This window comes from Uloborus diversus, chromosome 1, assembly GCF_026930045.1.
Source record: "Uloborus diversus isolate 005 chromosome 1, Udiv.v.3.1, whole genome shotgun sequence".
Taxonomy (NCBI): domain Eukaryota; kingdom Metazoa; phylum Arthropoda; class Arachnida; order Araneae; family Uloboridae; genus Uloborus; species Uloborus diversus.
Genome location: NC_072731.1, coordinates 59965221 through 60067058, shown reverse-complemented (window position 1 = coordinate 60067058; position 101838 = coordinate 59965221). Strand labels below are relative to the sequence as shown.

Genomic DNA, 101838 nt, shown 5'->3' with positions numbered 1-101838 from the left:
ATTAAATCGTGGTTGCATAATGAACAGAGGTGTATTTGAAATGTACATGTATTTGAAAGCATTTAAATATAACTTTCCAGAATAGTTCATTAGTTAATTCATAATTTCTGTAGTGTGTAAAATGACAATAGACAATTACACAGGCCCGTCATTTTCATTGACGGTGACTGAGGCTTCTAAGTATGTGTGCAATAATTTTTTGGAAGCTAAAGACTTTATTTTTGACTATAGCTTTGGGTGGCTTACTTGGGTGACTTTGGGTGAGAGGTTACAAAGACTCTTCTCCAGAATTTAATCAAAGCTGAAGTCTTCAAGGAAACGTTTAGGATGTCTTTGGTGATAAGGAAGGCTCTTCCTGAAACTTGTGTCTTAAAAACGCAAATTTAGGCCATTTCTAGGAAATTTTAGATCATGGGCTCCTGAGGCTCTTTCCCGAAAATTTTATTAAAGTTGAAGGTTCGAAAACACTTTCAGGCTATGTTTGAGTGACACAGTGAAAGGAAGGAAGGAGTTCAGATCCCCCCCCCCCCCTAACTTTTTGAAATGATAAAGCTCTAAAAACTGAATTTTAGACTTTGGCTACTTCAGAGGAAGATTCTATATGCTTTCCGTATTTTTTCTTTCCTGAATTTTAATCTTAAAAATGCAATTTCACATATTGATGTAAAGTGCAAGGGAGTTCTCTTCAAAGGAAAAATTCAGAAACAAGTCTTAAAATGCAAATTTTGGCCCATTTTAAAGTTGAGGAATGGAGGGACCGTGTTCGGGGTTTCTATCCACACCCATTTAAAAAAATTTCAGGTGGTTGGGGGGTGGGGAGCAAAAGGTATATATTCAACACCATTTTTAGGAAAAAACATACAAAAGTTCATAAAGACATTATGTTTCTAAAATTCAGAGGGGGAAGGGCAAGGGCGCCCATATGCAAAATTTAAAGGGGGGGGGGGGTCTCAGATATTTTCCCTATGTTCAGTAAGTGGTTGTATTCATGTATTTCTGCCTTTAGCCCCTGGCTATAGGTTGGCTACTTCCTGAATATACCTTGCCTGCCTGCAATCTTCAAGTTGAACCAAACCATTGCTTCGGTCACTCGTCTGGTCAGTGCTAATTCTGTATTAGCTACCAGTTTGTTTGGCACTCTAGGCTTTGTTAAGAGTTTTTTCCACCTCCAGCTCAGTCATTTTCCTATGCCGGGCTGATGAGTGCTAATAAGCACGAAACTGCAGTCCTCTGCTGGAATTGACTGAGCTGGCGGTGTATTTCATGTATTTTCCCTATGGTTTACCAGGATATCTTCCCCATAGAAATCCAATTTCAATACAGATTAGAATTACTAAAATTTGACATTTTTAATTACTTATTCATTCATTGCTGGAGAAGAAATGTTTTTACATATTTGCAGTACTAAAAGCTAGGAAGCTCTAATTTCAAAGGGGAGCTTTAGCTCCCACTTGCCCCCTATATAGGTATCCTTGGAAGGGGAGTCAACTGACCTCTCCTGATTGTCCAAATGACAAATCTGGTTCTGCCCCAGAAATTTGGAAATTTTCTGAAATTGAAGTTTTAAAACAGCAACTTCTAACTATCTTTGGTGATGTTAGAGTTTGAGTCTTCTCAAAAATGTTTTTGAAGTTAAAATCTTATAAACATAAAGGCGATCTTTGATGACGAAGAGAGTAAACCACCACTGATACGTACACCTACGAATAACTAGCACTGATAAATATTTGTTTCAAAAAGGTCTTGCAATTCTCAAAATACTTGTAAAATGGGGGAAAAAAAAAAGGTATCCTATACTAATTATTTAATCTGTTGAAATAGCTCCTAAAAAAATTCAATTTTACTCTATTGTTCATATTGTCCTTGATATTAATGTGCTCTTCTACACTGTAATGTTTGGGCTCAACTGCTCTAAACTTAATATTTTGGTGTTATGAAAACTACTATCAAAGCTTATGTACAATTGTTTGTATTTGCACACAAGTTTTTTACCTTTATATGTTTGGATACTATAAAAAGTTCTTTTCCCAAGCATAAAAGACTTAATTCTAATGTACTTTCTTGGAAGTTTGCAAATTCTTCATTAAATGTGGGATAATTTCCCCCTGTTCAGGACATGGCATATTCGCAAACTTTAATTGATCATGACTGAAAAAAAGGAGTAATTTGACTGTTTTCTTTTTATAAAATTTACTTTTTGTAAATCTGGGCTCATTTTAGCATTAAATGTAGATTGTAAAAAAAATTAAATGTAGATATAGATTTATTACATATTGCTGGGTATAATTTGTTTAGACAAGATAGAGTAGGCAAAAGAGGTGGAGGGGTTTTATTTTATGGTTAGAGACAATTTCATTTGCAATTGGTCATAAGTGATAAACCTACTGATATTCATATGGTTTAGCTTGAGTTGGTGAGCAGTAAGGGCAAAAAATTGCGCTTTAGAAACGTTTATAGGCCACCTAATTCAAGCAATGGACAAGATGAACAGATGTTTCATATCATTTGTGACCTGTCCAGTAAAGGATCCATCATCATAATGGGGGAGTTCAATTTCCTGGGTATTGATTCGAATAATTTTTCTCCTAGTAATAGCAGAGAAGAGGAATTTTTAAAAGTAATTGATGATTGTTTCTTAGATCAAGTTGTAACTCATGGGACTGGAGAGGAGGCGGTTTTGGATCTACTTTTCTGTGACGTAGGAAGTTCTGTTCAGGGGTTCTGTGCAGGGGATCATATTAGAGATAGTGATTATAACTGCATTAGGTTCTGGATTGAATTTGAAGTGTACAAAGTTGAAAATTTTGTTTGTGCCCAATTACAGAAATACTGATTTTGTTGCACTTAGGCAGAGCTTAAAAGAGTTTTTTTTTTGTCAGGATTGGAAAATAGTGACGTAGATCAGCAGTGGACGGAATTGAAGGAAAAATTGGCAAAAACGGTTGGGGATTATATTTCATTTTGGAGAAAAGGTGTTAGTACTAAAATTTGGCCCATGTGGTTCTCTAGGGAGATTAAAGAAATTCTAAATTATAAGCAAGCTCTTTTTCGTCAGTTTAAGGGAACTGGTCAGAGTGCAGATAGGCTCCAGCATTGGAAGGCAAGATGAAATTTTAATTATTTGGTACGGATTCGGAAAAGGGAATTGGAGCAAAGGCTAGCAGATAGCATTGATGGGAATCCTAAAAGATTTTTTTGCTTACGCTAACTCTGGGAAAGCTTGGAATAGTCAAATTGGGCCATTGGTTGATGAGCATGGAAATTTAATCCAAAACGATAAGGAGGGATATTGCAAATGTTCTTAATAACTTTTTTCCCAGTGTGTTTAACGATAACTGTATCTCAACAGTTGATACTAGCAAGACACAAAGCTATTATGCAGCTTGAGGATTTTGTGTTTTCCAGGTTCTATTTCATATGAAAAAATTTAAAGCAACTAAAGCTCCGGAACCAGATGATATTTATCCAAAATTGTAGTTTAGTGCAGAGGAATTAGTGAATGTTATTTTAAATATTTTCAATGCTTCTTATAACTCAGGTACAGTGCCAGAGGACTGGAAACTGGTTAACATAATGACGCTCTTCAAGAAAGGGTCCAGTGGCGGATTGGTTCAAGAAATCGGCCCTGGCATAAAGGATGTCGCGGCCGCATAGCTCCTAATACTAATTTTTACCAAACGATTGGGGAAACGATATCCCTTAAATATGAAGAAATCATTCGTAAAAATTAAATACTTTTAAAAAAAATAACGAAACGGATCCTTTCTGTGTTTTAATGGTGAGCAATTGATAAAAGATTAGCTAAATCTTGGTTTGTAAAAAAAAAAGGGGGGGGGGCAGAGTAAATTAATCTATTTAAATATTTTTAAATGATTTGAGCTTCATTGATTATTTCCGTAATAACATCTTCTAACATAACTTTTGTTAGATTAAAAAGGTTATTAGGGATGCGGGGTTGACACCTTAATTTTGTCAAACACATGCAGCAATACACAGAGAGAAAGAGAGTAGATTTATTTTCTTGCTTATGGGAGTCATTAAATTAAATATTAGCAATATAAACCTAATTTTAAGTTCAACATTAGATCAGAAATAAGGGTCCGGGGGTTTTTCCCCCGGAGTTTTTTTTAAATTGTAGTCTTAAAAACGCAATTTTAGATGATCTCTGGTGATGTAGGGAGAGCGGAAGTTCGAAGGCCCTCCTCTGGCAATTTTTTGGAAGTGAAACTCCAAAATTGGATTCTTATATTATTCTCAATTATGTTAGGAAGATGGCGTCCAGGAAATTTTCAACATCTTAGCTCTGAAAACGCGGTTTTAGAAGATTTTGAGCGATGTTAGTGAAAGGAGAGATTCGAGCAGCATCCACCAAGAATTTGCTTAAAATGAAGTCTTAAAAACGTGATTCTAAGCTTTCTTTGATAAAAACTAGGGCGTAGAAAGTTGAAAAAACGAAACTTGAACTGGCCTCCTATGATTTTAGGAGGAGGAGTAATGGCGGAACTCTCCCTAGATTTTTTCCAAAATTGAAGCATTAAAACCGAGATTTCTAACAAGCTTTACTGATGGTGACAAGGGGAGGGGGGGCTTTCCTTCAAATTTTTCAATGCTGTAGATTCGGAAACGGTGTTTTAAATATCTTTCGTAATGTTAATAAAAAGAGAAGATCGATGGTAAACTTTCGAAACTAAATCCTGTCAACGCAACACTATAGACGGCCTTTGGTGTTGTTATGCATATACATACACCTTATAGACGCCCGTTACCTGCCACAATTAGAATTTGAATGTTACAAAACACAAGAAGTACAATACAATACATTAAAAATGCAGAATGATTATAATTATAAAGTTGCATGATAAATGGCATAAAAACCAAAAATTGGCACTAAATGAAAATAATTCTGTTAAACCAAACATGGACAATGTGAATCACTATGTTCTCAGGGTGATGGGGAGGGGGGGGGGTACTGAAAACAAAACAGTTTATTAAATTTTAGAAACACCAGTAACTTTTTATTACATGAGTTCATAATTTAAATTAAAAAACCCTAAACAAGATAACCCCCTTTGGATAAGAATGAAAAGAGGGTGTGTATTAATTTATTCTCATGAGGATGAAAGAAAGCTGTGCGAAGACTTTTGGAAGGAAAAAGAGAGGGGTTATATTTAATGTGAAAAGATGAGGTTAGTGGAAGATATAAAGGCCTGGGTGTGTACCTGGGAGTCCATGACACCATGACATGAACGTTTACTTGATACAGAATCTGAAAGTGAGAAACTAAGTACGTAGATAGGGAAATGATTATGGCCAGTTACAAAAACTGTTTGGTGTCTAGGTTTAGTTTGAGGTTTTAATTTAATTTTAGGGAATAGATCAAAAACTCTTCTGCCATGATAATGTTATGGGGGAAAGGAAGATTCGGGGGTTCTCTTTTTTTTTTTTGAGATTGAAGCTCAAAAATGGTAATTTTAGACAATCTTCAATGATGTTATGGGAAAATGTTCAAGGGACTTCCAAAATTTTTTTGACCCTGATTTCTGACGCCCTTCAATGATGGGGAGGGGAAGTTTCTAGGTAGGTTGCACCAGAAACGCTCTCCTCGAAGTTTTTCGAAGCTGAAATCCCTATTACGCTGTTGTGGGCCATCTTTTACGATGTTAAACTAAGGGCGTTTTTCCTAGAAGTCCTAAAAGGCAAAGTTTTAAAAACGTACTTTAGGTTAGCTGTGGTGACTAAAAAAGGAAGACATAAGCTTTTGGATCCCCCCACCCCCTTTTGGCTATGCCCCAATCTTTATTTATCTATTTATTTTAAATACTGTTAAAAAAAGAATCACCATCCTACCGTTTTCTCTTTTGAAACCATTTAGACTTAGATTTTCCAAAGTAAAATTTTCAATTGCCAGCCTGGTATTTTTATCTGCTTGAAATGCAAGCCATCTGCGGCCGCAGGTTTAAAAAAAAAAAAAAAAAAAAAACTTTTTTTGAACTGACCTGATGCTTTGGTGACCTTAAATAACCTTAATGACCTTAGGCCTTTTTTCCACTCTACATTTTATTTTAATTTCATAATCTTCTTCACCTCTTGATAAATTTTTGTCTCACATTCAAACACTTAGAACACTGATGTGACTATTTATTTCAATATTTTCAATCTCTCTCGCTGCATTTTAATTTTTCTCCGAGATAAACCATATTTCGGGGGTCTGTGTATTTTTCTCCACTTGAACTCTGATTTTCAGGATCATATTTTTTATTTAAAAAAAAATAGGAAAGGTAAATGGTAGAAAGGATAAGTTTGTGGACGACCCCTGAGACCCATGTTTTTATTTTTTTATTTCTTTTTTTTAATCTAATCACTTTCAAATTTAACTGTCTTAACTAAGGGTCTCTAAGGGTCTTAAACTGTGGATTTGAACCCTTCGAGGGATACTGAGGGAAACTGAATGCTTCATTTTTCGTAAAAAGTGTTAGAAACGCACATTTCAGAGGTATTTACTTGAATAGTCTTAATAATATAGTATTTTGGATGCTCTAAATTGTGTTCTAAGATTGCATTTTATGTTAAAATTTTATTGAAAAATGTCACTTTTATTGCAATTGTTATGAATTACAATTCAAAACAATTGTTAATTGTCATTTATAAGACTCGATGTTAAATCCCGGTTATCACAAATTTGCCATTTCAACTACGCTTGCGCGCGGACTGATTTCAAAAGTCTTGCTAAAATTAATTACAAACATTTTAAATTTGTTAATAAATATGAGATGGCAACAGATAAAAATTAAAAATCACAAAACTTTCTCTGATTTAGTTTTTAGGCCTCGGTAAAGATTGATTTTTACGTCTTAAATATTTATTAATGGATTCGGAGTCTGGTTCTTCCATCAAACAAAGACTTTTTCATGGTCAAATTTGCCTGCATAATACTAAGCTGTTTACGCCTAACGTAAAATATCCCCAAAAGGCTGATATCTGTACTCATATTCCAATCATCTTTGAAGTACACACCGTGTTTGACGTTTATCTTAAATAAATGTTTCCAAATCAATAAATATTGAAGTGTCATTTTTCTCTTTACATTATAAAGATTATCAGTTATTCATATCCGTAGTTTCATATGATATATCACGAAATCACTGTGAAAATATTATAATCGTATTCATTAATGTGTTTGTATTCTATCTCAGCCTAAATATAAACAGGCAACACGAAATCATAAAACAGAAATCTGAAAAAGCTTAAGTCCGCGCGCAAGCGCAGTTGAAATGGCAAATTTGTGATAACCGGGATTTAACGTCGAGTATTTATAAGTAAAGTAAATGTGAATTGTCATTCGTAACTGAAACTGACAGTTGGGCAAAAGTATTTAACTTTTTAATACTGCCAACGTTTTCCTGTTTTTTACTGCATTACTAAAATGAAATTGGCGGCCCCTTTTCTGAAAAACTGAGGTGGTGTAGCATCCAAAGGCCCCTTTGGCGCCGCCTTGCCCCCTCCACCCGCGGCGCGGGTTTGAGCCTATGCGTTAAGAGGGATTAAAGCTAGAGAATTTACGTATTGGTATTTACATTTTGTCGTTTGTAGACAGGGCAAATGAGCGGCCCAAACATGACCGGCCCACCGGGCAAATGCCCGGTTGCCCGCCGGCTGTATCCGCCACTGAAAGGGTCTAAAAGTAATGCTGGGAATATTAAAGACCTGTAAGTCTGACTTCAGTGATTTGTAAGATTTCCGAAACTTTGATCAAAATTAATATTATGAATTTCTTAGAGACAAATAGTCTGTTGACTAGTTTGCAGTACGAGTTCCGGAAATTTAAATTGTGTGCTACTAGTTTATTGCATTTCTACGACAAGGTTACCTTGACTTTAGATAACAAAAACTGTGTGGTTGTTGTTTATACTGATTTTCAAAAAGCTTTTGATAAGGTATCGCATGTTGCTCTTCTCAGCAAATTAGCTGATATAGGAATAGGAAGAAAAACTTTACTTTGGGTTAAAAATTGGTTGACAGGAAGGAAACAAAGAGTAGTTGTGAAGGAAAATCATTCTAAATGGAGTGATGTTTTAAGCGGGATTCCTCAGGGTTCAGTTTTAGGGCCTCTCTTGTTTATTCTTTTTATGAATGACATCAATGAGAATATTTCTGGAAGCATGAATTGTTTTGCTGATGATGTAAAAGTTATGGGGATTGTAGAAAATAGAGAATAGGTAAAACAACTTCAAGAGGATTTAGATTATATTACTAAGTGGGCAGATAAGTGGGGTATGGCAGTTCATGTAGGGAAATGTCAAGTGCTACACTTTGGTCATGGAAATAAGCGTACCAGTTACCATTTACAGGGTTCAATCATTAGTCAGGCAGAAAATGTTATTGATCTGGGTATCTTAATAAATCACAGGACTACAAGTTTAGTCAACAGTGCAGCATTGCAAGTAACAAAGCAGAATGCTTGGGTTTATCAATAGATCTATTTCAAACAAATCTAAGAAGGTTCTTCTGTCTTTATAAGAGTTTAGTAAAACCGCATTTTTGGAGTATGCTGCTCAGTTTTGATTACCTTATCTGAGGAAAGATATTTGTGTATTGGAAAGGGTTCAAAGAAGAGTAACTGGACTAGTAAGAGAACTTTCAGATTTAGATTATGATGCCCGACTTAATAGGCTTAATATGTATAGCCTGGAGCAAAGGAGGATCAGAGGGAACTTGATTCAGTTGTTTAAATTTATCAAAATGAATGATGTTAATGGATTAAATTTTTGCACCGAAAATCGGACGAGGGGTCAGTTTTAAGCTATTCAAATCTCAGTCTAACCTGGAAATAAGAAAAAACTACTACTGGTTGTGGGCACTTGGAACAACTTACCGGAAGAGGTGGTAATGAGCAAGGGGGTGGATAGCTTTAGGTGGGGCCATTGATCTTCATTTGGGACTAATAAATTGACTAGGACCTGCCTATCTGAGCCAAGAGCCTGTTGCTGGTCATCGTGTTTGTATTAACCTGAACTCAAAATCTATTTAGACTAGAATTTGCAGGGTTTTGGACATGACACAGGAGGAAGATTATTTTGGTAGAAAATTATATGGGTTTGATTTTTTGATGCTAGCAAGGATGATTAACTTTAGATAAATTCTTTTATTTACCTTTTTTTTTTCTTTAGATGTCTACATTTTGAAAAATGCAATCTTTTAACATCCGATATGAGAATCATATATTGTTAGCATAAATTCCAAAATGCGTTTCTTTCAACTACCAAATTTAGAAAATAATACCTATTCAGAAGGTGTCAATATACCAGTCAACTCATGAGATCTCAACTTCACTTAACTAGATTTTCTGCTTACTTCAAAGTTTTTGGATAATCTCAAATTGCTATGGTACAGCTAAGTAGATCTTTAATTGAAGAAGTTTGACTGATCGCAAATTTTTGAGTCATAGCTTCTAGTGAATTGTTGCAGTATTAAACTTTAAGAAAAACAAGCACATAGCAGCTGAAGTTTTTGATGACACTTTGGTTTATGAACTTCTAATTTTTAAATTTTAGTATTGTTTTTGCATTTTTGGGGAGAAAATAGAAGTTTTTGCCCTTTTATTGTATATTTGTGTGTTATTACTAGGGATGTTCCAAAATCTCGCAAGTTGCAAAAAATGGAAATTTTACTTGCCAAGTACTAATAACCAAAACAACAAAAAAATTTCCAAAACACTGCTTTAACTCTAAAATTCATTACTCTTGAAAACTTGCTAAATAGCCATTTTGCTCTAGTCGAATCACGTTGCAGCACGAGTCTGCAATAATTAGCACAATGTGAGTTTTTTCCTGAAGAAAAACAGCTATACAATTTTCATTCTATACAAAGCTTCTTATGCTATCAATAGCATTTTTCTATGTGTGCCATTTCGAAGAATGAGTTGTCAACCTCTATGCAGGTGCCTGCACAGAAATTTTGGGGCTCGTTACAAATGACTCTTACGGGTCTCCTCCATATTGTTTACTCCTACGTCCACACATATATTTCATCCCTCATTTTAAAAATCTCAGGCCCCTTTCAGGCTCAGACCAGGGCCAACAGGCGTCCCTTCTCCCCCCTCCCCCACTCTCTGAACGCCCCTGCCTCTATGCTAAGTTCTTCCGTACCTATGAGTTTAACAACTTAACTATCAATCATTTTAAACATGCTGCTTTCGTTTTTTCTTTGGTTTTGATGTTAACATTGTTTTTTTTAATACTTTTTTCTACTTAAGTTAATGGAAATGCTTTTGGGGCCTCCTTCCCCTTTTGCAGCTGCCGCATTTGCCCTTGCAATAATCGAGGACAGTGTTCAGATGTTTTTCTGGACTGCCTGGGTCTAACTCACCTGAGAATTTAGTTTTTTACTTCTGCATATACTAGTTCTTAGGTTGACTTAGGCCCTGATGCTGGTTTTACTCTTTCGAATCTGTTTGAAAAAATGTATTAAATATTATCCTGAGCTCTCAACTGAGAGTTGATATTTGCTGTCTTGAAACTAGACTAACGAGAAGATTACTGTACTAAGAGTTCTTGGCAGAGTAAATTGCTACTTTAGTGGAATTTTACTGTATTTATGTTTATATTTTTACTTAAACTAAAATATATTAATTTTATGAAATTTTTTCTTATAATGCCTAAGCTGATATTTATTAGTTATTATTGAGATGTAAACTTTCTCATAAAACTTTAAAATTTATTTCACTTTTGTTAATTTTTTAATATTTTTTATTTTAGCCCACTTGGAACACCATGTTCAACACCTTATTTTTGGGGCTCCAAAAATCCCTCTCTGATGGAAATCAAGTGATTGACGTCCGTGCTGAGGACTATGTATCCAACATGATTTTATGCAGATATGAATTTCTTGTAATATACAAGATGATTGAAAAGGATGGGCCAAAGCTTGATATTGTAATGCAGTTAGAGTTAAATCAGTCATGCACTAAAGCATTCAGGTAATTTCATCAATACAATTGGGTTGCTAACTTTTTTACGCAGTAATCTGTGTAGTAAAAATGAAAAAAATAATTGTAGTTTCAAGTGTTTATTTGTAGTCTTCAAGCATGGTTCAATTCCCCCCCCCCCCATTTAATTGTCTTGCTATTAGAGGGAGTACAACATTCATATACTTATTACAGTATGTCGTAATTATGTAGTTTAAAGACGGTAAAAATAAGACAGAAAAACAGGATTTCATTTATTTTTAAAATTATTGATGGAAAACTATTCATTTCTGCAGTCTGCATGTCACTGCTTGAAAACAAATTAAGCTGAAGCTGAAGCAAAGCTTTAAAATTTTGCAAAGAATTAAAAATTTAAAAAAATATATAAACAATATAAAATAAACATTTTAAAATAGATTTTTAAAAAAGCAAATCTAAGGAAGTAAACTTTAAAATAACTCCCAACTGTCAAAATATGATAATTATAACATGCAAAAAAAATTGAAATCTCAAACAGAGAAAACAAATTTGCACAAAGTAGGCCTTCAATGTTGGCCATGGCTAGTTTCCAAACAATAAATTATTTCATTAATTATAAAAATGAAAAGGGGTTATGCATTGGGTAGTCTGCATTAAAATAAGTTCCAAATATTGAAAACAATAAAACATTCACTAGATGCTAAAGGATCGAAATCTCCAACACGGGAAATAAGTTGAGTATCCCATACAGTGAAACTTCAAGTCAAACTTGCTGGGAAAGGGGGAAAAAAATCAAGTAATGAATTAAAGGTAGTAAACTTTTATTTTTTGTTTGGAAAAGTTCAGTTGTGTGTTACAGGTCATTTTGAGACAAATCAGTAGCGGGTCTAACGGTAACCGGACTACACAGTCGCATGGGGCCACGTGATGGCGTAGGGCCCCGAAGTTCGGTTGGAATCTAAAACAAGATTTAATTGGTTTTAGATATTACCAACTGTAATTAAACGAACAAGTTTCTTTTTTACAGCTGGGGACTGATATACCAATAGGCTCATGAGGCTTGATTTAAGGGCACCCCAAATTTGTTTCGCCACTATTTTGAATTACGATGCCATAGAGCACAGAAGTTAGACTAAAATCTAAAGCTCGAATGTATTGGTTTTAGATTTTACCAACTGAAACTAAATGGACGAGTTCTTCACATCCGAGGATTGTTTTACCAATAGGCCTATGAGGCCCGGCTTAGCCCCCCCCCCCCCCAATTTATTTTTACTAGTATTTTGAATGATGATGTCATAGGGCCCCGAAGTTAGACTTTATTCCAAAGCTCGATTACGTTCAGAGGCGTGCGCACGGGGGTCACCAGGGGTACCACGGTACCTCCATTAGCTAAAAAAAAAGATGAGATTAAAATAGAGCACCATAATATGTGTGTGTGTTTTGCTGTAATGTGCTGGCTGCTGAAATGAGACTGATTTGGCTGTGGCTGGCTGGCAAGGAAGCTTCTCATAACCAGCTTCTACTTCACTCACCCAATCTTCATCATTTCTTCTTCAAGTATACGAATTTCAGTTGCGTTGCATTAGGTTTTTTAAAAAATGTTTTCATGAAATGGTGCTGCAGAAAGGAAGAACTTATATTTCGCTGAATCAAGCCAAGCTATTTTGAATAAGAGCTCTTTTTGACATCCTTCAAATGCATTTTTACCGCCTTTTTAACTCCCAACACACAAAGGAAGGGAGTTATAAGTTTGACGTGTCTGTGTATCTGTCTGTGGCATTCCAGCGCCTAAACGGATGGACCGATTTTGAAAAAAAAATTTTTTTGTTCGAAAGCAAAGTTGATCGAGAGTGTTCTTAGGTCTTTGGATGACATTCATTAACGAAGATATTAATTAAAAACCTCTAAAAGGTTTTTCGTGATTTTTACAGTGAAAACATAGTTAAAATTTTTAAATTTAATACAAAAATAAAGAGAATTTTTTCCCGCGTCTGATAGAATGTGTTTGGAACTTCCATGTTTTATAGAACTCGGAATTATAACGTTTTTTCAAAGCAGACTTTAATAACGACTAAACCTTTATTCACGCGATTTATAACCAAATTCATTGTTGGCTGACAAGGAAATAAAACTCAATGATTTAAAATTTTTACCTGTTGCCAGTTTCAATTTAATTGCAAACAAAATACTTGACATTGATTTTTAATAATGTAAGGCTTTTAAAAGGATTTTCAATTTTCCCTCTTGATTCTGCAGTTGCGACTCAGTCGGGGGTTTTTAAAATTTTTAATTTTATTGTTACATGTTTAAAAGAAGTAACTGATATTTTAGGGCTATCACTTAGTGAGGAAGATGTGCAAACTTTTAAACTTCGAAAGAGAAACTAATTTTATTTCAAAGAAAACAAAAAAGCTGTACACGAGTTTTCAACAAGAAACGATTCCAAAGTGAATTCTTTTTGGGTGATAGCACAAAGCCAGTTATCTCTAAGAGCTCAAAAATATGAAGTTGTGTTTGAACCATTTAAAATCTTCTTTGATTTGAAATCGTTTCGCGATCAGAAAAAGGAAAAGCATCTCTCAAATGTTCGAAGAATATGTACAGAAATGTTAGTCATTTTTGCACTTAGGAAGATGAATTTGATCATTTTATCATGTTTCTTCAAGAAAACGAGGATACCTTTAAAACAACACCAGAAAATCCAGACACATTAGGCCTCTCTTGTTGTCACATTTATCAAGCAGCTAAAGGAAGGTTTTGTACGTTTCCGAACATGGAAACCTTGTTGAAATTTTTTTTAATTAGCATTTCTGAAACCTGAATAATGACCACTCAAAATGTAAAATACCTTTTCCACAATATTTCTATATTCATCTATACGATTAGTAAAATTGTTTCACCAAGAAATCAATGATTTAGTAAAAATTTTACTTTTTCTATGCTGAATCATCTATTTTACTAGGTCTTTTTGCTTTGCATTATATAGCTATTAGATTAGGTAAGGGTAAGAACATTCATTATATATGTAAAGTTTCATAATTTTTACTTTCCTAGAAGGAATTTACTAATACTGAAATTGAAGCAAAGTGTCAGATGTGTACAGTATAAAATTTTATTAATTTGAAAACAAACATACAACAAAATAAAAAATATCCTATACAACAGCAAATTTTGCCTTTTGTATTGTTTTTAGTCGCATTATTTTTGTTTTGCACTCTGAGTCTTATTGTATGCAATATGCATAATAATATGATTATCTCTCCTCAGCATCCATCGCACCGGTGACGAGAATGCTTGCAAAGAACTGTTTGCACACTTTCAAGAAAAATTACCTCTGTTGATCCATTGGGTCCCCGACATAGGTACATCAAAAAATACTCTGCAGAATATTGTTCAAGTTATTCGTGAAAATCCTTCTTGGACAGTTGCACATATTGCAGCTCATTTTGGATATACAGCTTGTTTTAAAGATGAAGTTGTTCAAAGGTATGTGTTTAATTTTGTTAAACTGCATTTTATAATATGTTTTTGAAGTTTTGACATTTTTGAAAATGCTGACACAATTGCAAATTCTTTTAGCATTATGACTTCACAGTTAATGCTGAGTCTAATTGAGCGTTGGTGCAAAGTATACTTATTTCACTAATTTAGCAGAAATTTTTAACCATCTAATAATGTTGAATAAATTATAAATGATTATCATTATACAAAACTTTAAAAAAAAACAAATTGCTCAATGCTTCCAACATGATTTGGAGACATGTCCAGAGCATTTTTTAAGATAGGGACTATGCGACACCAAAGTCGCCTAGTGAAAAAAAATTGTTGCCTGGAAGATGAAAAATCAAACCACTTGGCGACATTAGAAAATCTAATATTTGATCATTCCTCATTTTTGTAAACTGATTTTAAATCTTTGCGAAACCTTTTTTTTTTTTCCTTTCCTGAGCGACGGCTATCTGTCCGAGAATCCTAAAAAAGCGCCGAAATTAAATCCACTAATATCCCTTCAATCGACTCCATCAAGGAATCCCCTCGCCTTCAGCAAAAGCATTTCCTGTTTTGTGTCTGAATCTGAAGCTGCAAGCAAAAAGAGGTATTTTACCAAGTTTACAGAGACCAAATGCAAGGTCGTTTCCAGTCGTTTTCTAGAATTCTTATAATTGCTTCTGCTTTAGGCTAACTGACGATCACACTACTTTTGTTATTTTATGGCTTTCAGGAAGTAATCGTTTAAGGAATAATTATCTTATACAGGGGTAAGGATTGAAAGAAAGGGGGATTCACACATTGAAACTTGAAGTTACCATAAGTTTCTAGCAGAGTGAATGATCTTTGTTTTGCAGAATATCGTTGCTTGCACCACTGATCCTGCTTGTACTCCGTTTTCAGTTCTCTACCCTAACGCAAGTTTTTTTTTTTTTTTTTAATTCCACTATAAGTTGTTTTTTAGTTCAGAAGAAAAAACCGTGCACATAAGTATGAAGAAGGGACATTTTTAGATAGCTTCTATAAATAAATGAGGCTAGTTATCCTGCAATATTTTATAAATTGTATGCTTTGTTTTTCACATTTCATTGCTGCTATTATTTTTTAAAAGGAAGGGGTTGAGGGGGGAGAGGCAATTGGGTTTTAAAAAAATATGTATAATATAAATTTTCGATAGGCTGGGTCGATCCTAGCAGGTGTGCACCTCACAAGGGCGGCCAAAGCAAGGGGCGGCCGCAGGCAGCTAGCTTCTTATAGTTCTTTTAATCAAGCAAAATTCCTCAAGAATTTCTCACAAGATAACTTATAATAAGTCAAATAAATATGCTGAATTTTAAATGTTCAATTGTTAAAGTGCCGATTTCCCAACAGCATAGCATAGTTTAAGAAAAATAGATTGTTAGGGAACATTGTGTTGGTTCATTGTCCATTAATATCTACTTTTTACACACATGCTTCATTTGGTTGCAAAATTTGTAACAGAACCGGTAATCAGGCATGGATACAGGGGAAGGGAAATGAGGGAAATGCCCCCCCCCCCCTGAAGCATGAAAGGGTGCCTTTTAAAAGGAGCACTCATTTGCCCAGGGTGGCCACTAATGTTTACCCCCCAAGCTTTTATAGACCTAAACAATAAAGACATATTTTATATAATACTAGCAAAAATACCCGGTGTTGCCTGGGTCAGTAATAATTATGAGAAACAATCGTTACTTGCCCTTGTTTTCTGTTTTAAGCGAAATAATTTAAAACAAACCTTTTTGACGTGATTAAAAATCGAGCTTCTTCCTTACTTATTAAACTAAAATAGCAATAAGTATAAAGAACAAAATAGTATTCAATTAGAAATGAAAGCACGACATTTAAGCATATTAAAAATTTGAAGAATTTCCAAAACATGAAATTAAACTTTACATGTTTAAAAAGATTTATCTGTTAGTACTTTTATTTTAAATCTAAAACCTTCTCTGTATGGCTATTGATGTACGAACTGTTTTAAAAAATGTAGCTGCCCGTGTTCACCTTACACTTGCTTTAGTTTTTTTGGGAAATTTCAATTATTGTGGGCATTTGGTGCGGTTTAAAATATTACCAAATTTGCGTGAATCATTATGGGACACTTTCGATAATACTCCCCCCTCTTATTAATTTTTATTATAGAAATATTGTCGCCAGATGCTGAGATACTTTTGGTCAAAATAAAATGATGCTAAACAGTTTCATCCGAAATGTTTCCAAAATAAGTAGTAAAATTTGGCGATTGTTTGAAATCGTGCAAAAAGAAAAATTAATGGAAGTTTTTGTGCGGTTTATGGATTTGCCTAATTTAGTTGTTGAATTATTTTACACAGGATTTTTTTTTTTTTTAAGTATCTCTGATTGGCGATATTTTGTTTATATGGTGAAAGCTAAGAAACATTATTATGTAGTCTTTGGGCTTATAAAGCGACAGTGGAAAAAACTGCCAAATACATCAGCTACTGAAATCTTTCTGAAAAAATTCTGGCGATATTTCTGCTGGTTGGTTGGATATATTGAGCAAGTGTCCAATCAGCATAAATAATAATAATAAACCATTAATTACATAAGTTCCGTTTAAAAGTAAAATGATCAGCCAAATCCATTTATTTTTAGCCAATCTTATGGAAAAATGTTTCTTTAAGATTTGACTTGAGAAAAGCCTCAAAAAGTCAGACGAAACACAAAAATATTCAACAATACAACAATTCTTGGGAGTTGAGATGACACACTAAATAATGACTTGGGTTGATGAAACCCTTCGAACAGGGAACAAAAAAGCTCATAACTCGTTTTTTATACAACTTAGAAACTTCGAACAGATGCTATCTTCAGCAGAAAAATTGGCGCTTTCGATGGACATATAATGTTAATATGTGCACTTTTTTTCCACTCCCATATTGGGGCATTTATGCGAAAATTGGGACTAAAATTGGAATAAAAAGGGAACTATCAATCGGATTTTTTTCGAACTGGTCTATAAACCTTCCCGGTACCAAACTGAACAAACGGTGAAAGTTTCAGCGAAATCTGCCTGGTAGTTTCTGAGATCTTTGGGAACAAATTTATCAAACTCCATTTTTATATATATAGATATTTTAAAAAGCTATGCTGATTAGATACTCTCGCAAGCATTTCAAACAAATTCTGTTTTCAACAATCGCGGATGCGTGGAGAGACAGTGGAAAATTGCGACTCCGCTGAGAGTCAAACATATATGAATGACAAACTAAAATTTTGTAATTTTCCCCCTTTACAACATTTTTTTCGAATTAAAATCACGAATAAACTGCCAGGTTTCAGATCAGGGCTCTTGCCCCGGGTAGTAAATTTAAACGTGGCTCCAAAAGGATGCAATGACCTCCTTGACGAGACTAAAGAAGGCTTAAAATTGCGTTTTTAGGACTTTAATTTTGGAAAATTTTGCTGTTTGAACCACTGATCTTAAGGACCCAATTAAATCTCTGATTCACCCCTTCCACCTTAACTTAATCAAATATAGCCTGAAAATGTTGGCTTTAAAATCTAAAATGTGTTTTCAGAGGACAGCCCTTCTTAATGTCATTAAAATTTGCTTAATGATATTTTTCGTATCTTTTTCGAAATTTTTGCGATGGAGGGCTCTGAAATCCATTCCCAAACATTACTACCAAAGATAGTCTCAATTAGCGTCTTTAGAGAGCCCCTAATCCCACCCCCTCAGTTTGAAATTGACTTCAGTTTCAAAAAACAGTTCGTGAGGGCACACTGAACCCCCTCCTGCTCTTTGTCCCATCATTATCAAACAATGCGTAAAATATGAATTTCTAAAAAACTCTGGAGGAGAACTGTCTGGATTATGTAACTTTTCATGGCGCTAGGGCATATACCCATTAATCGTCAAAGTGAGATGGACAAAGGTCTATAATTGTGTTTTTCATATATAATAACAAAAAATAACCCAAACATCTGCTGAAGCTTCCCAGTTTTGTTAACGTCACCAAAGATAGCATAAAATTGCTTTTTTAAAAATATCCACTTGGAAGCCCCAAAACCCTTCCTTCCCAAAAATAGCCTATAATAGATTTCGGTTCTGAAAAATATTTTGGTTCGGAATCTTTTCACGTTTCCCCTATTGTTTTCAAATCTTGCCAAAAACGGGTTTTTGAAAAAATAGTACCGAGAAATTACCGGAGGATAGCCGCCAGATCCCCTACCGTCATTAAAGACGGCCTAAACTTGCGTTTTAAACTTGTATTTCGAAATCTTTCGATGATTGACGATTGAATCTCCTCACAGACGTCAACAAAGGTAACCCAAAATTGCGGGTTTAAAATTTCAGTTTCGGAGCTTTTTCGGGAAGAACACCGATCCTTCCTTAGCTACGGTCTTAAAAAATAGCTTCAAATTGATTTCAATTTTGAAAGAATTTTAGGAAAGAACTGCAACATTAATTTCACCTAAAGTCTCGAAAAAGTTCCTAAAATTGCGATATTTGATGTCAATTTCGAAAATTTCTCCATGCACCTTGAATATACTTGACTCTTTTGTCCTTGCAACCAAACACAACTAAAGATTAACTAAAAATATTTTTCATACGCCAATTTCGATAATTTTCTTGGAGCAATCCTCCTCCCCCGAACCCCTGACACCTCCCCCACGCTTCCCCTTCCTCCGTCCCTTCTCTGATGTCACCGAAGAAAGACTATAAAATGAGTTTTTATGACCAGTAAATTTTGGTATCTATTACTTTCTTCAAAGATATAAATTGTACCTAAGGAGTTTTTTACTAAAAAAATTTCTTCCATTTTATAAGATAATTCTTCTGTCCCCCCCCCCCCTTTTTTTAATTCGAACTTGGCATAGAAATTTAAAGAAAGATATATATAGACGTTAAAGATTAGGCAAAATATGCAAATTACTCTTGAGGGGCGGCACATTAGGTCTTTGCACACGGGCGGCCGACACCCTAGGATCGGCCCTGAGCTTTAGTATGTTAAGAGATATAAATTAAAGCGATTTTCATTTGAAAATTTCCTCTGAGTCAGCTTTTTTCGTTCATGTGACGAAACCAGAGATAGGACATGTCATTAGAGTTCACTAGGAACTCGGAAATACGCAAATCTGATTGGCTAGTTCATGATCACTTGATGTCACGTGATAGTTTTCTGACGTCATATCACGTGGTCTTCTCGTTGTGTAGGGTTCCTTAGTTTGAACTTTTATCGCCAGAAAAAAAATTACTTGTCTTGAGTGCTTAGTGCTTGTAAAAAAAAATAACGATTCCTTCACTAAGCATCGGACAGATCGGCGTTCACGGAGCCAGCCGTAGCCATGGATAGGAGATATAAACAAGGCTGGAAATCAGTGTTCCTGCTCCGAATTCGTAAGTTTTAGTGAAGTATTTTAGGATCTTTTAATAAGTTTTGAACTCATTGCAGCTGCAATTCTTATTGTATTCATTATTTAAAAACTCGCTGCTAACAGGAGGTTTGAAATAGAGAAAATGCTTTGCGGCTATTCCATTGTGACGGGTGTGACATTCAGACACTATTTTTGCTGGTTAACCAACATTTTGAGCACTAAATCGTTGACAAATACTAACAAAGTATTTCAATCATATTTAACTATGATTTGCTTGAATAATTTAATTGAAGCAAAACTGTAGGACTTTTTTTTTTTAAGAAATTTTTAAAATCTTGTGCCTAAATTTGTATTTAAACTTCAATTTCGAAAACTTTCGATAGGAGATAATTGAATCTCCCTCCCTCTAGCAACGTCAACAAAGATAACCGAAAACTGCTTGTTTAAAACTTCAGTTTCGGAAAATTTTCGGGAAGAGCGCCGATCTTTCCTAAGCTGTGGTCACAAAAAATAGCTTCGAATTGATTTCAGTTTTGAAAGAATTTTAGGATAGAATTCCAACATTACTTTTCCCCTGAAGTCTCGAAAAAGTTCCTAAAATTGCGATATTTGACTTTAATTTCGAAAATTTCTCCATGCACCTTGAATATACCTGACTCTTTTTCTACTTGCAACCAAACTCAACCAAAGATTACTAAAACTATTTTTCATACGCCAATTTCGATAATTTTCTGGGAGCAATCCCCCCTCCCCTGATTCCCCCTCCTCCGTCCTTTCTCCGATGTCACCGAAGACAGACTATAAAATGCGTTTTTACGACTAATAAATTTTAGTATCTATTACTTTCTTCAAAGGTATAAATTCTACCTAAGGAGTTTCTTATTATAAAACTTTTTTTCCTTTTTATAAGTTCATCATTCTTGTTTCTTTTTTCTTTTCTTTTTTAAATAGAACTTGATATAGAAATTTGAAGAAATATTTATATGGACGTCAAAGATTACTCAAAATATGCAAATTACTCTTGAGGGGCGGCACATTTGTTCTTTGCACACAGGCAGCCGACACCCCTAGGATCGGCCCTGTCAATAGGAGTTTTTTGTTTAAACTATTTTTACATCGAAAAATTGAGGATGAGGAAAATAGTTCTTTAACTAAAAAAAAACGTACCAACTGTTTATACTGCTTAAGCTTTTTATTTATTTATTTTAACTTAATTATTTTATGACTTTTCACAGGGTTGCCACGCCTCAGGGCATTCAAAAAGGGAGAAGGGGATTTCACAGGGGAAACATGAAGAAACAGGGAAAATACAGGGAATTCAAAAATAAACAAAAAGCCAGGGAATTTTAAAAACCAGGAAAATCCAGAGAAATTTATAATTTTTTTTATTGAAGTTGTAAAAATCACTGCCATAATATATAAACTACCAAATGAATGTTTTTTTAATCATAAACAAAATAAAAAATGGTAATTTTAGTGTTTTTTTTTAAAGTAAATATTAAAATTTTTATCATGAAAGCAAAATTTATAAATTGTTTTATTGGACACGAGTCCTGAATTTTATACTAACTTTACTTAGAGAGCATGAAATTAGTGATAAATATTTATTGTTCGGCTTACTTTCACATGTTTTCTCTTATAAAGTCCCAGTAATGAATGGTAAAGAGAGATATTTTTTCTTTGAAAAAAAGTTTAATAAATTCAATCACGAGGCTATTCTTTCAGTTAAAATAAATTCATCTTTGTTTCTTGATATTTTCATTTATTTGTCCCCCCCCCCCCCCTTCCCCACCCACTGTGATGAACTATCGAGATATTAATGTTCTTTTTCAAACATCAGGGTTCGCTTATTTATAATGTTGCAGATTCATACAGGGAAAACACAGGAAATTTTTTCCCTAAAATGGAGTGGCAACCCTGATTTCATTCTTAAGAATGATGATTTACTTATGTCCCCTCAAAGTTCACAACTTTAGGAAAAATTCTTAAAATAAATATATTCAATAATGTAGACTTTTTATCAATTAATCACATCTCACAGCTCTTTTATCTTTCACCCTCCCCCCCACACCTTTTTTTCTTTCTCTTTCCTAGTAGGTCTAAAAATAAGAATGTCTTCAAAATGCTATGCTTTGGAAAATCTTTCAGCCCACCAAAATAGAGAGCCAAATATTGTTTCCAGGGCTTCAATTTTGCAAAACATTCAGCAGAGAGCTACCAAGCATCTTGCCTTCTAACAACATCAAAAATCGTTTTAAGACTGGTTTTTTGAAGCTTCAGTTTTAAAAAAGTGCTTAGCCCTTAAACGTTACCAAATCTGGTCTACAGTCGCGTTTTTAAGACTTCAATTTCGAAAAATTTTCAATGCACATCTTTGCGTTGAAACTATGATAGCTTTGTGGTAGCTATCATATCTACATGTGATAGCTTTTCTAAGACTTTAATTTATAAAAAATTTCACAGAAGGCCCCCAGAACCTTTTCTCTCCGCAATATCGCCAGAGACCGTCTAAAACTGCGTTCTTAAGACTAAAATTTCAAAATTTTCCGAGGGTAAACCCTCAACCTCCCCCCCCCCCTTTCGTCAAATGAGGAAATCTTTAAGAGTACCCCCCTAAAACTATACTATGGTTGCAACACTGCCCCCTTCTCGCAAAATTTTCAAAGTTGGTCTCAAATTGGGTTCAATATCTTCAATTTCAAAAAATTTGAGTGTGGGAGGAGGAATAGATTTTAATCTCGTTTTTTAAAAAATCAGTTGGGGATTGTCCCGATGTCCATCCCTTACCCTAACGTCAGTAAATGTAAACCTGTAATCGCATTTTTAAGGCTTACCCAATCGCATTGACGTTAGGGTAAGGGATGGACATCGGGACAATCCCCTACCTAACAACAATAACCTTACATCAATAAATGTAAGACCTGTAATAGCATTTTTAAGGCTTCAATTTCTACAAATTTGTGCTGAGCCCCCTCTGCTTTTTTTTCGCCAAAAAAAGTTTAAAATTGCGTTTTGATACAACAATTTTTTAAAAAATTCTGAGGGACAATCCCTGGAACCCTGTTACCTCTATCAGATGGGAATTTATTTTCCAATGTGCCCCTCACCCCCCCCCCAAAAAAAAAAAACTATTTTCTTGAAGCACCACTGCTGTCCCTCTCCCCCTTCTCCCAATTAGAGTCCTGGATACCCCACTGCCATCACCAAATCTCTTCTCCTCTAACATTACCAAAGATCGCCTAAAATGTGTTTTAAGACTACAAATTCGAAAACCCTGGACCCCCTTAACTTCAGAGTTAATATTATACTTACACTTAGGTTCATATCGGCTTCCTCTTAAACCAGCAGTTCTATACAGTTGCCTCAGAACAAACAGTGCTGATTACAGGAATACCACTTGGAGGCGATGATATATGCACAGGTTTGTCAAGAAAAGAGGAAAATTATTGGGAAGGTTTACAGCCTTTATGTTAAACTTGTGTCGCCTAGTAAAAATTCCTTAATAAATGCTCTAGATATGTTTCTTGACTTATCTCTCTTTCTTTGCATTCATAAAATGTAAGTTAAGGTACCATTTACTCATTTTGTACTTCATGTACCATTCTTCCTTTCATCATAAGGCACAACTATGGTTCTTATAAGAAGAAAAGAGTAATATTTTTTACTTCCTTGTGCAAAGCAAAGGAAATACTGTATTCATAAAATGTTTTTCGCTCATATTTCAGCCAAAATCTCCACTGAAAGAATTTTGTCCCGTTTTTAAAGTGCATGTATTATATTTGAGAACTGTAATTCAGTAAACTTAAATGTTTGCACACATCGCATACTTAATACAACACCTGCCGCAAGTCAAAAATTGTCGATTTTAAGTTATACACATGTCTTGGTGCATTTTCATTTGTTCTATTAAAATGCAAGACAGCCACAAACCAAAAAAGAAATTAGTCCTTTTTTTGAGATGTGCCAGTGTGTTGTAAGAATTTAAGCTAAGGCGCATTACATTTAAATTGATTTTCAAAGTAGTTTTTGCAGGTGTGAAAGTGTTGTACTAAAGTTTGCAATATGGCCCCTAAAATAACAATTTTGACCCATAGGCGGATTTAGGCTGTGAAATCTGGGGGTGCAACAATATCGGGGGGGGGGGGGGGTACGTACAATGCTGCCAATGGCGGCAATGGTTATTAGGGCGACTATTCTAGTCAACACATGGGCATGAACGACTATTTTGCAATCAATTGTAAAAAAAACCGGTGACTATTTTAGTGAATTTTACTTTCTTTTCCTCCTAGAAGAAAAAAATAAGTTGAAAAAAATGAAAATTTGCTTATAAGTTTACCGCCTGGGGGGGGGGAGGAGGAGGAAAAGTTTTACAGCGTTTAATTTTTGAAAAAATCGTTCACTATGAGGTAAAATGAAATGTAATAAACATTCACGACCATAGAAATATCATGTTTATATTTTTGTTTAAAAAATTTCGTTTTTGCCGATCGCGATATTTTTAAAGGTATCGTTTTTCCGAGTGCAATTTTTGTAAACGGTTAGATTTTGCAAACGCGATTTCTGTAAAAAGTTTGTTTCCACTACTGCTTCTTTTTTAGTGTTTTTCGGTTTTTAATTGCTTGTATCCGTATTATGCATTCATTTTTTGAAAACGATGGCTAATTTTCTCTCGATCGAAAATATCACGATTGCAGTGCTTCTAGCTCCTTTTATACAGTCAGTCTTTTACTGTTGCATTTAATTAACAGTCAGACAAAGAGAAATTATACCAGAATGTGTCAATACTGATTTCTCTAGTGTTTATTCAAAAGAGTTGGACTAAAGTTTGGAATATGTTTTTTAAAGTTTTCTTTTTCAGGGGTTGTTTAGGAAAAATTTGCTCCACGTATAGGTCTATCCCACTGCTGTGAGTGGTGTCTATTGAAGCTTCATTGCGTTAATATAATATAAATGACATTTTTTAATAGGTAAATGACTATTTTAGAAACTATTTTATGCATATGGTAGCTACTTTTCATCGGCTACTAAAGCAACTATTTTTGGTAGAGAAACTCAGTGGCAACCTTGGGGGGTATTCCCAGGACAAACAGGGGGTCTGGGGAAGGGGGCATTCTTTCAGAAATCTTTGAAAATTTACAGTAAAAATGCTGGTTTTTAGTTGATTTCAGAGCGATTTTATAGCACTGTTTACTGGAGTGATGTGTAAGGACTTGACTTTAAACAGTTTATATCGTTTATGAGGAAGTGTATTATTACAATATTCACATTTTTTGACTTTATTAGCTATGGTTTCAAATAAAAAGAAATTGTAATGATTTTCCAGTAAATACCCAATTACAGAATATACATACAGTAATTCTGTAATACAGCACTGAATAATAAATCATTTAAGAAATGTGTTAATTTGATGCATGTAATTATTTATTGTCTTTCTTTTTTTAAATAGATAAAAATTCTTCTTAATACGTAGCACAATTTTTCTCGCACTGGCGATGTGTGTAGTGACCGGGTAACATAATAAACTGCTTAATATTGTATTTTTGGGTTTGCTTTCAAGTAAATTTACTTGCATTGTAGCTGCAGATAAATACAGTGGCTCCCAAAAGTCTTCGTACACCTACGACTTTCAACGAAATAGGCCCCAATCCATTGGTTAGAATTGATATTTCGAAATAGGTATTTAATTATAAGATCTATGATTAATTTTTACCAAAACTACATGAAAAGTTTTTAAAAAATATTAAAACTTAATTTTTAAAAAATCAAAAACCAAAAAGTGCCGGAAATTCTATGTCACAAAAGTCTTCGTACACTTTATAAAATGTCTATTTATTATTGAATAATCTAACTTTTGATTAAGTTATTAATTATAGAATATAATACAGTATTCATAACACCTTTTAAACGTCTGGGAATAGATTTCATTCTTTTTCTTTATTTTTTTTTGCGTACTTTCTGAGTAAGTGTTCAACCACACTTCGAGTCTTACTGTTTCTAGCTCTATTTTCGTTTTAAAGCCGTATTTTCGTAATCTAGCCTATAGATATCTCTAAATACGTTACATTAAGTTCAAATATAGAGATTGAGGGGTTTTTTCTGAATTTTAGGACGATTTTTGAGGCACTAGACGCAAACGTTGAAAACCGAGTGCTTCATATCGTTATCTTGATAAAAAAACAAAGTTGTTTCCAATAACCAAATTTTTGGTTAAGAGTTCAAAATTGGTTTTTAAAATATTTAAAGGAACAGTATGATTCATTATTTCATCAAAAAATTCCAAACTACCAAGTCCTGATGCTGTTATGCACCCTCACACTAGAACACCTCCACCGTCGTGATTAACTGATTCAACTAAGTTCTTAAGATTAAGTTCCTAATTTTTTCTTCTACTTACAATTATGCAACAATTAAACCAAAAATGTTAAATTCATTTTTATCTGTAAACAAGACGTAATTCTAAAACGTTTTTAGCTTATTTATCCTCGATTTTGCGACGAAAAGTGTAAGCTTTGTGTTTTTCGTGCGAGGAAGAAAATTTCTGCGGGAAGAGGCCCCATTTAATCCAGCTAATCAGAGAACTTGGTGAAAAATTTTAGGTGAAAATGAAACGTAAAATTTTTTTTAACTCTGTAAAAACTTTTACAGCACTCAAATGTGTATTTTTTATAATTTTTTCAACTTTAAATCTCTGATCACGTTTTGTCAACTTTGCCGGTTGACCTTTTCTTACCTTGTTTTCGGTCCGATTCCTTTGTTTAAAGCATTTTATCAAGCAATCTACTATACAAACAAATAAATTAACTAATTTAGATTCATTTCAAACCAATTTACCGCAACTGTGGGAAACAAATTCGAATTTTGAATGGTGTTTGCGGTTTTTTATGAATACCAGCGATTTTATAGCAAGAAGCACAATATTAAGAAATAAATAAACAAAAAATTAAAGCCAAATGACTTATAAGGGTCAACACAATGCAAAAATAATAATAAAACGGCATATGATAATTTTAATCATGAATTTATTCGAAAATATTTGAGTGTACGATGACTTTTGTGGCGTGTTATTTCTCTGTCTCTTCGTTTTCTGACCCATTTCAAAAAGTAGATCCGTTAATATTTTGAAAAAACCAATGGGTTGTATTTAGAATGACATAGGAATGATGTGAAAAAATATTGGACTCCGTATTCGAATTCAGTTTCGAGTTATTTTGGTTTTACTAAAACATTTCAAAGTGTACGAACACTTTTGGGAGCCACTGTATAAGTTGTTTTACGAAATTCCTGAGGAGAAATTCAAATTTTCTCCTGATAAAATATATTTCATTTATTTTTATTTATTGTTTTTTTTTTTTTTTTTTTGTTGAAAATCCGACCAAAAATGTTGGGGGTGCGGCGCACCCCCTGGCACCCCCGTAAATCCGCCTATGTTTTGACCATAATTGAGTTAATTATGACACGTTTTTGTGTGATGTCTGTTGTAGAGGTTTTTAATACTCATTTAGATTTATGGAAGGGGAGGGGGGTTGTCAAACTTCTCTTTTTCTGCATGTTTAATATGAATTTAAATCTTAATCGTAAATTTATTTTTATTTCTTGTAAATTCAGTACTTTATTAAAATATGTATATTGATCATGTTGAAGATGTTATAAAAATAACCACAAAGTCAAATATAATTTCAGCAACATATGCAAAACATAAATGCAGCTCTTGCAAATCATAGAGATCTACAATTGAAAGTGATTTTGAAGCCCTATAAAAAGTACTTCTGACTTTGCCATCCTCATTAATTCGTTTAGCAATATAGTTCCCTAATTCTTTTCTAAAGACAAAATAGATTTTTGTTAATGATGAGGAGATGATTTCAGCTTTATCATGATTTAGGTCTTTCTTGCCAAATCATCATAGTTTATTTGGTACAGTTTTTGTTTTGCTTCGTTAATGAAGGGTTTTATAAACCTAAACTGGCAATTTGATCTAACTTCATGAATAGCTTAACTACTTTTCTCTACTGTTCCGCCTGTACAGAATCTTCTCTGAAGTGAACAAAACAAGTATATTGACTTATTTCAACCAAACCTAGAATAGTCAGATCTACTTATAACAAAGCAAACAATAAAATAGTCACACTGAAATCATTATGCAAAGAAACCTAAATGAGAACACATGAGATCTCATATAAGATATTATTCAAAAAGCTTCAATAAAAGATATGAACCTCATTTTTAAAAACTAAAACATCTTCAGATATAAATGTGTAGGAAAGAGCTAAAAATTTTGATTAAGGCTAAGAAAAAGCTAATAATTATGCCTGGTAACAGAGTTGTTTGGTTTGAACAACGTTGCTTTAAACCATGATTTAAACCATGGTTTAAACCAAGTGTTTTTTTTTAAAAAACCTTGTAGTTTTTTCCAAAATTATTATTATTATTTATTTATTTATTTATTTATTTTTTTGAAAAACTTCATTGTTTTCCCCAAATGTTTTCATAAATTTTACAGATTATTGCAAAGAGTAAAATCTAATTGATGCAAAGTAACTAGCAGAGTTTTATGGATAAATTGCAGATTTAATAAATTTAAAAACTTATATTTTTTAAGGTAATGCAAGTTTTTCTAAAAGTACATGGAAAAAAATCCAAGTAGCTCTTTTTTAATTTATTCAATTATTATAATTTTTCAGTCTTTTTCATTTCAAAACAATCCAAAAAGCATATTTCAACCAAAACTTCATTTACTACCTAATTTGCTTGATTACTTAAGGTTTATTGAGATAAATTATGTACCATTGAAGCAATGCATAGTGTATATAAATTTTAATGCAAGAATAGTCAAATGACAAGAGAAAAAAAACTAAAGAAGTTCAAGTACATTCAGAGAAGGCATAAAATTGTGCTTATACCTGCACACCTTTTGCATCCCCGATAAGGGCAGAGCAAGAAAAGAAAATATATAAAATTATGAAAGCAGAAAATATTTATGTTCTCAGTGCTCTAATAAAAAAAAATTACTGCCAAATTTTCAACTTTCAAAATGCTTTTTTTATCCCAATATTATAAAAGCAATCTCATGTATGAATGGTGGAAAAATCAATAAACATTAATTTTTATGAGTCTTCATTAATGAAATGTGTTAAGAGTATTTTCATACTTCTACTCATCTTCATTCATTTTTTTTCCCTTTGATTGTATTCCTAAATGCATTAAAGCAGGAGAAATTATGTCTACAATGGAAAACATAATGATTTTCTTAAAACTTACTTGTCCTGTTTCTATAACTGTTGTCACTGATACATTAGGCGAATAAATTACATGGTTTGTAACTTTTTTTAAAAATCGTTTAACAAAATATGCATTGATCTTTAGATTTTTAAAGTTCTGTAACGTACATCAGACTTGTGATTAATTTATGGATACTGCAAAATACTTTCCATGTTTTAGAATGTGTGATTTTAATTTTACTTTTTTGATTTATTGTAGATAGCTCTGGTTATGAGGAAATTAATTGACAAGAATTTATTATTAGTTGTTTGTAATTAATAATGTCTGAACCATCACAGTAAATTATTTCTTTGGTTTTTTATACCAAAGCCCATTTATGTATTGTATTTTTTATAATAAAGATTTTCAAACAATATCATCCTATAGAAATCTCTATGTTTGAGTAAATGAAATTACAAGATTTTACTCTTAATTAATTAATTGCAAAGAAATTAGGTACAAATGTGCCCTTAACAATTAATTGATAAAATCGTCATGATTTTATTAAAATGAAATTGTTTTTCTTACAAATAGTGTTTAAAGCAAATAAACATGGTTTAAACAAACAAAAAAAAAAAAAAAAAACTGACTTAAACCAAAAACACTTTTTTTGGTTTAAAAAAAACGTTTTTTTTTTTACCAACCCTGCCTGTTAATTACTTCTTTGTGTTGTTCTCACCCTACAATGAAACATTTGAGGGTATCTTGGATGACTCAAAAATGGTAAACAGAAGTGTTGTGCTTAAGTTTTTCAATACATAATCTATATTATATAATAGTACATAATGTATATTATATAATATTTTTATCCTATGAATTATATTTTTATATACTAATATGATCAAAATTATTTTTTTTTAGCCAAATCAACATGATATGTAGTGAAAAGTTGATGACTCCTCTTCATATAGCAGTAAAAGCTAGACAGATTGCTGCTGTCAATGCTATTTTAGAATTGGATCCTAGGCTGGATATTACTGACATCTCTGGCGAAACTGTGTTTCACTATGCTGCTAGAACTTCCAAAGATATTATTCAGGTGAATAGATTCTTTCAATTATTCAATTTCTGAAATGTGGAGTTTCAAAAGAAAAAGCTTTGCTAATTTTAATCTTGGGTTGCAATGAAGCAATTAATTCACCTCAAGGTATATAGGTTTTGTTTGTATATGTTAAATGGCACCCAAATTTTGGGTTTCCATATGCATTTTTCTAATGAACTAAAAATAAGCCAATTTACGTGTATAATATGAATCATTTCTCGACTGTGAATCACATATGGAATTTATATCATTTTAATGCTTGAAGTAACAAGAATGCCTTCTCTTAATATATTCCTTCTCTTGGTGCATCTGCAATCAACAATAAACTGATTTTATTAAATGATGCATTAAGTACAATCAGTGAAACAAAAATATGAGTAATAAATTGAAAAATACTCTTGACTTGTGAGTACGGTAAAACTCGTTTAAACGAAGCCAGCTGCAAAAAAATTAAAATAATAAAAATTGTTAAGTAAATAAGCAATACCACTTTAAGGTTATTGGGCACAGAAAATCCTGCTGCAAACACCAAAGTACATAAAGTATGCATAATATGTCTTGTTAAATTTCAATTGTACTTTCAGATTTAGGTTACATTTATTCAAAAAATATAATGTTTATAAGTAAATCCATATGAGGCAGTGAGAAGCAAAGGAATGTAAGTGGCAAAATTAAAAATTTGGAGTAACCAGTACACATTAGAGGTGCGACATCGATGACAAAACATCGATGTTAGAAATTAAAACATCGATGGCATTGATACATAGACCAAAAAACATCGATGTTTCCAAACATCAATGTTTTAAAACATCGATCAATGTATAACAAACATTTTTGAATATACTACACTAATTTAAGCAATACAAAAGATTACTTCCCTGACGAATATGTTGAAAATACTGAACCTCAAATCATGAATATAATTTAATAAGAATAATTTCGGAACATCTTGGTATTATAGTAGGACAAAAATTGATAGTAAGACAAGCACCGATTAATACAAACTAGTTATAGTAATAAGGAAATATTTTCAAATTGAATGAAACTAAAAGTAAATTTATATCAAAAAAAAGAAACAATGTATCATAACACTTATCGTCAGTTGCTGCTGTACAGCATGATTTAGAAAAAAATTTCAGTGAAAGCCTACCTAGGATGTTATCTTTAAACTCATTTTACTCAAAACTTAAAAAATGTCCACTTTTATTCCTTTGCTTCTCACTGCCTAATATGTACTTAAAACATCTCATGTAAGAATTACTTTTGTACACGTGTACACTGTAAACGTTAAAATCCAGAGCTAAAGTTTCTGTAGTCTCCTAAATGGCATTTTCAAATCCCCTATTTTATCCAAAGCTCTTGATTAACTGAAGGTCGTGACTACTTCATAACTGAAGGTCGTGACCACTTCAATTAATCACGGTTTTACTGTTTATAGCGATTGACAAAACTGCGTAAACTTAGCATCAGTATTTATCACTTTAATACTTTAATATTACCTTGATTTTACTGCAAAATGTCTTGAGTATTTTTATTTGTCCTAAATTACTTCTCTGTTATTTTTATGTGATATAGGTTTTGTCAAAGATGTCCACCGCACAAGTTGTTATAAATCTACCCAACTATGATGGTCTGACTCCAATTCACTGCGCATGCAAAGAAAACAAAGTGGAATGTGTAATTGAATTCTTGAAATGCGGTGTAAATAACAAAGCTGAATGCATTCCTGATTGCAGTGGAAATAACTCAAATGCTGATCTAAGTAGTGGAGATAACTCAAATGCCGAACCAAATCCTCCTCGGTAAAGAAAACTCTTTAAATTTTTAATGCTGTATGAAACTTTGTTGTGAATCTTTTTTTAATGATGAAAATCAGAGGAAACTTGAATTTTTCAATGTATTTGAAGTTGAATAACATGTTTAATGTATTTAAGCCTGGTAGCAGAATTTTTTTCAGTAGTCTGCGACAGAGATTACAAAAACCCCAAAAGTAGTCAGCAAGGTAGACTAGCATTAGATTTGTCACACACTTACTAAAAATCAGCAAGAAGGAATGCTTGAGAATAAAATGTTAAATTTGAAAATTACAAGTAAAACAGTGGCTAAAAAGCTTCAAAGTAAAATAGAAATTGAGGCACAGGTAGCTATGGGTACAAGTGCTTTTGACTTCTTAACCATTGAGGACTAATGTATAGATTTAGCACCTTGTTTTCGTTCTTAGTTTTTTTTTTTTTTTTCTGTTTCACTTTGAACTTCACTCGCGTTTCTGCTATAACTTTGAGAAATTTGTGCAGAAAGCCAAAAAACAAATCCTTCCAATTCAGAAACAGTCAGCAAACCTCCTCAAAAATCTGTGATGGGCATCACAGCACCGTCCTGTTTCTGCTACCAGGTATAATATTGTTATAGTTATTATTTAAGGAAATACTTCATACTTAAAAATGCATAAACTCAGTCTTTGTCTGAAACGTGCACTAAAGTTATGATTTGAGGGGTTTCTTTTTTCTAAACTTGAAAATTGCATTTCTTCTCTTTCTTAGGATAATTAGAAGGAGTTATCAGTCAAAGCTTCTAAGGTACTTCTGTAATGATATAATACTCACATGTCTGTGAGCATTTTATTTCTTAAGTTCTACTTATATTTTAAGCTTGTTGATAAATATTCTCTGAGTTAGTTTAGTGTGCTCATTCCTTGTTTAAAATTATGGCCAAATTTGTTAATGAAACTTCTAGGATAAAATCTAATCATTGCTGCTTTTGTTTCTAAATTAAAGTTTAAGAAACTTTTTGGTTTTTAAGCTAGGTACAATATCACTCATCAAATTGCAACTGAAATAATATAAAATAAAAAAAAAAGAACTATACAGTTGAACCTTGTTAATGTCATATTGCTTAACGTGAAATATCACTTTACATGTAATATTTGTTTAGTCCCATGAATTCACAATCACTTTAACCTTATCGGATAAGATGAAATTCGGTTAACACAAAATAATTATCCTGGTGGGGTGAATTTTGCGTTAATGAGGCATGACTCTGTTGGCTGTTTTGACTTTATATAGATGTCATAATTCACCATTCATACTCTTCATCAGCAAATATAAAGGTTATCTTACCATAGTAATTTCTAATTTAATAAGGTTTTACAAATAAGACACACTTAAGGCTAAGAAGTGGTGACAAAGATTCAACACTTCATTTCCTATCTAAATGAGAGGGAAATTGCATCCATTAGAGAAATATCTATAAATTTCCAGATACTTTTTAATTGCGCTTTACACCTTGCTCTCTGTCAGGTTTCTTGAGAGTCTATATGTACTTCTTAAACAAGAAGTTCTGTCTAGAACTAGACGAGCCTACTTTCCCATATACCCATACTACTTTCTAGTACCTGATCAATGTTCTCAAAATAGCTAAAATCGCAAATTGTTTCAAACATATTTTTCCAACATTTTAAGCTACTTTCTAGGAATAAAATATTCCTCACTCATCTAAAAAAATTAGATCCCAAAAAAAAAAAAAAAAAAAACGAACAAATAAAATAGCAGCAACTTTTAAACAAAGCAGCTAATACACTTTTTTCCATTTAAAAAAAATTCAACAGCTTTCAAAACGAAAAAAAAATAATAAAAATTAATAAGCTCATTAAAATACATACATCCTATCAAAAAAAAATCGCTTCTTTTTCCCCTGTTGCCAAAAATAATTTTTTAAATGAATTAATGCACTTATCAAGATAAATAAAAACAATAAAATGTCAACATAAAGAAATACTTTTCATGGTCAAAAAAAAAAAGTCGTATGCGCGTATCTTTATGTAGAAACATAAATGACTTCGAGTTTATTCACCGAAAACTGAATACCTAAATAAAAACTTTAGCGTTAAAATAAAAACAAATCACATCAACAATAATTATTTCACAGTTAAAACCATAGCGTCGGAGTCGGAGTCAATCTAATTTTGGGATGAAGGAGTCGGAGTCGAATATCCAAGAATCGGAGTCAGTCATTTGTCCGTGTATAAATTTTTGCCTAAGCTAGGAAGTCATAGTCGAAGTCGGGGAGTCGGAGTTCGATTATTTGTCGGGCACAGGAGTCGGATTCGGATTTAGGTGCCCCTAAATTCTCGGAGTCGGAGTCTGGAGTTCGGCGTCAAGAGCTATTTCCAACAAAATTTGTTTGAAGTAAATCCGCCTTCAAGTACAGAATCTACATTGACTTTCAGTTTCCCCGTAGGCGCTTATGTTAAGGGATTTGAACTGTTCAAAATTGAACAGAAAATTGTTCAAATCAAAAAGATATTTTATATACAAGTTTTTCATCAAAAGCTTTTTCCTACAAAGTTTGTTTGAAGCAAATTCGCCTCACAGTTCGGAATTGACTTGAATTTCCCCGTAGGAGCTAATGTTAAGTTTTTTTGAACTGTTCAAAATTGAACAAAAAATAGTTCAAACCAAAAAGCGAAATATGGGAATCAGGTGTCCTTGCCGAGATCTTTCGAACAAAAAAAAAAGTTTGTTCGAATCGGACTATTCATTCAAAAGTTATTAGGGGGGGGACAGACAGACAGACCGACAGACATTTTTCCCCATCTCAATACCCTACTTTCCTATTTTTAATTTTTCGATATTTATTTAATTATTTTATATATTTTTGACTTTTTTTTTGTTTTTCGGGATATTTTTAAGATGCATTAAGCCTTCTTTCATGCTTTTTTCTTCTTTTTTTGACTTTTACTGGGAAAGTAGGCTAAAAAAACAGGTTTACAAATTGTATAGATAATGACTTAGCATTTTTATTTATTTATTTATTTATTTATTCAATAGTATTTTTTGAATTAGCTGTGGCACTACAAAATACTGTTTAAAAAAATTTTGAATGTGGCCTTTTTTTTCCCCTCCTTTCTATGGAAAAACAAAACAACCAAACAAGTCACTGACAAAAGTAAAGTACATGAACTCTTATTGAGGCTTTTGAGCCTAAACATTTTTGAAAGGCATCGAAAACAATTACATGTTTTCTTTGCATGTTCAAAAAAAAAGAACTGATTCTTCCCAAACAGAAATAGCAAAATTGCAGTTTTAAGTACACTAGACATTTGTTTTATGCAGGAGTTACGTTCCAAAAAAATGCCACCTAAATTAAGACTTAATAGTAATGTTAAAATAGTGATTTGATTCCATAGATAAAAAATACTTCGTTTAGCGATATATAAATATATATATTTAATAAGTTTAATGTATACTTATATCAATATATGAGCACAACGTGCATAAAGAACACAGAAATTAATTCAGTGTTTATAAAATGGAGCTGGTTATGATAGTCTTTTGACTGTCATTAAGAATTTTTCCCTGTAGTTCTTTACAGAGTACTAACACATTCATGCTCACTCTTGTCACTTCTTATGACGAGATTTTCTTTCACTAATAAATCAGAAAGATCATTTGTTATTGTCAAGGAATGGCTCAAAATTTTCAATGTGAAAATTTAAGGTTGTGTGTCATTGATATCAGTATTGTTGTTAGTTTTGTCCTCCTTTTTCCCTCCTAAAAACTCTTGTTAGTTCTGAATTGTTTGAGTGTAATCACTTTGCTTCTGAAAGTAGCTCTGGAACCAATCGCATGAAATGTCTCCAGTGGCCCAAACTCCATTATTAGCATGACAAAATGCAAGTTATTACTTGTAAACTGCAATCTCAAGAATTCGGACTTTGAAAAATTGGAACATTTTATCTGTTTGCATTGCTGCATCCAAGTAAAATCATAATATCTGCATAAAATAAAAAAAAAAATCAAACCTTAAACCGCATAATATAAACCCTTTGTTGAACATGGTCTACTGTACTAAGATGTATTCTGATATTATAGTAATAAGAATATTTATATGGATTTTTTAAATGGTTTCTTTCAGGGATCTGAAGGATATATTGAACACATATAGAGGTCATATTTTTGACATGGATATTAAATATGGTGGTACTCCTTTGCATTGGTCTAAAACCTCAGAGGTTAGATATTCATTTGAGCTTTTTGTCTTATCCTTCCCAATGTTAGAATAGTTTAGTGAATAATTCTATTGTTCACTAAACTATTTTTTCTAATTCATTCAATGCTGTATTGCTGATAAAGCAAGAAATAAATGTGTGTAAATGATAAAAGAGGGATTTTGAGTAAACCGACTGCAAAGTTTGGATCACAGGGTCGCTTTCATTGAGTAGTCTTCCACTTGAAGTGAGCTTCGACTTACATCTCTTGCAACAAAACAGATAAGTGTTTTGCCAACCGTATTCACTTGTTATCTCCAAATTTTCATTTTTGCCTCTTACAATTCTTTGCTTCTAGGTGCCTTACTTATTCAAATTTATATTCAGCTACATTTTGAATATATTTTTAGATTAAGCTTGAAGATCTTGGTTTGAAAGTATAATTAAGATGCAGAATCTGCAATATATTATCTAATTGATATAAATTAAATAATTGATAAAGAGAAATTTTTTGTTTTAAATCCCATCGGCTTCTTTTTTTTTTTTTCCTGGTTGCATCCAGGTAAAAAATAAAATACAAGTTGCTCCATAGAAATACCTATGGAGCAACCTATCAAAAATGATAATTTTTGAATGTTAAGCAACTGGTTGTGTAATCAATAGAATTTTTCAACATTGTATATGTTTTTATATATATATCTACAATGTTTAAGTCTTTGTCTATTCAATGAGCTTTCCTGATCATTTCTCTGTAACTGTTTTAAAGTAAAACTCAATATATATTTTAAAAAATCAATGGAATCTTAAGCTTAATTAATGTCATTTTGTATCTAATATGCATAAGCAATATAATATGCTGTTACTCATTCTATGATTGTGATGTGTAATGCAACCTTTATTGCTTTAACATAATATATACAGTTGTTTTGGCATGTGTTATTTGTGTGACAATCATTTTTTGACTATAAATACACTAAATTGATTTTTGAGTCTTTTATTTATTTTTGGAAACAAATTTAAAAGTATATTTTTCAGGGTGTTCAAAACGTTTTGGAAAATCATAGAAAAGCAACTAGTTGAGTCATGAATATGCGGTTTACATAAGAATGCTTCACAGATTTGCAAATATTTTTGTGTAAATTTGTCAAATTGTCTAGCATTGCTAGTCGTGAAACTTTGAAAATGCAAATGACCCAAGTATGCTTGACTGTTCCGCAGTTCAGGCTGGCTAGAACATTGGATCAGGCTACGTACCTGCAGACACCTGCGCGGGGGGGGGGGGGGGGGGGGGGGGGCTCAATGTACTTAAGAGGCCAGTGGCTCTCAGTGGCATAGGAATCCAGTAGGCAGTTGAGGCCCTGCTGATTTTTTGCAGGGGAGCCCAAAATTTATAGATCCGGCATGCATGGGATGAACTTGAGTACTGTTTAGATGTGGTTTGAGCAACAAATGGTGTACACATTCAACTCTAGTAAAGAAAGGTAGGCTTCTGTTTAATAAAATAAGTAAGTGGCAGTACAGTACCACCTTCAAATACAATTTTTGAAATTTTTTTTTCACAATGTGATAAAAAATTTGAATCTGTGAAGCATTTTTGTGCAAACCATAGAAGTTTGTTGTTTTTTTTTCTATATTTTTTTAATGTCTCAAAGACTTTTCAAACACCTTATATTTTAAACAGAAATAATTTTTCCTCAGCTGACAGAAGCTCTGCTTGAACTTGGGTTTGATGTAAATACTCAAAACTTCCAGGGAGATACTGCTCTACATATGATGGTGAAAAGAAAACGTCTGCCATGCGTTGTGATGCTTCTTAGTCATCAGGCAGAAGTAAATATTCAAAATGCAACCGGACATACTCCAATTCATTTAGCTGTCATGGTAAATATAAAAATTTAATATTATTTAGTATTTTCTGCCTTTATATATTAACAGCATGAAGATTGTTTGTTTATTCAGTGCTATTAAATTGACTTCAATGTCTACCAACCATACCCCGAATGGCAGATCTCAATGTATGTTAGTAACACTGGGATGGCCACAAATAGGCGGGGGGTCATGGCACAGATTATACTGTTAAAATTTATATGAGGTTATACTATAGTGTGTGTGTTTTTTTTTTTTTTTTTGCTTTCATTTTGATTGGAGGGTGCTCATTCTTGGGGGGGGGGGGAGATTATATCCCCTGGTATAACATAAACAAATATTTCACTCTGTTGTTCCTGTATTGTTCCTTGTCCTGTGTATTGTGTTTGTTTTTGCTATTTTGTTCTTTGTTACCTTTTCTTGCTGCCAGCCATTAGAAATTTAAAAAAAACTTCATAAATAAAGGGTATGACATTAAAAGTCCATTGGGCTTGAACTACAAAAACACCAAACTGACCAGCAAAATCTAACTATAATGGTCTATAGTTACTCATAAGTTTTCATTTTCCTCAGTTCTTTACTGTGTAAATATCTCAACACAAATTATTCATCAGCTAAAAATAACATACAGTTGACTGACTCCCAAAAATTTTAACTAATGTGGTGGATGGCTGAATCATAAACGACGTCAATTTTGTTGAAATACGTAGCTCTAAAGGTGGAAAATAAATGTCATTTATGCAATGTGGAATGATCAAGTGTGTTTTACCAACTTTTTATTTAAAGAACTATTCTGGATTTTCGCTCCAGGTTTGAAAGAGTTTACTGTATGTAATAATCTATTATGAAACAAATAAGCAAAATTATTTAAAACTAAACAAGCACTATATTTGTCAATGTTGATTATATATAGCTTGCATGAGTATCACAGAAGTGTGCCGATATGTTTTTTTTGGAAAATTAAGAGAACCCTGTACAAGGTGAATCCCCTTTAAAAAGGTTTCAAAATGTATTGGTTTTTGCACGGAAGTATACGTCATTTTGATTTCAGATTTGCTTTTTCAATAAACAATTTCTGAAAGACATGTTTAGGTTTATAGGAATTTTGTGAAGAGTCCATTTTGGTTGATCCGAATTTTGTGAAAGGTCTGTTTTTGTTTGATCAGATTTTTTTGAAGAGTCCATTAACAGACCCAAATTTCCTCTGGCCAGATCCCATGATGTAACAGTATGTTAATGAGAAATAGTGTAACAAGGCAAGGAGCAGGGGTAAGGGGAAGTGTGATAAAAGCAGAGGGATAAAAATGTAATAGAACGTGGCAGGATCATTTCATGTCATATCGCCTGATGCCCTGTGCCGTCATGTCTCAGATTTTGTCCATTATTTTTTTACGAACAGATATCTATGAGAAAAGCCCAACGTATTTTTTTTTTTTAGATTTTTTGGATAAAAATTACGCTTTGGAAAAATTTTTCAAAAATTCAGATTTTTGATCATTTTTCAGTCACCATTTTGGCATAAATTCAGAAAATCTCTCAAATAAAATAATTCTATTAAAAATATTTTTATACTATTCTTCAATTTATTATTCTTAACATTTAGTACACTTTCAATCAAAAGTGTTTTTTATTTGTTTGTTTATTTATTCTTGCAAAGTCTGAAACAGAGGTTTTTGCACAATTCTTTTCAAAAGTAAACAACTTTTTAGCGATTAACTATTGATACAAATTCTTTGAGAGTCCAGTATTAATTGTTCTGAAAAGTTTCTGGCCTCTTTGAAGCTTTAAAGGGATTTAAAGTAACAGAAAACTTGTATTTTCTGCAAAACAAACTTTATTTATTTATTTATTTATTTTTTAATTTCAAAACAACAAAAAAAAACACCCTTCTACTTTTTTCTACATAGCAAGAGAATCATTTAAATATGTTACAAAAAAAAATTTGATGCAGATCGTGTTAGGTACTCCAGAGATATAACTTATTTAATCTCCCAATTGAAAAAACATAAAAACTGGCTTTAGATAAAGAGTGGCAACACCCAATTATTAATAGAATACTTTCTGTCGTTCACACTGAAAGAGAAAAATATTAGCTTGAAATTGATACCAAATTCAGCTTAATTGGTAAAATTCTCCAAAGTGTAATTTTCATTCAAAAAAATCTAAAAAAACAATTGATTTGGACTTTTCTCAGAGATATCTATTTGTAAAAAAAATTATGGAAAAAATCGGAGACATGACGGCATGGCCGACTATTTAAAAATTTAGGCAATTTGTCGTGAAATGATCCGGCATCATTTATGGACCACTCCTAAGACAAATTTTACATAAAATACATTCTTAATTTGCATTTGACTTTCAATTTAATCCGTCATTGCACCACAAAAAAAAAGTTTTTTTTTCTGAAAACTGTATGCACTGCATGTTTACATGAAATATTAAAAGTTTTTTTTTCTTTTTGAGTGGGAGAAGAGGGGAAAAGGATGGGAGGAAAGACACCGTAAATTGAAACCCTGAGTGACACTTGTTCTGGGAATGCCACTGCTTAAGCTGTTAACTCTGTTCAAATATGTACTTGATGGAAGCAAAATCAAAACTAGTTTATTCCAACTTTCAAATATTGTTCCAGTTCTGATCTTGCTTTTACCTTTGCACCTTGGAATGTTTTAAAAGACCAACACCTGTATAAAATTTGTTTCAGATCAAGCCAGAAATTATTATGAAGACCTTATTTTGTACCTCAAATAAATTAATGTGTGTAACTATTGAATTTTACGCTGTTTTGTTCAGTTATGTGATAATGAAATTTTTTGTTTAAATTATTTTCCTTAAGATTTGTAGCATTTCAACTGTATGATGCTTGTTTAAAATACTCTTTATTTGTCTCTGGTTGACAGGGTTTTATCATCTACCATATATACTTGTGTATAAGTCGAGAAATTTAGTACAAAAAGCGAGATTAAAAGTGCGGGGGTCGACAGGGCAGAAATTCCGAAATTTTTCCGCAAACAGTTCTTAGAGAAAAAACACTCGAAAACGTGAACATTTTCCCAATTTTAAGCAGATGCTATAGAAGTAAATACCTACACATTCTGCTATAATTTTACATGGTCTGACTGTGAAATAAAGACTAAATAATTACAGTAAATGGCCAACTATGCGAAAAGTACAGGAATCGCCATATTCACGAATTTTTCCAATAGTCACAAATTAATTCTCATTTTTTAATCATAAAAAATAGCTACAGGGCAGAATTTTATTGATATTTATTCAAAATAAAAGCTGCAAGTAACAAAAATCTTTACAGCAAAATCGAACCCTTTACAAATATCACGATCTCAGAAATGAATCCTTTTTGTGCAAAAGAATAATAATGAGACATTTTTTAACATAAAAATATTCATTGCATTTCATTTTCCTCCTTTTTATTATGTTGATATTAAAAATTAGCGTTCTTGATTTTTTCAGAAAGTAGAGGCTTGACTTATAAGCGGGTTTTCGATTTTTCCTCCTAAAAGTAGGCGGGTCAACTTATACGCAAGATCGACTTGTACGCGAGTATATATGGTACTGCTTTTTAAAAGATATTGTATGCTCCACCTTTGACATTTATTTTTTCTTAGAGTGGTGATGTCTTAATGGTTCAAGCCCTAATTGCATTTGGAGCAGATTTAGATTTGCTTAATAATAAAGGGGAGACTCCTCGTCATATAGCTGCAACAGAAAAAAAAAGTGCCTTTGGTGAAATACTATACTGTTTGCACATGGTTGGAGCTAAGCGCTGCGCATTACCTTCAATGGCATGTAATGATGGTTGCAACAAGCATGGACAGTATAATGGAATTCCACCAGAAAACCAAACCCAATTGATTGAGACTGAAAACAGTAAGTTAATTCAATATTTACTTCAAAACCTTTTAGCACACACAGCGTGATTCTGCGATCCATTCTGGACAGCAGTCCAGAATGATTAAAACTGCTGATCCAGCAGTTTGAATCTGGACAATTTCTGTGCGGTTTATGATAAACCATTGATTAAACATGAGATTATTGAAATCAAAGAAAGAACATGGATTCAAGTAATTTGTTGAAAGCAGCCATAGAAAGCTTTTGGTTTACTGTGTCAGAAAACACAGTAAACTAAAGTATTTAAAATTGTGTAAGTTCTTAACAAATTTTAAAAATCTTACACAAGGGTACAAAATATTATTTCTGCATCAAGAAGCAATGCAACAGCTTGCATGACACAAACATACGTACAGAGTTTAAATTTTCAAATACATTGTATACTTTGTGTCATTTCATATTGTGTCACGTACCAAATCAAGGCGATTTTTCAAACTTTGTATGTTTACAACAGAGGACATTTGTTTTCAACATTAAAATTTTTTAAATCCTATTTGTTGAATTTAATTTTGCAAGAAAAATTAAATGATCTAGCTCTTAAGTACATTCATAAAGACACTTATGTATCTGAAGAGATTTTAAATGACCTCGAGAATAAACGACGAAGAATGGATATAAGATTGAAATAAAGGTAATTGTAAATATGTTGTGCTATCTCCTCCGATCTTCGTTTTAAAAGCATTGTTGATTTAATATGAATTAGGGAGACCTGAGGAACATAATGTTTGAGACAAGATGAACAGTGTCATATTTAATTTTTAGACAATAAATTAAAGCTCTATTCATGAATTAATAAGAAAGCAAGTGCAAGAGATCCTTCTGAACAAATTAAAGTATTGTTAGCAGCTATTGTTTATCAAGGTTTATTGCTTGAAAATTCTGTAAATTTAATAAAGTTAATATTTGTTCACCTTATATAAGATTTCTATGGTCTAACTTTTTTATTTTTAATTGAAGCTCCTAAGGTGTTCAGGGTTCTTCCCTAGAAATTTTGTGAAGTTAAATCCTGGAAATGAAATTTGAGATACCTCATTATTTTTTTGACTGAAGGAGGAAGGCTTTGGAGAAGTAGCATTTTAAAAACTTCATTTACAGAGGAACTAGAAAAAAAGAAGATGAAAGAAATAGGATTAGGAGGGGGGGGGAATTAGCTGACAAATAAACTGTAACTATTGAAAATTTTTCATTAAAAAATATATTTGAAAAATAAAAATTAAGATTTTGCCCCAACATTTTTTTTTCTTATTTAAATCACTTTTTTCCCCAATGCAAGGTTTTTTTTTCTCTTCAACAATAAAGTTCATTTTTGGAAAACATTCAACTTTGCATTCTTGGAGGAAGGGAATGGGCTCTGTAGACCTCCCCTCTGGTTGCGCCACTGAGTAGTGGGTGGAAGCAGTATAATTTCAGCATGGCTTTCCATAACTTCAACTTCTGGTGACAGCTAGAATTCTCACATGGTTAGCTCAGTTTGAATTATTCAACATTTTATTAGTTTTGTGCCTCTTGCTGCATTAGAAAGGTAAACATTGGCAGAAGAACCATAATGCTAAATTGGAACTCAAGGTGGTGGAAAAGGGAGTAGAATTCACAATGCAGGCAAGCAGTTTGAATTAAAAAAAAAAACTTTCAACAACATAAAAATAAAAAGGAATTGATTAAAAATAACCTTAAGTAAAAAGTTAACTATGGCAAGCAATGATAATCATCAGTGATATAAAAATATAATTTATTCTTCTGACTTTTTTCAGCATTTATTTGTTGTAATTGTGCACTATTATCTTGTATGTAACTAAATGAATGCAAAAAAATCTTAATTCTAATAAAACACCTTTGTGTGATTTGCTACTTTTATTTATTCATTTCAGTTTTTGAAGATGTTTTACAACAATGTAGTGCTAGTAGCTGCTTTTCTCAAACAAAAACTACAGACCAGTCGATGCATCAGAAATGTAAAATTCTTTGCTTAGATGGAGGAGGCATTCGGGGCTTAGTGCTGATCCAAATGTTAGATGAATTGGAACGAATATTAAAGAAGCCTCTTAGCGAAATCTTCGACTTTGTAGCTGGAACAAGCACTGGAGGCATTCTTGCTCTAGCATTGGCAACTGGTGTGTCTCATTTTCTCTGCTTTCCATTTCATAGCTTCATGTATGAAGAGTCTGTCCTTTTTGGACTCCTATGTATATGAACTCCCTGAAAGTATGCTTTTTGTATCCTTATTATGAAAATAAATGATATGATCCGAACTGTGTTAGATGTTGAAACATTCAGTAAAATATGGGGAAATCAGTTGTTGATGCATTAAACATGCATACTCCTATGAAAGAAATTTAAATTATAGTTATCAAACTTTGAATTATTCATGAATTTTTTCTGCTAATTAAAGACTTTGAACTATGCTATTACGAAATACTTCAAAAAGTACTAATTAACCTGTGCCGTATGTACAAAAGTACCTTTTTAAAGTTTTGAATTAAACCAGAACATGTCACTGGATTAATTTATATGTGAGGATTACTTTTTTTTTCTTTTCCCTTTTTATACATTATTTTTGATAGGTTATGAGAAAGTTCCATTAAACTTGTAAGATCCTATGAGACACATTTTGAAACTAACGTATGTTGACCAATATTTCACTGATTGAATAAAGTTGTATGCACGTAACGATACCTGTCAACTCTTTACGAAGCTACTGCAGTTATTGCTTTGATTCAGTAGTTCTCTGCCAGGCACTGAGAGCAGATCAGTATGGCTGAGACAATTTTAGAATCTTCTGCTTGTAAAGTTTATGGTGAGATTAGGTTTTGCCAGGAAGAGGGTAATATTGGTAACTTTTTTGATCACTTTCAGTACAGTCCTAACTTTGTGCCAAAGAATGATTTCCTCTTCTTATATTTAAAAAAAACTACCTAGGAAAACAAAAATTTCAAATCAAGGATGAACTCAAGATTGGCTTTTTCAACTGGTTCAATTCCATGTGACAGACTTCTGTGCTATAGTAACCTTTCAGAAAGTGTATGGATGTAAATGGCAATTATGTTGAAAATTGAAGTTGATTTGTAACGAAATATTACAGACCATAAGAAAGCTTTTCTCGTGAGTTTAATTTTTTTATGACCAAAGGGACCATTGTTTCGGAATATGATGCCGGGTATGTAAGAAAAATCATAAAGTTATTTTTAAAATGTTTGTGACATAACTATATATGAGGCATTGAGAAGCAAAGAGATGTAAGTGGCATACTTAAAAATTTGTAGATAACCAGTACAAACAGTAAAATAACCTCTCCTCTATCTAAGAGCCAGAGATAGTACTAACAGCCCCCTGGTAGGTGCTGCTGTTCAGCATGATTATTTTTAAAAAAAATCAATGAAAGAAACCTACTTAGGATATTATCTTTAAACACATTTTATTCAAAACTTGAAAATATCCACTTACATCCCTTTGCTTCACACTGTCTCATATATGTCAGTCATTGGGTCTTGTTTACTGTATTTAAATATGAAAACACACTAGAAGTATTTAGTATTAAGATCAGCTCAATCAACTTTTTAAAAGATTTCAAGAAAGATAAAAAAAAATTTATGGATGAAGCTCTTTTTTTTTTTTTTTTGTTCAAACTAATCATTTTTTTAAAATTCCAGTTGTTGACCTGATTGAGCTGGATGCTCTCTAAATCGCTTCCAGCGAGTATCTGACTTGAAGTATTCAAGAAGCAGTTCGTAATATGAGAAAAAAAATTTTTAATTCATAGATTTAGCTGGTTTTGATACTTAATGCATGATTTGTAAAATCTTCGTTGTTGTATCCATTTTTTTCTCATGTGTTTATCAACATCTATTATTATACGAATATTACATTAATTTTTTGTTCTCTCAGAAAACTCAATCACTTACAGAATTTATAATGTGCAGGTTCAAGTAAATTTGAAAAATGCGCAACAAATAATTACGATAATAAAATGCTAAAAACTGTTCTAACATTTTTGATTTTTTTAGGAAAAAGCATGAGGGAATGCCGTAGCCTGTATTTTCGGCTGAAGGATAAAGTATTTGTTGGTATTCGGCCATATAATGCGGATTTGTTGGAAGCATTTCTGAAGGAAGAATTAGGAGAATCCACTTTTATGGGTGATATTACAAATCCTAAGTATGTAAATAACTTATTGCTTTAGAAAACATGCATTTATTTTTAAAATGTTGTTCAAATAACTTAAAACTGAAAATTAAGAATAAAATAAAACTCCTATTTTTCAGACTTATGATAACTGCTACAAGATGTGACAGAAAGCCTGCAATTTTGCATATTTTCCGTAATTATGAATCTCCTTTAGAAATTTTGAACCATGTTGAAATGGATGTCCTCTTAAATCAACCAGTGCCAAATTCTAGAGGTGAGTTTTTGTGGTTCTTATAATAATGATTGCGGTTATTTACATAGCATATGTGAATGAAATTTTGTTATAGTAGTATGGGAAAATAATTTTTACTTTGTTGTGTTTCTTTTTTTCAGTTGATCTTTTTACATGTTATAAAAACTTGAAATTTTGAAATAAACCTAAAAACTGAAAAATGCACACATTACAAAATCATCATTTTGTTTTTAACTGAAAAATTCTTGTCTTTTCTTTTTAAATTCCAAAAAGCAAAACACGTTAACATAAGAGCGTATGACATGTAATAAAGAGAGCTAATACGAAAACTTAAAAAGGCTTAACTCAATCCGTTTACTAGTGACAACTGAAAAGAATAAACTCTTCAGTCTTAAAACAAATTTTCCAAGCCACGGTTGTTTGTATCACGTTAAAGGAAATATTTATAATTGTTTAAAGCTGTATAATTTAAGTTTCTCATAAGTATTAATAAAAATATTCAAAACAATGAAAAATGGATTTTGGTACTAATTTAAAAATGCTTTAAAGCTTGATTTGTAATGTTTCTCATTCCAGTTATTTATTTGTGGCTATGTTGTTTTCTTTTAATTGTAGAACAAACATCTAAACTGTTTTCTAATGTATTGGAATCAGAGTTGGGGTTTGGACTGTCCAAAACTGGTTTAGGACAGGACAGGTGGTTTTTACGGTTGAAAAGTATACTAAAGCCTAAGGGTGTGTAATCTAATCAGTTCATATTTACTGCAATATTCTTAATGAATAAGTATAAATAAGTTTTAATCAATGAGAGCATTTGATAATATTTTTCTCTGAAATGACCAGTTAAAAATGTTTTTCTTATTACACTAAAAATATAAATTTAAAAAAGGTAATTGCTCAATTTTTAAAACATAAGTGCATATATTTGATCATCAATTTATTGTTCTTTAATCTATGATTTAAGAAAGAATTCTAGTTGAATGATCATGCAAAACTTATATGCAAAAACCTTTTTTTTTTTAAATAATATTTTTTTTTTGCACCTAAATATTACACATTTAGTAACATTCCTTTCATTTATCAAACTAAAACTAGTTGTTTTGTTAGTGTTGTGAATTTCCTTTCATAACTCTACCAACTGTTACATAAAGAAGTTTTTATGTAATTGAGTTACTGGCAATTTTTTAAATTCATATTTTTAATCTAATACATTCTGTAACAAAAAAAAAAAAAAAACACTCATTACATTTAATAAATTATTGCACTATATTTTGAACACTCTTTTGCACACATGCATAAATGTCAAAAAATTTGGTTACTATTATGAAAATTTTTTTAAAAACTTATTGAACGTACTTCAACATAACTAGATTAGACTCAGCTGTATACATAAGGTACACATATATTTATATTTGAATGTTCACCATTGAATAAATCTCCAATATAAAACATAACTTTGACACCTTTTGTTCCGTTTTTGATATTTTCTCGCAAAATACAGTTTCTCTAAAAATGTTGTTTTGAATACTTTCGGACAGTTTTGGACACAAGGGTTTTGGACAGGATGGTAAAATCTATGGTGCTTACCGTAATGTCCAAAACCTTACCAACCCTGATAGGAAGGGATATCTGATTGTAAACTGAAAATGTTTGTTATAAGAATTGAATTACTTTTTGTTAAAAGCCCCCCCCCCCCTTCTTCCCACACACACACACACACACACACACACACTGTTCTTAAGTTAACTTCTATCCTTAACTAACAGCTGCTAACAACTTTGCTGGAAGAGCTCTTGGGTTCAAATGATTCTTTGTTATTTTAAACATACAGCTTTTCAAAGTGTATGCAAGAATGATTTATACTTTGTTAAAAGTTAAGCAAATCTTAAGAGTTTAAATTAACTAAACCACGCCATGAGCTTAGAATAAAAATTTTGCAGCCTCATTGGTCATTGGTTTCCGATCCAGAATCCCGCAGGAAATTTAGCGAGATTGATCCCGCAGGTTTTTGCTCTCAATCCCGCAATTTTTTTTCCATTTAAGTGTTTTCCAGCTTTTGCCGCTCATAAAACGGCTATTTTCATAAGCATCATCTGAAGTTTAAATCTTCTTCTTTGTATATCCGCAAGAAGAGCAAGAAAAACTTTGTGTCTCATATAACCAATGATATAGTACAGTAAAATTAGGCCAAAAAATGGCCAAACCCAAAGATCCAAAAAGAAAAAGGTGAAACCTGTTGCAAATTACTTCTTACCCTTCCAGCAAGAAGGGGTAAAAAGTCCCAGCACTTTGCGCGTTGGGTTTTGGGGGGAAGGGGGGGGACGAAATAATCCTCTATTTAAATAAAAATAATTTCTATTACTTAAAAAAAATTCTCAAACCTTGCAGAAACCACTCTATAATAGTAAAACAATAAACTCTCACAGAAAAAAAAATTCTAATTAACAGAGGTGCACAGGGGGGGGAATGGGGGGGTCCCATGGAGCAGCTTTGCGTCATTGGAATTTTTAAGGCAGTTTTTTCAAGGGATATTTCTTTCTTTTTTGAGGACTTTTATTCTGGATGGATGTTCCGTCACACTTAAGGGGTGGTCCATCGCTTTGAGTGGGGGGGGACCCTGAATTTACATTCTAAAATCAACTATTGCAGTGAAGTTCACGAAAAAATTTCCTTGACTTAAACTTTTAAAATGCCTCACAATGATATGGTAATGTCAGAATGATAATTCTAAAAGATCTAAGCGAGCTCAGTAACCAAATTATTTGTGACTGGAGTTATTAAACTGTTTAGAGCGCTGGAGAACAAAATTCCTGTGCAGCATAAAAAAAGTCCAAATTGACCAAAGTTTCCCTACTTCTTCTTGATTAACTTACTTCAACTTTTCTACACTCTTTTGCCATCACCGTAAGGGTGGGACAAACTGGAATTGCCAATAGTGAGACGGGCAATGCTGCAATTCTGCACCCTCTAAGTCGGTGGGGGTTCTCATTTGCAAACACCAAGCTACCTCTCTTTTATGCAGTTGGTTATGTGAATTATGCTAAATATGCAGTGATATACTTGCAACACTATCTGAAACTTTTGAGTACACTGTGCGATGAAAAAAATTGATCACATCAAACATCAGCTGCAACATCAGCTATCCAACGATCTAACGCAGTGACAAATTCAGGTGGTCTAGAACCTGTAGTGATTCAATGATAGAACAAGTCTTGATGAGAGCATTGAGCAATACAAAAATAGAATGCTAAATATTTACACCTTTTTGTCTCCCAGTTTGGAAATCACAATCCGTTTCTAAAGCCCCCAGAAGTTTCTTCCTTCTCATGTTAGTAGTGGTATTGCTCGCTGATGATAAGGTGAGTTGCGATGAGACCTTTAACGTTCGGGTAGTAACATCAAAGGATATTGAAGGCAAACAATTTTGTGGCATTTCTTAGTAAAGGAGGTAAGCAGTTATGTCTTTAGCTTCTCTGTTATGAGAGTAGTTACTATCTGTAAAAATGTGTAAGCCCAAACCATCTTTTACACCAAATGGTATGGACAAATATGGGAGAACAAGATGGAATAAAAAATTGCTAAAAACTTCTGGTATGAGTTATGCGCTGATCCTCCATTAGATGAATCTGGTTTCAGAAGGAAAGAAATCCTGTATCGTTAAAGTACTATTATCTGAAGCAAAAGGTTCATCCAACATCACAGAACGAACAGCTGGATGTAAGTGGATATTTTCAAGTTTTGAATAAAACGCGTTTAAAGATAAGATCCTAGGTAGGCTTTCATTGATTTTCTTTTCTAAATCATGCTGTATAGAAGCAATTACCAAGTATACTAGTACCATTTCTTGCCCCAAGATAGAGGAGAGGTTCACCAATGATTTGTACTGGTTATCTCTAAATTTTTAATTTTGCCACTTACATCCCTTTGCTTCTCACTGCCTCATATGTAATAGATGGAAGAAATCTGCTTGGCCAGCAATGCAGTGGTCACTTGTAAGTATGGGAAAGCTAGTGTCATTTTTGATGGGTGCAAAGAAAGCACCACAGAAATATAATCTGCGTCCTATTACAACAGTCAGGCCTTCTGCTCTAGAAGACTTTCTGCGTCTCAAATCTTGTCCTTGCTCTGAGGGGTTCATTGGATATAATGAATGTTTGAGAAGTCTGAAAGTGGACTGAAGTGCTCAATTGTATGCACAAACTGTGTTAGACATAGCTGCAATAATAACGATTTTGCTGAAGATCTAGATTCCAAAAAACATCTTGATAACGAAGACTTTTTGTTACAAGCTTAGGAGAAATCATTTGAAAGCAAAAAACAGTTCAGCGTTATTTTTCTGGACATTTAATTAAATGTGCACCATCAGAGGGGGTGGGGGAAAGATAATATTTTAGTATATAATTTCGTTTTGGGACGTGAGTTACTGTTCTTATGGGGTGGACAATCCTGATTTAATGCATTTTAGATTTGCATGAAATAATACTTCCACTTGAAATGGAAGGGGGGGGGGATTGAGGTATTATTTTATTTGGCGGAGGGGGGGGGGTGCTGTAGCTTTAGGAGGAAGTGCACCACCGCACTTGGAGGATGGACGCACTTTATTTCTAACAATTTTTGTAGCATTAAATAATGTTTCCATATGAAATGTATGGAGGGGGGTTCAGGGGTACTGCTTCGTTTTACGGGGATAGGGGGGCTCCGTAGCATTGGTGGGTTATGTCATCCCTCTTGGGGGTCAAACACCTTTAATTTCATGCTTTTAAATTTAGTATAACATAACATTCTCCCTTTTATTTACTCTAAAAATTCTGGAAAAGTACCCAAAACGGCAATTTTTAGATGCCCCCCATTCCCAAACCCGACGCTCAATGGGGTGGGACTTTTTACCTGTTCTTATTGAGAGGGTAATAAACTGCACCAGGTTTAGCTTTTTTTTTTTTTTTTTTTTTTTTTTTTGGATGTTTGGGTCCGACCCCTATTTTTACTGTACTAATAGATTTACCATTTAAAACACAATAAGAATTGAGTATTTTTTTCTGAGAATGAATTGGTATTTTCATTCGAGCACGGTTCGTACGGGTCATGGAAATTTTGGAAAGTCATAGAACAAAGGTAAACAAATTTCAGACCTGGAAAAGTCATGGAAATTTTTTCAAAGTCATATAAAAATGTCTTTGGCAGTAGTAAAGTAACAGTAAAGAATTAAAATTTTGAGTGATTTAACCGTATAGCATGTAAAAGCTATTAATACTCAAAAATTGAACGGTCTCAAAAACAAATCTGAATTTAGGATTCCTATTGCATCCGCTTCTATAACACTCGCCCGCCTTTTTTTTTTTTTTTGTAATGGGGTTTTACTGCTGGGACATCCCTGATTTTGAATTCACCACTATTTTTAGAACTTCTTATATGTTATATTCTGTAGTTGTGGGTTTAGCATGTTCTTGATTTTGCCCCGCCCACTCAAAAAGTCTGAGTTTATTTCAACCACTTGTAATTGTCAGAGTTTCTTAATTTGTTGAAAGCTTTAGAACATGAAGACTTTAGTCAGGCTATAGAACATACAAATAGGGGAATTATAATAGTCAAACAGTGGTGCCCAACATGCAGCTCACAAAATTGATCTATTTGACCAGCTGTAATACCTGGTTTAGAAAAATAAATTTACTGAGAAACATGACTTTACTTCAATGAATGAAAATACTGTCAAGTTACATGGATGACTAGAAGCACTATTGACACCAAATGGCACTTTTTTTGTTGAAGTAAATTTACTATCAGAAACTTAGTAAATAACTCATTCAACTGTTATCCCATTCATTACTATTTTGCCCTATTTATTAAATAATTATTAGATATTAAAACATCACAGTATATTGCATTCACTATATTTTTACTTAACTTAAATTTATATGATAAAGACAAGAATAGTTTATTAGTTTCAGCAGTGTGCACTGATATTTTTTCAGTCAAGTAAGTGCTTCAATGAGGTAGTGGCATTCATGTAAAAGTTTTGCTGATGCCCACATCTGAAAATTAGCAAGTTTGACATTAAATAGTACCATTCTCTTCGTGTAACAAGGTCATGAAAATTTTTATGAAGTCATGAAAAAGTCTTGGAAAAGTATGAACCCTGTTCGAGGTTTCAGTTTTCATACGTTCAGCAATTGAGAAAATGGGAAAAACTTGTTAAGCATTTTCAAAAACCACCACTAAAATTTTAAATTCAGTAAATTAGGCTTAAGAAAAAACAGAGGAAGTGCATTGCATATACCAAAACCGACTGGAATAGCCTGAATGCAATGTTGGAGCACTTCTGTAAGCTCTAGTAATGCACCCAAAACCTTTAAGTTACAAAAAGGGCCCTCCAAAAGAGAAAGCAATGAAAAATCTGACATTATTTATATATTTGGCACGACTTTAAAAGGAGCAACAGAAACTTGTATGAAGCACAGGATGACTCGCATGACAGTGCATTAAGTTAAGCGGCTCATGTTTTTGAATTCCTCTTTAAAGTGAGAGAAAATTAGCAAAGTTATTCCAACACTTTTACTATGACCTCGACTTGGTGAAATGCTGAAATCAAGCAGTATTCACCCCTTGTTGATTCAAGTTGACTGATACAATGACCTACGTTAGGGAGCAACAAAGGTATCATCAATGCAAGTTAAATTGGATACAGCAAAAACACATATCCTACAGACAGGGGCGGATCCAGACAGAATTCTCGGAGGTGGCCATTTGGAAAAATACGATGCTTTGAAAAAATTTTGAACTTTACAAATATCAATGTAGCCGATCTTTAACTATAGATCATTTTTTAAGGAATTTTCACTAGGCGACACAAGTTTAACATACTTCCCAATAATTTTCCTCTTTTCTTAACAAATGTGTTCATATATCGTCGCCTCAAAGTGGTATTCCTGTAATTAGTGCTGTATAGGACTTCTGATTTAAGAGGAAGCCAATAGGAACCAATCGCAAGTATAATATTAACTACGAAGTAAAGGGGGCGCGGGGGTTTCTCCCCCGGAAAGTTTTTGAATTTGTAGTCTTTAAAAAACGCATTTTAGACGATCTTTGGTAATGTTAGGGGAGAAGAGTATCGGTGGTGCACTTCTGTTAAATTTTCGAAATAGTAGCTCTAAGAATGCAGTTTTAAATGATCTTTGATGACGTAAGAGGGAGAAAAGATTTGAGGGCATATCTAAGGAAATTTTTCTTATTTGTAATCTTAGAAATGAATTTTAACTGTCTTTCGCAATATTAAGGGATCGGGTGCGGCCCCCACCCCGTCCATTATTTGAAATTGAAACCTTGAAAACGCAAACATTATCTCCTATAATGTTAAGAAGAGGGAGGTTCAGGGTTTCTCCGGTGGATTTTTTTTGCCATTGTAGATACAAAAACACAGTTGAATACAATCTTTTCGTGACGATATGTGGAGGTGGAATTCAAGGGCCCACACCAAGAAATTTAAAACTTTATCAGGCTGGCCATGGCCCCCTTCTCATTGTTTTCCTTATTGTTAGACTTGGTATGTATTATAAGGGAATTTTTTTGCATTTTTGCTCAAAAAAGGGGATTTTAACTATTCTTGAAATTTTCTCGGAGGGTGCCATGGCCCCCACGGCCCCCTCCCTGGATCCACCCATGCCAACAGATATCAGTTTTGTCCAAAATTTGCTGCACTTCAGCAAAAACTTAAAGTAAAAAAAGAAAAACCTATTTTAGGTAATGAAATTAATGTAGGTAATGAAGTTAATGTAGATCTTTTTCTAAATGTCCACTAGTATTTGATTTAGTAAAACCAACTGCAGTGGAGCCAGAGCACGTGTTTTCTTCGAGCGTTATTTTTAGAGCAAACATTCTTTATCATCCCATACGAGTGAGCGGCACACTTTTGCTTACTAAACAATAATTTGTAATTAGGATCTGACTTTGTAGTGCTTAAGAATTGTTGCATGCAATTCAAGAAGACTATTAATTCAAGTGATAAAAGCAGTTCTTCCTAAAAAGCACAACTTTTTCTATTTGACATAAAATTTTAATTTTTAGAAGAATAAAGTCAATCCCACGGGATCCCGGGGGATTGACTCCTTACAATCCCGAAATCCTGGTGGACTGAATTGGGCACAGAATTGGAAACTCTAGTCATTGCACATCTAGAATCTTGCTATAATGCTTTGACTGATATGTTGCAGGCTTCTTCATAGCATAAATTTAAGTTCATAAGAAACAAAACAGTAGCCAAGAAAATCCTCTTGGACTGTGGGTTGCTTTTGCGGGCAATTTTTTTTGTTGGTGCAGACTTTGAAAGTTTTGAACTCAAGTTAAGAACTTCATGTACTAAAACTTTAATTTAATCTCTTTAAACCACTTCTAGGTAGGCAGATTATTGCATTAATTTCACTTAACTAGTACTATAACTTTACATTGCGTCTTTTCTTAATTAAAAATTTTCATGACTCAATGTGTAACAAGTTTTGTTTATAGAAATTCCTGTATGGAAGGTAGCTCGTGCCAGTGGGGCTGCTCCCACATATTTCCCTGCATCTGACAACTACATTGATGGAGGAATCATCTCTAACAACCCTACACTTGATGCTCTTACCGAGATTCACCAACGCAATCAAGCATTTAAGGCAGTGGTAAGTTTGAAAAATACTCAGTGTACAGAATAATTACAAAATAATATATCTGTTGTACAAGTTCTTAGTAAACATTATGTTGAGTAAAAAATGCTTACCTTGCAAGCTTATTCAGTGATATATATATATATATATATATATATATATATATATATATATTTGTTTTTTTTTTTTTTTTTGATTAAAAAAAAGGAAAAATAATGGCTGCATGTATTCTTGTGCTCGAATGAAAGATTTTAATGTGTACAGAGGTAGCAACAATTTTTTATAAAATAATTATACCATATTTTTGGGAATAAGCGCCGCACCCGGTGTAAGCGCCGCACCTTCCATAAGCACGCACCCACCATTAAACAACTTGAAAGCATAATCAGTAGTAAAGAAAACTAGATTAAATGTAAATAAAAAATATTTTTTTATTTCTAACTATAATTTTAATTAACAATAATGAAATATTTTTAAAAATCCCCATTTTAACTTCAGCATCCCTTGATTGGCCATCACATTCGATGGTTAATTTATCCAATTTCCAACGGTAAACACATCTCTTGTCAGTGCCAAACTCTGTAGCAGCAAAACGATTTCCAATTGCTTCTGCCTTTATTACCTTAAACTTAAAGGCTGCAGTATAACTTTTCAATTGCTTAGGAGCCATTTCAAAAGCAACTCTGAAAAAATTCCGTAAAAAAGATAAGCCAAGAACGCGCACGAACGACAGCAAAAGATGCACCACGACGATGTGAATGAATAATAAAATTAGAGCTAGGAGACAAGTTTCCTATTAGGTCGCTTGACCAGGCAACCCATTTTGTGAGGGAGGTGGTAAATTCCCTTTACAAACTGGACATCCATCCCTCTCTTACTAGTACTTTTGCTACCTCATCTCCCTGACCCCTTCGCTCCAATGCGATAAGGCTTGCTTGCCCACGTGTATCAGCATTTCTCTCCTCAGTGAAACACGTGCAATCGCTGACTCACCTTCCCTCCCCCTCCTTGCTTTACTTGTCGCCCAAGGGCAAAGGATTTCACAAAATAAAAGCAAACGATGTGGTGCCATCTGTTAGCAGCATTTTTAACTTTTTTTTAAAACTTGGAAAAAAAAAAGAAAACACTGTATCTGCTGCACCCATTATGTGCGCCGCACCGGCAATTTTTTAACTTCTTTTTTTGTATGTGCTGCGGTGCTTTTTCCCGAAAATACGATAAGTATAGATTACATACTTGTTTTAAGTGAGAATTGAGGGGGAGGGGGGGGTTCCAAATTCAAATTTTCTTATTTTATAGCAGGAATACAAAATATGTATTAAAATTCAAGATTTCTTTTATCATAAGAATAGGAAAATTATGTGTATAGGAAACAGTATCATTTTTGATTTTTTTTAAAATCATTTCATAGAGAGTTCAGACCCTATGGATCCTTCCCTTGGCCACACTACTGTTCACCGTACTCAACACAGACTCGAAAAGTATGAACGCTGTTTTGTAAATGAGGATGGATATTTAAGTTGGTGAAGTTGCAGACTGAAAAAAAAAATTCTTATTCAAATTGCTAGCTTGGAGCAGAAGCTCTTATGTGTCGGCCTAAAGAGCCGATTATGTAATTATTAATGTTTAAGTGACAAACATTGTTGAAGGCTTATTTCTATTTTTATTTAGGGATTCAGTATTTTTCATCATTATCCACATCTTAACTGTCTGGCTATTAACCTATATTGCCATTTTTTACTGTTTATGTTAGAGTACGATGAACTTATTGTTTCACACCTGTGCTTCTAAATATCAACCAGTTTCACTACATTCATTAGTGACTTTTTCGAAATTTCCACTGCATATACTTAATTTTCAAAAAGGTATCATCAATATTTAAAAAGGAATATCTGTAGAATTCAAACTTTATATGATCTCTTATGTCTGAGAAAAATTCGGCTAAAATAAATAAAACATTTTTATTTTAGGGTAAAGAAGACAAGATTTGCGAAGTAAATGTAGTTGTCTCGATGGGAACTGGAAAACCTCCCTTAGTGCCCATAAGTAGCATTGACATTTATCGTCCAGATTCTGTTGCAGATGCACTTAAAGGTGCTTATAAGTTAGCCTTTGGAGTCAGCAACTTGGTGCAATTGTTAGTAGATCAGGTAATTTGTATTTTAAAAACTGGTTACAGTGTTTAGTATCAAAACCACCTTAATCAAATTTTTTTTTAATTGAACAATACAGACCAAAACACAATTTGTGCTCTGCCAGTGGCGGATACAAGGGGAGAGTCATGGGGGTCATGACCTCCCCCCTCCCCCAAACCGTCAACAATTAGTATCTGTCCCCATTTTGTTCAAACACTTTATGAATAAAATGAACAATTTCAGTAGTATCTAATTCATTAATTAGTTCTGAAAATAAATATTTTAAATACTACAGTAAAACCTGTGAAGTTGACCACCTGTCTAAGTTGACCGCTTTTTTCAGGCACATAATTGGCCCTTCTCATATAAATCAACCTCGGTAAGTTGACCAGCTGTTCAAGTTGGTCACTAATGCACCACAAGTGATCAACTTACACAGGTTTTACTGTACTTCTTTTCATTGCATGTGAAATTAATTTGTAACTATGCCTTATTCTTTGCGGATTTGGTAATTTTTATTGACACCTAAACAGTTTCGGAAAATTTCGTGCCCAAAACTGCAAGTCCGTTCATGGGGGGGGGGGCGGGGGGGGAAGGGTCATTCTTCAGTGTGACCCCACCTAAAATAGAAGTCTGTATCCGCCCCTGTGCTCTGCCCATTTAGAATAACCTTTGTTTTCTTTTTTTTTTTTTTTTGCATTAGTGGTATTGTTTAGTTATTTACAAATAAAAATTATTTTTATTCAGCTGGTTTTGATAGTAAACTGGCCTTTTTAAATGAACAGCAAGAATACGTTATCAAAAACCTTATTTTCTTTTTAGTTTTAAAAACATGTTCAAAATGTAATTTATCTGTGTTTGTCCTTCTTTTTATTGGGCAATCACAAATTGCTTATTAAGCTCACATGACTGAGGTTGACTTTGCTCTGATTTTTCAAATTACCATGATGATGAGAATAAGTCTAGCTTGTTTTAATATTTATTGAAAGGACGAATTTTTGTCACCATGGTTACAAATTGTTTGCATTTATTGAAGGCTTATCTTAGCAAATTTTAATTTTAAAAAGGGGGTACAATTATGTTTTTTCAGGATGACTTAAAAAGCAAAACTTCATTGAAATACAAAATTTCCAGATGACTAATCCCTATCATTTAAGATTGATAAGGGAAAAAATTACACCATAATACACTGTAAATTAATTCTTTATGCTAAGTATATGGGTGAAAGTTTGCTGTAATAACCAGATCTTTGTTACCACATCCTAATGACTGTTTATTTTTTTATGGATATACCCAGGGGCAGACGGGCCAGGTCGGCTAGTCGGGGATCCCCGACAGGGCCAACCGCTGAGTGGGCCACTTCAAGCCATTTTGTTTTTATTGAACTCAATACATTTAAATTCACACCTAACATTTTTTAAAGTGTCATTAAAAAATAAATAAAAACATGTAATTCGTTTAATCTATGTGGAAAAAGGGTTTGGAAACAGGTTTATTTTTTTTCCACCTTAAGCACGGACCAAAGTAAATAGCTGAGGTTCACCACGTACGAATGCTTTCCTATCTTTCTCTGTAGTTTTTAGAGCTCTGGGGATCATGGATCCCACATTGAGGAAACGGGAGGGGGCCAGAGAAATTGAAGTCTGATGCGGCCTGGAAAAGAGCCCGGGACGAAAAAAGCGCGTTAAAAACTCATATTTGTACATCGATTAACAAAAACTGAAGGGGCCTGCACCATGAGACAAAGCAGCCCCGGCACTGCTACAAAGTGTGGGTCATGATTTGGGGTGTTGATACATGAGCAATAGCAGGGACATACATGGGGGGGGAGAAGGGACAGCTTTTGACCCGGTTCCGAGCCTGAAGATTTTTTTAATGAGGGGTGAAATATATGTAGGGACGTAGGGGTAAACAAGATAGGGGAGGGCCCGCAAAAGTCATTTGTGACGTGCCCTAAAATTTCTGTGCACGCCCCTGGTATTCACTGGTTGTGACAGATTCAACTAAATGCTGTCAGTTGACAAGATATTCCACTGGTCTATTGTAAATTATTGCTGTATGAGTATTTTCATCTCCGAATGACAACGATAAACTGAATCTGAAACAGGACAAAATTTCGACTTCGAGAAAACTCCTGAACACAGGCGGATTTAGGATTGAGTTCTGGGGGGCTGGGGAGGGCAAGGTTTCTTTTTTTTTTTTTTTCTTTGAGCTACATTAGTTGAGGGATAATTTATCAAAAGGGAACATGTCCAATTTTTAGAAATATTCTTTTTATGATGTTTTCTAAATCTTTCAGACGACCTTTATCAAATCACTTACTCTCAAGAAGTCCAACCGTAGAAAATCCTATTTTATTTAAGGGTAAAGTGTTTCTTTTGATCAAAAGGTAACAAATCCATCCTCTGCACGTTTTATTTCGAACAAAAGGGGACATATCCTGAAAGAATCTGTAGTACGAAGGCTTTTAGGTCCAAAGGAACACATGTCCAAAATCAAATTTTAATCCACTACTTTTAGGTTCATGTACTTCGATAAGAGAATATGAGAAGGTGAAATATTAGAGTTTTGATGAAATTGGAATTTTCAACAAAAGGGCACATATCCAAAATTAAGATGACGATACTCCTTGTTTTTTTTACACAAACATTTCTTACTTTGGCCCATGATTTGGTGCTCAATTCTGTACCCAGAGAAGTTGATAAAACTATTTTGCTCTTACCTTAATTCATTTTTCTCACCTCCTGAACATTTTTGGAAAATGGATATGTTTCCTTTTGATAAATTAGTCCTCAGTTGTAATCAGGGCTAGATTTATACTTAACAGGGTACCTAAAGTATTTCAGATATGAGGTCCCTTTGCAGTCTAAAAGTCACCAACGATACTAGTCTTAAGTCTACAATTTCGGACTTTGATGCAAGAACCAGAGTTCAGTCCAAACTTTTTTTTTAAATTCATTTTGTGTGTGGCTGATAGTATAGAAGTTCCGATTGGTGCTACAACGGGACACAAATGTAAGATCACACCTCTGCTTTCTAGTAAATAACGTGGGAAAGATATTATCCTTTTTACCGGACACTGAGTTATTTGTTGGTCTTACCAAAAATGAGTGAGTTTGGACTTACTTACTTCTTAGTTCTTGCATCAAGGGCCCTCAATTGCCTTTTTCAGATTTAAATATCGAAAAATTGTCAAAGTCTTTGAACCTTCGCCATTCCCTTAAAGTCACTAAAGATAGCCTAAAATTTCCCTTTTTGAAATTTTCGTAGGAGAGTTCCGTAACCCTTTTATAAGCAATATAGCCAAAAATTGATTTCAGTTTCAGAAAAAAAATGCCCTGAGGGAACCAGTGTTTCCCCCAGACCAAAAAAAGGGGCATTGCGCTTTCAGATAAAAGGATACTGTTCAGAGAAGTTTTGTAAAACGCAAATGGTGCTTCTTTTACTTTTTGGTTTTCTAGGTACGTACAATGTTCAAGTATTTTTGATTGTAATTATTTTTAAAATATTGAAAAGCTTTTTGATGTTTAGTTTTAAAAGTAATGCAAAAAATATTCAGATATATTCTAACCAGATTCTTGTGGATAAGTTATTGAAACGAAAGAGTGACGTTTCAAGGGCAGGCTTATTTGAATCTTTATCTTTTGAAAAGAAAATTAGCTTTTGTGCAGTTTTGTCTTAACTTTTAAGGGGCAAGGAGGATTGATCATGTTAAGGCTCAAAAGTTAGCTTAAAAGCGGAAGGGCACAGCGTCCTCCTAAAAAAATTGCGGGGGTGGGGGAAACTCTCAAGAAAACTGTCCCTTTTCTTTTTAATGTTTTCAAACAGATTATAAGATTATGTTTTTAAAATTTCAATGTCAAAAAATTAAGAGAGTCGCCGAATTCCCAATAGTAACTAAATGCAGTTTAAAACTGAGTCGAGTATCTTCAGTTTATAAATGCTTCCAAATGAGATCACTGAACCTCCTCCTCTCTCAAGCTTCACCAATGATAGTTTTTCGTTTTTCAATAGTTCAAAGTCGAAACGTTTCCGTATAGAGCTCCCGATGCTTCCCTGTTCCATTAAGTTTACCAAGGGTAACCTAAAATTGCATTTCTAGAACTTTCCATTTCTAAGAATTTCTGGGAAGAGCTCTCGAAATTCTATTGTAAACAAAGATAGCCAAAAATTGACTTAAATTTTGAAAACAAAAAAAAAGATAAGAAAACAAAATCGTGGGGGAACCCTTTTTCCTGTTTTCAACGTTACCGAAAATTGCAAAATTACGCTTTTTGACGTCAACTTTGAAAGTATTGCTTGGAAGGGAACTAGAGCCCCTTCTCCCGATTCTTTTTTCCTTATGCCTATGCAGATCAACCAATTTCGATAAATTTCCGGAAGAATTTACCTGATTCCTTTCTTTCCTCGAGTCCTTCCTATGTTGTCAGTATAGAAGCCTAAAGATGTCCTTTTCAGAATTATAACCATTAGTATCCTTTAAAGGTACATAAAAAATGTGTCAGTGTTAGCTTTATTTTACGTTTTACAATTTTCCTTTTTTAGAACTTTAAAACTTGATTTAGAAACGTAAAGGAAAATAGGAACTATGCGGTAGTTTAATGTCTTTGCTCAGCTCGGAAGAATCGAGATCCGGTACTGGTTAACTCAACTTTTTTAATTTACAGAGGTGGGCTAAAATAATTCTTTTGCCAATTGGGCCAAAGTCAGCCAGTCCGCCCCTGGATATACCTTGTATTACCTATTCTAGAATATCACCAGTCATAATATGACGATTAAAATTTCTTGGCAATTTCCATTCCATTCTATTTGTAGAAACAAAAAAGTCAATGAGTGGGGTCCCGTTGCGAAATCATAATTTATATTCAAGATGTAAAAACTGAAATGAATTTTTTTGCAATTAAAATTTTTTCTAGTGCAACAAAATATAAAAAACGCACTTTAATCTATGCTAAAATGCGGCATGGTATATTGAAAACCTTAAATTTTTCTAAAAGATCTTTGACTACCTTGAAATTTCAGTGAACTAAACTTATTTCTAAACAAATTATTTAGACATGTTAATGCATTGAAGTTCTAAGTTTGATTAATATCTTATTTTGTGTGTGTTTGTGCGTAAATTTACACATTTAGGATTCTTTTAACCAAAAATAATGCTTATGTTGGCAATAAAATTGGTATTACTTTATAAAACCTTGAGTTAGTAGTTCTTATATTTTACATTTGATTTCAAACTCTTAGGGGCTACAAAAAAGAAGTTAGTAAAATCTAAAAGCATGGAAAATTGTGTCCTACATATGAAATGCATACAGAATTTGTATAAAAAGTAACCAGACTGATGCTTAGGTAAAACGTTTGTAAACTGGTTGTTGGTGCTCTAGTGGTGGTGGGGGATCGAGGGAAGGGGAGCGGACCCGAGTCAATTGCCTCCAAACACTTGGAGGGTTACTATTTTACGAGAGAGCAGTGCTTGTTTAGTGATCTCGTCAGAGTGAAAATGAAGCGTATCATCGAGCTACATGTTAACATCAAATTTTGTGTCAAACTCAAGAAAACGCCTACGGAAACTCATCAAACGATCAATAAGGTTTACGGTGAGGAAGCTTTATCCAGAACTCAAGTCTTCCAGTGACACAAGAATTTCCGAGAAGGCTGCGATGACGTCCACGACGAACAACCAGCCACACAGACCCAAATGTGCAAAAAGTGCGTGATCTGTTGAACACTGACCGTCGTCTGAGCATCCGAGTAATCGCAGAAGAGGTCAGGATCGATAAGATGACCGATCACGACATAGTTAAGAACAATCTGGGTATGAGGAAGATCTGTGCAAAGCTGGTGCCAAAACACCTGATGGATGAGCAAAAGAAGCGAAGTGTGCCAGATACGGTACCACCGGACTTCTTCCTATTCCCCCCTTCCTATTCCTAAAGGGGCTGTGGTTAGGGACTCTGAAAGTCGTTCAACTCACTACGACGAGGGCTCTAGAAGCGTTACGGGTTGCCCACTTCCAGGGGGCGATCAGGGACTGGAAAATCCGGTACCAAAGGGCTATCAACTTCCATGGGGACAACTTCGAAGATTTCTAGAGAAAAAGTGTAGAAATTTTGCCAATAAGTATGTTTTCTAAGCTCAGTCCAGTTACTTTTTATACAAACCCTGTATTTCCATAGTGTGCTATACTGAAAATGGAGATTTTGAGTCGAATAAATTGAAAGTACATTGCGAAAAAATTAGTGCATGCAGTTAAAATCTTACACATTGAAGTACCATGAATACAGTACTTTGGCCCACATTCTGGAATTTGTTTTCATCTTTTCTGAATAGTTTTGCTACCATTATTCCTATTACTAAGCTCTTAATTTAATTTTTGAATAGTCATCATTTTTTTCAAAGTATTACTACCTTTTTTAATTGTTTTTATTTGGGCCAATGGTACCTTTGTGTTTGAGTTACTTTGGCCCAAGATGGTTTTTCCTATTTAAAGTCTATATAAGTAACTAGAACCATAGGAAAACTTGTGTTCATTAGGAAATACTTTTTATTGAAAAAAATTACACTTTGCATGAAGTTTGAATCACACATATGGGTCATTCTTCAGAAAATGTAACTTTTGAACGCAAATATTTTTCAATTTCGAAATCTTTTGTTTTCTTTTTTTGTTCATTCTTACACGAAAGTGTTACCTACTAGAAGTAACCATAAATAATGGCCCAGCTAAGTTCCAATTATTTTACTCATAAAGAAAAAAAATTAAAAAATGCCTTGTTCATGGAAATTTTAAAAAAAGAAAAAACTTTAATGTTTAAAAATCAAGGCCAATTTAATATCAAAGTAGTAAGTTTGTTAATTGTGCAAACAATGAGCTATTTTAATTATTGGTGGGAATCTAATACAGTGAAGCACCGTTTATAAGTTTTTGAAGGGACTGTATGAAAAGAGTGAACAAATGAAAAAACGTATAATAGGGATAGGTTAAGGTGTGTTACTCTGCAGGCAGGGCCGCTCCAAGCTTGATCAGCGCCGTCGTGCCAATGTCTTTTGAGCGCCTTTATGCAGTGGCAAAATATATTTAACTCCTGGGGTCAGGTTTTGTAGACAAATGTAGTATGGAAAAAAATACGTTTGGCAATTTATTTTTAAAAAAAATTATTTTAAAAAAAATCTGTAAATTTTCAATTTTGGAACACAGTGTACGTTTTTAGTTCATATCTCGAAGTTATTTCGAATACGGGTGGATGTAAGGGAGGGGCGATTGAAATTGACTTTTGGAATCTGACTTTTTCATTTAGAAACCTTGCATTGAGCTGCTGTTGAAAAAGAGATTGCCAGTTTCAGTTAATCAAAAAGCAGTTTAGCCCAACAACTAAAAAAATTCTGGGAATGTTATCGTATAATTATTAAAGTAATAATTATTGCTTGCTAGTATGCAGCTTAACTATCTAAGATTTGATATACAGTCGATTTCCGCTACAACGCGATTCAACTTACGCGAAATGGATTAACAAGATTTTTTCACCAGTAAACAATTTTAGACCTAACGCGAATTCCTCGCTCGCAACACAAAAATTTTCAGATGGGATTCATGATGTGAAATTATCGGCTTTGTTATTGGCTACTAGAAATATGTTTTCTGTGAATGGACCTTCATCGCTTTAGCATCACTGACAGCATAAATTCCCACACCGTACAAGTCTGAACATAGCTTTGTCTGTGTATACAAAACACTACTCTGCATTTACCACATTTTTTTCATTCTAAATGCGAAAATTGATGAAATATAATGATACCTAAGAGCAGTGTTCCATCTAAAGTTTGTGAAGACAGAAGGAAAAAGAACAAGTTTCTGACAATTAAAGAAAAGAGCTAAAGGTTTTAGATGTTCTTGAACAACTGAAAAACGCGTCGAAGGTAGCACGAGAATTAGGTGTGAGTGAGTCTTCCATTTGTACAACTAAAAGTCAAGAAAAGGAAATCCGTAAAAGTTCGCAGAGTATTTTTTGCAAGCAAAAAACAAAAATTATGAAAATGAAAGCTGCTCTCGTATCGAGAATTAAAGAAACCAGGAAGAGGGGTGTTGCCATAGATGGAAATGTTATAAAGCGAATTTAGAAATATATTGGAATAATAGTTCGATCACGCAGCATAAATCCATCTACATCTTTATTTTTTGAAGTTACAAATATAATTACTGGCCTTACTGCACAGTATTATTATAGTACATCATTTCATTATTACTACATACTGTACCTACCGGACTGGTTTATTTTATGTCTCTCTTTCCCGTTGTTCACTGATAGTGAGCATCGTAACAGTATTTTTATGTTGATTAAAACAGCTTTTTTAAAAATACAAATAAAAATTCAGTTATTTATGTAAGAAACGGTAATGTATAACTAAGGAATGATTTAAAACAGTTTATAAGGTGCTGTAACCAAGTGTCTAAAATAATTAGGTATGTTTATAAAAAAATTTGCACATACTATTTTCCACAACGCGAAATTTCGACTAACGCGAGGAGATTTGGAACGCATCCCTCGCATAACTTGATATTCGACTATACTGACCAGAAAGCAAGATGTCTATTTCAGGACTTCATATTGATCAATATTTAGTTTGTTTCTCAAGAAAATGTTTCAAAATATAGAAAATTATGAAAATATCCACTTTACCGAGATAGGCCCGGTTTGATGAACTCTGCCTTTGGTATACTGATGCGTTTTTGGAAAAATAAAATATTTTAAGTATCAAAGTTATATATAACACCGCTCTATATATATATATATATATATATATATATATATATATATATATATATATATATATATATATATATATATATCCGAGGACTGCAGTGCAAACTGGTAGCAGTTTGTTTGGCACTCATGGCTTCCTTAAGAGGTTTTTCCATCTCCAGCTCAGTCACTTTCCTATGCCGGACTGATGAGTGCTAATAAGCACAAAACTGCAGTCCTTGGCTGGAAATGACTGAGCTGGTGGTGTATTTCATGTATTTCTGCCTTAGCCCTGGCTAATGCGCTGATAACGTACTGAATTATTCATAGTGTTATGCCTGTCAAAATAAGACAACAGAGTATCGAATAGATTTCTAAATTGAAGTAGATGGTATTTCCCCTTAAAATCTGAAACTAAAATCATTTCTGGTAAAGTCTAAAATTTTAAAACACGGAACCATTACAAAAGGCTTTGAGTTTAAGATCCAAAACAAATACATAGTACATGAAACAGTGGAATTACAAAGAATTAAAAATCAGAAAAAGACTAGGATTGCACAAATTATAATACAAGATATTCACCGCAAGAACCTCAAGGGCTCTTGTGCCATAAAAATCCAATAAACCAACCAACCAATCACTGCAAGAACCAAAATGGGGATAAGCAAATTTCTTGCTGCTCGTACGCTCAACCTTGTGTGATATAGACATATCGAATTAGCATTTACGGCTCCACATTAAGAAGGAAAATGTTAAAGCATGCATTATCTGAAATCACTTGTTTTCAGTGTAAAAGATAGCGCTTTTGAATAGCATGTTTAAACGCAGCAAGTCCATAATTTGTCCTTTTAGATTTTCAGCGAGGCGGATTAATTGTTTCAATGAACAGTATAATTTCACTGCTTCCATTAGATGCAATGAAGAATTCCGATTCACTTTTCGGTTAGAGTTTATTTTCTCTTCATTTGAAGCATTTTTGATCGGTAGAGCTCGGCGCCTTTTTTGGCTCTGGTGCCGTCGTGCTTCGCACGACCTTGCACATAGGGGCGGCGCGGTCCTGACTGCAGGGACGAATTTAAGAAACGTATAATTGATAAAAATGTATAAAAGAGAAACGTATATATGGTGCTTCACTGTATTAAGCTCTTTTAATTAAAGTATGGCTTAATTAGTAGTTACCCTTTTAGTTTAAATGTGTGTTAAAAATAGTATTTAGTAAATTTAACTTTGGTAGAATGCCTATTATTGATGTACTTCCCCTCAATCATTTATTTTCACCTCAAAAATAATGACATTGATAAGTTCTGTCATGGAGGTGAGGAATTTTCCATTGATATCAGCTTAATGGATACATTTTTCAGAGAAATATTTTTTTCTTCGTTGCTACAATCTGCACATGTTAAGCGTTTGAAAACATGTTCACTTTTTTTTTACATTAATTTACATTTCTGAAATTCAAGTTCACAGCGGTGAGAAGTCACAATAACCATGCTTAGTTTTTAAAACAGAATCTATCTTCTTGTTTTTCGACAAAAATCTTGCAACTTCTTTATGACAAAAAATAAAGAAGGGAGCTTCCCTTGTATCATGAAAATAAAATTTGATGTCATTACTGCCACGCGTTAATGAGGAATGGCATTTTGTGTTTAGGTAACGGAGGTGAGAATTCATCATGTGACATGATTCCTTATCCTAATAGAACGAACTAAAACAAGATACAGTCGGATCCCTCTGCAACGACGATCCAACTTACGTGAAATGACTATAACGCGAGTTTTAGTAATGAATTTTTTTATTGCTGACGCAAATTGCTCGCTTGAAACCTGGAATTTTTTGGAAAGGAGTCGAGTGGGCTTTGTTGACACTAAATATTGGTTTTATGAATGGACTTTAATCCCTTTAACATCACTGGAAGCGGAAGTTCACACACAGTATTAGTCTAAACCTAAGCAACGCTTTGCTTTATTTTATGCAAATAACCGTGCCGATTCTTAATGTTTTTTTTCCTTCTATATATGAAAATTGATAAAATAGAATATCTCTCAAACGCGCTTTTTCGTCTAAAGTTGGCGAAAGTGGAAAGAAAATGAGAAAGTTTCTGACCATTAAAGAAAATGTCAAGATTCTCGATATGCTTGCACAATTAAAAAGTGGATCAAAGGTAGCACGGCAATCAAGTTTGAGTGAATCTTCAATACATGCAATTAAAATTCAAGAAAAGGAAATCCGTCAAAGTTCAGAACTTAGTTTTAATACTGAAGCTCGCAGAGTAGTGTCTGAGCGAAATACAAACATAATAATAGAAATTGCTCTTTCATTGTGTCTTAAAGAGACCAGAAAGAGGGGTGTTCCCACACTGCATAAACTATCATCTTCATTCTTTTAAAAATTATAATTAAGTTTAATGCAGTATCTGCTATTATAACGCAGTAATGTTCTTAATGTAAGTACCATACTGTTTTAATTCATGCTTCTCATTGATCATTGATTTTGTGCTTCGTAGCAGTAATTCATATTAAATTGTAACGCTTTAAAACTTAATTATTTAACACTTTTTTAATGCTAAAATGCAGTAAAAAATCATTTCTTTATAAAGAGATATGGTAATATATAGTTAAGAAATGGTTTAAGGCAATTTAAGGGGTGTTAAGACGTCTGAAATAATTAGGTATGCTTATAAAAAATTTCTAAACATACGTTGTTCCACGACGCGAAATTTCGACTTGTGCGAGGGGCTTGGAATGCATCCCTCGCGTAAGACGGGATTCGACTGTATTAAAAAATTAAATATACTTAAAAGTTAGTATTTGAGACACTTGTGAAAGGGATAATCAATAAATAAATACATACTTTTAATTAAACAAGTTATTAAGCAACATAAACAGTCACACAAGATGTGATGAGAATTCACATGTTGTGAACCAAAAATATACTAAAATAAAAATTATTATTAAAAAAACATTGGCAGGTTTAAATAGATATATTTTTGATGAAATTAAAAAGTATTGTTAAATGAATTGTTCCTTTAAGTGTTTACGGTAAGAGGCATGTGACAAAAAAGTTACACTTTTTGAAGAATGACCCATATTTGTTTTAAGGAAATTAAATTTGACAAAAAATAAATAGGCGTAGTTATTGTCTCACAAATCTCTTCAATATCGTAAAAAATTATTCTTTCACAATTCCACATGTATTTTCAACTCTCTACATGACGTTCAAGTAAAACATTAAATAATGTGAAATATTCTTCTCAAGTTTGATTTTTATTTTATTCCTAAACAGGTAACTCATACAGATAATCATGTGATATCCCGTTCTCGTGCCATGTGTGATATGTTGAATATTCCGTATTTTCGTTTAAACCCACAGTTGACGCAAGACGTCGCTTTGGATGCAACAGACACAAAAGTTCTAGTCAAAATGCTTTGGGAAACCACAGCTTATGTTCGAAACTTAGGTGAAAAACTTGTACAGTTAAAAAGTTTGCTGGTGCCTTAAAGTGTAAAATTTATATAAAAAATCTAATTTATATTTTATTATATTGTTATTTATGAAAAACTATTTTACATTTTAAACTTTTATAATTGAGCTTCATGTGAATTACTTTGTTTTTGAATATATCAAATAAATAATTTATCCAATGTTCACAAGTTTATGTTCCTAAACTTACATGAAAGCAGTAAAATCTAGTCTGACAAAACATTACCTTTTTATAAGAATTTTACAAGCAATTTAATATGGCATTATTATTATTACAAGCAATATACTGCACACTTTTAAAATATAAAAATGTTTTTTCACTTAAATTTTTATATATCTTTAAACGAAAAAAAGAAATGTTTTTTTTCCAAAATAGCTCGTAATAATCAAAGTTTTTCTATTGCATTTTTTGGCAAGAATGTTTTAAACATATATACATTTCTGATTTTAAGACCAAAATATAAATATGCCACTATCTTGATAAACTCTAGTAGCTCAGCCTTGTCAGGCTTTAAAAACGTCACATTTAACTTTTAGCCAATGTAGATGAGACTAATTTAGGTTGACTGCACACTTTTAAAATATAAAAATGTTTTTTCACTTAAATTTTTATATATCTTTAAACGAAAAAAAGAAATGTTTTTTTTCCAAAATAGCTCGTAATAATCAAAGTTTTTCTATTGCATTTTTTGGCAAGAATGTTTTAAACATATATACATTTCTGAGTTTTCCCTAAGATATAATAACAGTTCAGGGTGGCAACAGGAGTGGCGAAAAAAAGTTCCCTGACTTTTCCCTGATTTCCCCAATTAAGTTCACTGAATTTCCCTGATTTACGTTGCCATGGATAATGGTTTTCTTCCTTTACCCTACCTGAAAACCATTGCATATTAAATAAAATGCAGTGTTTAAAAAGTTTTAAGCTGTTAATTAAAAAAATATATTTTGAAAATAAGCTTCTTTTTTTTTATAGTAAAAATAGTATATTAAATTATCTACGGAGAAATATTATAGGAAATCTAAAATAAATACTATACTTCCAGTAACCTGTTAACATAAGAATTCTAAGAAATTATTAAAACCACTCTTAAAGACACATCTAATCATGATAAAACTGAAAAAGTTTTTTTGGAAATAATTTTGAACTGAATTTTCAAGCAGCATAATTGTTGCTGCGAGAATAACAAGTAATTGTGAAAGTATAGAAGTAATGCATTACTTAGTATTATTTTACTTACACAAATAATTCACATATTTATGTAAAACAAATTGGAACCTTTAAACAACCAGTCATATTGAGCTATTCTCTAATCAAGAACTTAGGTTTTAATGAAGGAATACAGCATTTTAACTATTAAAAAATAGTAAAAATATTTACTTATGTACACAGCTCAATTTCAAATGATCTTATTATTAGTCAAAAAATCTTTTGTAACAAACAACAGTGAAATGTAAAAAAAAAACAATAATTAATTTCAAAATTTATAGTATATAACTTGGTTTTAAAATAAAAGAATTTTAAAGTCGAAAAAAAAACCCCTTCGTATAATCTAAAGCGACAGCGAATAATAAGATGGCAAAAACCAAAGTTGATTTTCATTTAACATTCAATTTTAGCAATTAAATTGAAAACGCCAAGTAAAATACCTTTTAAGCTCTTAGCAGTATCAATTAAAAAAAAAAGATTTTTTCTTGAAATCATGATTACAGTATGCTAGCTACTTCAAGAAAATGAATAAAGGCAATGGAGCAAAGTCTTTAATGGCGGCTTCCTCTTTGTCTGCAGGATTGTTTATTTTAGGTAGCATGGAACGCCTGGCAGAAAAATTCAAACTACATAAAATAAACAACTTTACTGACACAGAAGCTTAGGAAGTTCATCCTGTGATTAATAACTTAAGATTCAATAATTTGACCTTAAGGGGGAAAAAAATGCACCAACATGTGTCAGTGTATAATCACACCCCACTAATTTTACTTTTTTTAACAAATAATTGGCGGAAAGTGCATTGGAAAAAAGGGTATTTAATTTTGCAAAGCAAAAAAAAAAAATCTTTGATCAATTTTCCTGAATTTTTATTATTTTTTCAAAATTCCCTGACATTTCCCTGATTTTTCACTGATCAATAAAGTTCACTGACTTTTCCCTGATCTGTCGCCACCCTGCAGTTTTATGTAATCATTTTATGTAGCCCTTCTATGGGGAGTCACTGTGACGGCATGTTTTTAAGATTTTTTGTGTTTTTTTTCCCCCGAGTACATAAGTCCCAACATTTCCAAGTCTTTTGTCCCACATCTTCGAATGAAGTAAATGTTGTTTAAATATGGAATACATTTTAAAAGTTCTTACTGCTAATTATTTTTAGTATTTATTTACTTCAATATGAAGTTTGGCTCTCTCAACCCCTCTCCCAAATAAATATGACATATGAAAATAAAAGTTTTACCCAAGATACAATATTCTGCTAAAAAAGTTGTAATAACTGTAACAATTATTTTGATTGCATGAGTGCCATGTGGATACTTTCTTTTTTCTTACTGTACATTTAAAAAGCTTTGCTGCATTCAAATTCTTGTATGTTTGAAAAAAGTTATTATTAACAGTTTCACATTTAATTTATTATTATTATGTAGTATTTTTTAACAGTTTATCATTCTTCTAAATGACTATATTGTTACCATACAATATACAACACAACTATTATTCGGTAACCATTTGACTGAAGGATTGTTTTACCCTTAGAAACCAGTTTTTTATCAAGTAATGTTACACATTACACTTTTTACAAAACACTTTGTTGTGTAAAGGTGCTACTTTTTGAGAAGAAAATATTCATTGCAAAAAATGTTATTAATGTTTACTTGACAAGAAGCCTGTTATATAATATGAGGGGGAAAAAATAGAAATTATCAAAATCTGAATTTCTTCAATTTTTCTGATCAGGGGCTAATGTTAAAGCTGTCTCCGCTATTCATCATGCTTCAAGTTTTTACAACCAGCTTCAAAGGGAAAAAAACGCAGAAATAGGTGAACTTACCTCCGGGAACAAGCCCCACTTGCTCCCTTCAGTTTCAGCATTGCCTATAATCTTCTTTTTTTGATAACAAAAAAGTCAAATGTGCATGCGGTTTTAGTTTTTGCAAAAAAATCGTGAAAATTCTATTGCGAAACAACTTCTTGGAAAGTTTGATGCTGTATTTCTGAATTTTTTTTTAATGCACTAGGGGTCCTTGCACACCGCTCGCTAACGCTCACCAACCCCCGAAGATTGCTTCACAATCTTATTTGATTCGCAAAGATTTAAACTGTCAGTTAAAAAGAAACAGATTAAAAACGCATTATGAGCTCCTTTTGAATCAAAAAGCACCCCTTCCCCGGGTTTCAAAATAACTTGCACCAACTTGCAGAGCCATAAGGTTTAAGGGGCTCCTGAGCATTGCAAAACTGCAGTTCTGTATATTCATGGTCTCAGTAATATATTATTCTCTTTAGCTCGGGATTTGAATTGAGCCTAAGATTTTCCGTTAAAATCGAAACACTTAAAAATTTGTGAATAAAGGAAAGAAGAAATATGCGAATCCAAAAGACGTAACTATGGCAACGCCAAATAAAACATCAATGATTTTAATGGAGATGAGGATTATTCAAACTTTATTTTTAAAGGCTTGTAACTTTTTTACTTGGAGGTAGCTCAGTTTTTCGACTATAGGTCGAGGTAGATCTGGAGTAAAAAAAGCTGCTCTTTTCAGTGGTGTCAAAAAGAAAATTGTAGGACAATTCCTTCGCTTTTTACTGATAGATTTAATGAAGAAAGTAGTGCTTAAATTTTAGCTAAGCCTAAAAAGGTTCGAGCTAAAAATGTAAATAACTCCCACCTTATTTAAGTTAGAGCATTGAAACAAATTGCTTAGAACGCGGAAAATTCTACCTTTTCCAATGATATATAATATTAATATGTGCAAGTAATTTTTCACCCCTTCAATAGGCAATTCACTCAAAATTTGAGCTTAAAACATTAACTACAAAAAAAAAACTAATTTGAATTAAAAAAAATAAAACCCCAGCACCCAGGTGCACACTCCCGGGCCTTGAAGTAATTTTGTACAACATTTCAAGGCTGTAGGTGCTATGGGGACTCGTGTACGCACATCCGCCACAGACATCCTTCCAGAATTTCTTTGAAACCTTACTTTTATGTACTATAAAGAGATTACCAAGTATATTTTAGTTACATTTAAAAATGTTACATTTAAGTAATTGCCCAAACTATTAATTAGTGCAATCACCAGTTTGGCTATTATTAAAGGTTAATAGCCCAAACTGGTGATTGCACTAATTGTTTTGCTAAGTGTTGTATCAAGTTATCTTTAAAATGACAAAAATGTGTTACAGCTTAGTGCCACCAGTTTTTAATGCTGAAACTGCATTCCAATCTTTTTTTCCTTTCCTCTAATATATAGCTTTTAGTTTTGAGAACTTTGTGTGACCTTTTTCAAACATCAGAAATAAAGATAGAAGAAAGAAGGAGGATGACCCTACACAGTGAAGCAAATTAAAAGCCCCATGAAACCACTTGGAAAAAGTGGGCACATTTTTTTAATGACTAATATTAATTCATGAAGATATGTTACTTTTGCTTGTTTTTCATTTTTAGCTCCCTTTTATGGTTGAATTGAAAATGTTTTTCAAAAAACTTTTCTTAATACGTCCAAACTGTTCAAAAGTTTAAAAATATGCACCAAAGTTTGGTTCATACTCAAGAAAAAAAAAATTACTCTGCTAAACACTGGTGAAAAAAATAACAGAAAAATACAAAAATAATTTATTAATATAGTTTTAAATTATGAATGAGTGTAACAACATTTTGACAGGACAAACTAAAATTCACTTTTAATTGGAAAAAGGGCACAAGCACAAAGCTCCACCTACCTCCCTTATCCTTAAAATAGCTGTCTAGATTTTTTTAACTATGAGATTACAATTCTGAGATGCGTAAAATTACCTTTCCATTTACTCAAATAATATGAAAGATAATGCTTAAAAATTTATCAAAAAGTGGTATTAAGTTGGTGCACTTGACAGTATATGATATTATAAGCTGGAACTGTACAAGTAATTCAAAGCCTTTTTGCCTGGTGTGTAGGTACAGAACTTTTTTGCAATCATTAATTTTGTTTAATTTTTTTATCTTGAAAATACTATGTTGCTTTTTTTTTTTTTTTTTAAAGAAAAATGCAATTTTTATTTTGTAGGAACACTGCAATATAATTCTTATACGATCAACATTATTTCCATTGATTTCCAAACTTTACGATTGTTTCATGTAATTGTTTTGCATATTGCCAGTTGGAATTATTTTAAAAATTTGTCGTTTTATTCAATAACTTAACCCTTTATGTTGCATGCAGTCCGACATTAAAAATTTGCCATTGTGGTTCATGTTGGGCAGTGTAGACAAGTGTTTACACTGCTACATAATTTTTGTGAACTTGAAACAGTTTCTCTGAACACGTTCCTAGGATGCTTGTAGGGCTTATAGTAATCTCCAGTTACGTTGTATAATCTCTCTGTAAGAAAAAACTTTAAAAAAAAACACCTCAATGGGTAAATTCTGTTCAAAAACCCAGAAATGCATTGCAGGGTAAACCATGCTCTGGACAAATAGAAATTTTAAATGTTTTGTATACACACAGCCATAACAATCCATTGAAAGACCTCAAAAGACTGTCAGCTTCAAGCAGTTAGATAACTAATTCTCTGATTTCATTTTTCTTTGATCTTTTCCAACTGAATTCAGCCCATTGGCAGAAAAAAAAGAGACATAAGTTAAAAAAATTAGATTTAGAAAAGATATTTTAAAAGTTTAGCCTTGATGCATTGCAATAAAATTAAACTAAATGCAAAAGTATATTGTGCCAGAATCATTTAATTCAATTTATTCATATGCAGCCTGAATATATTGCTGTTAGGAAGATTCAAATAATAATTTGAGCATTTCTTGGTAAATATTTTTCATAAATACAGTTGGCTCTCTGTTTAACAACTTTCAAGGGACCACAAAAAATTGTCCTTAAATAGAATGCTTTTAACACTATAGTGGACCATCTGGGACCGTGAAATGCGGTGGTTAAATAGAGAAAGTCGTTAAATAGAGCGTCATTAAACAGAGAGCCAACTGTATTTTCAAATATAATTTTTTACTAAATAAACTTGATCTCAATTTTAAATACCACTTAGACATTTAAAATATATATATATATTATTTTTAAAGCAACAAAATGATTCAATTCTCAATTAATAAACTAGGAAAAGTAATTCCATTATCAAAACAATTTTATGAAAGTTATTTTGCTTTTTTTGATTAAAGTTCCTATTTACTTTCAGCCACTGTTTCCTTCAACCAGTTATACAGTACAAAATTGGAAAAGATAATTGCACGAGTTTTAAGGCTATTAAAAAAACAAAATAAAAATGTTAGAATTTCATTAAAAAAAATTTTAAAAAATGCTACATGTTTCTGAGTTACAAAATTAACACCCTATTTGCAATTCAAATAAATAAAAGGAGGCACTGCAGTGTCTGACTCATATTGACTGAAAAAGGTAAAACCAAGATCAACCCACTTACGTAGGATATGGCCTAACCAAGAAGGTATCTGCCTTATCTGCTTAAAATTGGAATGTCTTACCCCTTTGGCATAAATCATTGCAAGATGGTGCATTCAAGCTACAGAACAACAAATAAAGTAGCTATTGAAGGTGTGTCTGACTTTTTTTTATTAAGTTATTTTTATTTTTTTATTTTTTTTAGCACAAAGTTTTGTAGGATATTTTCAAAATGTTCTTAATTCGGATTTTATTATTTTTTTTAATCTAATTTTCTGCTTTTATTTCCTGTGGATAAATTTAAAACTAGGCCTCATGATAACTCCAAGCCTAGGATGTCTCTAGGCATCAAAATGAACAATCTAAGGGTCATTTTTAATGAATCAAATATATGCATAGCAGGATATCAAGCAATCTTTATTAAATTGAAATGCTTAATTTATTTCTAGTAGCATATTTCCAAAAATTTGCATTAATATGCAGATTTTTTCCCCCGAAATTGATTATACTTCATACAATTTTGTCAACCTCGGGTTATCAATAAATTAGGGGGAGAAAGGCTTTGATGCAATCCGAAAGTTTAAGTGTAGAGTTTGAAGATTACGTTTATGAATCTAGGCTTCAAATCGGAATTTTTGGTCTCAAAATTATATAAGTGTATCATATTTTGTTTAAGCATAACATGTTTTTGTGCCTATTTCTGATTTGTGTTGCTCTCAAATAAACCATTGCTACTGAATTTTGGTTTCAGTTTCTTTAAGAGAGAATTCCCAAGTTTTTCCTTATGTTTTCTCTGTATGAGTAATTTCACTCTTCAAGCATAAACAGAAATATTTAATTGTATCCTTAAATGCTGCCAATGTTTTAAATTTAATGCAATTCTAATGAATACTAAGTTTTATTCTTTTCATAAGTTAAAAATTAGTTTTAATTCTTTTCTTGAGTTTAGAAATTTGTTAATTCATACTTAACTTATAAACAACTGATTATTTCCCTACATTTATTTATTTTCAAAAATGTTACTATGATCTTTTAGCATTTAGCAACTGCACTCACTATATGACCAAAAGTATTCGGACACTTTCCAAAATTTACATTTTTAAGGATTTTTCAAGAAATAAAAGACCAATTTCTGTGTAACTTTTGCCGCATAAAAGGTATGTTATAGCTGCATATCTGCCAACATCTTCTGGAAAAAAATCCAATAGATGATTGAGACACACAGCAATGACACATTTTTCATTGTTTTTCAGGGGAAAATAGACGCCTTTTACTACCCATCAAAGTATAATTAAATGTAAGTTCCTTGCATTACATACACAATTGAAAGAAATGCTCAAAATGAAGGGAAGGAATCTCCCGGAAAATCCAGTAGAGTTGGCAGGCATGTAGCTGTCATTTTCCATTAAGAGTTACATCGCCCATGCATTTAGGGGACCCACAACAAATTGGGGAAAACAAAAATGTTTTTTGATCATCGTTCATCGTAAACAGCTGAGAATAAGCTGTAAATTTCAGAAATTAGTTAGCTTACTATGTACAATTATGTTACATACTTTCAAGAAAGTATCACTGATATTCACGAAGATTTGAGCATTTCTTTCAAAACTATGAATTTTATTTGAAGGTTTTTGGCCCATAACACACAAAGTTTTCCATCAAAGCTTACCAAACTTTCAGAAAACTCAACAGCATACAAGAAAAGTATAATACTGAAATTTGAAGTTGAAATTTTGATAAGATATGGACATTCAAAGGAATTAATTTTTCACTGTGCATGGGGGAAAGATAGCAATTTATAACTTTCATAATCCAAACCCCAACTAGATTCTACAACTCATAATAAAATTTCAGTTCAATATCTGAAGAATTCATAAAGTTACCAGCAAAATAACAAGCTGAATTTGAATAGATCTTGGCTAGGCGTCGACTCATTAGGGGTAGTTCGCAAGTTTGCAACTTTTGCTTGTAATCGTTCAGTGTGATTCATGATAAAAAGGTTATTTGCAAACGATCCCTGATGATTGGTAGTCTGCCCAAGAGTTATTCAAATTCAACTTATTAGAACGCTGATAATTTTTTGAATTTTTAAGATATTGAACTGAAATTTTATTATCAGTTGGAAAATCTAATTGGGGTTAAGATTATGGAAGTTATAAAAGTAGATATTCAGTGATAGTCAATAATGCTAACAAAATTTCTCCAGTTGCATGCTGTATCACTTGGAATGTAATTGTTTTTAGAGTAATCGATTCCCATAATTCAACAAGTTGGGTAAATTAAACTGAATATTATTAGAACTATTATTTTTAATTAATCTAATCAATTTATCTATACACTGAAAAATCTGGAATTGTGAGTGATGTGTCAATCTCAACACATTTGAAAATCAATCTTTGCCATTTGCTCTTTAATTTCATTGAACACAGGGTTCGTACGAGTCATGGAAACCCTGGAAAGTCATGGGGGGGGGGAAAAACTACCGTATTTTCGGGAATAAGCGCCGCATCGTAATATATTCTCAAAGAAAAAAGTTTTTTAATGTATGCGCCGCACCCGGTGTAAGCGCCGCACCTTCCATAAGCGCGCACTCAGCATTAAACAACTTAAAAGCACAATCAGTAGTAAAGCAAGCTGGATCAAATGTAAATAAAAAATATTTTTTTATTTCTCGTTAGTATTTTTAAGTAACGATAAAGAAATATTTTTAAAAATCCCCATTTTTCACCTTTTGCCTTCAGCATCCCTCGATTGGTCATCACTTTCGATGGTTAATTTATCCGATTTCCAACGGCAAACGCTTCTCGTCAGTGCCAAACTCTGGCAGCAAAACGATTTCCAATTGCTTCTGCCTTTATAACCTTAAACTTAAAGGCTGCAGTATAACTTTTCAATTGCTAAGGAGCCATTTCAAAAGCAACTCTAAAAAAATTCGTAAAAAAAGATAAGCCAAGAACGCACGAACGGCAGCAAAAGATGCAACACGACGATGTGAGTGAATAATAAAATTAGAGCTAGGAGACAAGTTTCCCATTAGGTTGCTTGACCAAGCAACCTATTTTCGTGAGAGAGGTGGTAAATTCCCTTTACACACTGGACATTCATCCCTCTCTCTTACTAGTACTTTTGCTGCCTCCTCTCCCTGACCCCTTCGCTCCGACGCGATAAGGCTTGCTTGCCCACGTGTATCAACTCTCTTCAGCGAAACACGTGCAATCGCTGACTCACCTTCCCTCCCCCTCTTTGCTTTACTTGTCGCCCAAGGCCGAAGGATTTCCTGTCCCTTCGCTCCGACGCGATAAGACTTGCTCGCGCACGTGGATCAGCATTTCTTTCCTCAGTGAAACACGCGCAATCGCTGACTCACCTTCCCTCCCCCTCTTTGCTTTACTTGTCGCCTAAGGGCGTGTGGTGCCATCCTTAGCAGCATTTTCCGATTTTTTTTTAACTTGAGGGGAAAAAAACTGTATCTGCCGCACCCGTTATATGCGCCGAACCGGCAATTTGTTTACTTTTTTTCTTGTATGCGCCGCGGCGCTTATTCCCGAAAATACGGTAATTTCAGACCTGGAAAAGTCATGAAAAATTAATATTTTCATAAAAGTCGTGGAAATTTATTTCGAGTCATGGAAAATGTCTTGGCTAGTAAGAAAGTAACAATTGCTAAAAGAGCGCTAGAAATATTGAGTGATTTAGTAATATTGCTTACAAATTGAACGATCTCAAAAACAAATCCGAGTTTTGGAATCCAATTTCATCCGCTTCTGTAACAGCCGCTCACCTTTTTTTGTGATGTGATTTTACTACTGGGGCATTATTAATTTTGAACCGACCATTATTTTCAGTAGGGTCTGGTGGGGCAAAGTGGTCATAAAATCATAGGTTTTCAACTTAGGTGGATAATAAATACAATAAATTCTTTAAATACTTCAACTTTTTTTTTTGTTATTTTACATTGCATTATTAAAGAGCACGGTACATTGAATTTCAGGGAAAAAAAATTTTGATTTAAGTAATTTTATAACTTTTGACCACTTTATCCCATGGGGTGGGGGCATGGGCGGAGTTGAGGGGGGGGCTAAGCCCCCCCCAGACAATCTATTAGCCCCCCCAAACGGAAAATAAGAGTATCAAGCGAGGTTAAAAGATTTTTTTTTAATATATGTATGTCTAAAACAAATTATTTTCGCTCTTCCAAAAATTTTTTTTAACAGTTAAGATTCATTTTTGTTCATCAAACACTCTGCGAGACTTTTCCTCTTTCACTTAAGGTATACTCTTCTTATTTCTTTCATAGTGCATCCATTACGGATATCGAACGGTGCTGCCTACCGAATTATTTTGCTGGAATACAAAGTAATGCACGAGCGGAATTTAATTAGACCAGACTCTTTTATTTTTAGCCCCCTCCCCTCCCCCACCAAAAGGAATCTACAAGACCCCATACACCCACTTATTTATCTTACTGCTTATTCCCTCTTCCTCTCAAAGTTACGACTTTCACGGAACCCCTTAAATGATTTGCGTAGTTCTTAATATTGAAAAGAAACTTTTTTTTTTACTGCTACAGGTGCATACTGCTACAGTGGCATTGTAGCAGTTAAAAAAATCCAATATTTTATCATTTGTTATAGAAATTATGAAAAAAAAATATTCCGATTGTTTCATCGTTTTTTTTTCTTTTTTTTTTTTTACTCGGGACCAAGACCGTGTAATAAATCTTGGAAATTTCCATTTTATGGGCCAATAGGGAAGTATTCGATTTTCTAATTTTATTTTTATAAGATAGAGTAACATACATGGACATCATCTGCAAAAAAAATTTTACGATACGACTAATACTTTTTTTTTAAATAATTTTTTCAAGTTCACGCGCGAGTGACGTCATTTGCTTGTTAACGAAATCAGTCCTTTGACTGACGTCACTGCCGCGCTGCGAGGCGGCGGGGTTGGCTAGGACAAAGAAGTGCTTGGCGATCTTTGGGGGAAGGCGCGGGAAAACAAGAGCCTTCTAACAGCAGCGCGCATAAAAGGCTAGTGAAAATCCTTTGCTGTCTGTAGGGTTTAATGCATTCTGCGATTGTTTTTAATTTGATTTTCTTTGTCATGGCTAGTAGAATCAATTACAAGTATTGCTTCGTTCCTGGATGCGTATCTACATCTAAAAAAACTCCTCACAAGCGATTTGTTAATGTTCCGTCCCAGCAGGATCTTCGAAAGAAGTGTTTTCAAGTGTGTTTATTAATTAAAATTTGAAAATGAAAATTTGCACTGCATTTTAATTAAAAACTATGTCAAGTGAGAAATACAGTTTGAAATATATGTTCCCAACTGTTCGTAAATAAATGTTTAATAAGCATATGAGATATTTTTTAAAAAATGCAAGTAAACAAAGGAATTTAAACCCTGCACAATCAACTTAAATAGAAAGTAATAGATGCATTACTATTTCCATTTTAATAACAGTGCAAAAACTATTAATACTTTCTTTTTAACATTCAAACTATCTTCAAATTTTAACTATTACAAATTGATAATTTAAAAATACATTTTCAGTTTATCACCAGAAGCGTTTCTATATATACAAGACCTTTCTCACATGCAAAAAGCTACTTATTTTATGAAATGAACACCATTTTCAAATTTATTATTTTTATCAAAAGAGCAAAAAAATATATTTTTCCTTTTTTTGCTAAGTTGCACAAAAACTCAAGGATAATTAACATGTATTAATGGATTTAAAACAATTTTCCACAAAAAAAAAGCAGATCAACTTTTATTGCCAACAAAGCGAAAAATTTTCATGCAGAAACTGCTCTAAAACTTAGTACTGGAATCACTTGCAGTAGGGTTGTTACAAAATGCGCGCCTCATTAAAAGCCGCCAAGTAAGAACTGGAATAGCGCTCTTACATTGTAATTTATATATTCAGATAAAAAAAAAACATCGACACACAAATGGAAATGATCAATCTTGATAAGGGAAACTAATGCGAATAATATGAACTGCAAACATAGACGGATATGTGCGTACAATTTTAAAGAATAACAATGGTGAAACTTCGTTGTTTCACTCCCCGTACTTCTAGGACATTAAATCTCTCGTCCTTTCGAAAAAAGTCAAACACCATGAATGACTTTACTTGAGGAAGGTTATTGGATTGACCTTTCGTGAATCCTAGCTCCATGATGGAAAAAATGCTGGTTAAAGGCTTTAAAAAGACTGAAAACGACAGTGCTATTCACCTCCTGGTAGGCGCAACACGGCATGGAAATGGAGCTCTGATCGGAACAGGGAAATGACGTCAGTTGCTGACGTTTTAGGCCACACCTCTTTTTTGCGCATCGCTCTTTAAAAAATTCATAAAAAATCAATCGTTGGTTTTAAAAATCCGGCCATGGTGAATTTTTGTGTTTTGTAAGCCTGTCAACAATGTGCAATAGTTAAAATTGGAATATTTGATAGGTTGATACTTCCCTATTCGTTCAAAACTGTTTTTAGTGGGTTTTCTCAAGCACGATCACGTCTTTCAGAGATAAAAGAAAACAAATGACATGTTTTGGTTTGTTATTTTCCCTTTTCTATTTGACTGCTCAAATGTAGATTCCACATTTATTAATAACGCCTGCCCAGCTTGGACAACTCCTTCAAAGGCAGTGCTAACAATCCATGGAGTACCCGACTGCCCCCAAGACGCGGACATTAACAATGACAAAACCGCAAAAACAGTGTTACTCCTTTTAATCTGTGGGAAAAATTTAGATTGGGAAGGAAGAACCTATCGGACATTCGGCCGAGGCGAAGCCCTAGGGCTTGGGAGCATGTACATGGTCTCTGTTTAAAATGTCCACTTCCTGCCTGGTTCCAGGGATCTTTTGTGAGTATGGAGGAGGAAGGGATGCTTTTATGGCCCTTTTATTTAAGGCTGTCTGAGAAATCGTTACTTTCTATTCTTTTTCAAAGGCACTGGCGCCATAGTTGCATCAAGTAAAACATCCGATAACAAATACTTTGTTTCTTTTTTCGCCGTGTTTACTTTTTTTTTTTTCTCTTTCCATCAGTTTACATGCATACCGCTTTGAACCAATGACTTTTTGAACCAATTAGGTTATTTTGAAGATTTCATTCTAGCAAGAGAGCTGTGGCTGTGAATCATTTATTCTTTAGCTCGTACTATGATACATGTGTTTTCCTGCTCTATGCCACTCAATTGACGGAGGAAATTCTCTTTTTGAGGTAAGTACGATACTTAAGAAAAAAAGTTTAGTTCTCTAAACTATATTGATTGAAAATAGTCATCACTTTTATTAAATGTAACCTGAAATAACAATTTTTCATAACAAATATATTTAATGAAATTTTGAAATATTTGCTGTACAAAATGCTTTCTTGAGATTTAAGTAAAAACAGTTTGCATTAACCCAGAATGTTTTCCCCTATTATGAATGTATTTATTAAAAATTAAAATATCATCTATCGTAACTTTTTATGAAGAGCCAGAGGACAGCTAACATATTTTTTTTTTTGTAAATCAGACTTGCAATCAGCATCAAAAGTTTACCCGCTTCATAAGAACCAAACCTTTTCCTCAACCTAAAATTTTTAACATAAAATATTTAGTTTTTAAAAAAAAAACACAGTACGTTATTCGCATTTTTTTTAAGCTTAGTACTTTTATAGTTAATAACCTCATTATTTTACGAATAATGGGAAAAGTGCTTTTCTATTACTGATATTTTGAGTTTGAAGGAGATCTACAATTGGTAAAAAAGAAGACATGTGTATCAATAGCTTACCGTTTAATAGATCTTACCACATGCAAGAGATTTTTAAGTGATTTCTTTCAGCTCTATTAAATTGAGAAAAAATTATTTCGTACTGCTGAAATATTTTCTTTTACATACCGTATCTAAACTACCATAGGCCAGGGTTCGAAAATATCATGATGTTTTCAAAAATATCCGATATTTTTAATTAGCACAAACTAAAATCTTCCAAACAGATAATGCATCCTTAAATATCTCTTGATTTTCTTATATTATAATTACAATGTGCAGACGTAAATAATTCAGGTTTCTTTCATAATTTATATCTAATATTCCATTTTACATTTCTAACCAATTTTAATTGGGTTAATTTAGCATGAGCTGTATTACTCATTTTTCTTCTGTTAGCTACTTTTACAGTTATATGATTCAGAAATGAATAATATCCAAAAAGGAAAACAGGTTTTTTTTTTTTTAAATTCATATTCTACATTTTCTTTCGAACATTTTATTTAATATATATATATATATATATATATATATATATATATATATATATATATATATATATATATATATATGTGTGTGTGTGTGTGTGTGTATATTTATATATATATATATATATGTATAGGGATATGATATTTTAGGGATTGGGGCTTAGCCCCCCAGACAAAAAAACCCAACTCCGCCCATGGGTGGGGGAAAGTGGTCATAGTTAAAAAAAGATGCAGAACCCTTACAAATAACCCTAATATTTGTATATTTAGTTATTTTATGGTTACAAATATATGCACGAGTAAACACGTTCATATATAAGTAGATACATGTATACATCAGGTGCATGCATGCACATGCCTACTCAAGTGTATATATGCCTGTACACGAGTATATAAGCATATATACGTGTCTGCACGAATATATACATGTCACATGTATATATGAGTATATATGTGTCAGTACATACGCGTAACATATGCGTGTATGCACTTGTATCTCTAGTATATACCTGCATACTTGAGTAAATATGTGTATAGTAGACCTATGTACGGATATATAAGTGTACATACGTACATATATGGATACATCCGGTGTGTGTTTGTATGTGTCTACTCACATATGTAGATATGGAAACAGGGGTATGTACGGTATGTATGTTTAAGTGTAAATACGATTCTATGTGGACCTGTATAGACATACATTTACGTGTATACACCAGTACATTCATGTATACACGAGTATGTCTGCTAATATACATGTATGCTTACAGAGTTAATCCAAACTCTTAAGAAAAAATCTAAGGGCTGTGAGAGGGGAGGATAAGAAGCAAAGAGCATCCATCAGTTTCTGGCTTTGCGTGCATGTAGCACGTCAGCGTTGTGTTTGTGACCATATGTTTCTTATGATTCTTACTTCTCATCCTCCCCTCTAACTCCTTAATAATTTGCCCAAGAGTTTAAACTCACCCTGTATACATCATATGCTAGTATGTAAGTGTCTACTCGAGTATGTACGCATATATACGTGTCTACCTGAGTACATAAGTGTTTGCATGTATACAAGTATAGGCGGGTATATTCACATCTAGTTGAATGTATGTCTATACAGATAAAACACTTGCAGATACCCATATACGTGTTTATTGGTTAATACGTATATATGCATATGCATACACTCATATATTTAACCCTGTTTACTGTAAAAACAATACATATTAAGTGAAATTATTTAATTTATATCTGCCTCATTCTTAAAGATTTAGTGACTTTAGAATAACAATATTCGTTAAGTCTAATGTTATGACCACTTTACCCCATGTTACTTAAATGGTTCTAAAAAATTATCCAAAATAGATTCAGCTAACTGCTAATGAGTAAGAGTTCTTGAGACATGTAGGAAGCTTTCTCCGCAGTCAATCTGTTTATAATTCTAGCCAACAAAATTTCTCAAGGAAGTTAAAAGAGGTGTTTAAATTTTAAAATTTTCATATTCACACAAAACAAAATAAAATTTTGCCAGCTGTACAATTTTGTATTCAAAATGTAGTTTCTAACTGCCCTATTCTAAAATAAATTTTTTCACATTCATTCGAACATTTATTTCCAAGCTATAGCTATTTATTTGATGTATGACCACTTCCCCCACCAGACCCTACTTCATATATTTTATGTTCTGTAATAGTGAACTCGCACTCTCTTCATTTTGCCATGCCCTCTCAAAAAGTGTAATTCAATTGCATCCGAGTTTGTTTCAAGTACTTGTAAAAAGTTCTTTATTAAATTCATCTGAGTTTATCTTGATACGTTGAAAATTTTAAAATGAAGACTTTAGTCAGGCAAGAACATAGAAATAGGAGAATTTTAATGCTCTAAAACAGTAATGCCCAACGTATAGCTCGCAAAACTGATCCTTTTGGCCAGCTGAAAAATCTGGTTTGGAAAAATGAATTTACTGTAAAAAGTGCTTTACTTTAATAAACGAATATGCTGTCCAGTTACATGAGTGATTGGCTGCACTATTGATATCAAAGGGCAATGTTTTTATGAAATAAATTTATTATTTTAAACTTATTCAATTTGTATCCCATTCATTACTATTCTGCCCTATTTATTAAATATTTATTAGACATTTAAACATTAGTGTATTGCATTCATTATATTTTTATTTTACTTGAATTTATTTGATGAAGACAAATGAGAATAATTTATTACTTTCAGCAGTATAAACTGATATTTTTTCAGTCACAAGTAAGTGCTCCAATGGGGGTAATGGCACTCAGTTTTTCTAATGCCCATTTCTGAAAAAATTGGCAAATTTGGCATTAAATAGTACTATTCTCTTCCTGTAACAAGGTCATGAAAATTTTTATGAAGTCGTGAAAAATCATGGAATTTTTTTATCCAATTGAGTATGAACCCTGTGAACAATGCATACGAAAATGATTGTACAAGATTGATTTTATTCGTGAGAAATTTAGCCTTATTTTTTGACAAAAGAATTTTTCAAATTCTGTCAAGAACTTCAGGGGTATGAGAAGTTATCATTTTTATTATAAAGGTAAACTTTCATCTATATATATATATATTCTTCCTTTTCATTTCACTTTACACAAAAAGAAAATAGCTCAAAAAATTTGAAAACTTTGATCTCTTTTTATATCTAAGCTTCAAAAAAATAATGTATTCTTATCTTTGTGGGTTAGAAAGAAAATTGAACAATATAAACTTGAACTTTCTGCTTTAATTTTTTAGTAAGTCCGAACTCAAACCATAGAATAGGTTTGAAAAAAAAATCTTCATTCATTCTGGACCTATGTATTCTCCCAACATTCAGTGACAGCTCGTAGGAGGGACCAGAGGAGGGTCAGGCCTCCTTACTTTTTTGAGAAAATAATAACTTTTTAATTTTCCCTTTTAGGTGTGTATGTACCTGCTTGAAATTTAAAAAAAATGGATTGTATCATAATGTACTGCATATAATCTGCAGATTATCTGCTAAAAAAGTGTTTAAAAAATGAGGTTTTTTCCCCCCTTAACACCAACGCATTGAACCTCAATATTTGCCTTTTACCATTGATGTAAGATATTTGCAGCATATTTCGCAGAGGCAGTTATCCTGCCTGTATGTTGTTTATTTTACATACTTGAATGTTCTTACGCGATTCAGGCTATGTAAAATAAACAACACACAATAAAAAAAGGAGCCTTCATTTGCACAAGATTTGACCATTTGTTCCTTTCTTGACTCTCTGTCCTTATTTTCTGAAAACCAACACGTCAAAAATCTCAAATAAACAAGGCATATATTTTGGAAATTAACAAGTTTTACAAACGGTCGGACAGAAAACAGAATAGGACGTACAGTATTTTCATTATCTTACAAAAAGTTTAATATTTCTTACTCTGTACACAGAAATAGAAAAACAGGCAACATAAAATTCAAAGAAATGTCTTGATTAAGCCAGTGGCGGATCCAGAGGCCTGTTTTGGGGGGGGGGGCGATTTTATCTATGGGCGATTGGTCCACAAAAAATTTGGGGGAGGGGGGATGTGGGCAGCGCCCTTATTTATTTATTTATTATTTTATTTTAAATTTTATAAAATTGGGCTATGGTATTTTTGTTGTTGGTTAAATGATCGTCTCAAAAAAAAAAAAACCTAGGGACACGACCTGAAATCTCGAGACAAATATCAACAGTAGACTTCCTTCTTTCGATTCAAAGCTCCAATTTAATCTTCATCAAAAAACGTGACAAACATTTAAAGTACCCTTATTAAGTCAATTCTTCTTTCTTTAAACACGTGAATCGATCAGCACCAGCATTTTCCAGTCGATCTATAACTTTGAAGTTAGAAAAACGGAGGGGCAGTGCCCCTTTGTTTTTGAAAAGGAGGGGCAGTTGCCCCCACGAGCCGCCTATGATTCCATGCCATCCGTTCTCACATGCGCTCAAAAGTATCGGACGCACAAAAGCTATTTCGTTGCGAAGATCATTCATGAGCTTTTAAATTGAGTCTTACAAATAAAGCAAATACTATGGCTCGACCGATGGCATTTTTTGGCCGATGGGCCGATGCCGATTGTTCAATGATGGCCGATTGTTTTCCTCCAAATGGCCGATTGCCGATGGCCGATGCCGTTGGCCGATGGCAAAAAAAAAAAAAAAAAAATCAAACAGAAATAAATTGATAAAATTGTCAGAGATTTAAAGGATGGTTGATTCATTTCACTTTACTTCCTTTCTACGAATAAGAAATTGCAATCACAAAAAAATAAAAATCAGATTTTCACCTAAATTTTTATTTTACGATCACCCAATTTAAACTTCACAAGTTTTTTCGGCACATCTGTACATGCATATGTACCTAAGAACATGTAAATGACCGAAATATCCATTTTGAACGCTTCCTCAGTTAATTATCGCAAATTCTCTTGTGATGTCTTCATGCGTGTAAACTTACGTCACTCAAAAAGGTTATGAAATAGTAAGTTGAAAACTCATACGTACGTAGTATGATCCAAAGGTTAGAGGACAAGTTGTATAAAACCTTACCCTGAATAGTTCACATTACCGAAGCAAATCTATCTACAAAATAGTCACCTTGAACGACTATGCACTTCTGCCAATGTTCGTATAGCTTTTAGAAGCGCTCCTGGAAGACATTTTCGCAACCTCCTGTAAGGCCTCTTGCGCTGCTGCTTTAACTTCATCGTAGGGAAGAAGGCGACTTTCATGTTGAGTATGCACGGTTCGATTGGTCAATACTCTGATATGACAAACAAATAACATAACGTTTCGTCGGACTTTGCTCCGTGTGACTTTTACCTGTTCCCAGCAAAAAAAAAACATTTGCATGGACGATGCTTTCCTCCGTCAGGAGAAGATAAAGCTGCATCATAGAAGGTAGCGAAAAATGGCTTTCAGAAGTGTTTCCAAAAGTTATATGAACACTGGCAGAAGTACATAGTCCCTCAAGGTAAACTTTTGAAGGTGGATGTGCTTCTGTAATGTGAACTATTCTGGGTAAGGTTTTATACAGCTTGTCTCGAACTTTTGGATCGTACTACGTACAATCTATATAGGGTGTAGTTATGCTTCTCCTTTTTTGACTAATGTACAATGAAAGATAAAGAACAACAGCCAAAAAAAAAAAGAAAGAAAAAAGGAAGAAAAACAAAAAGACTGTTTAATAAACAATTGATTTTTTTTTTTATTTGAACAGATAACTAAGATTTCAGTAATATTGTAATGATGTATGGATTTAAGTTCACTAAACATAGTTAAAAAACATTAAATTATGTTGTTAAATCATTCAAAAAAAATTAAGAATAAAACTATGAAACCGTCAACAAATTACGCAATTAAATTGGAAAGATTGCACGTAGACATTTTTTAGTCATCAAATTTAAAAAAAAGATAACAGATAAATTACAATACTTAATCATAAAACAAATATTTTTTCTTATTTAAAATTTATGAATAGAAAATTTTGCATTTTTCAAAAAACTAAAACAGTGACATAAATTTTGCTGGAAAAAAAAATTGCCATAAAAAGAGCGAGGTTCTTAAAACGCAGCTATAAACAAAATCAATATTTACACAAAGTTAATAACTGAATACATATGACTACTTGATCTGATGTTTGCATACATAATCCCACATAGCACAGTCACATCTCAGCAACGTAGCAAATACGTCGCACTGCGACGTTTGTAACGTCTCGGGCACGTCACGGCACATTCCAGAAACGTCCCAGAGATGTTCTGGCAACGTGGAATTGTCCGACTTCAGTTACGTCGCAATGCGACGTGTATGGTTCATCGCAATGTGATGTCGTTGCATTGTGACAGCCCAGAGACGTTCTGGAGACGTGGAATTGTCCAACTTCAGTTATGTCGCAATGCGACATGTATGGGTTGGCGCAATGCGACAGCCCAGAGACGTTCTGGGGACGTGGAATTGTCCAACTTCAGTTACGTCGCAATGCGACATGTATGGATTGTCGCAATGCGACAGCCCAGAGACGTTCTGGAGACGTGGAATTGTCCAACTTCAGTTACGTCACAATGCGACATGCATGGGTTGTCGCAATGCGACAGCCCAGGGATATTCTGAAGACGTGGAATTGTTCAACTTCAGTTACGTCTTAATGCAACATGTATGAGTTGTCGCAATGCGACAGCCCAGGGATATTCTGAAGACGTGGAATTGTTCAACTTCAGTTACGTCGTAATGCGACATGTATGAGTTGTTGCAATGTGACAGCCCAGGGATGTTTTGGCACCGTGGAATTGTCCAACTTCTGTTATGTTGCAATGCAACATGTATGTTTTGTCGCAGTGTGATGTTTTCATCCCAATGCGACAGCCCAGAGATGATCTGGACACGTGGAATTGTTCAACTTTAGTTACATGCACATTCATTGGGCTTGTGATATTGATGAGGAAATGTGACAGCTCGCAGCTAAAAATTTCTGAAATCTTTTCTTATTTATTGGGAAATAACAAAAATTTTGTATTTTTCATCAAGTAACATTCACATTAATTCTAAATGTTTGCTAAAATTGTATAGCTAACCTTTCAAACAAAATATTTAAATTCCCACATAACACAAACAATTCATACAAGTTAGTTCGCACTAAAGAAGTACAAAAGAAAAAAAAAACTCAGATTAGTTATTGCCAGGGGCGTGCAAAGGGGGGGAGGACACCTGTTGGCAAAATATTTTTTAAACTAGGGATGAAAATAAGGATAAACAACATAAAGCGTAACGGGAAAGTCATTTGTGATGGGCCCCAAAATTTTTGTGCATGCCCCTGGTTGTTGAATACGAATAGTGATTGTTCAATTTAAAAAATAGAAAATAATATAGCAAGAGAATATTGTCGCCTCAGAGCAACAGTAAGAAATCTAATCCCAGGAATAATACTAAGATATCCTACTGTTGTTCTGAGGTGACGATATATATATTTTAGTAGCATTTAGACCCAATAATAAAATATTAATGCAAAAATATTGTTTAATTCCCAATATTCACGGTTGATACAAAATCTCGGTTAAAAGGAATATTTTCTTAGTTAAGTTGGTTTGAAACAATCATGGAACCAAGCAAAACTGTTTGGATTATGGACGTGTTCTTAAGTCCCAGAAAATGCGCCAAACTTCATTAAGAAGTTATTTTGTTGAAAAGTAGATTACTATTGTTACAAATGTACAAGAAAAAAAATCAAAGAATTTAAGTCACTTTTGACTTATTATTAATTTTTAGGAATTGTTCATGTCAAGTCAGTAGTTTTTCATAAGCAATGAGACATTTTTTTCTTCGATCGATTTACAGACATTTTGAATTTGTATGATAATTTATGCGTCATTCTGGTAAATAATCTCTAAAAATATTTTAAACCATTTTACTTATTGTCTTAAAGTAATGTTAAACAATGAAATGGAGTTTAAAGTATTCCAATTAGTTAAAAAATGAATGCATGGGGGAAGAAATGACAAAAAAAAACAGTTTTTGTTACTACCCTCTATAAGTTGACCACCTGTCTAAGTTGACCACCAAAGTACTGCACTGCAAGTGGTCAACTTACACAGGTTTCGCTATTTTGTTTTGTGAAAATATATGCAGCACAATATATTTTTTATATTTTTGCACAACAGAACTGAACATCAATAAATAACAATGGCATGCAGGATGAAGAAAGTGTAAAAAATAACCAAATCAATAAATAATAAAACATAAACAACTATGAGTTTAAATCTGCAATTTTTCGAGAAGAAAACAGCCATTGGCTTAAGCTTCTTGCTGCAAAAATACATGTTCTTGATTGTTGAATGACTCGCGGATAATCAGGAGTTTACTGTATATAATTAGAAGGAAATATTACTATTAGTTCATAAAACTCATCTTCAATATCAAAGTAATTGGAAATAATTTCTACTTTTTTTAGATTGCACAGGGTGGGTCAGTTTACAAGGTTTGTCAACATAGATAGATAATATAGACGCACGCTTGCATGGGTACGTTTTGATGCTGTGCAGATACATTTGCTGCTGATATGTACATCAGGGTTCATACTCATTTTTAAAAGTGAAAATTAAGGACTTTTTAAGGACTCTCAAAAAATTTTTAAGTTCTCATCGGAAATGATTATATAACTTAAGGTACACCATTTCAACGTTTTCCAGAGTGGGTAGGGTGGGGGGAAGGCAGGAGTACTTGATACATAAGCATATGATACAAGCAAGCATATTACACTAAGTAATGCCTGTTTAATTCTGTATGTCTCTCTCCTGAGCACCCATTTGATTTTTCGTCCTTTGTTAGATCAATCCAAACATTACAAGCATCTACAATTGAAAAGTTTAGTTTCCAAACTAAATCAAGGGCACTAACATAGGATTTTATTTTTTTAAATGATGAAATGAAAATTTATTTTTTTGTTTACTTAAATGAATATCATTTAGCAATTACTTGAGTTATTGAAGACGCTTTTAAGTTTTTGCCGGTTTTTACCAGTTTCTGCCAATGGCATGGCAAAAACTGGTTTCTTCCAGCAGAAAGCCTACCCTGTATGTAGTAGAGCATTTTTCTGTGCATTGTTTCAAAATCTTGAAAGTATATGCATATTTTATTTAAAATCACAACAAATAAGAAAGATAGACCATGAATAAAATAAGTCTTATAAATGAGCAAAATGTTTATTAAGTACAATAAATATTAAACATGAAATTAATTCAAAGCTACCTATTTTGAGCAATAATTTTACTATTTTGAATCTTTAATTTGAAAAGTTAATGCCGTTCACAATAGACAAATTGGGGAAACCTCAACTATGTTTTAAAAATATGGTTTAAATCTTTATTTTTCTGAATGAAAATAACTTTTTGGATTACATAATCTTGCATGAGCCTGATTATTTTTAAAGTTATGTACAATTTTGTGCAATTATTAGGACTTCACATCTTATATGTCAGTCATTACACTGAAATTATCTCGAGTAACTTGAAGATTTTTTAAAACTATACTTGACACAATCATATAAGCTTTTTTAAACAGAGATACATGAAAATAAAGAGAATTTTAAAGATATTAGGGTTTACTTTTAAATTTAATATCTGCAAGTCAGCATGACTTGGTACTTGGTAGAGGATCTAGCAATAGATGGAATCACAGCACAATACAGGGATATAGATCAATACTATTCATACTTACTTAGTCTGAATTCATGACATTTATAATGAATGCTTTATCATTCTAAGCTTATTGTACCAACTATAATTAGTTAACTGCTGACAAAAGGAATGGGACTGCTTAAGAAGACAGAAAAAGATACAACGGCAGAGAGAGTAAGAAAATACACTACTACCCTCTTTCGCTATCCATTTCTGAATTGAATTGTATTGCGCAGAAAAGTTAATACAGTCGGACCTCCATATATCGAAGTAGCAAATTGCCGGAAAAAAATTCGATATATAGAAATTTCGATATATAGAAACACAATCTTATTTTATCATAAAAGTATCCTAAAGCATTACAATAAAAGCTAATTTTCGTGTATGAAACCAAATTCATAAATTATACGAGTGTCGGATTAAATGAAAGTTGATGATTAAAAAATTAACAGAAATTGCATTTTTACGATAACCATACATCTGCAATCTTCGGCAATTCAACTTGATCGCAACATGAGGGGATTTTCGTTTGAACAATTTGATCGAAAGAAAAGTAAAAAATCAATCTACTTAACTTGAATGATTTTTACTGAAGCTAAGAAGACTAGAAATGATAATCAACAAACAAAAGGGATAATTTGAAACTGATTTTAGTGTTACTGGTTACAGCTAAGATTTGAAATAAACTTGAGGGAATTTAAGAACTCCAGAACGGAACAACGACTTAACTACACATCCCTCAACCCTAGCTTCCTTATGAGTTCCGTAGCAACCTTTAGTGAACATAATTTTCTCCCCTAACCTTCATTTTTCATGAGACAGTCTAAAGTAGAAAAAAAAAATCTACGAATGTCTCGAAAAAACTTTCGATATATAGAGATTTTTTCGATATGTGGAAACAATTTTTCTATGTAATGAACATAGGAATTTGCTGGGATTTCGATATATAGAAAATTTCGATATGTGGAAGTTCGATATATGGAGGTTCGACTGTATTTAATGTGTGCTTAAATATTGAAGACTAAGCAAATACACATTGGAGAGTAATTGTTTTCATCATACGTTATGCAAATAAAGTAATGAATATAAAATTTAACATAACTCATGAATAAAGTCTTAAGAAAGAAAAGCCATAGATGAATGTATAGAATATTTAAAATAAGAATTTTGAGTTTTGTAAACATAGTACTTTTAAAAAATCAAGAAAAATGATAGTGAAAGCAAATAACAATAATTATATTTAACAAACAACATGATGTAGAATAAAATAGCAAGAATTCTATAAACCAACAATTCATTCATTCAAATTCTATTAGCTAACTTTTTTTATGGATCGAAGACGATCCATCACCTACTAAAACTCAAAATTTTAAAATCAAATGTTTGATGAGAAGCTTAACCGCATAAGTTTAAAATAAACCAGCACACGTGTGACAACATTAAAACACAAGGCATAGAAAAAATTAATATCCTTCCATAACAAAGCTATGAATTCGGATTTTTTAAGTATTATTCAAAAAAACTTTTTGCAGTAAATTAGAGAATAGTACAATTAGTTTACGAACTTTCTCGTTTAATCAGTAATCATAGCGGAAATACCACAGAAAAACAAACACATTGGAATCGATCAGTTAAAAAATTTACAGTCACAGTTAATCAGCACTCGCTGGCAAAGTTCATTTTGCGCATGCGTGTACTAGTTCGGAGAGAGGGGAAAACGTCTCAAGCATGTCGCATCAAGATGTTGCAGCTACGTTTGCTTGTAACATCGCAGCGACGTACTGTTAATAGCGCAGTGTGATGTGACGTGAATGGGACATTGCGACGTAATAATGCTCTAAATTCTTTCTAAACAATAGATAAAGTTTGAAAAAAAAAATCTCTAATTTTATGAATGGTGTTAGTTTTAAACAACTCAGGAGTATAACTAGAGTTTAATTTCAGAAATTGAGGGAGTGGGAGGAGGGGCACACAAGTGTTCTCGGAAATTCAAAATAGTCGTAAAAAATAGAGTTCAAAATAATCATAAACATTGAGCAAAAAAACCCTTCCGAAACTTGCACCCGAATTAGTATTGACTTGCAGTGGCGGATTTAAAATACAGAGTGTTTTAAAATGAATAGCGGGGTTTTGCCATCAATTCGGCAATATATCACCAAATGACCGTCAGTCTGAGACGCTATCTTAGTTTTGCATTGAAATAAGTAATTAATAAGCCACAAAAAATGAGTAAACAGGCTTTTCAGAACACCCGATCGAAAACAAAAAGGGAAGTGCACAACTGGAACGTCCGCACACCCCACACGCGAAAACTTATCCTTCTACAGTTTACCATTTTGGAGTTATGACTTATGAGAGATACATACGTGCATCCAGCAGCAAGAAACAACGCAATAATTAACTTGTTTGGTACCTGAATGCAGTATTAAAAACTCTTTCAGGGGTGACTCAAATAAAAATTCATACTGAAATTTAGTAAACAATTTTATATGAAAGCAACCTTTACTTTGTATTAAAAGGTAAATCATCAAAAGTCTTTTTTTTTTTCAAAAACATCGGCCAATTCCATCGGCTTTTCGAAGTTTTTAAGGCCGATGGGCCGATGTTTCTTGCAATTTAGCATCGACCGCCGATGCCGATGCCGATGGCTAAATTGTTGAACCATCGGCGCCGATGCATCGGTCGAGTCTTAGGAAATACATTCCCTTATATCGCCATTTTTTATATATTTTCTCTCATCCTATTACGGAATGAAAAAAAATACCATTTTAATGTAACGTGGGATTTTCAGAGATCGATATGACATGGATTTATGAGGCATTTCGTGAATCTCCTCGGTAATACATTTTTGAATAAAAATAATGTTTAATGATTGCAGAAAAAATGAAAACAAGCAACTACCAAAGTTCACTATAACTACAAATAGCGGCAGTAAAAAACGCGAAACAAAAGCTTAAATAAAGATATATCGAAATAAATCTTGTAACACAAATAGCTTTTATGATAGAACCAGAAGCAAATAAAGCGGCTAATTTTCGTTATACAAAACATAATTTTCCACTATTTAACCAGTATTAAAATAAATTTAGGATCAAAATAAAACGTTTTAAGTGTAGTTTACTTTTGTTTGAATAAGATTTTACTATAGTATATTCCAATCTAAGTTGGCACTGAAGGGAAAGGTACGAGATGTGTTACTCCGCGATGAGAAGTAGTTCTAGTAAATTTGGAGGTTTAAACGGGTGTAAATTCCCAAATGATGTGAAAAAAATAGAGAATGTATGTGGTTGAGACATATAGTTGAAGTTGTTGTGTGTTAAATATACTTAATTTATAAGAATTTGATTACGAAAGGAAAATCAAAGCGCCGTAACTCGACTTTGTCTTGGCGAAGACTTGAGTTTTCAAGGTTAACCTTGGCGGGCTTCCTGTGGAACGGCAAACCCCCCAGAACTCGTTTCTCCCCACTTCGCATCGCCCAAGGAAAAACATCTGATTGTTATTATGACTCTTGAAAGAACTCTCCTTATTGTGGTCAAAGCATTTCTGCCTGGTCTTTTTTCTCATTTATGCTTTCCATCGTTATTTCCAAGCAATTGAATACATTTTTAAAAACAGTTTTCGTGAGTAAGAAATAAAAAATGAAATGAAAATATTAATTTTCAATTATTTACTTGCTGCAATTACAAATACAATGGGATTTTTTTTCTTTGAATTCGAGATTTATTTTACTTGGTAGTTTTAAATAGCTTTCGTTTCTTACATAATGAGCCCAAACTTCAAGAAAATTATTGTGAAAAAATGAAAGAAACCCGAATTTTGTTTGAATGTAACGAATACTTGTTGTGTACAAATCCTTGCTACGGCAAAAGTCGTTTTTTTCTTCTTCTTCTTTTTTTTTTTTAGATCGTTTGAAAAGTTTATGGAGGAAAAAAATATAATGCTCTTACACACGTATGTACAGATTCACTATTACAAATTTACACCGATGAACTGCTGGATGAAGAAGTTTTACTTTTTCACTTTAAATTTGAAACATACACATCTCCCTTGAAATACGAAATTAATTCGCCCCACCCTCCCCAGGTTTAGAACCCCTGCTATAAAGTAGGCTACATTAACTACGCTAAGGGTTAGTAAAATTATTTTTAATAAACTGAGTTTCGGGGTTAATCATATACTTTCACAGTCACGCAAAATTGAGAGCCATAACTTTTCTATTTGCACAAACCTCGATGCATTTTCGTTTATTATTTTTAACTTTTTTCATAAATAAGTTGAGCTTAAAATCGACCTTTTTTTTTTTTTTTTTTTGAAAAATTCAAAATTAATATCTTCTCTGAGCTCCGAAATGCAGTAATAGCTAATTGTTCCCATGAAATTTCTAAATTTTTTTATTTGAATAAATTTTTTTAGAAAGGGCAATCTTTTTTTTTTTTTCGAAAACTGGTTATTTAATCTTGGACCTTCACCGTTATTACTAGAGTATAAAAGGAAAACGCGTGTACAGAGTTGAAGTATGTTATTTTAGATAATAAAACAACGCTGAGTTACACAAATTTGCCGAGAATTGCAGACAGGTGTTTCGGGGTTTCAAGGAACACCCAGTTTTAATGCAGAAAAGTGAACACGATCTTTTTTTTTTTCTCGATGAAAAATGGGATCCTTGAAACCTCAAAACAGGTGTCTGTAAGAATTATCATTGTTACATTTTCTTTTACTTTTCTGCACAAAGGTACTTCTTTGATTTATATACATATGTATAAAAAGACACAATGGCACCTTTTCCGAATTCCGAAGAAATGGTTGGCATTGGCACAGTCGGATTTTTAAATCAGAGGGATTATGGAAAATAATCTATAAACATTAAGAGTTCCTTTTTTGTTGCAAAGATTTAAACGAACTTAGGATGCATTTCTCAACTCCAGAGAGCAAGTCGAGAGCATGTGAAAAATTAAAGAGAAGTTATTCAAAACAGAGTTAAAGAATATGGGAGGTAAAAGGTTGCAGATTATTTCAAATATGCAATCAATTTTGTCCCGAAAGCTAAGTTTTATTTTTAAATGGCAATTTCAGTTTAATTTAGTCATTTTTTCTGAAAGCACAAGTTGTAAAGAAGCTATAAATTTATATATACATAAGATATGGATAAGAGGAGGCACATATGGAATACCATTTCCATGTCAGAGGCAAGGTAAAAGATCCACTTCTTAACAAACCAATAAAATTGCAGGCAAGGACTGAAAATTAACATTTTTTTTTTTCGTTAAAGGCTTGTTGATGAACAGCCTTTAGCGAATTCTGAGGATCTGCAATAGAAAAACGAAGATGCGCTTTGGAGAACATGCCTGATAGTTTTTCATTTGTTATACTTCTGAAAAGAACGCGGTTCTTTTCTATGCCTTTGATACCCATTATTACTATGGATAAATGTTCACAGCTGTGTGCTAACGTTCTCCTTACATATATCAACTTCGGTCGTCTTATTTTTCCTTTTGAAATAGATGATATATACATATTGGATGGTCCGTATTTTGACGAGAGGACACATGCTTTTTATCAGCGAACGAAGAAATCACCAGAGACAGAGTATGTGTCTTTCAGAGCATATTCTCTTCTTTTAATTATTACTTTTTATTTGTTTTCCTACTAATTTTTTAATCATTCAGAATTATTTGCTAATTACTTTGTGACCGATAGCTCTCCGCCGCTGTAAAATGAAATCCCATTCACAGCCTTGCATTTGTGATAAAAATATGATGAAATATATTTGAGACAAATGTAATTTCTTTGAAAACTTCAAGGATAGTTGTTTCGTTCTTGGTATTTAAATTTTTTTTCCCTCGCCAAATTCGGCAAGTCGCGCCGCTGACTGGCACGCGCCCTACGCAGAGTAACCTCGTTTCCTTGACAACGGCTGCAATTCGGCTCGCCTAGCTTTCCCTTCAGTGCCAACTTACTGTGAAACAAAGTATAGGAAATGCGAAATACAAGAGACAGAAAAGATCTTTTAACAATTTTAAAAAAAAAATTGATCTGTTAAAAAACCATACTCTGTTACAGCATTGTTAAATTACACTTAATCAGTGGCGTAGCAAACTTGGATGTCAACCGGGGTGGTAATCTGGGCTATCACCCCTCACCCCTCCCCATCAACCGAAGGCGAAAAAAAAACCTTATTCAATGTTCGATGAAAGAAACGAAGTTCATACAATATTCATAAACAAAACGAAATTGTGTCCCCCCCCCCGAGAGGGATATCATCCGAAATAAACGTTTCCCTCGTATTGATACCAATGCATTTGGGAAGTTTATAAAACATATGCGAATTTCTGTTGGTATTTACATTTTTCCGGAACTCTTACATGCGTTTTGGGTGTCTCCGCCCCCCCCCCCCCGCCCCACTCCATATGAGTACCAGCCGCCTCAAATGCCCTTCTAGTGAGACCAATATGTTTGATAGAAAAAAAATATTTTTTTTTCATGTTGGAAATAAAATTCAGAATTGAAACATCTAAATTTCTCATATTCATTTTAGTGTCACACTCTAGGGGGTGTCACCCGGCTTAGCCCCGCCCTGCAAAATAATTTTTAATATAAATTGAAATAGTGGGGAATTTTTTTTAGAATTGAAGCATTTAAATTTTTCAAAAAAAGTTGAAGATCAATTTCGGGTGCCACCTGGGGCAAAACCCATCCGCGCCACCGTAGCAATGCTACTGACTTCATCAACTCACATTTATATATAAAATAATTAAATTTATCAAATAGATAAAGGAGAAAAAAAAACCCGTATTTTCATATCAATCAACTAAAAAACCGCAAATTAAGGGAATATGTAATCCCCCCCCCCTGGAGCAAAAATAAAACTTATGTATGGCACCAGTTATAAATATGCAGGAATGATTACACCTTCGAACGATATAAAACAAACGCTGAGAAGGAAATACGCTTTCAATTTTTAACATTTATCATTTAAATTTTGAGCATAAATGAAAAAAATTTAATGTATAAATTTTGAATTTGAAAAAAAATTAGATTATTCTTCAGAAAGTGTTCAAACAAAAACGATTTATTTTGGTATGCAACCTAATAGTAAAAAAAAAAAAACCCACGAAGTCTGTTGGGGGGGGGGGCGATCGCCCAATCGCCTCCCCCCCTTTGGATCCGCCACTGGATTAAGCTGGAATTCAGTAGAAAGGGATTTAAACTAGTACTTGACGTTCTACAGTAGTTTTGCATAACAAAATGAAATACAATAAAGTAAAATGCAAAAAAAAAGGTAGTAATTAAAAACGAACAATAGATTTTATCACTCGAGGAGTAACTTTGCCCTAACTGTTAGTAATCATGGAAACTATGAAACTTCACCATTCTTAGGTTTCGTTGCCTTTTTTACTTTTCTTCAGAAAACGCTGAATTTTCCAGCCTTTTTACCCTAAGACAATTTTGTGCTTTGCCCATATACTAACACTACAATATGCTATAAGCACCCCATTTTCCCTAAAAAAAAAAAAGACAAAAAAACCCGCATCTTTTTAAAAACCCAGCTTTGGTGTTTTTTGGGTTTTATTTAAAAAAACCCAAAAGACCCTGGGTCCATGGGCTTTTTTAAAAAAACCCGGGTTTTTGCCAACCCTGGGCAGAAGAGATTTTAATTCGAAACAATAATGATGTTATGGTAAATCTCAATTTATTTTAAAAAGAACTCTGAATTAAAAATGTTCAATAGTTACAGCTAGTTGCCACCCCCCCCCCCCCCAACCAACCTCCAAAACATTACGGAACATCTGCCACTTTGAAAAATTTAAGTGGAATAGTCTTTAAACCCCTCCTCATAATATCATAGAATATTGTGCTTAAGCTTTTAGGACTTCAATTTAGAAAAAAAAAAATCCAGTGGAGAGCTCCAGAACCCCTTCCCATAAACATATCCAACGTTTGTCTGCAATTGCGTCTTTGGAACTGCAATTTTAAAAAATTAGAGAGCGGAAGAGGAATTAATTTATATTTATTTTTCAAAAAAAGAAAAAAAAACGATCGAGGAGAGTTCCGAAGCTCCATCTCTTACCCTAAAGTCAATAAATATGGCCTATCTGCGTTTAAAGGCTTCAACCTCTACAAATTTCCGCGTAGTTCCCTGTACCCTTCTTTCCACATCACCAAACACAATCTAAAATTGCGTTTTTTAAACTACAAGTTTCTAAATTGAGAGATTTGATGATGAGCAAATCAAATCAATCAAGGTAATGAGATTTTTTTCCTACTATGCCCCAACCCCTTAAAAATTATTTTCTAGTTGCGCCACTGTTGTGTGCTGAGTTGTATGTACGTGTGTTCATATATCTTTACAAGATCTTTTTTTAATTCAAAAAATGTCTTCCCATTGTTACACAGAAATTATTACTTGTTTTAAATTACTGCTGATGTAGTTTTAAAGAAAATGTGACAAGTTACCAATAATTTGAAGAAGATAAAAAGAGTTCGTTTTTTTTTTTTTTTTGTCTGCATAAAAATTCTGAATCTTGCCATTTGCCGACAGATTCATATATAAGGGCACATCCGCATGCAAATCACTAAGAT

General features: G+C 33.0%; 1 protein-coding gene across 2 annotated transcripts; it reads left to right on the top strand.

Moving 5' to 3' along the window:
• The first annotated feature begins 10759 nt into the window (after window positions 1-10759).
• LOC129234595 (85/88 kDa calcium-independent phospholipase A2-like) lies at window positions 10760-69341 on the top strand. Of its 2 annotated transcripts, none has more exons than XM_054868619.1 (13): window positions 10760-10975; window positions 14210-14428; window positions 29912-30089; window positions 31668-31894; window positions 36006-36102; window positions 37777-37959; window positions 41568-41829; window positions 43719-43961; window positions 45852-46002; window positions 46110-46246; window positions 54722-54876; window positions 56832-57011; window positions 69014-69341. In XM_054868619.1, the coding sequence occupies exons 1-13, from the start codon at window positions 10770-10772 to the stop codon at window positions 69227-69229; spliced, it is 2454 nt and encodes an 817-aa protein (XP_054724594.1). In that variant the 5' UTR covers window positions 10760-10769; the 3' UTR covers window positions 69230-69341. The 2 variants fall into 2 exon arrangements, with proteins under 2 accessions (XP_054724594.1, XP_054724593.1); XM_054868618.1 differs by having other exon boundaries at window positions 54710-54876.
• Window positions 69342-101838: the final 32497 nt, after the last annotated feature.

Coding starts and splice junctions, on each gene's coding strand:
- LOC129234595 (XM_054868618.1), top strand. CDS start 10,770: ATGTTCAACACCTTATTTTTGGGGCTCCAAAAATCCCTCTCTGATGGA. Junction 30,090..31,667: donor CTTCCAAAGATATTATTCAG/GTGAATAGATTC, acceptor TATGTGATATAG/GTTTTGTCAAAGATGTCCAC. Junction 46,247..54,709: donor ACCAGTGCCAAATTCTAGAG/GTGAGTTTTTGT, acceptor ATGTGTAACAAG/TTTTGTTTATAGAAATTCCT.